The sequence below is a fragment of the Neodiprion virginianus genome, chromosome 5, assembly GCF_021901495.1.
Source record: "Neodiprion virginianus isolate iyNeoVirg1 chromosome 5, iyNeoVirg1.1, whole genome shotgun sequence".
Classification (NCBI taxonomy): Eukaryota; Metazoa; Arthropoda; class Insecta; order Hymenoptera; family Diprionidae; genus Neodiprion; species Neodiprion virginianus.
Genome location: NC_060881.1, coordinates 17,623,686 through 17,760,745, shown reverse-complemented (window position 1 = coordinate 17,760,745; position 137,060 = coordinate 17,623,686). Strand labels below are relative to the sequence as shown.

The 137,060-nt window shown below is 36.7% G+C and overlaps 4 protein-coding genes and 1 long non-coding RNA gene across 14 annotated transcripts; 2 read left to right on the top strand and 3 right to left on the bottom strand.

The window, feature by feature from the left end:
- The first annotated feature begins 400 nt into the window (after positions 1-400).
- On the top strand, positions 401-5,658 carry LOC124304995 (CD2 antigen cytoplasmic tail-binding protein 2 homolog). Its single transcript, XM_046763889.1, has 6 exons — positions 401-1,111; positions 1,663-1,826; positions 2,459-2,639; positions 3,274-3,458; positions 4,428-4,545; positions 5,323-5,658. The coding sequence occupies exons 1-6, from the start codon at positions 955-957 to the stop codon at positions 5,577-5,579; spliced, it is 1,062 nt and encodes a 353-aa protein (XP_046619845.1). The 5' UTR covers positions 401-954; the 3' UTR covers positions 5,580-5,658.
- Positions 5,659-8,423: 2,765 nt separating this feature from the next.
- LOC124304432 (uncharacterized) lies at positions 8,424-18,056 on the bottom strand. 2 transcript variants are annotated; one of them, XM_046762677.1, is made up of 6 exons: positions 17,702-18,056; positions 17,581-17,619; positions 16,227-16,403; positions 13,000-13,144; positions 10,255-10,386; positions 8,424-9,620 (listed from the first exon to the last, which is right to left on the bottom strand). In XM_046762677.1, exons 1-6 carry the CDS (start codon positions 17,901-17,903, stop codon positions 9,470-9,472), a joined length of 846 nt encoding a protein of 281 aa, XP_046618633.1. In that variant the 5' UTR covers positions 17,904-18,056; the 3' UTR covers positions 8,424-9,469. The 2 variants fall into 2 exon arrangements, with proteins under 2 accessions (XP_046618633.1, XP_046618634.1); XM_046762678.1 differs by lacking the exon at positions 17,581-17,619.
- Positions 18,057-34,617: 16,561 nt separating this feature from the next.
- On the bottom strand, positions 34,618-39,839 carry LOC124304324 (uncharacterized). Its single transcript, XR_006908148.1, has 2 exons — positions 37,421-39,839; positions 34,618-36,718 (listed from the first exon to the last, which is right to left on the bottom strand). It is a non-coding gene; the product is annotated as an uncharacterized LOC124304324 (long non-coding RNA).
- A 1,167-nt stretch (positions 39,840-41,006) lies between these two features.
- Positions 41,007-114,998, bottom strand: LOC124304323 (chondroadherin-like). 4 transcript variants are annotated; one of them, XM_046762364.1, is made up of 2 exons: positions 114,639-114,998; positions 41,007-43,953 (listed from the first exon to the last, which is right to left on the bottom strand). In XM_046762364.1, the coding sequence occupies exon 2, from the start codon at positions 43,929-43,931 to the stop codon at positions 42,060-42,062; it is 1,872 nt and encodes a 623-aa protein (XP_046618320.1). In that variant the 5' UTR covers positions 43,932-43,953; positions 114,639-114,998; the 3' UTR covers positions 41,007-42,059. The 4 variants fall into 4 exon arrangements, with proteins under 4 accessions (XP_046618320.1, XP_046618321.1, XP_046618319.1 ...); XM_046762365.1 differs by lacking the exon at positions 114,639-114,998 and adding an exon at positions 90,628-91,177; XM_046762363.1 differs by lacking the exon at positions 114,639-114,998 and adding an exon at positions 59,092-59,221.
- Positions 103,752-133,770, top strand: LOC124304321 (carboxypeptidase N subunit 2-like). Of its 6 annotated transcripts, XM_046762358.1 has the most exons (5): positions 105,772-105,952; positions 125,731-125,836; positions 129,242-129,366; positions 129,457-129,855; positions 131,427-133,770. In XM_046762358.1, the coding sequence occupies exons 4-5, from the start codon at positions 129,476-129,478 to the stop codon at positions 133,072-133,074; spliced, it is 2,028 nt and encodes a 675-aa protein (XP_046618314.1). In that variant the 5' UTR covers positions 105,772-105,952; positions 125,731-125,836; positions 129,242-129,366; positions 129,457-129,475; the 3' UTR covers positions 133,075-133,770. The 6 variants fall into 6 exon arrangements, with proteins under 6 accessions (XP_046618313.1, XP_046618314.1, XP_046618312.1 ...); XM_046762357.1 differs by lacking the exons at positions 105,772-105,952; positions 129,242-129,366 and adding an exon at positions 103,752-103,946; XM_046762356.1 differs by lacking the exon at positions 129,242-129,366 and having other exon boundaries at positions 105,773-105,952.
- Positions 133,771-137,060: the final 3,290 nt, after the last annotated feature.

The following is a 137,060-nucleotide window of genomic DNA, read 5'->3' as shown; positions in this document are numbered from 1 at the left end:
ATGTCGTAATGCTACATGCGCTCTCTTTCTACAGCAAGAGCGTACCTATCGTAATTGAGTGCCCCGAGCGTTGCGTTGAAATAATCCAGATTATATAAATACATATTATACATTGGTGCCTGGTAGCTCAGGTTATTGAAACAAACAGTCAATAATATCAATGTTTAGCATATTTTTAAATGTAACGATACAATTTATAAATGTGGAATGGGCATTTTCGCCGAAGTCTGATAGAAACGCGACGAATCAACGGCTTGATTTAGTAACAGGTACGTTTGGGGATAATGAGACCGTGTAGACGGCTAATTTTTTAAACTAGACAGTTATGTTGGCAACACAGAGAACCCTTGCAGCGCCATTACTACTTCTCTCTCTATACCATTTCACACTTGCACGAAAGGGTATACTCGACTTCCTCCATAAAATGTGAATTCACCCTAAGGAGATAGCCAATTCGGACGGTCTTGCGTTCAAGGGTGCGTTCCGAAATTAGCTGTCAGCGCTAAAAACTCGGCAGCGCAAAAGAGATAAAAGATTGTTGACGCACTGGGAGTAAATTATCGAAACGCATCCAAGCTGTATGCTGCACGTGAAAAACCAGCGTATATCTGGCAGTCGTTGTCGGACTACGTGATTCTTAGTTAATGAAAGAATGTTGTGGGTGTTTGGAATTTTTTTCGTTTACTCACTTCACATGATTCAGAAGTTGTAATATTGTGCGAGAGATGGTCAACAATAAGTATAGATGAACAATTCAACAATATCCGTTCTTCTGCGTGACTGAACGTCCGGATGAAAACATTGTTACCATCATAACACGCTTGAACATTATTCTTATATCATCCACCACTATCTCATAGTTGAAACTAACCGCATCAAAACAATTGACAACTTTGCAAAGTCTTATGATTTATTGAATAACATCAATCGTTAGGAAAACTTTGAAAGAATAACATGTCTAAGCGTAAGCTCGAGGATGTACTGAGTGAAGACTGGAAGGATAGTAGGGCGAAAACAGAACCGACCGTCAAGAATTCTTTAGACTCTGATGAGGAGGACGAAGAAGCCAATGAGGATAATTACAATGTCATGAATGAGGATGACTTTGAAGGTGCGCAACATTGCCATTAGTTTACGAATCGCATCCAATAATTCTATTTAGTTTAATAGTTCAATAGACTTTAATGTTAAGGAATATCCTAGAATAGGGTTCAAAAATATGACACAAATGATGATAAATTGTGTCTGAATTCCTCTCTATAATATGCGAGATTAAAGTTAGTAACTTTAATGCAATGAAAAGTTAGAAAAAAAAAACAAATATAGCAACTTTGAAACAACTTTGAATGAGTCAAGTTTACAAAACACGAGCTTCACACTGGCGTCGTTAAGGTTTATATAATTTGGAGCAATGCTAATGTTGTAATTCAACAAAGTTTCTTACAAAATGCATCGTCACAATAATGTGATGAACTTCAAATTTGTAATATTTGTTTAGAATCTTTTGATGAATGTTCTGATCAAAGTCTTTCAGCAAGGCCACTTTTCCAGTTTTTCTCTCATATTGTCTATTTCATTCAAATTAAGTAGTAATAATAATTAAGTACGATTCTTTTCTAAATCTTTGGAATTCGTGTTCACTTGAAATCTTTTATTATAAAGGAACGGAAGACGATCCCGTAGCAGCAGAGACAGATGTAGGCTTCACAGCATTCAATATGAAGGAGGAATTGGAAGAGGGACACTTTGATAAGGATGGTCATTACCTCTGGAACAAGGAAAAGCAGATCAGAGACAATTGGCTTGACAACATTGACTGGGTTCAGGTTGTTAACACTGCTCAAAAATCAAATTCCGCTACTAATGTATTTATTTTGTTAAAAATACTCTATTCTACTCGACTATTATAGAATGAGATTTTTACGAAAATATCTTAAGTTGGAAAATTAATACAAGTTTCGAATTCATTAATTTTTTAGAAAATTCGTAATCTTACAACTGAACTTTTGAAACTGTGAACTGTAATAAAGCTAGTTGTACTCGTATTTTGCAATGATTCTAAATTTTTAAATTATGGTCTCATATAAATTATGATTTCATAAAAAAATGGTTCATTTTTTAATATTATTACCTTCAATCATATGCAAAATTTAAGTTTTATGTTTGGCTTTGTTACGGTTCATCAAATTTCATACAATTTTAATGGTGCGAAATACCGATATCGAAAATAGTGACAAACTATAGCATCATGAAAACTCTTCTTTTTATTTGTGACTGCAAAATCAAAAACTTTATAAGGGAAATAGAAAGCCGAAAATGAAACGGATCTTTCAATTATACTTTCATAGTTCTGTGTGAAACGCATAATCATGGCAATAATAAAAACAACTAGTTTGTTAATAATTTAAGCTCTGATAATAATAAAAATGAAAACAATAATGCCTAAATTGGGTTACAGATTAAATCTGGGGGACGCGAAGGTACAAGCAATAAAACAAGTGACAAAATCAAAGGATTGGCGGACAGCGATAGCGAGGATGATGAACAAGAAGTAATGTTTGACAGCGTGCCATTGTACAAAAAAATTCTCGAGTATTTGCGTCCTGGGGAAACTGTATCAAAAGCACTTCGCAGACTAGGTAAAAACTAATTGATCAGCGTTTGATAATATAATTTTTTGCATTCAAGGGTTTATTGAATATTGTTTTGACAAATTTTTTTTTTAGTGTTTCTAGTAAAATCATTATGGGATAAAACAAACCCCCCCCCCCCCCCCCCCAAATCTCTCCGCCCACCTAATAAAATGAATTAAAATGATAAACTAACTCGATGGACAAAAGAGCTTAGCTTTTTTGCAGTAGGTATGACCAGGTAATAGTATTTCCAGCCCTCTACAACTTAGTTTAGTTCGTTAGATGTTTAAAGAGAGAAGACAGTGTAGCGATGGCCACTAAGCTAAATATAATCGATGTATCGATTAATCGAGTCCAAAAAAATAATTGAATAAGGCTCGATGGAATCGGTAAAAATTAATCGATTACGGTATATATGAAACCAAAATTCCGTAAATTTCAGTATATAGTCTTATAGCTATAATAGGGGAAAAGTTTTTTCAGAACTTATAGTTTATAGTCAAAGTTTTGATTCAACACATTTCATGATAACAAATACAGTAGGCATTTATCGTTATGATTGTACCTAAAAGTTGCTGTTTTGATGCAACTGACAGTTCTTCGTGCAGTATATTTACCTATGATTTTCCATGATATTTAGGCAAAGGAAACAAAAGAATGACCACTGCAGAACGATGGAAAAAGAAAAAAGAAGCACAAGCCGGTATAGAAACTAATGAAAATGCTGAAAAAATAACACAGTTAACAGAGTTTGCAAACGAACTTTTGACACGGACCGGTAACATGGATATATACGAGGAAAGTTATGAACAAATTAAAAAAAAGGTATGCACTATTTTTATAAATATCCTCAGTAAGTTTGATTACTTAACATGTAACTGTATTTATTGCATTGAGAAAACACTGCATGTAAGCCATTCTATACCATCTTGACTTTTTAACGTATTACATTCTTTAGCACAAAATAATTATACCATGTGGATCTCTAACTAAAACATTTGTCGTCGCAAAAACCGATGTATTCATCATTTTGACGAATTGCAACAGGGAAACAATATAGAAACCCCTCAAAGTTGACAAAAATTAATTAAAAAGTTAGTATCCTAAATTTCCCAAAAACCATGTTTCTTTTCTACTGAAAATTCCAGAGAACACTCGATTTGGTCTAAGAAAATACGTGTAATTATCGTCATGAGTTCAGATTTAGTTTGAAAGTTATGAATTTTTTTTTTTCCTTCATAATTATAAAAAGTTGTATCACGTTATGTTGTCATCAAGTCATACGAAACAGCTCTGAAATATAGGTATTAAATTATTATATTGAACATTTTTATTATATACTATATACGTAATATTTATATTACAATAATCATAATTTATACAGATAATAGTAGTAATAAAAGTAAGTCCAAACTAATTTCAACTCCATGCTGAACTTTGCACTTGTTTATTTACACCACATAGGGAGTATCCTTCGAAATTTAAATGGGTGTCAGGTTTCGAGAAATGTAAGAAACTTATGTTCATTTTACCAAGTTTTGTAAACTTGCAGGGTTTTTCATATTTTTTTTGCATGTTATAATTTTCAAATTCATTCAAAACAGCTTGTTATTTTCTTCAGAATTCTGTCGATCGCTGGTCGAATTGGTATGAAATGCTTGATTTGTACAAGACACATGTGTGAAGTTAGGCTCGAAATTGTTCTTATCCCCATTGAGTTTTTGGAATAAAATTCAATACTCATCCTCGCGACGTACGTTTTCATAATTTATATAATTTTTTGGGACACTGCAGATTGAGACGAGTGGGAAACAGGCTCATCCATCGAAACAGGAAGCAGAATTGGATATGTACTCCGACGATTTTGATGTTAAAGAAAAAGCCAAGCTTGACGAAAATGCAGCTCCTGGTGGTAAGTTGTCATTGAGTTATGTGTAACAGTGCCAATTATTACATTTATTCAATATAAGTAAATATCGAAAATCGATCATAAACGAGAATATCAAAATGCTAGACATAGATTCAATATTTATAAATTATTTAAAGTAATTCTCAGTTATTTTAATTCGATTGTTTTACAATTACCGTTGAGTTAATTGCATTTGCAAGCTCATTTCAATTTGAAGATAGAATAGTGTAATATACACTAATTGTGAGCAAGTATTTGAGGTCATGCATCTTTCTGTGGCAAGATTTGTAAACTTTTGGGCGGTAATTAGGCGTAAATTATAAGTATAATATTCCAACAGGTATTTTTTACCTCACGATACGAAATTTTGTTTCCATTTCAAACAGATCTGATGAAAGTATAATTGTATTATGATATTCCACGTTTCTTTAAGGAAAAAAAATTACCCCTGAGAATTGTTCTATTCGAGACAACATCAGAATTAAGATTTCAAAAAGTATTCCTGAAAATTAATATGTAAATTATAGACGAGGTTGAAGTTAATAACGTTAATGTAACGAATCATTGAAACAAAAATCAGTTTTTGATAATTATAGAATAGTTTTGGGGGATTTGGATTTTCAAAAAAAGACTATGTATTACTTTATCGTGGTTTGATGAAATTCGTATAATCCTTAAATTCGGAATACCTAGCATTTTTTTTCCAATTTGCATTGCTACATTAACTTTACGAACTTCCACCCCATAATTACAGATTCTAATGAATGATTATTTTTGAAGATTCGTCGGCGATGGAAGTTGAGAAATCAAAAGGGAGTTCGACAGAAGTTAAGCAGGATCTTGAAGAAGACATGGTAACATGGGAGCTGAAGTGGTCGCAGAATGAAACAGCTGAGGTTCACGGACCTCACTCAACGGAGCAAATGCAAGCTTGGTCCAAGGAGGGATATTTTAAATCTGGTGCTTGGGTACGACGAACTGGTCAACAAGGGCAATTTTACAGTGCAGCGAGGGTCGACTTTGAATTATATTTATAGTATGGAACGCTTGTGACTTGATAAGTGAAGTATAATTTTCAGGGAAGTAGAAAGAGAAAATAAAAAACGATTTACCTAATGCTGCTTTTGATATTATTCAGAATCCGATAAATATGAAGTGATATGAAATGTACGCATATCGTACGATATCCATTTACGGCATTGTTAACTAAACAACATTTTTTACTGTTTCAAATCGCCAGCAGTGTTTGTTGAATTTTTTATCCCATAATTATTCGCAATTTAAAAATAAGCTAAATAGGTGGTTTACGCAAGTGATACTGTGCTTCGGTTATTAATAGAATAAAAATTTAAACTTAAAAAATTGACAGACAGTACATATGAAAACGCAAGATATCTGCCAATATCTCTGCAATTGAACAGATTATTATTTCTGCTTATACATTTTCTTTCATTGTCACAGAAAAGCTTAGCATTATCATGTAAATTTTTCGAATCAGAAGAAAAAAACTTCAAAAACAGTAAAAACTATCCAATCTTGATTTCCAGTTGAAAAAAATCTGTGTATCTAACTTAAAAAATTCTGAGTGAACTCGTCCGAAATTGTTGGTTGTAAGTTCGAACACCGTTTGTGCTGCCACAAAAGTTCGTGAAAGCTAAATTGAATTTTATACCTAAAATATTTTAAGCAGATTATATATAGGCAGATTATGTAACATTAGCAAACTTAAAAAAATGTAGTAAAGTAAGGTATTACCATTTCGAAAGTTGCTAACTAGTTGCTTAAAGCTAACTTTTACAGTGTTGCAATAACCATTTTAGTCTTTAGAAAAATGTTGTCGGCTCTATGGTAAACATTCCAATGAATATCTGTTGACAAACTGATATATAAACGTTAATATAAAACATGTGTTTAAGTAGAAAATTTTCATTATTTACGTTTTGGCTGAGAATTTTTACGAGAATAATGCTGCTCGCTTATGTCACTGAACTATGATACGTAACTGAAACGCGCGTAGGACAATTTGTGTGGGACAAATTGAAGACTACTGTTTTAACTCGGACTTTAATACGATTATTCATTGTTTCTCTATTCCATTGCAAATACTCTATTCTATAATAAATCACATGCACCTGAAATTTCTATTGATCAAGCTTGATTGAAATTAATTCGAATAACAAGTCCTTAATAGGGATGAGTAGACTCAGCTCTGGTGTGGGAATTTTTGTCTAAAGAAAAAATAAAAAAAACTGGATTCAGGTATTAGAATTCTCTACAAGTTTGATAAGAGACATTTTTTCGATATGTATGACGAGAAAGGAGAAAACGGCAAAAAACAAGTTTCAAACTCGTAATTTTTTACTTCCTCGTTCGATATCTCAACAACAAGCAACGGTAGGTGAAAAATTCATATAACCTAAATTGTCGAGCGTCATAAAAGCCAAAAAAAATGTATGTAATCGAAATTTTCGTATCATGATGAAGAGCCGAGTTATCGCAAAAAAACAAAATTTAACCCTTATTTCAAGATGGCGGAGAAAGCTCATACGAAATCTTGGTCGGCAATTTCAAGTTAAGCTTTTCAAAGCCCCCCCTCCCCCCCAACACAATACATATATGAAAATCACCTTTCTCAATTTATTTGCATTTATTTGCTGTTTTCGGATATAATGACCGTACTATTGAGGAATCAATACTTTTATGATTATCTATCGATGCTTACTATTCGATACCGTGTCCCTAACTAGATGTAAAAGTGTAAATTCTACATGTCAATAGTTTGTACTTACTCGTCGTCGATATCAATTTCAATCACTCGATACTTGATACTATGCTGTCCTCGTTCGTAACAGGCCTGATGTCCACTTTTCATATGTTGCGTTATTCATGTCTGACTATCTAGCCGACTACCCTGTTTTATAAGTATTTGCGAAGCTGCTTTCGTAGCGAGAAAGACCACCGCCTAGTGGCCGTTTATAGTACTAGTCTACTCGTGCTCACAATGAATATATTTTCCACTTGTCTGAAAGCACGTCATGTTTCTTTTATATTACTTCGTGACCAAATTGGTGCAACTGGATTCAATCAGTTACACCAAACAAGGTTCGGTTAGATCAACAAAGAATGGCATACAATCGACGTAAATATTTTGTAACCTAGAATCCTGTACTTATTTTATGTGAAGTACCCGATTGTTTTTGTCAACGAACATGCGACTTGGAGAAACAATTCATAAACTTGGATTAAAATGACATTTAGTTGATGCAGTTTCGGAAATCCGTCAAAAGGTTCACTCGAATCAATACTTTACTCGATCGCGAGAAGAAAGCCTTTTGTTAAATTAGGGAATTTGCTTGACTAAATCATTTTGACAAACTAACTAGATCAAAATTGTTGAATTTAAATCGTCGTATTTGGAACAAATAAGGAATACTAGATTGAAGTGAAGAATTCTTTTTCCTCCGTGCACGCGCGGGAATCGCAGGGTTATTTGAATATGAATTATATTGTTGGTTTATTTCGATTTTTAAGTTTAATTATTTGCGAGTCATACATTATTGCATGACATTGAGAGGTCAGATTTGCATGGCATACCTCCGCTCCACCCGCCTGACAGAAGCTTCTACACATTCGGTTTTTCAGTTTAACTCTTCACTTATCTGCAGAGCTGTGAAAAAGCAAGCCGTGATATTGAATTTGATGTTTTTACATATTCTATTACCTTCAACGAATGAGCGTGTTTTTCCATACTGTTCCTATTATTATACTATTTTAATGTACTATTAGTTGTTGGAAAATATACTATTCTGTACTTGATCACGCCAATTTCTGTAAATGTAAAAACATAAGCTTTTAAATTTTCAGATTCTTGCAACTTTTATTTATTTTTTTCTATTTCACACCGATGTAAATAATTGCAAGGAAACTCCGTAAAATGTAGCGTAAAATTGGCTCAATTTCTCGAACAGTTCGTGTTACTAAAACTTTAGAGAAACGTCCTAATAGTTCTGTTAGAGCTATTGCTAAGTTATCGTTCATGGAAAGTTGCAAGTCCGAAATATGGTACGAAAAGAAGGATACAAATACATGAAAACTTCTCGGACGTTTTGGCAAACAGATTATGAGCCCTTCTCATAATAGCTGTAGCATTACTGCCGAATCTAAAACTCTCAACTAAACGGTCATCTATAAAATCAAAAATTTGCGCTAAACGAGATTTTCTTTTCAATCCCGTATATAATATAGTCAAAAAAGGAAAAATGCCTTCAAAATTGTCGAAGTTTTTTTAGTAAAATGGATATCGTTACAAATACCATTTAAATATTGGTGGAATTACGAGGTAATGTGGTACAGTTAATCATCGAATAAACTGATCGATTCAATTGATTGAAACTTAAATTTAACTTACAACATTATGTATGTACATTCGTACGTATACATGGAAATACAAGAATAAATAATAAATAAATATAATTAACGATTACTTAAAATTAAAGTCAGCAAATGACAAAGTGGAACAATGATTACAGAATGATAATCTTGTGTCGAATTTGAAATAATTTTCTCTGATTATTTACTTTATGAATTTAATAATTGAGCACCAAATATATGCATAAGCGTATAAATATAAATTCAGAAAATGAATTGACAGAGTCAAAAATCTCTATTAATGTAGATTATTTTTTCTTATAATTATGTTGAGCATTTCGGGCAAAACCGCTGGGCTAGTTGCTCTTGGTTTTTGACCTTCAACTAATCTGGTGATAGACAGTTTTTGTAAACTTTTTTCAAACTTCAGAAAATGTTTGATATTAAAACCTAGTGAATTCTTCGATCTTTGACAATTTCAATGGTTCCGTTATCCCTGCAAATAAAATCCGCAGGATTTGCAATATGATCGCTGAAGGTTTCTTCTTCCAGGAGTCATTTACACGGACGATTGATTTCTGTGTTCGGTTTTATCCACGAATCTCTTCCTTCTTCTCCTGGATTTTTTGTCGTCATCGCAACTGGCGTAAATCTTAGCGCAGTCGCTGAATTTCACTTTACTCGATGTTTTAAACTTTTCAAATCCATGGCTGCATGAAAGAAAAGAAAAAAAAAAGAAAAAACAACATTATAATGAATTCGACTTTCTTTTTCATGTTGTAAGTCGCGAATTGGCGTATCATTTGAATTACATTAAATACATACTGAGAAAAATTTCATTTCTTACAGTAACTAGAAAAATTCAATAAAACAGGTATCGTTAAAATAACTGTTTGAATATTGTTGGAATTACGAAAAACGAGCTACGCGTAACCATTTTGCGCTATTGTCGATTCTTTTTTGGTAATTGCAATGCAAAATCAGTTTGTTCGGTTTACCGTACTTTTTAAGTTAAACAAGGCTTTAACGTTAATTTATTGTTGCACAAGCATTAAATTTCCGCAACAGTTACAAGAAAATATGTCAATGATGATAATAATGAGAAAGAATAGTAACGGATACTAGAATTTCTGGAAATAACTACAAAACTAATTTTCATTTTGTACCTAGAACTGTAGTTTTCGATTGTGGTATAAAATGAAAATAGTTAAGGACTGAGCGGTAACCGGAACTAAAAATTTCCCTCAGTGCAGAGTACAAGCGCATAGCAAGTGCACGGATCTGCTTTTCAAGTGGCTTTACTATTTATTTACGATGAAATGTTGCCGTGTGGTTGATACTTACGAAAAGAAATCCATCGCGTAACTCAGCAGTGGAAATTCTCGGGTTTTGGCGTCAATTTCGCAGACCAAACGTCGGCGACACACATCGTCGTTCATTTCCAGGGTTGAAAAAACCATCTCAGCCATGTCCATACTTCAATATAAAAGAATTTTTCTTTATCAGATTATGTAATTAGTGGGTTCGTTGATCGGCCTAGTTTATCTTAGTTTATTACTGGTCAATATAAATAAATCTAGACAAAATCAAATCACGCTAAATAAGATATTGAAAATTTGAGAGCAGGTTTTACAATCAGAACGATAGAGGCGATTCAACTTTAGTGTTTGGAACAAAATCAAATGACCGGATCAAAATGGGGTAATTTAAAAGCTTGGTAGAAAAATCATCAAAGTATATAACACATTTGACATACAACCATAAATTTCAGTTTGTAATTAGTGGAAAGTATTTATTCTAATTGCAATTGGAACATATTATACCCTCTACTAATAATCTGTCCGCACTTCGAAAAAAGTGATGAAAAATTGTGCAAATTCTCAAGTGGTAATTTTTCGCTGCAGTGATTAAAGAGTGTCCTACTAGAGTACTGCTAATATTTTTTATTCAAATACCGTTTAAACTGCTAATGTTATAATGTATTTGTATATACAATGGAAATGCGTACTCTTTAATTTAAAGTTGACTGTGGTAATTTATTTGGCCGAGTATCCTGCGGCGCAGTTTATATGCATGTCCGTTTCCAGACGTTTGAAATTTTTTTTTTTATAAGGAATTCGCAAGACGTTCATCGTTTGAGAAAGAATTACACGTAGGATATCGACGTTTTTAAAGAATAATTATTGAATGGCTTGCTTTTCGCGATCGTTTTTCGTAATTTTGTATACAACGTAGAATTTCTAGTTTAAAGAAACGACTAAGGTTTGATTTTTTTTTCATAAGATCCACCTATTGAGACAAGGATAGCAAAATATGTGACAAATTCTCAAAATCAGCCAAAATTACAGTAATAAGATGAGAAGAGTTTATAAATGCAGAGCTATTAACTGTTAAGTATCTTCTGTTCGGCAAATTTTCCTTGTGAGGGTTGAAAGGGCTGGTATAAATATTCATTCCTATAAATTGATATTCTTCTGTGAAATTCTTTAAAAATAATTTCTTTTTTTTAGAGTTTTAGGGTATCTCAACATATCCAAAAACTCACAGTTTTCGATAATTATCTACCTGAAACTAAGTGAATGAATTCGCACGGCTCTACAAGAGTTCGCGGTAGTTTATTTTAATTTTTACGGATAGTGTAAAATTCCTGAAAAATCTTGAAGAATTTCGCAGAACAACCATAGGCATTTTTTCCACCAGGATTGTAACAACTGATTTACCGCGAACAAAACCATACTGGTGTTGTAATACATTTCTGGCTAATTTTAAGCAAAGCTCTGCTCGTTTACTCTATCATTGACTGACCCCTTCATCTCTGCCTAGAGAGCTTTCAATTCCCAGGCGTTGGCATTAAAAGGGTGCTTTTGACTATTATTGCAGGCATGTAACGCTGAACAAAATTATTCAAAAACTTTGTGGTATCGTGCGAAAACAATTAGAGGAAATGCATTTCTGCGGTAAGTGGTAATTCAATAATATGAATGCATTTCTTTTTCTTGGAATTATTGCTGCCTAATACTAAATCGTATTTGGATATTCTTAGGTATTTTCACATCAGTGATCCGTGCGCATTGATAATAGTCAAAATACGTGACGCTTAACTTGGGCGGTAAAGACTGAGGCGACGTTTGCAGTGATTTGATAATTAGTCAATTCTTGTTTACGGAAAAAGCACCTTCTCTTCGTATATTTTTTTTGTTTCTTTGAAGTATATGATAGCTCAACTTCTCTATCGAGTCAGATTTTTGTACAGTGTCTATCGCACACAGTCTTTAGAACTGCTTCCGGGTTGTTCTGCTATCTGGAGTTCATAAATTGTCGGAATTTGAACGCAGTCTCGTTATTCAACACTCGTAAAAACCTATAACCGCTCATTAACTCGGCAGAAATTAACCCACTTGAACTATTTTGATTTCCCTTAGGAATCTAGCTGGTTTCCTTAGGACTAACAAGTCACCTGGAATAGACAAAGCGGAAATTTCAGACAGGGAGTAAACTTAGGATTTCTGGTTGATTTCTTGGCGTGCGTGATAACTTTCCTTGTTGAGATTAAATCAGCGGAGACAGTGAGCTTGAACAACCTGGTTGTTTGATATTTACCTTTCAGAGTGTGACAATTTGACTTCCCTGATGAAAATTTAAAGTGGTTCAATAGTCTCTCTGATTTTCTCGCGATCACTCTCAGTTGTTTCGGTATTTTATGATTTACTGTGTTTAAGGCTTGACATAATTACATTTTCACGTTCCTCTTGCATTTCTACCAGTGGGCCATGCTATAAATTCTCCTACTTTACACCCTGGCGCCGAATGTACGTGTTGAATGAAGCTCTTTAATTGAAATTCCGTGACTAAAGTTTTAGGATCTTCATACCCAGGAATTGATCAATAAATTGCATTCAGTAGACGTAATTAATTTAGGTGCATCACATTCTCAAACTTTTTCCGTAAAGTTTATAAAACGTACATGCTAACCGTGTATTAGTTTTTTGTAAATTAATTACTATTACATTTCGTTAAAAAAAAGATTGAGAAAAAAGCTTACTAACTCAAGCGAATGAATGATTGAAAACTTTTGTCTTTTTAACTCACTTTTTTAACGCATGAGAGATCATATCCGTATCAATATAGCTTTGAACCAAGCTGCGTGCCCAACTTCCAGATGATGACCAGTCATTGGTATTGCCCCAGGATCCGTATTCCGGCACGTGATCAGGTGGAGGTGTGACTGAGTATCCTGTAAGATACAGGAATCGGATTTATAGTTGTTTAACGTTAGATTTACTGATATATGTGAGAAATGTGGACAAAAAAACTGTCTGACTTTTCCTTGTCAATTAGGCTTCTCTTCAAAATCCGATAAAACTGGTACGCTCATTTTATTCCATGGAATCAGAAGTTGAATTGATCTGTTCCCTCTTAACAATTATTTATAACTCATATGAAAGATGACTTCATTTATTCTTCAAGTTGAGTGCAAAAAAGTTGATCGTGTAATTTTTTTCGCCCTTAGGTAATCGATAGAAAGGGCACAACGCTGTTTGTCTTCGTGTAACAGTCTAACTGCCGCGTTTAAATTCCTGATATCAGTATACTGCTGCGGGGGTTAGTGAACTGCCATTAATTTCGTGCCCCATGTTACTAAGCAATTAGCTACAACCAATTTATTTCAAGCTACATCCACATCCCTCCCCCTCCCCATTCGGTCTACGTGTTGTTTGTTTTTAAACTAAATGAGATTGTCTCATACGGTAATTATTCTCTTACCCCCTGTTATGCATAGGTATACATACGCGCATTGCACAAACTGAGAGAAATTTCTAGTTCCGGTTACCGCTCAGTCCTTAACTATTTTCATTTTTTACCACAGTCGAAGAATATGGTTCTAAGTAGAAAATGAAAATTAGTTTTCTAGCCGTTACTATTCTTTCTCATTACGATCACTGTTGCTATATTTTCTTGTGACCATTTCGAAAATTTAATGCTTGTGCAACAATAAATTGATGTTAAAGCCTTATTTAACTGAAAAAGTAGAGTGAACCGAAGAAACTGATTTTGCGTTGCAATTACCAAAAAAGGATCGACAATAGCGCAAAATGGTTACGCGTACCTCGTTTTTCGTAATTCCAACAATATTCAAACAGTTATTTTAACGATACCTGTTTTATTGAATTTTTCTAGTTACCGTAAGAAATGAAATTTTTCTCAGTATGTATTTAATGTAATTCAAATGATACGCCAATTCACGACTTACAACATGAAAAAGAAAGTTAAATTCATTATAATGTTGTTTTCTATTTTTTTTTTTTCTTTTTCTTTTCTTTCATGCAGGCATGGATTTGAAAAGTTTAAAACATCGAGTAAAGTGAAATTCAGCGACTGCGCTAAGCTTTACGCCAGTTGCGATGACGACAAAAAATCCAGGAGAAGAAGGAAGAGATTCGTGGATAAAACCGAACACAGAAATCAATCGTCCGTGTAAATGACTCCTGGAAGAAGAAACCTTCAGCGATCATATTGCAAATCCTGCGGATTTTATTTGCAAGGATAACGGAACCATTGAAATTGTCAAAGATCGAAGAATTCACTAGGTTTTAATATCAAACATTTTCTGAAGTTTGAAAAAAGTTTACAAAAACTGTCTATCACCAGATTAGTTGAAGGTCAAAAACCAAGAGCAACTAGCCCAGCGGTTTTGCCCGAAATGCTCAACATAATTATAAGAAAAAATAATCTACATTAATAGAGATTTTTGACTCTGTCAATTCATTTTCCGAATTTATATTTATACGCTTATGCATACATTTGGTGCTCAATTATTAAATTCATAAAGTAAATAATCAGAGAAAATTATTTCAAATTCGACACAAGATTATCATTCTGTAATCATTGTTCCACTTTGTCATTTGCTAACTTTAATTTTAAGTAATCGTTAATTATATTTATTTATTATTTATTCTTGTATTTCCATGTATACGTACGAATGTACATACATAATGTTGTAAGTTAAATTTAAGTTTCAAACAATTGAATCGATCAGTTTATTCGATGATTAACTGTACCACATTACCTCGTAATTCCACCAATATTTAAATGGTATTTGTAACGATATCCATTTACCAAAGCAAGCAATTACCAAAAAAGGATCGACAATAGCGCAAAATGGTTACGCGTACCTCGTTTTTCGTAATTCCAACAATATTCAAACAGTTATTTTAACGATACCTGTTTTACTGAATTTTTCCAGTTACTGTAACGAATGAAATTTTTCTCAGTGTACGATACCTATTTTACTAGAATTTCACGCGACGCCAACGAATAGACTTTTTTCTCACGATCAGTGCAGGACTGATCTAGCATATTCCATTTTTATCTCCATCGCAATATCGTATTGAGAAAAAAATATCTGACCCTACGAAGCAATTACTTCCGTCTAAGATTATCTAAACTTTATGCCCGAGTTCATCAAGGCGTCAGTTTTTACATCCGTGTATGTAATGCATAATGCATCAAACGCACAAATAGAAATATAATTAGCATCTCGTGAGCTGTTTGTTCTACTTGAATTTGCTTATATTCAATTCTGTCATATAGTAGATGTGTTGTTTCATTGGTATTACATCTTAATGTCAGTTTCCTCTCATTAACGTTTACTATAAAATTAGATATAAATTTTCAACATGTCTATGCTCGATGATCACCTACTAAGTTCTCTGTAGTTATATAAGTTATTTTTTTTTTTTGTTTTCTTTTCCAATAAATAGTCTGATGATGGCCGACTAGGCCCAGCCGAGACGTCGCTAAAAGAACCCTAACGGTTTTTTTCCTGTCAAAATTGACCTTCCCTGACGAATTCCTTACTAATATATCTTCTCGGGTCACTAAAATCGTACTCATTGCTATCCTATAGATATAATTTATTTCCGAATTGAGGTCAGGCCTCACTTAGGGATGAGTCTGTTCGATCTGCGATTACTGATTTTCTGAGCCTCGTTATTTGAGATTATAACAGATGTATTTTGGGTAAATAAAAATTTTATTCTGTTAAATGGAATGAAATGTGGCATGCATCAATACATACACTGATTTTGACAAGCTAAAGCGGTTTATTAGGTGCCACGAACTGCTTCCAACCTAAGGTTTACAAAGATGAATCGGGGTGCCCATAGCTCGTGAACGGTATGACGGACGTCACGCAAGAGGTGAAAAATGATTTCGCCAAATAGTACGCTCGTCTAATACTCATGCATATTGTGTCGACGCGTGCACACTCCACCTTTCCCATTCACCATTAATTCACGGTATATGAATATACGTACCTAATCCGTGAGCCGGCTCGTGAACAACAGGACAACCCCCGCCAAGGTATCCTATATACTTCAGGGCTCCAAATACTTTGAGGGTAAATCCAATGATCCCAATTACCGTGATAACGACCAAAATGATTTTTATTTTTATCGCGATGAATGCCGCTAAGCTCTTCAGACCTCCGGCAACTGTGAAATCATCATGTCATTATTAAATACCACTTGTACCGGTGTAAGCTGCAAGTCGATTTTGTTCATGGCATTTGGAATTTACTCTGGTGGATTTGGAAGGGTTTCGAGAAAAAAAATTTCGCACTGAGCAGTTAAAGTGAAGAAATCATAAAGAAGAATTTATTAGGAAAGAATTCATTGATCACGTCGACATTGAATAAGGTCCAAATTAGATTATATTTCTTCTTTTTCATGCGTAAGACGAGGGGAAACAGCGAAACTTAACAGATTGTCAGACCGCGCATGCGCGAGCTTTGTAGAGTTTTCATCCAGAGGGTCTGTTACGTAATTTCACTTTTCACATTTCCCACCATCCAAGCATTCTGATTGGTTGACTGGACTTTGCAAACCAATCAAAATGGTGGGAAATATGAAAAGTGAAATTACATAAACGACCCGCAGGCTGACGACCTCAAGCCGAGCTGACAAATGTAACTTATGGAGGTTATGTTGGTAATAAGAATTTCTTACGCTTGGCAGATCTCAAATAGTTGATGTGGTAATTCGGAAAGATTTGGCAAAGTTTTATCGTGCACTGAATGATAACTAATGACTACTAAGAGTCGTCACATCTCATCCCTGGTAAAAACTCCGTTAGACGCAGATAGAAACTGTGCTAAAAACCGTATAGAAACAGACACGGAATCAGTTTTCTGTCTGTTTCTTTACAGTTTTTGGCACATTTTCTGTATTCGATGCATAAATACATAATTACCAAAATATACCGAATTTTATCTCAATTTTTTAGGGTGGTTGGTTTTCTATCTTGTTGTAAGTAAGATGATTACAATTTTTGTAACATATCATCTCTTTCTACGAAAAATTTACAAAAAAACGATTTTCAATGATTTTATATTTATTCATGTTTTCGTAGAATAATGCAGAATTTATTCTCACCAAGGCAACTCTACCAGAAATACAAAAATTTTAGCAGTGTGTAAGTATTCAGCATCATTTGTCATGATTTCTGAAGCACTTGTAGAACAGTTTAATGATCTATACCGAGAGCATAAGTTCTGGCTATGAAATCGTAATTCAGGCATGGTTAAGCGTCTGATACAAGAAGATAGGTATATGTATGTATGCACACCTACGCATATATTCATGACTAGAGAAAAGTGAAATAAATAATTACATGGAGACACATTCACGGTACTACAGCCGGCGTTCTTCGCTGAAATTCGAATGTGGCTGCGATTACTCCACAGTAAAATCCGTGCTCGAATCGCGTGCATATATATGACTGTAAAACTTACAGAGGTAGAGTTTGTGTTTGCGTTTTATCTTGTGTCCTTTTTTATCCTCCAACGCATAATCGTAATCATCGTAGTCGCTGTCGTCCTCATCCTCGGCATTGTCTCCCTCACCGAAAGCTGCCTGCTTCGATGACTTTTCATCCGAAGCAGCCACGTAAGTCACGAGTATGATCAACGTGACGAGAAAACACACACGCCGCATTGTGTAATTATTAATACTTTTACTGTTAATGTTATTGTTCTATGATATATTTATGTACTCGCAGTTATCTACGGCGGAATGTTTAATCTTGAATTAAGTAGCCAGGTTCACAAACGCTTCAATTCATTTCTGTAACGAACTCTAGGGGTCGCCTTGACGCGAATGTACTTCCGTCCTGAGAGGATCTCCGCGCTTTTATAAGCTGAGGAACGAAGCGTCATCTACTAGCAGCTAATTATTTGGCCAAGCAAACCTGCGCTACTTCCATTTTTTCTCTTCATTGTAATGAGCTCCGTAAACAGCATTGACTGATTCGATATTTGCGGCCCTCGTTTGAGGATCGAACGTTCAATGGTGATCCAAATTTTTATTTACACCTATGCTACATCGGGGTTATGTTACGGTACATTATATATGTTACTAATGCCGAAAATGAAACTGACCTTTTTAGTGAACCTATGTATAATTGACCGAGAATTCTTCAAGTGATTTTTTCCATTGTGGTCTCGTACTAATTCATCGAAATGTGGAAAAATAGTTTTAGAGCCAATCGACGTTATAGGCGGTCTTTACCAGCCGAGTAAAATGTTACTTATTTTCGCTATTGTACTAGTCTAGACATCGCTAACGCGAGAATGTCGCAACTACCGCCAATTTGCGAGCAATGCTTAGTACGAATGTAACAAAAAAATTGTTCTACGCAATAATAATTCCAGCAAATTTCTGGTGGTATTCTCGCATGTTAAAAATAATTTTTGGACATTTTTGCTCGGTGTTGCATGTAAAATCTCTCTATTTTTAGTAGTGTTATGGCCAGTGACGCGTACTGGCACTGACAATGGTAAAAATAATTTAACTCGGTCGGTAAACATTGACTATATATGTATAGTATTACCCTGAGTGAAATCAGGGTGAAGAACCGTTACGATTACAATTCTTCTCTGAAAAATTTTGTGATTTCCAATACAAATATCGACGATTTGGCTGACACTTCGAGCGCTCATGAATGCAAATAATCACAAGAAAATTCTTTTGCCTGTACACATTATATTATGTGTTTAGGTGTGCAGTTTTTCAGATACGTTACACGTTAAATATTATGGTAATAATAACTACTGAAATAAAAATTGATACCAATTTGTTTCCGAATACGATAATGTAAAACATGCATTATAGCGGCAAAATATTTCGAGATAGCTAAAAGACCGTCTCTGGTGATAATACTTGAAAAAATATCGAAATATTTGAATAATAACATCGTGAATTGAGTGCATCATTTTTATGAAACAATGGTCGTTACTTCACCGGTATTGACCCATAGAATATTGGATATGTTTTGAATATTCAAGACTCGTTCACAATATGCAAAATACATGCCATATGTATGTGCATTACAAGTTTGCATAATAATCAAGCGAATATTTAGTTTTATACATCTTGACATGTTGAATGAACGCACTCAAGATAATCAATAATGTTGCAAGTGTATTCACCGAAAATATTTCATGTATATTTACTTTTGTGTAATTTAACACGTTCGGTGAATGTATCAGTCACATCAGATAATGTTCCAGGTATATTCAGAAATATTCAAGGAATTTTAAAACATAAGTATACACTAGTACTATTAAAGGCGACTATAGACAGTGAACTTTCCGCTACAAAAGTAGCTCCAAAGATACTTATAATACTTAATAGTCGGCTCGGATGACAGATACGGTCAACGTATTATAAATTTGCAGATAGACTTATTGTAAAGGTAGCAAGACAAATACTAAAGTACTAGCTCCAAAACCCTCGCTCGCGAAAGCTCACTCGGGGTCGGATGCCTATTCTAGCTGGTTTTTGTGCTCGTACAACATGGAGCGCAGGAACTACGGAGCGCTTGTCGTGGAAGTCGAGTTTCACCAGGTAGCGTACCTGGAGCGCAGAAACTACGGAGCGCTTGTCGTGGAAGTCGAGTTTCACCAGGTAGTGGACCTGGAGCGCAGAAACTACGGAGCGCTTGTCGTGGAAGTCGAGTTTCACCAGGTAGCGTACCTGGAGCGCAGAAACTACGGAGCGCTTGTCGTGGAAGTCGAGTTTCACCAGGTAGTGGACCTGGAGCGCAGAAACTACGGAGCGCTTGTCTTGGAAATCGAGTTTCACCAGGTAGCGTACCTGGAGCGCTGAAACTACGGAGCGCTTGTCATGTAAGTCGAGTTTCACCAGGTAGTGGACCTGGAGCGCAGAAACTACGGAGCGCTTGTCTTGGAAGTCGAGTTTCACCAGGTAGCGTACCTGGAGCGCTGAAACTACGGAGTACTTGTCGTGTAAGTCGAGTTTCACCAGGTAGCGGACCTGGAGCGCAGGAACTACGGATCGCTTGTTCGGGAAGTTGAATTTCACCAGGTAGTGGACCTGGAGCGCAGGAACTACGGAGCGCTTGTCGTGGAAGTCGAGTTTCACCAGGTAGCGGACCTGGAGCGCAGGAACTACGGAGCGCTTGTCGTGGAAGTCGAGTTTCACCAGGTAGCGGACCTGGAGTGCAGGACCTACGGATCGGTTGTTCTGGAAGTTGAATTTCACCAGGTAGTGGACCTGGAGCGCAGGAACGACGGAGCGCTTGTCGTGGAAGTCGAGTTTCACCAGGTAGCGGACCTGGAGCGCAGGAACTACGGATCGCTTGTTCTGTCGGTAAGTATAATAACTGCAAAAGATTCAATATTTAAACTTATTGGAGGCTACTTTTAGCCATGCAGATACGCCGAAGAGTCGCATCAGCAAATAAACAGGACACTTGCACTGACAGTGCCTTAATTCTGGTGTTCCACTAGTCCAGATAACCCTAACGGCTTGTCTGTGGAACGGACGTTAAAAGAGACATGAAGTGTGTGAAGTGGCCTGTATGTAGAAAGTTTTACAGTGATTTCAAATTGGTAAAGGAATCTATACTGTGGACATACGATTCGGCACACGAGCCAAAAGTCAAGTGGTTAATTTGCAAGTAATTGGATGCCTGTCATTGGCTTGTTAGCTGAAAAAAATGATCATGGTAGAATCGGAGTGTAAAAAACAAACATATTTATAGTTATAAACCAGTATTGTAAGTTATCTAGACAACATAAAAAAAAACATCCATAATAACCGTGATATTTACGGTAAAAGTAAATTTATTGAAATATTTTGACTTGCTTAAAAAATTTTGTTCATCGAAACGAGAAGCAATCTGTTTGGATCCATTATCACAATCGTAGTATTTCCGTCGAAAAACGTCTTTACAGTTGAAATCATGGTAATTATGGGACGATAGAATCGGAGGTTGAACAAAATCATCATCATCTCGGTTAATTAGAGATTGGGCTTTTTTCTTTTCAGCCTGCAATTTTTAAACATAGAAGAGTTGAAATAGATTTATTAAATCACGCATAGATCCAAGTTCTTCGTCTTATTCCCACCTAATGATTTTTGTATTTTAATTTTGATAACCCTTACTGCAGAAAATACTAATCGAAACGTTAATCACATAAAATAATATTGTTTTTTCATGCGACATCCTAAAAATGGTTGTCCAGTGAGGCCAAGAATACCGGCATACATGTGTGTGCTGAAGTCAGTCATGTTCTGTCATCCGATGAAACGTATTTGAGGCGAGAAACCGTCATCTTGAAAGCAACTGAAGTCCTTAGTACCGTAAAGTATTTCACGAAATCCCGGTACGTTCTAGGAATAGCATTTTTACTGTCTTCCCAAAATCAGATTGGATTGGAATTTAGCGGTTCAATTCACAAGTTGCATTTTCGGTAAACGAAGGGCTTTCCCGAGTACTTTTAGCTGTTCGGTGTAGCGAATACTCCACAGATCATTTGAATCAGTAATAAGAGCTTCGTCATTTGAGGAGCTGGACATTTCTTGATCTAAACTGTGGTGTTCACGACGAACCTACTTAGAAACTGCATTGATTGCATTGGTAGCACTGACAGACGATTGATAATGGAGTTTTTAAAATGAGGGTGTAAAATTGTTCTAAATGAAAGCAGATATTTTCTTCCTAATTTATTGTGTGTTGCTTTATCTCGTTTTAAAAACAGTACGTTAGCACAGTACAGTTGACAGCCCGGTACTTAACTTCAATCAGTCGTGTCATCTATAAACGTTTATTTTTATAAATAGAATGAACTTTGTTCATAAAATAATAATTATACACAACCCAATTACCGTTTGCTTGCTTTTGAATTCGTATAATGGCACAATAGTTTTTACAAAGTGCCTCAATCCAACTTTTTTCATGCAACTGATCGGTAGATTTTCTTTACAAATTATGAATAGCAGCATCTGCGTAATTGCTGTCTCTTTAGCTCGGCCATCTGTTGATTATGAAACACGTGTGAACACAGTAAATATAAACACATCAATTATTGACTAATCATCTTTGCAGAAAAGATTCTATGCATACCTGAAAAATTGCGTTGCTTTTCGAAAATGTCATTAGATAAATTATCATGTTCACCGCTGTCCTGTTCGGGAGCCGAATGAATTTTTCGAATATTATTTATGAGCAATTGCAATTTTTAGAGAACACTTAGGCAAAACTAATTTTAACAAAATACAGTTACACAAGCCGAACGACCGTACATTGAAAGAATCCGAAATTATGTTCACCATCCGATTTTACACTTCAAATTTAATGATAGATGAGAAATGATCAATGTTGAAGGCTCTCCTAGCACCAACATTTCTCAAGTAAACAATTTTACTCAGAACCCGAAAAACATGAGCAAAAGATTAGTCAATTTCCGTATATCTCCATTTGTAACTTGTTATGTGATTTAATTTCATAAGGCATTAAAAATTATACTTATATCATACTAAGTTATAGCAGTTTAAGTTTTTCATACGAAAAAAAAATTCCGATTATTTTGAAAAATTTAGAAAAGATAGAGAGAATTGTTTTCCCACAACCGGACCAGACTCAAAATTTGTGAAATAGGAAGTAGCTTTTTTGAAAAATTTTCAAAAAATCGAAGGATACAATGTTCAAAATCAGATTTTAATTTATGAATTGAAAAACAACTAGTGTTACGTTTCAGAAGAACATCTGCGAGAGATCTTCCATTCGCTGCTTGATTCAGATTAAATTTAGTTTCACAACCGTTCGATGTTGATGCATGCAAACTCTGGTGTTTGGTTTGTTCAGGTTTCTGGTACAGCTCTCCACTATCTGTGAATTCGGTTATTTTGGTTCGTGTCAACTATCACTATACGTGATTGAAATAATTATCTTTACACAAAAACCTTAATTTAATACACATTTACTAATAATCAACAAGTTCTTTTCGAACAAAGCCTAACGTTAGGTTTTAACAATGTCTTATAGACTCGTAAAGTTGTTTAATTACTATTACAATAGCAATACTTGAGTTCGGTGTTTCTAATTCTAAGAGTTTGTTAGATTTACTTTATTTGCTCAGCACTTGAATTTGGAAATGATTCCAAGTTTAATTTGGTACTTGATTTTTCGACGTTAACTTATGTTCTTTACTCTTCGATGCTAAATTGTATTCTGCTTTGTGTCTTTCGAGATCTCTGGGAAGATGGATGTAGGAGGAGTTTAAGAAGGAGCTCTTCATTAGTGTGCTAGGATCTTTGATAAGTCAGCGCAGGAGGATTGGCCTGTGAGAGCCAATCGGTGGGTGCTGAAAGGACGTTTTGTCGATTCGCATTCTAAGGAATAGAGGATGATGAAATGCTCACGAATTTCCTGTCTCACGCTCTTCGCGTTTCTGTATGCAGGATTGTGTTGAAAAAGATATCCGGTTCAAATGTGAAACGCGTTTACTACTTAGCATTTCGTAGCTACGAGTTGGATTGCTTGATGACAGGTGCTATGATGCATGAGAATTGTGAATGCACTGATGTTGTATACTATGATGGTAACTGTGTGGATCGATATAGATCTAAGAGCTTATCATAAGAGAGTGTATGACGCTGTTATGGTAATTGCGCGTCGGTAATTAGTGGCGTGGAGAGGGCGCAGCCACGATTACCGGCTGGGACGTAACAGCAGTAAATAATTTTTTCATATTTTTTTGTATCAAATTTTCGAAAAACTCATTGAAATACACGTAATTTGAAGGAAAAAATTCAATTTGATGTATTTTTAAAAAAGTTTGATGCATTCGAAGAAAAAAATTTTAATTTTGAAAAATTCATATTTCGTAAACGGCTGGATAAAAGAATTCGAAAAAAATCATGGAGCTCTTTTTCACAGAGTAGAAAAAGGTAAAGAAAATCAAAACCAAATAAAAAATGTCAATTTCGATGGTAGGTTGAGTTGACATGGAACGCCCCTTATATAATATATGTATCGTATGCAGCTTGCAATGACACGCGATACGAACAATCTCTCAATCTAGCAAAAGAAGAAAATGTAAATACCCTTTCTAAGCATTAAAATTGTGATACAAATTATGGGATAAATTGTGAAATGGTCAAATTATGGTACATCTATGGGGTATGGTACAGTACATGGTAAGCGAGAGTAATTGGATACGATTCCATAATTATAGTACGTGTTGGTAACACTGGTTAACTGTTGGCTTGGAGACGCTATATTTGCAAAAATAATAGTGACTTGCAGCAAAAAACTATTGATTTTACTTGCTAGTATAATAATGCTTTCTACCGTCCAATTGGCGAGATTTTGTTGCCAAGGGACCGAAAGGAACTCTACTTATCCCCTCATTAATACCCAAATGAGTTGATTTTTTTAAATCGTTCGGTGGACTTTTGTTAGTGTTTGATAGTGAGGTCCCAAAGTTTGATACTCAATAGGTTAGTCGTTGACAATAAAATAAATTCGCACAGGGAATTCAAGTGACGTCAGCCCTTCATGATTGTATTTTGGGATCGAATTGAGCAGAATCGAATGCTTGTGCAAAAGCAGAATGTTGGTGTTTATTAGCGCTTGTCCAGTCTTTGATAATCCCTCGATTATCTGTAAAAATTGGAAAAAAAACCTCCGGACAAAAAACCGAATAGACTGTGGTCAGGCACTAGTTCCAGTAGTCTGTCCAAACTCAGTGCCTCTAACTTATGGCAGTTCCGTATTTAACTGTAAGTTTTTACGAAATTCGTTTACATCTACGACCAACAAACGGTTGCCTCTAGGGGAAATTGAATTTTATTGCAATTCATTTTAACGAGAACTGCCATAAGTTAGGGCTGGGTAAGCTCCTGGGTCTAATGCACAACTGCAACTGTTTAATTTTTCAAAAATAATCGCTCGGCAATCAAACATCAACATATCATTTTATGATTCATTAATAACGCCAAAACTATTGACTATCAAACGTTGGGAACTCATTATCAGACAAAGGTACGCGTTTTTCAGTTTTCAATGTTCCACAACATACACGAGTTGTAACGAAATCGGAGGGGGACACCAAACTGATGTTCCTTGTCAGTAGACACCTGTGTTCACAAACGTATCTGCTAGAGATAATCTGCTCACGGCTTTACCAAACCTCACAATCAGTTTCAAACCCTCTGCTCAGCATTCTTTCGGCATGTGGCATTCTGACTTGAACAGACGTTGCTTCTGCGATAACGCAGTATAAGTTAGTAGCGCAGATTGATATCTTACTTACGGACTGATGTCCGTACCAGGCCACATATTTCTGTTATACCATCATGTTACGACAAGTGACAGGTGCGATGGGCATACCACCGACTCCAGGGCTTTTCGTATCTACCTCGGTGTACCGACCGCTTCTTCAACCTCTTATACGGATGCTAGCCCGGCGATACAGCTTCGGTGAGGATTTTTGGTCGTTCCATATAGATTGGTCAAATGAAATGACGGCTCACTTGGGTGTCACGGGGTACAATGAACGTCTGATCAGCATCAGCTGGCCGATTTTTCGATAGCCTGACCGACATCAGCTGGAGACCGTCATACTCCATGGGCTGATTCACGGCTATCTGCAGGTACCTTCTTTTTGATGACCATATCCATGACCGGTGATACAGAGAACATGTCTCCAGAATAAACGACACTGGTCACTACGGTCACACCATCTACGGGCTCCGCGAAGCTTCCAATACAGTGATACCAAAGAAAGGGTGGAAATGTCTTTCGCGAGGGACGAAGTTACGTTTAACACACCTGGTATATCCGATATGGTTTTCTCTAGGCAACGCTCACCGCTCTTGCCAAGGTACCGACTGGGTACTTCCAACAACGGCGCAGTTGCTTCACTTAGACGATGGTCCCACGATCCTACAGTTATTCTTTCTCTCCTACTCCCATGGTCTTTGAAAGGGATACATTCCCCATGTACTTACTTCCATGTCTGAGTTTTACTCAAGTGAAGGTCGACAACGCTTTGGCGACTAACGGAAGGAGCTTTCTATTGATCCTTACCAAAGAGTGCGTCAAGAGCTTCTCCACTGTTCACGGTTTCCTCTACGCCTGAATCACGCTGAGGAAGACAATTTTGCGGATTGTGATTGTATATGAATATGATGGCAATGCTGGCAGGATATATTTTTGAAAACGTTTTTCGATGGAAGCCGTTCGTTTGCGGCCCATGGTTACAAAGAGATTTTTGATTTTCTTGGTGAGCAGAATTTTTCATGCTATTGAAAAGTTTTCAAACACTTGTACCTTTAATATTATTATAATTTAATATCCATTTAACCTCTCTTAATGGATAACTTCCAACAACGGATTCCTCTTTACAACGGACAGTCTAAAACTCTACAGAAGCACAATTTACACGTTAATATTATTCTGAATAGCGGATACTCCTAAATAACGCACAATACTTTTAGTCCTAAAGATGTCCGCTGTTGAAAATTTACACTGTAATAATTTGTCCAGCATCAACACAGAACTCCAAAGTAGAAAAATTCAATCCGAGTTACGTTGGATTCAAATTTTTCTACATCAGTTATAGAATGCCATCATGGTTTCTCGTTCACTTTTCGAACACTTTACACATTATTTATAACCCGTTTAACACATCATTAATCTGAGTCAACTTTTACATCAAGTTAATATTCTTTAGTTTTTGGGGCCGCTGATTATAAATCTGAAATCAGGTTTTAAAAATTCAAGATGACGGATCCAATACGGCGGATTCGATACAGTGAAGGAATAATCCGTCATCAATTTTGAAAACATGATTTCAGATTTGTCATTAACGACCTCAAAAACAATTAATTTATGTAAAACATACATATGTGTAAAGGGGCACCTTTCTAATTTACATTGTATTGCAAACAGTTACTCGCAAGTAATAAAAACCTATTAGTATACTATCAAAGATAGCAACAAACGCAAAGAAATATGTTGAGAAGTTCTCTAAATATATGAAAAAAATGGATGTAAAATAAGTGGTAAGAATACTTACCACTACGACTCAAAGGGTTAATCATGATTTCTCTAGCGTCATTCTTAAATATTTCCTCCAACGATTTCTTGAAAAAGTGTTTTTAAACTTTTTGGAAGTCGGTATACGAATGAAACTTCTCTGCTTTAGAACACAATTATATTTCCATATTTCAGATGGCATCGCAGCCATAAGATATGGTCAGAAATTTCGCAGCAATAGCTGAAGGCAATGGTTCAAAACCAGTAAATTTTCAATGATCTATAAGATATAATTCTATAAGTTATAACAAATATACATTTGCATAAAGCGAATCTTTTGAGTGTAAGAGAACATATTTTCATCTCACTGGAAACGGATAGTTTTTAAAGATGGGAAAACGTTGCACAGGCACGAAAACAATAAGAATTATGACGAGGAGTGGGATCGAAGATACGGTTACTATGCAGACAGATACACATAAATAATAGGTATGGAAAACACACAGTAAGTACAACAAACGATGATTAATGTCCACATGTATGTACAATGTATATCGCAAGTATATGGGCAACAAGAGCAAAGAATCAATAAACAATAAACGAACCAAACGATTTGGGTGTAATTACTAAGGCATCGGTATTAATCAATGTACAATATACCTTTATTGTTCGATTTAGTGTAATATTATGTGAATAATTTAAATGCAATATAAGAAATTTTTATATGTATTCACTAAAAAATATCTTATGTTTAAGTATGTTTAACCGTTTACACGTTTTTATTTTTCCGTTCAATATATTATCCGAGTTCAGCTATCATTCATCGTTGTTTTTTTTTTTTCAAATTGTTTTGTGCATGAAGTACAATCAGTCATTTTTCAATTTTTACGAAACATACCTACTTTCACTCGTACCGCAAAACAATATTAAACTAATGTCTTAAGTGTGTCGTTACTTTTGCTGCACGTCCGCGATTTTCTCAACCACGATTGAAAACAAACCAAAAACTTGCGAACCGAATCTGAGGATTTTCGAAAAGAATCCGACATGATATTATTTTAAGGCAAAATATTTGAAGAAATTGAACGTATTATACAATAATTAAAGGCACATGCTCCTTGTAAATTTGATTCTCTTGTTTCAAATTCAATGTCCATAATACATGTGTCAATTTCATTTCCAGGTAAGTAGTTGACCTGTCTATGACAGAATAAAATTTCGACATTGTGTTTTGTAAGTTTGCAGTCGTTAGCCCATCAAACATTTGTCTTAATTTACAAGTATGGCTTATCGGGAACTATAAACGGTAATGTTGACTGGATTCGAATTGGTTGCGAAGTACTATAAAGCATTTCTTTGGCTTATGTTACATACTATAGATTCACTTTAAAAAACGTATCTTCTGTTCTATTAATGATGCATCCTGCACTGATATAAAAGCATTGCCTTGTAACTATCTTAAGGATACGTAGTAGTCCTGCCTTTACCGACCGAGCAAATTTATTCTTTCTCTTCGTATATTTAATAAGCAAATGATCGGAAACCGTTCAAATTTCGACGGTACACCGCTCTCTTGTAGCAGACTTAAAGAAAGTTACTAATATCCCAAAAATCATCAAAAAATGTGTAGTTTTTTTGAAATTTGTAACTTTATATATCTCCGTATTTTTGCATATCCCGCGTTTCTGGGGCCATGAAATCCATGGACGAGATACTGTCCGCCATTCCGGAAGGAATGAGGAGTGAAATGTGGGACTATTTTCGAAGTTATATATAATAACTTCGTGAAAAAAAGACGCTCAGCTTGGCGTTTTTTGGTTGAGGTGGTCACCACAGCATGAAATGGTGCTTCGGTAAAGCTGCGTCATTTGCATTTTCGTGTTGATCATATTAATTACCAGACAGCTTTGAAATATTAAAAATTAGTGGAATATATGAAAAACACAGTGTTGTAAATATTTTTGTAACTGAATCCTTGAATCATAATTTAAGATCGAAATTAAGCTGAAAATTCCTTAATATTAATTTTCCTCAGTTTCAAAGCGACTTTTTCAAAAACCGATTTTCAAGAGGGTGTATCTCAGTAGTGAACAAAGATTTTGCAGATTTTGTACGTGACATGCAAGATTCAATCTATTAGTTTCAAGCAAAATCAAGTTTTTGGAAATCGATCAACGCGTTCGAATTTTAATCACGTTTCAAATCTGTCCCGTTTTTTTGGCCCACCCTGTATATATTTCAGTGGTCCCTGCGCAGAGTCACGTCATAGAGTCATGGAAATATAGTACGCGGTCTTGCAGCGTCGCTGAAGCCCAGATCGAAGGACAGAGCTAGCCTCACAGTGGTCCTCTCTCTGTCGCACTGTCACCAAAGTGGCGAGCAGCCGTAACATATGTCATAAAACCACATATTTTTTTGATGATTTCCAGGATATTAGTAACTTTTCTGAAGTCCGCTACGAGAGAGCGGTGCAGGAAGATAAAGCGTCAATTTGCTCGGTCAGCAAGGGTAGGAGGTTAGGGTATGTATCCTCATTATAAAAAAAAAAAAAAAAATAGTGATACTCAGCAGATTGACTGCATATGCGCGAGATTTGTCGAATTTTCATTTAGGTTAACCACCTCAAGCATCATCTGTCAATCGCGAGTTATGGAGGTTATGTTCGCGATTTAAATTTTGTTAGATTAAGTAGATTTCGAACAATTGATGCAGTGATTCGGAAAGGCTTGGCAACTATTATTATTTACTGAATGACGACCGATGATTGCTTCGAGTCATCACAACAACATAATCTTAATTCGCCACCCGACGCGGAAGAGTTTGACATCTCATGCCCAGTTTGATGTCAGTTGGCTCCCCTGTCTTGCAAACAAAAATGTTGCCGTGCTACGTTCTCGCGGACCACCAGATTTCAATTGTCTTGCGCATGCGCAGTCGGTCGAAAACTTGATAAGTTTCACCGTTTCCTCTGTGTATATTTACTAATCATAAGTCTACAAAACGGAATGAAAAGTTATTAAAACCGGCAATGATGGTTAAGCTAATTGAATACCCTACAATCTAGAGTATTGAAATAAGAATAAAATCTAATAACACGTTGACCGTTAATCGGAAACATAAATTAACCATTGAACCGTAAGTGAGAGTGTGTATTTTATAGTTCCCGAAAAAGACTGATGTCGAAAAGAATTCCCAGGTCAAAATGAAATGTGACAAATTTAGTGTCCTGTGGTAGCGTCGTCAAAATAAGAGAAGCTGGTTAGTAAAAGTCTTCGTGGCCTCTCCTTTTTTCTCTGTCCTTATTTGCCGTACGTTTTACGTACGTCTCTCCCTCTCTTTCTATATCTCATTCTTCACGACTGCCTGCGTCGAGTGTAATTCTGTTTCTTACAGTCCCACCGTTTCACGGCATGCAGCAAAATTACGTGTGAATGTGTGCAGGTATGTGACCTGCGTGGGTTTAAAAGGGACGCGGAGGTCGAGGGAAAACACAGACGAGGACGGACGCACAGCATAGACACGGACACATGGATAGACGTATAGACACAAGAACGTGACATAGAGACACGCGTGAAAACACGTATGTATGTACAAAAATAACTGCCTGCTCCGCGACACGCCCAAATCGCGTTAAGGATGTGTCGGACCTACAGTCTAAACACGAAAATGGTAAGTCCGAGGTTCGGAAGCTTACAAGACTAAAGTCAATCGAGTTAAATTTGGTTCAAATACGATATCCCCTCAATGTTGGCACAATTTTTGGATCAACGAATTTGGTCTGAAAAAACTGGAATTACATTAATTTTAAAGCAATTAAACAATTGGTCGAATTTTCTGATGCTTGATACATGTAATTTACTATATTGTGATGAATTATGAGTAGTTTCGTTCGAAAACGAATTCTCTATTATTACTCATCAATGGAGAGGAATTTTTCTGTACAGGTTCATTGCAGAAATGATGCATCTGTAAAATCATTGTAGCTTATTATTAAGGCGGCTCGTTAGCTAAAAATTTATACTTTTCAATAATTTAATTTTCAGGTAGTTGTACTTTGCAAGTATTTGGTTAGCTATTATTATACTCGTAAGATACGGAAATCACTCCAGAAGTGTAAGAATAGTGAAATTCAAAACGGAAGTCGAAATATTGACCCGTAATGTCAAAACTCTTAAAAATGAAGTTGAAAATCTAGTATGCATTCGTTAGATTTCACTCTACTATGGTTCATTTTATTCAGAAAACTATTTTCTACAAATCTACTGCAACTGTTTTTTTCATCACATTGATTGAAAACAAAAATTAACCTCAGTGAATTTGCAGAAATTATTATATTTTATTTTCTATTCTTGTATTTTTAGCGAGATTTCCTCAGTTTACGGATACAATAATTTGACATGTACTCAACGTACGACTATCTCGTAATGAAATTAACAAAAAGCATCGATTTTTAGCGAACCAACTGTCTTACGAATAGCGAAAAAAGGGGAGTGGTTGCTGCACGCTTCAAAATCCAAAAAACATGCGTATTTTTGATTTGCAGAAGGATTCATATCCAACGCCCCAAACCTAAGATTTTGCGGAATGCATTTCTGATTCAAAATGATGATATCAAAATATCAATTATAAATTCAGAATATGCAGTCGGAAAAAATTCTTCTAACCTTGATAGAAACAAAAATAATTTATCTGAATACGAATCTGTTCTACAATTAACTTGGTGTGAGCGAGAAAACTCAATAAGTTTTTATTTAGAATAAACAATTTTTCCAATAGTTTTGTATCGAAATAGATCTTTTTTCTGCGTGGAAATAATTGTATTAAAACATATTAGCACGGTCCAAAATTAGTTTCTAGCAATTTGCAGATTATCGATTCACAAACGAAATCATTCTTGATCCATTGAAAATAAACAGAACACAATTTCGGCACTAAATGAACGGACTAAATGTGACCAATTTGCGTATTATGATTCTTAATTGAAGTTCATCTTTATTTGAATATGAGGGTTCTCGCTGTTTCTTTTTTATCTGATCGAAAAGAGTTTGACAGAACTCAACTCAATTAACTTGAGTTTGTTTTTTCTGCACCCTGATTACATTACCTGCATATGGGATATTTTTTTTTTCTGTTACCATATGAAATATGCCACGTATTTTGTATAGCTACAAGCATGAACTTCCGCATACATTATACCTATAATCTACCTACTTATATGTTACACGTAATCTTTATAACGAGTATTGCTGGAGCACAGTTTAAATATTAATCTAGGTTAATCTTACTGTGTTCATTTTTCAGTCGCGATGTCGTAATGAAACTTATCTGTATATTTTGAAATTACCTAAAAAAAAAACGCCTAGTATATTACAAACTTATTATACCTTCCCTACATCTTGATTAAATGATGTATAAACAGTGCTATCATATTGCGTTGCGAACAATATATATATATATATTTATTATAAATGCGAAATAATCGCTTCGCGTATCAGAACCCCTATTTAATTACGATCAAGGATGCTATACTTATTTGTCGTCACAGCTAATGACAATATTTGTTTTCTGCTTTACAAGGACGATCATCGCTAATTTTCGACTAAGTCCGAAAACATAGATTATGTAGTTTAATTTGAAAAAAAAAAAAAAAAAAAACAGTCATAACATTGATCGTCGATTATGGCTACTTTGAACGTGATAATTACACCACATAAGAACAATTTTCAACTGGTACTTGAAGTAATGGAGAAAAGCAGTTTGAAGATTTTTATGGTTCATTTTTTTCCGGGTTCTGATTTTTAATCATAAGCGTAAAATTTTCGTATTTTAATCGTTGCGTTCAAACGAAAGTGAACATTTTCCATGTATTACAAATCTCATTCGGTTTAAGGATTGTTGAGTTGACTCCTAAAACGAGTTCACAACAACATTAAGTGCCTACCTATGTACAGTATTTGTATATGTATAGATGCATTAGGTAGAGTATTTTTTTTTGCGTATCACACGTATGATGTACAATCTTGTTTAAGAATAAATTTCGTACACACGATGTCATATTGCGATTTTTTACCGCTTTTGAAACAGGCAGCTTTTGTTCCACTTACGATAAAATGAACTCATAACTGTATGAAAAAGTAATTCGATAGGACAATTATATTTCATGGTGGGCCATTTCAAATTACGAAATTTCTTCAAAGAGATTTGTCACGTCTCGTTTCACAATCATGTTTAAGAATCCCACAGATTTTAAAGAGGAACGTGAGTGTCAATACATTTTTTTCAATCACAATGGCCATTTTTAAGATTGGACTATAGGTTTGTAAGAATGCGCGCGAATCAACCAAAGATCAGCGACCAAATCATTTTCTCGGAGCAAATAACTATTTTGCTGACCATAAAGTAGATGAATAATTTCCGTGAATTTAGCCAAACTTTGGTTGATCGGACTCAGCGGTTTTCTACGTCTGTTGGTAAGTAGAACAAGTACAAATCGCACTTCCTAAATCCCCCTTCATTTAGGCAAATGTATTAACATTTTTCAACCAACACCTGGTTAAAAAATATATAGTCAATGTCTCGAAGTCTCTGAATCAATGCGAAGTGTGACTTTCCCTGAATTTGCAGGACACATAAGCGAAATGATCTAGTGCATACGTATCAGAATGAAAATGTATCGTTGCTTTGATTAAATTTGTCCGTGATGTTCTTACAATTTAATTGCAAAAGGAAAGATATTGCGCTCGAAGATTTGTTTAAAAATACGAAGGCAGAAAATACTGGATACGTTGACGAAAAGATATTGATGCTTCATTGCAAATCCCTTTAAAATTGTGAAAAATTTACCATTTTCTAAATGACTATTTTTTTTTTACAATATTGGATTCGTTAAATATTTAATTTTACAATATGGAACCGATATAGGTTATGATCAACAAATAGCGATATTGAGTTTTAGTGACTTTGTGGAAAACAGTTTTCTAATTAAACTCAACCACTGTGGATGAAATCGAATGAATCCAATGCAATCTGACCATTTTGCAGCGATTTGAATCGAAATATCGATATCCAAGCTTCTGTTTATAATTCCAGTGTTTTCTGGTTCTGTATTATCAACAAGATTTTCGCAGCTTACGAATATAATAAATTTATAAATATCGAATGTACGAACATATCGTGATAAAATTAGAAAAACGTATCGATTTTCACGCAATCAATCTTTTTAAGCTGTGATTTACGATCAGAAGAGAAGAAAGTGAATAAGAAAGACAGAAAGACGTGCAGGGTGCAATGTGCAGTCTGGGGGAAAAAATGGTGGAACACCGATTACGTTTATAATACTTAATTTCACGAACTCGGCGGTTCATATTATTCAAACATAAGTTTATTCATACTGTGTCAGTATATTTTATATCCAAAACGTAACATTGTCATTCATACAAATTAATAAATATATAAATATATAATATATTTGGTATTTATATATGTATATATATATGTATACAATATAATCTTAACTGTTATTGCTTCAATTTTTACATATTTCAAACAGGGCCAGTAAATGAAGTACCGCACAACTATAAGGTTTATATGCATCGTATAATATTTATAGTGTATTACGTGTGTTTGTATCTATATAGAATAAACTTGGCGTTGTGTTTTTGTATTTCAATTGGCTAGCACGAAATCTTATTAAGTACGATTTTTAAACGTTATATTTAGAAAATTATTGCATTCAGCTTGTATACAAGGAATATTCATCGGTCCCCTCTCTTCAAGAAATATTCCCCGTACATGTACTTTATGGGATTGAACGAAAAGAGTTACATCGGATATTCGTCTACAACGTGTGTTGTGCAAAATTTGTGTTTTATCGTCTTAAAACCGGCGTGTAGAAATATATTCACAATAGAATATGTTTGACGTATTCCATCGCATTTGTATTAATTGTAATTCAAACATTTCAATTGCTGAATTAATCTATTCCGTAGAATTTTCACCGCACTTAAATCCTCGACATTGAATGTCCAGAGGCGTTCCTCTTATTTCAGCGTTTTTGATGCTCTAGTTATCGGAACCTTAGGTTTCGCTGCATAATTGGCGCAATGTAAGAATTTAAGAATTTTTACTGCCAAAAATTACCATCGCAAATTTAGTATTTGCAGTATTCCGTCCATCTTGTATCATAATCTATGTGGTATCGTAAATCTTGTATATATATATTACATATAAAATCAACTAACGATTAAAAATTTTTGCTCAGGGCAATGATGCTTTCTGGAACCTAGTATTATTATTGCTACCGTTGAATGATATTAGCGTTTTTTTAAACACGATTCAATCTGATGAAATATATTTCATTGCAAAACAATCCATTAGATACCTATAAATATACTTGTGCAAATATTTGAGAGCAACTATGATAATGGATTGAATCATCGGGCTCTGTAGCATCAACATATTATCTTTGTACATTTCTATGTAATTAAACAATGTTTGCGAATCATCGTTGTTCGGGTTAATTGGTTGATTGGTGGTATCGATTGATTATTATTGGCTGAATGTTTACCCCCAATCCAATTAGTTTGCACGAGTATTTCCTAATCTGGCTGAACCAAGTGCGATTTAAACTTGAGGGCGTTTGATTACACGATAGAAATCACTTGCTTCATGACAATACGTATGTAATCAAAGATAATGAAAATTGTAGCTTGTTGTCTCCCAAAATGGCAGATGAATACTTGCATACATGTATTATACTACATAAACGAATTGTGCATGGCATGAAATTTAGAGTTGAAACAGCAGATTTGAAGAAAATGATTGATATTGTGTTACTCGTGTATTATAAGCGTCAAATTCAAGAAAAGATTATTACCATTTCGTTATAGACGAGCAACTTTGGAGTGAGATTTTTTTGAAGAATATCAGAAACCATTAAAGAAAAAGTAAATCATCACCCTTTTCAGCATTGGATTTGGTTCTTTGAGTGCTGCAAGAATTGCTATGTGTAGGACGTTGTGCAATCTTTAAAATAGTTTTTATAGATAACATTTTTCCACATTTTACATTAGTAAAAGGTACGTCATATTCGTCTATTCTAATCTTCTGATTTCTACTGAATTTTATCGCTTCTTGTATAGAAACATTCTATCAACATGATTTGATCCGATAAATGTTAAGAACCAATTGAGAATCGATAATTCTCATTTATTTCAATTAGCAGCCCTCGTGTTATGTCTGTGTGAGTGTATGACATTGAATTTCGTACCATACTTGTAAGTGTACTGGTGTTATTTTGATTAAAATTGCTAATTCTTATGCAGGAATTTACCTAGACGTTTTCCTGAAAGGACCTGCCATCGTCTAGCTTATATGTGTTGCCAGTTTCGTAAAAATTTTACTAGCATGGTGGACAGAGTGACTGATGTGTAAGGAATCATGGCTGCGCCGTGAGCCTACCCTTTTTATCCCTTTGAAGGGCACATTTTTCTACTTAACAAATTTAGAAAATCATAGATCATCTCTATGTTTTCGAGGTTACTGATTACGATTCAGAAGTTAGAATTACGAAATTCAAAATGGCGGATGTTTCCTGAGATTTACAACATTTTTTTTTTAAATAGCATATGGATAATTCTGAAAAAATTTATTTCATTAAACTGTGTATGGAAAATATGTAAAAGAAATTTCAGAGCCTCAGCTATCTACGTTACAAAGAGAACCCTTTCTTTCAACGAGTTTTTCGTGTTAATTGTTTATAACAAATATATAAATAAGTATTAATACAAGGGAGGTTTTGCGTAGCAAAACATACTTTGATGAGGGGTTGAAACATGGTAATTTGCAGGATTTTTTTAACGACGATCAATAATCAGACTATGAAAACGATGGTAACGATGCTGACGTCGAGCGCATTTTATCTGACGAGGGTGGGGGTAACCTTCAAGGGTTTGCGTCTGGGGAGAGCTTTGCCGGTAAGGTAGGTGTTTCTACGCAGAACCCCCGTGTATTAAATGAACGTATTATTGCAATTTTGCATCAAATTTTAATGATTTAGACACCCAAGAGTCCAATAAGTATTTACATGCATACAAAATATGCAAAAATATATTAGAAATACGAAAAAAACGGAGACTGAATAAGTGAGGCATATACGTTTCACTGTCCATCAAGGGGTTAATAGGTGAGAGGTTATGGTTAACTGTTACTTGTCAATCGGTTGATTCTAGGGAATTTCTTCTTATCAGTGAAAGTTTGTTTCAGGCTACGTGCATGGATATCAGCGAATCAAAATTGAGCAAGTTGAATTGCGCGCGCTACGGGTAGATCCTTGCAAGAAAACCTTGCAGTATAAAAAAACAGGTGCACCGTAGATTTATAAAATATAGCTCAGCAATGTATACAGTCTACACCGGAAGACGATTAATTGTTTTTCGCACACCTGTTCTCAGTGTATATAAGGTTATAAATATGTAGGTATTCCAAGTTATTTCATTATAATTGGCATTTACACTTCGTAACTTGAGCTGAAACAGAAATTAAAAAATACCTCATTCAGTGTGTGAGAGCATTTTTGTTGAGCTTTCGTAAATTTAAAAAAATGTCATAAATGAATAAATTTACATAATACCTACTTTCACTAATAGCGAAAATTGCAATTGACGAATTAAAGAGATAGACAGGCAGGCTGATTCACGTATTTTTTGCTAATTTTTTATCTGTACACCGTATGCTGATGAAACAGTTGCAGATGATCGAATGCTCTCCAATTGCTACTTCGGTAGTTTGGTAACTCGAATACAGGGCTACCAATTCTAATTGGCAATGAAGCTACATCCTTTGGATAATAGGCGGACATATTGTGATGAACGGGTATGATTGTATAACATGTCGATCAACTATCAAGCGGTTCAAACCTTGATGCACCAAGCTTCGTGAATTGCTATTTCAAGTTCTTGTATCTGCAGAGATGAAACGGTGAAACTTAGCAGGCTGAGTGACTGCGCCTGCGAAAACTAATAGAAGTCCATTGCTCTGACAGATCGTACCACGGCAATATTTTCGTTCGCAAGGCAGGGGTGCCAACTTACTAGAAATGGAAGATGAGATTTTAATCTCTCCCGTATGAAGTGCGGAATTAAAATTATATTGCTGTGATGACTCGTATCAATCATCGGCCACTAGTCAGTTGACGAAAAATGTTTGCTAAGCTTTTTCTTAAGGCTGATATCCACTATTTGAGACCAGCTTAGCCTCAAAAATTAGCATCACTTACATAACCTTGGAAAACTACGTTTGACAGCTGTGGCTTAAGGTGGCCAGTCTGTATTAAATTCCGAATACCCCGCGCATGCGCAATCTGACGCTCAACCTGCTAAGTTGCACCGGTCCTTATTGCTAATGTCTGTGTTTTGGCACGTAGATGACTTGCAAAATATCTCAACGAAGTCCTAGTTCAGAAGCTGGATGATGCAGCTCCCTGTTATTCAAGCGAGCTTTTAGGAATGCTTCGTCATTTGTAATGGAATTATATTAAAAATCAAATTCGGATCGTTCGGAAAAATACGGCTGTGAGCATATTGGAAAACGGGATAATCGTATTATATGAATTACTCTGTGGTATTCCAGAAGGTTGAAAGAATGCATAATAATCTTCACGTATCTTTAGACTTTTTTTATATAATAATGTTATATGTATATTATAATCAAAATTGGCACCATCGTAACCCTAATTATTAACACTTAGTAGGTTTTACAAGTACTTTCCATGACTATTGACAATCCTGCCTAAGCACGAACGAATCGCAAACGAGTATTATCAATTTCCGATACGTCTGAAATTGATGTATACTTATAAGGAAGTTTCGGGAATTTGATCAATCTAGTAGCGCATATCAGTTTTCGTTGTTACGCGTGTCAAACTTGTAGTCATGATAGCGCAGCATGATTTTAAATTTCAGTAAAAAGTTTTCATAATTATTTCAGCTGCTTTCTAAGGACTCATAATCCTAATACAACAATAACTGTTCTCTTGATTATTTTAGTTCGTACATCACTAAAGTTTCACTTGATAGTGTGCATGTTGGATTATTGAAACTATATCGAAGTTCAATATGATACTGTTAATATATTGACCGAATCCATCTCAGTTAGAGCAGGCCGGAAAACGTAATGTTGCAGGATTCTTCGAAACTGAAATATGATGTTTTCTGAGGTAAAAAAAAGGAACTCATATTTTCTTGTTTGGCTAAATAACATTTTTCCCACTAAATTATGACTGTTCGAATATTTACGTGCTCGCTAAAAATCTTACAGTAAATCGAACGAATTTTTTCTTGAACACGCTATATCTATGGAATGGATTAACGCAATTCCAAGTTTCTGGTCTCATTTTGTGAAGTTTTTGGCGTTCTTTCAAAGCCCACGATGAAACTAAAAGATTTTTCAAAATTATCAACATGATGACTTTTTATAATAATGGAGAATCGAACTACGTACGATGTCGGAATTCTAGACCATATTTCTATTCAGTCAAAGCACCAAAGGGTCTAGCGTAAAACATCGACGAACTTCCTAATCGAGAATTTATTTCGGTAGACAAGACATTAATTACATGTCAAATAGGCGAACATTCCGAGAACCGGTGTTACGGATTCAGAACATTTAAGCATCCAGGCGTAGAAGTGTAAGAGACTTTTCAACTATCGTTTCATTAGAAATTGCTACATAATTAATGCCTTGTGTAATGAAATAAACTCTTAATTACAAAGTTCTTCGATGTTTCGCGCTAGACCATTTGGTAGTTTAGCTGAATAGAAATATAGTCTATATAGAATTCGGACATCGAAGGTTGTTCGATTATCTATTACTTCAGCAGTCCAGTTATACCTGGAACAAGTTTCTAGTACAATTTTTCTTCTATCAAAAACTCACCGTGGTCTGTAAAAATATAAAAACATTGAGAATAGTACAGAAATTGGAAAATTTCATTAGAACGCAGGAATTTGGTTTTCACATACGAAGGCATATCATAGCATCAAACTCACAGGATAAATGAAGCATATCACCCCGTATATTGTGTGAAATGCGGGACAGAGAAAAATCGGATTTGAGAGAATCAATTTTTTCAAATTTTGGACAAAGAGGCGCTATATTCAACTTCCAGCTTCTTCATGGGCTGTGAAAGAACGCTAAAAACTTCACAAAATGAAACCAGAAACTTGCAATTATCTTAATTCGTTCCGAAGATGTAGCGTGTTGAAGAAAAAATGCATTTGTTTCATTAGAACATCTGTAGCGGGCGCGTAAATATTCGAACGGCCATAATTTTGTAGGAATTTTATTTTCCTGTCAAACAAGAAAATACGAGTCTCTTTTTTACCTTAGAAAAAAACATATTCCAATTTCGTTAGGTTACAAATTTTCGTTCAATCATTTTCGCTCTGCCTGACCAATTTGAAATGGATTCGGTCTATTATCATTTTACGATTCATCATTTGCTGTGAATAATTTTGTCACTGTGTATATCAATCAAGAAATGTACAAATCAACTTAAACAATTCCCAATTTCAACGACAATATAACTTCAAGACTTTCACATCTAGATTTGTGAGCGTATGTTTATTTCTGGCTATACTTTCGAACTTTGAAAGCGTAGACATTAATCGAGAACTATAAAATATGTTTTTAGTTATGTCATCAGAATTATGGTTTCATAGGAAATAATAAATTTAGAACTTGGTTGAAAATTTGAGAACAGAGAGATTATGAACAGAATTGTTTTCGGAAAAGACTGATTTCGACTGAGGGCATAAAAGCCATTTGAAGCCCCGGTGGAATCTCTCACACAACTTGACTGTGATGTTTCGCAAAACTAATCTAAGTGAGCTGAGCAGTGCAAAATGATATTCACCCTAGTTCATCGTTCATCTAATGAACACCTATACACATCCTGTGAAATGACTGCTTCGATTGTACATTTGATCATACAATTTGTACATTTGTGTTGGTCTTCACGTAACACCAGTACCCGATACCACGATGATGCGTCTGAAATTAGTGCGACTCTGAGAACTTACAAATTTTCAAGCAAGTGTCTTCTGGACGAGTGCAGAAGGCTGAGGAATATTTTCATTAAAGCCCCCAACTTGTCGTACACGATCATCTCTTGAGCTACATATTACTAATATCTATAATTAAGCTTGATTTTATTAATCTTATTTTCGTTATTACCTACATTCACAAAATATTTGAATTCTGACAGCTGAGCAAATTTATAATAAATTATGCGGATTTTACGTGAGCGAATGAGCAGAGCTGATACGCCACAGTTATCTCACATTTGACTTACATTCATTCTGAGCTTCATAATTGCAAGTGAAGTCCAACTTCATGGTACAGCGTAACCCCGCTAACGTCAACTTCACCTACCCAACTGAACAACCCTCCTATAGTATCTACTGCAAGTAGTCACTCTCGAGTCGAGCATCAATATCCGCATACACACACGCGAGCGTGAATCGAGATTTGAAAAAGTGGCGGAATTCGCTGGGGCCTAGTAGGGGTCCTGCGTAACGTTAGCGAGGTTCAACTGTGTACTATCCTAATGGCTCGCTCCTATGAAGACCAATGTGTCAGGGAGTCTTTTTCATCAACGAGCAGCTGCTGCTATCAGACTCACGGAGACCTTGTTATATTCCGAAAGTAAATTCGCTTCTTTGTCTGACGAATCCTTCCATTTCCACAGCTGCGCTCATTCCGCGATCCCTTTTCCTTTGAACTGATCACTCGTTGTCCAACGATCAGACGAAAACAATGTGCGGCTTTTGCTTCTGGTAGTGGAAGGGTGCATCATAGTCGACGACAGGGGGGAAGTTTGACCTGTTGGTAGAGCTCTGCATATGGTAGAGAGAGAGTACTTCCGGAGCTTCTTCTTGCAGCGAGGTAACGTCCGCCACGGCGTAGGCTTCGTCCTGCCTTGCGTAGGGGTCCAAGATGTCGGTGGACCTCTGAGGCCGGACCAACACCCCTGTGGACGTCTCGTGGACACTGGGTCTTGCGTACTGCGGGGTCTCGTAGAGGTTGAAGTCTTTCGCGTCCCGCGAGGGTCGCGCCAGTTGCGCATCCCACTGCATCTTTCCAGGCGAGTTGTAGCCCACCTCCTCAAGCTGGGCTATCAGTCGTCTGCTGTACGACTCGGTGTTCTTGTCCAGCTCACTACCCTGGCCGACGTAGACGAGGAGTTCGGGCCTAGGCGCGGTGTACGCCGGCTGCTTCTTCCTTTTCGCCTTGGTCACGTAGACTATCAGGGCTAGTATCGCCGCCGTCGTGATTAGGCACCCACTGGCGAAGAGCGACAGATAAAGGGGACTCAAGTGACACCGTAGCGAGCTTTCAGGTAGCGAAATGAGCCTCTTGCCCTTAAACTCCTCGTCAGCACACACGATGTCCAAGGAGTCTACCTTCAGTCGGGACTCGTTTCGGTGCTCCTCGGACCGGATCACGTTCCACAGCCACTGGATGGAACAGTTGCACAAAAGCGGGTTACCCCCGGCCTGAAAAGAGGCGAGAGTGTCGACGGGAAACTGGGTCGGCTGCAGTGTCGCCAAACTGCACCTCCGTAACGAGACGGACTTCAGGTACCTCGCTCCATATAGAATACGTTCTGGAAGTTCTTCCAACTCGGTGTTTCCATCCAACGATATCTGCTCGAGATTAATGTTGTCCGCGAATGACCTGGCGTGAATCCGCGCTATTAAGCACTCCTCGAGTTCAAGGTCACGAAGCTCAAACAGGTTTTGGAAGGCGATCGTCTGGAGGGATCCTAGAGGATTTCGGCTGAGTATCAGCTTCGACAGCATGGTCAGTTTGGAAAGAGGAGCAGTTGGTACCGAGGTCAAGTTGTTCCCGGATAAATCGAGACGCAAAAGTCCCGGAAGACGGTCGAATGCGTCCTCACTAATGCCTCTTATCACGTTGTTTGCAAGGTCCAGAGTGATCAGGGACGGAAGGGAGGACAGAGAGTCTCTGTGGAGTTCTTGTATGAGGTTGTAGGCGAGGTTAAGGTTTTCTAAGCTTGGCGCGAGAGCCAGGTTGTTGGCGGGAGCCTCAAGAAGAGGATTTTTGTTCAGCACCAGGGTGCGGATTTTGTGGAGGTTCTTGAGCAGGCCATCTGGAAGACTTGTGAGGGAGTTTCTGCTAAGATTCAACGATTCCAATTCGCTGGTGAACCTGAGTGCTTGCTTGTCGATTTCCGTTATGTTGTTCCCACTAAGATCAAGTTCCCTGAGGGCGTTGAGGCCGTGAAATGCGTTCTTGGAAATCGTCTGGACGGAGTTGAAGCTAACGTTTAGGGAGAGCAGGTTCTGCTGGAGATTAAAATTGTCAGAGCCTAGAGTGTGGATGAGGTTCGAGCTGAGGTCGAGGGTCTCGAGATTGCCGTAGAACCCAAAGGTCAGATGAAGACTGGTCACTCTATTGCCGGCCAGGTTGATGTGCCGGATTTCCGGGTTCAGTTGAATAGGAACGACGTCGAGGCCAGTCGAGATGCAAGATACGCGCAAAAACTCGTCGTCGCACTTACACCGTGCCGGACAAAGACCACTAACGCCCGTCATGACGGCCACCATTACCGCCACGAACTGCACCCGTAACACCCACCAGCCGGCTGCCATTCCATATGAACTTCTTTTGCTCCTGCAACAAAAAGCATACCGTTTTTTCTATCGCATTCTATATGGTACATTCAATGATGGCCTGACTACTCGAGGCCAACGAGGCAAGTGGGTTTAAATGAGTAGACAGCTCAAAAGGTTGGCGAATTTTGGGAATTTATATCTCGACGACTGATCGTTCAATTTGATTAAGGTTTATTTTAATGAAAAGTATATCGGTCGAGCTTAGTTTGAATATTTTTTTTACTGGAATTAAATAATAGAAAACATTGGTATTGACAATAGCGACAATCATTTTGCTCGGTAACATGTTCTACAATTCCAGAGATATCCGAAAAATGGCTCAAACCAATTCACATTAAATTTGGAGACATTATTCTTAGAAAGTGGATCGCATTTGCCACAGTCCAAGTTTGTTTCGTCCAAAATGGCGACAGTTTTTGCTAAAATTTTTTTTCACAAAATGGAAATTCATTTTATATCATACTAGAAATACCAACTAATGTATTTACTACTTCGAAGGCTGAGACGGAGATACTGGAAAAACTGATCCAAGTTTTCTGATGGACTCCATTGGTTGGGGGTTTGTCAGCTGGTGATTCACATAGGATCCTTTGAATTCCCCAAAGGCAAGCTGACAAATCATCCGTATTTTTTGAAGAAAAACCCTTTAAAGTTTTGTGGACACCTTACATCCCACGCGTCGTCGTAGTCTCATTGCCGAACGGCCGAGTGGCTATTGTCCCGGGGTCAGTAATCCAATGTCCGGGTTCGATTCTGCCCGGGAGAACGATGTTATATTTCTTTTCAACCACTCGAGGGATCTAAGTAACTTTGAAGGGTTCTTTCTCGAAAAACGAAGACGAGTTCAAAGCTGGTCTCCTGGGGTTCAGAAAGATTATACTTCAACTATCAATCTGTAGAACAAATCAAAAACTTAATTCTGGTCCATCAACGCGGTATATCTATTTCCACACTCGGTACAAGACGTGTTATTTTTAAAATCAGATCAGATTTTGAGTTCAAATTTGTTACGCGCGTGATTTTTTTCGCTTCATTTTACCTATCATAAACAGTGTTCATCACTGTTTTGAATTTTTTTTACCCACATGTTCTCGCTTTATGAATTATTGCAAAGCACCTGTCTGAAGACTTCAAACGAATATAACTTGAACGGAACGAGTTGAAAAAAATCAAGATATGTTTTTTTTTGTTTTGAGTCATAGCTTTAAAGGAAAGCATGAAAGAATTATATTTTTACAGAATAGTGTATAGAATAATTTCATGCAGGATTGTTTCTGATGTGAATCTCGCATTCTTTTGTGTAGAAATATATTCTGTAGAAAAATATTTCTGCAGAGACAATTTTGTGGAACATATTCCGTAAAACATATAGGCTCTATATAACTGATTTCTGTAGAATCGAACCTCATTCAAATAATGGTAAACCATTTGAAACTGCGACCTTCTCCCTCGCTAGATTAGAATTCATTTGCAATTCGGTCTATATACTTGCTCACATTTTTTGAATTTTATATAAAAATATCGAACACTTTCGAATACCATGTTTCTGAAATGAGCAGAACGATTTTCACTCATTGTCAGAGCAGTAATGTGTAATAAGACAATCGATGTTAATTCATTGCATACAAAATAATAGGATTACCATGAAGAGAGTATAACAAATAGATTTAAGGCACTTTCAGGGAGTTTCCAATCTCACGAAACAACGCAGAGTGGCGACTCGTGCATAATATCGGACGAATTCCTAGTATTTGAAACACACAGACGCAGAACAATTTCCATTCTATTCCATTTATTTATCTAGAGAAAATATTTATTTAGAGAACAAATCACATATCTAGTTATTAAATACAAAACAAGAGTTACCCCCCCTCCCCCGCCGTACAGTATAACTCTGTGTGAAAAAGGGGTTAAACGATGTCAACGGTCATCGATAGGAATAAAGTATCTTTGACGATTCGGTCCTTTGGTGGGGGGCCACCCTCAGACTAAAATTAATTTATCACGAGAAAAAAAAATAATTTAACATAACGAAATACATCTTACAAGATGCAAAGAGTATGTAAGTAACAATGTTAAGTTATAATAACAGGAAACAGAAGAGCTAACATCAACTTATCGAAAAAGGAAAAGAGGAAAGAAAAAAAAAAATAAATAGAATGGTGGACTTACATCAGTTACATCAAAAGTTGCCTAAGCTCATGTCAAATCCTATGTCGGAAATCAGGAGTAAGAGGAAATAGCCGTTCCGTCAACTAAGCAAAAAGAAATCATGAGCATATACCAAAAGAGATGTAGTGGAAAAGAGAAAATACATACGGTGAAAAAGAGAGATGGGGGAAAGCCTTGTTTATCAGATTCTTTTGGGTTCATATCAATCCAAAGAGGGAAATTGACGATTAAAGGGGGAACAAAAGACCACACATCGGACTTGAACAATGGTCATGATGGAAAAGAGCATGAAATCTAAGAACTAATCGTAAGAGAGATGACCCAGCTAATTAAAATTAGTAACTAACCTAGGGGACGAACTTCTTTTTTTAGGTAAACAGGTATAATCGATTTTTCAGTACTCAGTTTAAACATATATACAAGTGGTTCACACAAGGAAGGTGTAAAATTTTTAAATATTTTAAGGTTTATTTATTTATATATTATTCGTGAATTTCGTTTGAGAAAAAAGAAGATCTCGGAGTGTGTCTTTCCTAGCGTACGGCGTTTATAAACACAGCTAAATAATGAAATTGAATATCGTAACGATAGTGTAATAATGGTTTTTTTTCAAGAAAAAATCATTCTGTTGTAACGATTTAAGGATTGTTGGAAATTCAGTGAATTGTATTTAAATCAAACTATCCTAATATTTTGGAAACCTAACGTCTTGAGGGTCATTCTGGAATTGGAAAACGGTGTACCTGTGCTTAGCATTTTGTTACATTAACGTTAGTTTAACCTCGTGCTAAGAATAAACTTTCCCAAAATTGAACGATCTGCAGGCAATTATAACACACTTTTTATGTTCAATCTGAAGAACGCGACATATTCCATGCCATTATTTTACTATTGTCAATAGAGCTTTGAACGAATAGCCTTGCCACGTTGCGCCATATATTTTAATCAATTATCGTTCAAATCGTGTTTGACATCACTGAGACACCGGGTGTTGTGTAATACCGATGATAGATTTTTGGCAAAAAAATCGATTGAACCGAAAGAAAACAGTGTCCAACGACCAATAAGAGACAACCTCACAAATATAATTGAACACGAATGCCATGTAATATATTACACGTATATTTAATAATGCACGTTTGCAGAAACTTATTACTTTTTTTATGTGATACAACTACAAATTAACTGATTTCGTACTTCTTCCTTTACTTGTGCTGTGAAACTTTGCTTCTCTCGAAATTTCGTGATTCTAGGTCAACGAGAAGTACCCTACAGGTTTTGATGATTGAGTTTGCGAGTATCAAAATATGTGACATAAATAGCCGTATATTTTGACTACGTTGACTTATTGTTAGAAGCTTGAAATTTTTACACTTCCAAGGGACGGTAGACTTTGGTATTTGATATTAACTTGTACTTGATTGCAGAAAAAGTTTCTTGACAGACGGACAGACAGATGGACGGACGGACAACAAAGTGATACTGTTATATAAGGCTTCCGTTTTTTCCTTTTGAGTTACGGAACCCTGAAAAGAGATAACTTTAAACGAACTACCACGAACCGTGGTGATGCAGGGTTTGCGGAGAACCGTTATCGCAGCGAATGCCTGTAATATAAATCCTCACTCGTATCAGCTGATCGATTTGGGGAGACAAGTATCGGTGATATTTTATTTGCACCAAGGGGCCCACCGTGACAAATAGAACGTACAAAGAACCAGAGCGTATAAAAACAGTTCTGCGCGGTTAGGGGAGACGTTATCATCTACACTACGTATCTAATTAGATTATAATCCCAAAGAAATATTACAACCGTTAACAGAAATATACTTTCACCATTTTTTATGTATGGATAAAGGACGCGTATGTCGATTACAACTACAGGGACTCTCTAAATTTGAATCGGTGAAAATTCACTGATAAATCCCAGTTACAAATATACCGCTAGAAAAAATGAGGGCATATGCGTTGGAAGTCAGTGACACATTGGTGAAAAGTCACTGAATCATCGGTCTATTTGCACTGGTTTGTTTCCAGTGGTATACTGATAACTGGGAATCAGTGAATTTTCGCCAATTTAAATTTAGAGAATAAAAACGAAGTCCCGATCGTTATCAAACTCCGTAAAAGTTACTTTACATAAAGAATTACTCGCATTTGTGTTGATTGGGGAGACTGTCGTGATTTGATCGATCAAATGATTTATTGCTACGATAAGACGGTACTGAAAGGTAGGAATTTTATGGAATTACAGTAATTCACATGTCGCGAGTCGGTACAAAAGTTTTCATTTGCCTGCCATTCTCGTATCTTATTTAATGTGAAAGATGCAGATCAAACGATTCGTGTACCATTTTTTTACGGAGAAAATGATGAACTATCGTTCACTGATATCGGACAAATAACACCAATTTGGTAGGAATGAATGGTGTTGGATAACGTGATCGTCTTAGATTATGGATTCCTGAATTGTTTCGTTCCGAATCCAAACGGTTGTCAATTTTTTTCATACGAAGTGGGCAGTACCTTTGAAAACACATCAGAGCTTAATTGACAGTTCAAGCCTCTGCTTGTCAATTTATGAGTTTGAACACTGTTTTGACTATCCGCATGTCGATGTATCCTCAAAGTATCCAGTCAACGTTCGACGAACGAAGATACATTGATTTCCGCGGTGACTTTTTTATTTTTGCAAAAAGTTGTGTAATGCAGATGCTGTGACACAGCAGAAATTCATCGTCGCGGAAACACCAGGGTTGCCACGTGATGGTAATTTGGCTCGATATACATCAAATTTTGATTAAAGCATAAAAAGTGCTTCTCATGATTTCCTTTTTTTTTTCTCGCCCAGAAGTGAGGCGTTCTAACCGCGTCACGTTAACGAGAATAACCAACCCTATACCACGGATCGATAAACGAATCGCCTTTGAGGAGTTTTAAATTTCTTTCACGGTAAACGCTATTTTCTTTGTAGCTGTTACGTATATACATTAGGGTGGTCCTTATTTGGGGTGTTGACGAATTTCGACAAGTGCGCCCCCTAGACACGTTCGAAATAAATGAACAAAAAATGTGTGCGAAAACGGAGCGCTGTAGCCCAATTAGAAGACGTGCCTCTAAGCTCGTTTTGTTTTTCATTTGAATAACATGGGATTTTTAGACTACTTCAATCATTATGTTTTAAAAAATTCTTTTTTCACATAAATCTGTTGTTCATGGGTACAACTACGCGTATATTTTTCCACAAGTCGTTATCACAACCTTTACGCCCCCCATCCCCCTGATATTATACACGACGGCAAATTGATCAACGTGAGAATACCTCTTTTTAGCCGCTTGGTGCTTGACAGTATTTCACCAATTAAAAGGCAGTCTTATTTACGTCATAAGTTTGTAAAAAAAATAATTGTACATGTGGGAAAAAATATGTATTTCAATTAGTGTATTTAAAAACACATCGTTTATACTTTATACTTTTTTAAAAAGTAATAATTAAAATTAAAATGTTTTGATCGCCGTCTGTTTTTCTGGATCGGGAAAGATTTTACGATATTCCGAGATCCATGAACAACAGATTTATGTGAAAAAAGAATTTTTTGCGTTCATGGGGACAACTCAAAAACATAATGACTGAAGTAGTCTGAAAATCCCATGTTATTCAAATGAAAAACAAAACGAGCTTATAGGCACGTCTTCTAATTGGACTACAGCGCTCCGTTTTCGCACACATTTTTTTAAATTTATTTCAAACGTGTCTAGGGGGCGCACTTATCGGAATTCGTCAACACCCCAAATAAGGACCACCCTAATATACATACGTTTAAATCGGGCTGGTCTTTAAATTTCTTCAATAAAAAGAAATTCGATTCAGGGGAGACCATGGATCAGGGACAAAAGGCAAGGATAATCAGCACAAGTTTACAAGGAAGGGAGAAGTGGGCACTGAGATCGAAGAAGGTGTGGATTATTTGCCGTATTCGTACTTTTCATGGTAGGAACGATTCTTAATAAAATTCCCTGAGTGTTACTAGTAAGTATCTTGAAAATATTTAATAGTATCATGGAAATATTCCAATCATATTTTAAATCCGTTACTTGTCTATCTGTTGAAATTCTACCTTCCTATTTTTTTCCAATGCTCTCCTTATCATGGATATATTTTCTCGTTGGACCATAAATCCAAATTATTTTCTGATATATTTCAGGTTTTCACGTGGATAGTTAATTCATTTTTGAAATTGTTTAAATTATTTATCTGCTAAATTCACGAATCAATATTGATTATATTATTAAGTATAATAAGATAACTATTGTCACAGCGAAAAAAGAAAATCATTGCTGGTACAAAAATCAAGAATGTTGAAATCTCATAGAATTAATTAGAATAATTGGAGAGGAATGGTTGCTCTTCGGCACTTTCGAGTCTTGTCTTCGTTGTGAGTCGAGCTTTTGGGTGTTGGCTTCGTGTCAAGAATTAGAGAGCGAGTTCTGGACAATATTTTGTGCCGGGTCAGCGATCGAACTGGCAGAAGCAGTGGCTCGGTAATTTCAGAAATTGTTCAGCTCGGTCGATAAGCGAAGAAGTGGGTGTGATCACATAATCGGTCGATAAGCGTGACTGCCATCTCTTTCTAAAGAATAGGATATCGAAAGATAGAACATAACGTCGGTACATCAGTTAGACATATCGGTAATGCAGAACGCATACTAAGAGAGTATTTTTTCAATATACTCTCGCATTGAGATTTTTTTATTTTGTTGCAAAAAATAATACTCACATACATGTGTTGTTATTTGTTTGTCGATGCTCGTACTAGCTAAAAACGTTTTGTACTCATCACAAAGACCTTGCTGGAAAATCTACCCTAAAACGTAGGATTATACCTCGACTCTTTTTTGATCACAGGAAAGAAATAGCCATAACGCGAAGTTACTGATACAAGATTAGAATCTTTCACAGCAGATTCACGCATTCGAATGTGAAATTGGAAAGAAATTTGTCACGCATTCGAATATCTGCAAAATATTTCGCAGCGACAAATCTCTACTCGGCTTACTAGAATTGGGAACAATCACACAAACACGAAACATCGGAAAACGGATAGTGTAATGTAAACGTTCATCACTTCCTTATATATGCAAATGATCGAGATCGCTTCTTAGGATAGAATTTTTCCTCCTAAAAATAATTATAAATTACTATCACCTACATGTCAGTGATATTTCTAGATATCGTTTGAACATTTAACCTTTTGAATCGCGTTTTACCAAATAAATGGAACTAAACGATTAGCAGGGCAAATACCAGCAATACACCCAGAATTACTAAGGGACTAAGGCAGATAACAGTAATTACTATTCACCGCACACATCGCATACTCAAGGGTCGCATGACCCGGGTGGAGTCGATACGACAGGGCCTCTATTATAGTGTTACGATTAACCGGATGCTACGTTGCGTAGAATTGTCCGGGACTTTCACCCTATCCGAGTTCCTAATGTTCTGCTCTCCCAGTACCGAAGTTACATACATAATGCAAGAGAAAGGTTTCCTGGTGATCCACAGACACTTTGATTGCAAAGGGGTGCTCAGCAAATGGTGCATGTCACAACCTATCGAAGATGGACCCTTTATGATTTTATCAACTGCATCTATGCAGGAAGTTTTTTCCATTAGATATTTATCGGCCAAAATTCAATTTCTGTTATTTTTATATATATATATATATATATACGGTAACATTGTGTGACTTTTCTAGACATAATTGAATAGTTAAAGTACATTTGAAATCGAAAGAAATTCGAGGCTTCCTGTAACTGAGATATTACGATTTAGATCGCACAATTATGGTACCGTACATAACAAATAATGAATCTAAGCATACACTTTCTGTTATTAAATGGTTAGTGAGAAGAATGATTCTATTAGTGTGACTATACATAAGTATAATTTCAGAAGTTTTCACTCAACAAATGGTACTTTTATAATAATTTGCTTCATATTGAACATCACGAGGCGTGACATTAAACTGGGACACGTTTCGAGAATGGCTAAACAATATTGGTATGAAAGATAATTGTTTTTTTTTCTTCTTAATATATAATACACGATATGACAAAAAGTAGAAGTGCTGCAATAGCTCATTGACGATATTTTAGTATAATTTTGGGAAAAACCTATAAGTGATTTTTTGTTGCCATCTCATGCTATCTAAAAACATCGCGGTCTGACAAAATTCAGGCGATTGTGTGTAAAAACACTATACGATTCACTAGAAAATGCATTAAATGATTACTACGGTTGATGGCTCACACGTCGCTGATTGATGATGACATTTACACGAGCTCTGGAGTTCAGAATAAGCTGCCCTACTGGCGGGTACGTTCTATAATTAGAATTGTAAAATGGATTTGCACCCCAAACGAGTACTTACTTTAGAATTATAATTTTATATTATGAAATATTATACATTCACTGATACGTAGTTTTAGGCAGGTGCGTAACGCTATTCAGAAAGTAAACCATACATGAGTAGCAATTATATTATACGCGTCATTCCACCTGATAAAAATCAACATGAATCATTGTTAATGTAAATCTCATCGTCAGGTAATATACTTTTCAGAATGGTAATATTATTAATGATGCAACGGTTAAAACTTTTGTGCTGATAATTAACGCGAACAATGTAAATTTTTTTGAAAAACACAATTAATTTGCGACCATTAGTTTCTTAACTCATTACTTCTAAATAAATATTGATATAATTTTTAAAACGACTCGGAAGACAATAAAAAAAACTCGAGAACTTTAGTGGGTTGAGAAGATTTCAAGAATATCATACTTTAACAAATGGTTGAAAAATATCTGATTGATAATATTTTTAGTTTCAAGTATTGATCATTTACCGAAATAGCAATTGAATTGAATGAAACTCAATCGTGACTTACAAGTTAAATAACCGAATTGAATGCTGAATGGCGCCAGATACATCGACTTACGTACATTTTCATTTAATTTCACGACTTCTACTTCACGATGGTATCTTTTTATTTTACAATCTAAAACAGATGCAGTTTGTTTGCATGGTCCAAAACGTATTTGAAAATATTATCCAATGCCATAACATTACTTCCTATCGCTCGTATCGCCGTTTCACCGTGACAAGTGACAACATTTCAGAATAAGGCACTTGGGCCGAATTGGCGGTATAGATGCCGATGGATTTCGCCTCGCTGCCGAGGGCGTTTGGGCTTCCTGTCGAATCACCCGAGGGAAGCTTTTCGCACTTCTTCAATGTACTGGAGAATGAAAAGTATACGTCGGTGTCTTATCATAGATCGAATTTTATTCCCCGAAGAACATGAGTATAGATGAGAAGTTGGTCTTTCAAGAACCATACGAGGAAGCTTTATGAACTCCTTGACTGTCAGTGATACCGCATATAAATATGCGGAAAAAATCAGTGCCTTTTTTCTGGCTTTATGAAAACACATTCACACTTCAACGATTTGATCGTGTTAGGGTAGCTTGAGATTTTTGACATTGCTGAATCGAAATCTGGAATCACATTCCTAGAATTCAGAATTGCGGATTCAAAATGGTCGATTGAAAATTTGAAAAACAGTTGGATTTTGACAGAAAAGCGATATTTCATATCTATATCGATGAAATTTTTTGTTGTAATAAGTCGAACGGTTCGGTTAAAGAGCGTACCCTATTGTGATGAGTGTTGAAACAGACTAATTTTCACAAATTATTTTCGGAAAAGGTATGGCTGCAATATTAACAATTTTTATGATGTCAATTCAAGTACACGTTGCGAAGTGTGTCCAAAAAATTTTGTCGTAAAGAAAAACAATTTGATACAGATATATGTCTCTTCGCACCTTTCGATGATTTTCGTGTGCAGACGATTGGTGTACATGATATCACAAGTATGGATGGTCTGACATAAAAAAAAAATATGTGCATTAAGTACATTGCATTAGTTTTCGACTGGCGAAGCTCTTTTTTTCCTCATTGATAACGATGAAAAATTGCTGAAGTTTTTTCAACGTTTTCAGCTCAAGAATACGTTGTATTATTATTAATGACTGTTAAACAAAACATGAAAACGATAAAATCGTTCGTCGGCTGAAAAGCACTATTCTTTCGAATATGTGTATCAAACCTTGAGTCGATTCATCGATTACAGTTCGAGATATCGTGTACACCGTTTCGAAAAACGTAGTTTGAAGACCCTTCTCAACGTGTGCACGAGTCGTTGTCAAAAAAAGTAACAGTATTGCATCAGTAGTTTTTCCGAAATTAATTTATGAAAATCAGCCTGTTTCGATGCTCGTAATAGAAGTGCAACCCCTTAAGGTTCCTGAATTCCTGACCGACCACTTGATGAAGTAGAAACGATGCATAGTTTCTGGGGAAATGTTTCGGTAAAACTTACCGAATGAACGTTATGTTCAAGATGTTAACACGTTAGAGGTTTAACGTGGTATCTTAAAATGTGACTGAATAAGACACTGCTTCAAATTTAGACCAACGAAAAGAGACGCTATCTCGAAGTGTGACTGGGAAAGATGCTATCTTAAGTATGCCTTTACCATCTTCGAAAGTAGATTGGGAAAACTATACTGCAGTGCATGCATAATAATTACTGAAAAGCGATACGGTAAAATAGATTTATGCAGCATTATATACTGCAGTATACAGTTAAAAAAATTATCTCGTTTATCATGACTTACAATTATATAAGTATTGAATATCCGCAACATTAGAGTTTCGTAAATATATTTCTGCTTGGGCCGATAAAAAATATTTTCGAAAGTGTTTTCTCTAATCGGATTTTGACATATCATTTTATACCTCAGATTTATGTTGATGCAATTCCATTGTCACTGCCAACAACTGCGTGATACAAGAGATTCAACAACAATCTGACCTAGTTGTCCGGTATTGACTCAGAATTTATTGACTTTTAAAAAAAATTGTCGGTGTTCTAATAATGTTCGCAATTTTAAACTCTCAAAACCATGCTAAAAATATTGGGCGTGACTCATAATGAAACGCTCAAACGAACAGCAGCCCCGATGTTTTCGGGAGCGTACTTATTTTCGGTACGACGTCATTTTGTGCGTAAACCCGGCTGTGACTAAACCAAATAGACAAACTGTACAGATTGGCTAACAATCAATTAGAGGGAGCGTGAACTTGATATCCAGGTGACTCATGCTGTGCGCGGTTGAGGGTATCGGAATTCCCGAGACGGGCAGCTTGTGGATATTGATGCTACGCCACCAAAGACGAAGAGCAGCGTGCTTACACTTTCAGGGATGCTACCGGGCCGGATGCCTAGACGCTGTCATACAATCAACCTCAATCAAGCGTTATCGACTGGAATTGATAGGATGGATAAGCGATTTGGGGGGACTGCAGGGCAAAGACCGTACGACCATCTCAGTTAGGTTAGGGGTTCGGCCAGAGAGTGATAGAGATGTAAGGAGAGTTCACGTTCGACGCGAATCTTGATGTTGCTCCATTCACGCTGGAGCGTATTTCTTGGATGCTTAATGAAAATCAAACAAAATACGGTCCTGTTTGTTAGTCGATAATGATCAGATCATGAAAGAGAGCCTGAGGAATTGACTTATTCGCATGAGTAACGACCGGTACCATAATTTTTTGATTATTAGATGCACTTTGGGACAATGGATCTGAGACGGCTAATTTTTAACACTAGACAGTTATGTTGGCAACACAGAGAAACCTACAGCGCCACAGTCAGCCGAGCGCGAAACAAACTCAATCTCAATAAGCATAACATAACACATGACCGTCGAATTTGATCTTAGAATACGTAGCATACGTGTCAATCCAACAAGTCTTTATCCCCGCGATATTCCAAGGCTAGATTCGACGATCATGGGTTATGTTACGTTTATCGAGATTGAGTTAGTTTCGCGCTCGGCCGACTGTGGCGCTGTAGGTTTCTCTGTGTTGCCAACATAACTGTCTAGCGTAAAAAATTAGCCGTCTCAGATTCATTGTCCCCAAGTGTACATTACTTACTGCAGCCATCTTAATTCCCAACCTCTTTATTGCAGGAAAATCGCCGTTTTTGTCATACAGAAATATTTTTATTTTTCAATCAAAGGCGATCAATAGCACTCTCTCTAACAATAACCCCGTGATCTAAGTCCGAGTTTGCACATTTTACTTCTTTCTCGCAGATAGCACAGTATATTATACGTATATTTTGATATTATGGTTAACAATCCTTTGCGCAGAATATTCCCCCCGAAGTTCCTATATACTTTTTCAGAATACCAAACTCATATTGTGTCGATGGCCCGGTCTGGAATTAGCATACGGGAGAACAGACGCTTCAACTTTGATGTATCAAGATATGAATTTCTTATCTAGTGATAAATTTTGTAGTTCAATTGGACTAGACATTTTCCAGGTGGGCCATTTGTCGTTAGAAGCGTGAAAACTGCAGCAACGAGGATTTCAGTTTCATTGTTCTTGCATCTTACTTACGTTTGGTTGTAGGACGTCCAAATAAAATAGCTCCAAAACCATTTGCCTGCGAATACAGTTGTTCAATTTTCATCATTTTAGCCAGAAAATATATTTTCAATGGTCGGCTTCAGCCTTACATTAATAAATCAGATCGTTAAAGTTGTCAATTTGAACCATTGATATTCAAATGTGAATAAGGAAAGAAAAAAATTATCATGACGATAATCGAGAAATGTGGAACATAATTATAACGACGAAATTATCTCTCTATCTAATAAAAAAGTTTCAAACAAATGAACGTAGAAAAAGATTATAATAACAATAGTACAAAAAAGATTATAATAACAATAGTAAGAAAAAGATTATAATAACAATAGTATATGCATGAAGTTGGCGGTGGGGTGAGATCCCGAAAACAAAACAAAATGCATCTAGCAAACCCTTTGACAGCTGTCATCGGCTGTTTATGACAATCTTTGACAAATATCTTTATAGGTATCTGTTTCTGACACGCAAAAAATGAACATGCAAACGAAAATTATCAAGATGATTCCCGACGGGAATTGTCTTTTTCGCGCGGCGGCGTATTGTGTATACGGCACTCAAGATCGACACGCAGAGGTGAGACTGAGTATCGTTTCAAATATAGTGGATAATTGGTCTACATTTGCGGGTTTTATTACAGGTAATGAGTCAAACGGTGCTGTGATTAGGTCACCTGGTCATTACAAATCACATATGAATAAAAATGGAATATACGGGGGAGAAGCAGAATTAGTTGCAGCTGCGGACATTTTTAAGATATGTTTAATCGTGTATCGCGAAGAACAAATTCATCCACACCGGATCGGATCACAAAATGGAACACAATTCTCGCTACTCTTCACCGGCGACGGAGACAGTGGACACTTTGATGTCTTGCAGAACCAAAATAAAATTCAGATAGTGAGTAATAAGTATGAAAAGTAACAATCAAATAATAGTAAATCTAAATATATCACCAAACAGTCAAAAGGACAGCCAGGATTTACGATGACAATGGAGAAAGGAGGAGTTTCAAGCAGCAGACAAGGCGATGAAGATGGTGGATGGTCGGAAGTATCACAAAAGAAAGAGGAAAATAAAATTGTAAGTGCGAAGAACCAAATAAGCCATAGAATAATATCCATCAAATATTCGTATAACCAGGAAAGAGGACGACCAGGATCGATGTTGACCACAAGAGAAAGAGGTGTTTTGCGGAATGAACATCAACGCAAATATAGAGAAAAAAAATAATATAAAGAAGGTGATTTTGGAGAATAACCGGCAGAGCGGCAGTAAAAATAATTCAACGAAGGGTGTCGAAGAATTAGAAGAATCGATTGCGATGATTGATTCGGAAAATAAATCGAGAGGACGACCAACCAATGTGATGTACATAGAAGAGCGAAAAATTAGACGACGGGAACAGCAGCGAAAATATAGGGAAGCGAACAAAAAATATCATACTGGCTTTTCAACCAACGAACAGAAAGGAGGAGTTTCAACCAGCAGACAAGGCGATGAAGATGGTGGATGGTCGGAAGTATCACAAAGGAAAAAGGAAAATAAAATTTTAAGTGCGAAGAACCAAGTAAGCCAGAGAATAATAATAAACAAATATTCCTATAACTAGGCAAGAGGACGACCATGATCGATGTTGACCACAAGAGAAAGAGGTGTTTTACGGAGTGAACAGCAACATAAATATAGAGAAAAAAATAGTTTAAAGAAGGTGATTTTAGAGAATAACGGGGAGAGCGGTAGCAAAAATAATTCAGCAAGTCAAGGAGATGGATAGATATCAATAGAGAAGGAACACCAATTTTCAACCAACGAATGGAAGCTTAGATTGATGAAAAAAAGAAAAGTAAGCACAGAAGGAATTAAAGTGGACAGCAAGTGCAGGACCTGTCATTAAATCAACATGAAGGAATTCGCCTGTCTACTAGACAATGCGTAAGGAAATAGTGAGGCGCGAAGCGCCGAACAACGAGGCGCGCAGCGCCGAGTGCCCGAGGCGCGTAGCGCCGAGATGGGGTTGGCGCGCGAAGCGCGCAGGGGCGAAGCCCCTAGTTATTAAAAATAGAAGATCATGCATTCAAACTTATTGTTAATATATATTATTAATAAATTATATAATAAAATAATAATAAATTATTATTTCAATGTCAACTTTCACTAGAAAAAAACATGTATATGTACGATCTTCTACCGCGAATGTTGCTGCTTTGGATGTTACGCTGATGTTATATCATCTTGTGTAAGTGATACTCGATATGTTGCTACGACACCACAAGGAGGTTATTATACTTGCATCCTGATCCGAATACCGTTAGTTCCAGACTGTTATTAAACATAAGTATACTGTCCTGAGATGAGCCTCACGATGTCACGTCAACGTCCGACGAAAATTTATACTTCATACGGTCCGTTGAGTCGTGGGGTGAATCAGTTCATCACCCGTGACGTCAAGAACGCAGAACTCAGGTAAAAGAGGTGCGAAAAGCAGAGACTCCGACAATTTAGTTTTTCCGACGCTGTCACCCTTGACGCACTTGACGAATTGGACGTACCACGGAGATTAGCGTTAATTGCGCGCCACGAACGATGTCCCCATAAAGAATAAACGTTATTACGCGTCAAATCACACTGTCCAAGGTGATGTGAGACGTGAGGCTGACCCAGCTTCAGAAAAATCGTCTCGACAGATATGAAGGTTATAGCTTATCTCAGCCGAGATACTGATTGTGACAGAAAAAAATTCATGTTTGTGGGTATATCATGCATACCTGTAGTTCAAATAATATTTTTCTCGACCGAAAGTGCACCGAAAAATATATTGCGGATGCAACACATCACACTGGGTTATCGGCTTAATAAGGAAAAAACGCTAAAAAGCGTGCAGTTTCGAATTTTCGACACAGCGGCTTATGGGAGAAGTACTTACTCTTGAGTCTTGAAAGGTTTTTTTTCGAAATACAGATGACATCTGGATAATTGAATTTTTTATAAAACTGGTAGTGTATTTTATAGTTTGTAATTCGTAACGTCAACGTAACGATGAGCTTTCTGGAAACAGCGTTATTTACCAACCGTACATTTATCTGAAATTCAGTAAATCATTAAACATACCAAAACTTACTCATATTCTGAAAACTGAGCACCTCTATAGTCACTGGAAAGTTGTGAAACATCCATTTTATGGCAATTATTTGTTCCGTTAACAGTCATACTAATTTTAACGTCGTGATGAAACTGTCGAAACGTACTTACAGTACAATTCAATCATAGGTACGTCAATCACGCTAACGTCAAGTTCCTCTTTACCCAAATGACAAACTTGCTGAATGAATAAAGAATAGGTACCGCTGATCTCGTTAAAGCTGGTTGATTACCACGATGAATGGTATTGGTATGGTATAAGATGGACCTACACCAAGTTAATAGATGTTTTTGAACGCTCCTTCACTCAGCAAAATATGCATCGATGTATCAATGTTTCCAAAATGCCACAATGACTTATATCACACTCACAATCAGCCGACCGGAAAATTGTACTCTGTATCCAATGCGATTAAAACATCTGATAGTGGCACATCTTGAATGACTAATCACAAAATTCGTATAGAGAAAAAAGTATCCTAATCGTGGATCTGAAAACTATCTGTTATAGCTGTTCAATGGGTTCCGAAACGCATGTAATGCTCAGAAAAACTCTGTTGCATGTATTGTTTTTTCTCCAACGAGGCAAAAGCGGGATCATTTTCCTTTAGGAAGTATGGTCTAAAAATCTTACACTATTTTTATCACAAACGAAGAAAATAACTCACTATTCAACCGGATAATGAAATCACAAGTCGCCAGATCCGGACACAATCCAATGCGAAAAGATATCACAGACTCTCGGATGAATGGTAAAGGGGTCCGGTTATAAATTCAATCGAGTGTGATAATCGCAGTCCGCAGTTGTTGATCTTTGTTGTCGGATCAAGGCGGACCAAATCAAAGCGCGTCAGGCTACACGGAAGAAGAGAAGATATCAAATCCGGAGGGCAGACCATCGCGAAGAGACGTTGCTGCAAGAAATGGGTCTTGTTAGATTTCTTTCATCCCATCAAACACTCGCACATATGAGTGCTTGAAACCCGAGTTGCATTCGTTCTCTCCATCATGAACACGGTCACAATGAAGAATGGTCAGTGGGTGCACTGCGAGCCTGTATAAGTTATAACCATCGCTCATGGATGACTAACCGGTTGAGTTCATACATAGTCCTGGACCTCTTGATGAATACCTCGATTTGTCACATAAGATGCTCAGCCTACGCATACCTAAACGTGGTTTCCTTATCCGGTGTTCAGGTAAAACGCTCCAAAGCTGCGCATGAGTCCATCGCTTGGGTGAAGAATCTTTAACGTTGACCTCTTTTTTTAGCACTAGGTGCAAGGAAAAGGATATTACTGGAGTTACGATATCAGCGTTGTAAACTTCTGGCTATATAGAGCAACTACAGAATCTATTACAGTCACGCTATCGTGATGACAACGACATCGACGTATATTTGCTGCGAATACTCTAAAATTGAAATACCGAAATTATATATATGATCTTCCATACAATGCCGTGAAAATGACAACAGTTTATCTGATGTCGGTATTCCATCACTCCATTGTAAAGTTAGTAGAAAAATTGTGCAAGCTCTACCATTTCATTTGCCCGGCACATTAGCAATTCCTTTTTTTAGAATTTGAGCACGACTCTTTGTGGTTTACGAGTAAATGTAGTAGGAACAACATGATCGCTGGCTGGAATTACATTAGCCTTCACTATGTAGCATTGACCTTCACGGATGGAGTGGTCTGATAAATTGATGATGTGAGGTCAAGATCTTGGCGTAGATGAATATCTGTAGTTAAAGGGTCCAGGGAAAACCGCTTATTTCCATTTTTCATTGAAAACAAGTTAGCGATACCATTGTTGTGGCATTACAGAGTACTTTCCGAAAATAAAACTGTTAAATGAGAAAATTAGCATCAGTTCAGGAAAAACCTGCCAGAAGAATTGCTTTCGAATGTACTCTTATAAGAAAGCAAACATTCATTTGTATTTTTCTTGAAATCAGTCCGAGTTGACTAAAGCGGTTTTCTCCTGGACCCTTGAGACAATCTCAGGTTTAGAGCAAAAATTTATGTATTTATGTATGTATATTCAGCATTAGCACATGATATGAGAAGTGTCTCAGTGAAATTGTAGAGAACAGCCATCAGATAAAGGCAAAGATTTGATACTCGTAACATAATTTTAATCTGTTTTCACGAATTAACTGTCATTAATTGTCAACCACTACTTACAGCTGCGAAAATTAGTTTCAAGCATGAAACCGTATAAATCCATGAACAATTGGACACTTAGGCTGGGTAAAATTAAAAGCTAAGTATAAGCAGAGGTTTGGGGTCTCCTTTTCAGTCTCTCATTGATTTCCTTACGAACAAGATGGCGTCAAAAAACTCGTACCTAAGAAGTGTCTTTCGGTGAGTTTTTTTTCGTTGCAAGCCGGGCTCAGATCAGGGTGTGAATAGTTCTCGCCAGACGCAATAAAGGTGAGTAATAAAAGGTGAGTAATAAAATGGAATATTTGTGGTAACGCCTTCGAAACGCCGAACAAATTGTACGTAAATTTACGGAGATTGGGCCGTAAAAATCGTGGGCATAGTTAACTTGGGCCTATTCTCATCGCAGTCAGGTATATTTCACACGGAGGGCTGAGATATTAGCCTCTATAGGTATGTAAATGAATGTAATGAGCAACCTCAGCCGCAGCGGGGATGACCATAAAAGTTATCTCGAGTTAGGCTGTTCTCTAGTGAGGGGATGGAACCATCCACCAATATCCGAACACCGTGTTTCAAGTCATGAAATATTCACCGATGTAATAGAGCCACATAAAACGGATTGTAAACTTGTCACGGGCCGACACGCATTTTCATCATTCAATGGTCCCACATCGTACTCGTGCGATGAAGTAAATTTTTACAGTACTTTGCTAATTGTTATGCATTTCTCAATGTGAAAACGTTGGATACAGGTTGGTTCAGGTATAATAATGAATTTTACATTCCGAGTTCAAATTATCGTTATGGCGGTTATTTTGTATAGAAATCTTTACTGAAAATATGTATTACTAGATTGGTTTAGACGAAGTATTACTGTCATTCGTAAGCTCTCATTGGAAAGTTAGTTAAAAGAAAAATTGAAAAGTTCATAATACGCTACAGTCATTCTTCACATTTTCAATTCTCTGTCAGATGATCTAATAGTGGGATTTACATAGGTTTATACAAAGTTTATAATCCTTGAAATTTTTAACATAAAGAATGGAATACAGATTGTTCACCCCAAAAACTACTTTTTCATATCGGGAAACAGCCATCTGTTTAATAATCATCATCGCTAACTGAAATGCTGATCGATTTATACGACTGAAAAATACTTTAGATGTATTGGTTTACAAAAAATAAGTATTCGCAACGCGCACCTCAGAGAAAGTTGAAACCCAGATGAAATCATTTCAACTGGTGCGATAAATGAGTTTTTCTTATAGGTGTGGGTGGTGTACGATTGTTCTCTGCACTACTCTGAAATATCCAAAAAAATTCGAGTCGAGTCTTCTATACCATAAACTATTCCAGGATTAAGCAACCTAGATGATAGTAGTAAAATGAGTACCAGTTGTGGCTGTATTCATTACATGTAATCGAAGCTTACGACCACAAATTGAACAAGAGTGTTCGGTTTTATGCGGAATTGCGACTTTTGAACAGCACAAAGTGTATCAAGTATGAATACTCGGAATACTCCTCTTCAATACTTGCACAAAGTTGGATTTTAGTGACGAATAGAATAATTAAAGAGATTAAAAATTGCATCAACGAATGATTCTAGAATCTTATAACAGTGGTCACAAATGGTACAGTGACGACGAACGGTGCATCTTTTATAACAATCGCCGAGTAGTGCAAAGTTAGGAATGGTTACTTGAACACGTTCGAGAGAGTCTCGAGTCCTTCGGTAGGACGAGTAGGATTCGGTCGTTCAGCGGTTAGCCGAGTAGGGGATGAGTTTGGCTCATCTTCAGTTTAGTTTCTGGTCTGGAACGGGGTTTTCAGCCGGGAGCAAGAGGATGACAGAGCGCGGCTGCACGACGAGGGTTCGGGAACTGGCGGAAGGCAAAGGGGCGATAGAAAGAGGGTTAGGTAATTGAATGCCCCGCCTTGTTAAATGTTACCTACGACTTCCACGGTCTGTATCTTCGGAATTGAGTGAATGGCTGTATCCTAGATCTCGTTCTGTACACAGAAAACTAGATGAGGACGCGGATAGAACCCTTTGTAAATCCATTACACAATGCAGTGATGCTTACAATGAAATGGAGGATGCGGCTGATGAATAAAAAATCATGTACGGCATTCTGACGCCATGAACAGATATGAAACCCCGATTATGTGAAAGCATCCAAAATTCATTTTCGACATGTTTAGATGGCTTTATGAAACGTTCTCAACATCACTCACTGTAAGAAAAGTGCGGTGTTAACTTCTAATAGACTGTAAGGATATTCCTGGTTAACAGGGGCCAATCGCCCCTATCTCGAGATTTTCAAACTATCCGTTCAGAAATATTTCTTAAGTCGTAAGAACATGTGTCCAGCGATTCGTAACTCCATAACGCCCTCCCTTCTTTCCAGGGGGTGAAAAAACGATAATTCGTGCATTCGTTTTTTCATCTTAAGACTCAATGCACGGATACTGACAAAAAAAAAAATCGTGGGTATTCGTTACCAAAAGACCTCTCATACAAGTTAATTTGGGCATGAGGGGCCACTCCCTAGTATCCAAAAAAATTCATAACAGTTAAAAATCGTTATATTTTGAAATCTAATCGATGTAAAAAAAAAATTTCTTTTTGTCATTTCATTACTTCAGGCGTATTTCACCCCCAAGAATTAGTTTTTTTTTTGCTGCAGCGCCACGTCGAATATGATGATTTTTGCACTTTTTTGACATTCTTTTATGATTTCTAACCATGTTTTGAGAAACAGTTGTCTGAGTAGAAATGGAATGTCGAAATTTCCCTTTCAAGTAATAACGTCCCTAATATCCAGCCTCGCTACCCCGTACATGAGACCTTTGAGTTGGTGAAATATTTTCCTTGAAGGCTAAAAATAATAAATCGTAGCAATTTTTTACTGTCTTTTTTTACTGCATCAACGGCTCCGACCATCATTGGTTTATTTTAATGCCACCGTTTCTCACAGTGTGTGGATTTTTATCTTGACTGCGGACTCAATCTGACATTTCACCACTCGTGTTACGGTAGATCGGTGATAGTTGCATGAGTTATGGATATAAACGGTTGAATTTCTGTTATTTGGAACTACCGTTCGTGATGTAAGAAAGATTCTGACAACGCGTTGGAGACATGCTTCATGACCCGTATAAACTTGTTTGCGAGTATTTTAAGTTTTCCAAATTCCATGCACGTGTATGCTGGTGTACAAATTTTGCCACGATACCAAACAAACCGCTTCATTGTAATGGGTGAAATTCGGATGATGTTCCAGTAACTTTGTCAGACCTTTTACACATTCATTTCGAAAATTGCGAACGTTCGAACTTAGATCAAATTCTTAACTTCTACATTCTTCAGGATAATTTATTCAAATTTGAAACACAACTTCCCGCTACTGAAATACAGTTTAAGGAATTTTGTTTCATAATTGTCAATCACACGGGTCAGTGTATAATTTCTTTGTAGGTAGGATTCCGGACAAACCGCAGTACTAATTTTGCTAAAATTAGGTTAGCCTTTTGACTAATCCGCTTGACGGTTTATATAAGAGATATATTTTATCAACTTACGACGTCACACCGTGACTTTTTGCAAATTGTGAAACTTGCTTCAATTCTGTTTTAAATGAGGAATTGTGTTATGGAACGCAGGATAAAATGTACGTTATAAGATTATTTGAAAATTAAAAATTATGCGAAATCAATATTAAGAATCTTTTATAAACTATAAATAGTAGAGTGAAAATTTTAATTTATTTATAAATATATCCACACATGAGCCGTCATTAGGTTTAAAATTCATTCATTCATCCATTCCACAATTTATTCATTCCAGGTGTATATTGTTTAAAACAGTGTATATGGTTAAAACTGGTGGATATTATTGAGATTATAAATAATTGTCAATAACCGTCTTTCCTCAAGGCACTATATTTTTTTATTGCACTTTTATTATTTCTTCGTTCTATATCGTCTCTTTTTAAATTTGGGCTTGGCTTTTGGAGTGTTTAATTTTTAATTTGAAAGGTATGTCCTCGTAGTTTAGATTTACTTTATTATTTTTAATTGGTCGATTTTGGATCGATTACGATTTCTTTTCAGAGAGCAAAACCTCCGCACCTCCTTCCTCCTGGAGAGACGTAGACCAAGCCACCTAATTTTCTCCTTAAATTTGCGACCAGGTGCCCCACTCCCTGAGTCTAACCTAATCCGATCGTGCCGTGTACAATGAGCGGTTATATTTGAATCATTGCAACGTGTTTCTTCTACCTCCTTTTGAAACTTGATCGGATTGTCGCTTCCGACTTGTTAGCTTCGAGAACAAATGTATTTTTGGCCCAGAAAAGGTGCACGGTAATTACTCGTTGTTCCGCATGAGGGGATGAACGAACTATCCTTCCAGCTGTATAGAGCTAGTCTTCCAAACCTGATCGAGAAATGGAATGGGGCGGGCATCCAAGTATAAGGTAGTCTCATCTTAACTTATGACAGGAAGCTTTCATGAAATGGATCCGTTACTGCTGTAAAATGTTAATCGAGATAACAACTAAAACTTGGCCTTGCGATATCAAGTCACGATATTCGTTGTTGTTGTTTGACTATAGTAATCTTCAATTAAGAAAATATCGACGCACTGTTTCACTAATCCGTTTCTGTATCCCGCGAAACTGTTTCAATTATATAGTCATGCACATTCAAATGGTACTGTCACCGATAATTGTAAATGTAGTAAAGAATTGTACGTCTTTAATCCGTCAGCTAAAGAAAACACATTGCTCAAAAGCCCATTCGGTTGATAGAATTTTACTTTTGCACACTATTTTTTAATGTGATATGCTTGACATAAAAATAATGGACTAGCAAACACGTCCTTTACAGGGAACTGCTGTGGGTAAGGCAGAGATCTGCAGGTGAGCGCGGTTTCAGTCTTGCTGTAACGATTTAAACATCATCTTAAGTAAAAACAAAATTTTGAGCAAATTTAAATAATACAAGCAAATAACGAGATTTATCAATAATTTGTGAATATGTTTTACAATTAGAAACTTCGAATTCCTTAAATTCTGACGTTTTTAATCCGATTGCAATGTGTTAGACCGCATTTTTCTTACTGACTAGTAGCTCACTTCGATCCACTCTGTTCGTAAAAAAAATGTCATGTGTTTTCCAAAAATCTCAACGACGAATAAAATAAACCTAAAAACATTGGAATCGGATAAAAGACACCAGAGTTCAATTATTATGGCCCTACATTTTAATCACAAAACTTCCTCTGAATTTTGCTGTAGCTCGTGTTATCCAAATTTGCTCAGATTAATTTCTATTACATATACTGAGTGAGTAGCTAATGGTCGAGCGATCTAACGCGCATGCGCAAAAGCAGTTGTTTTCCCAGGATGACCAACATTTTTGAGGTTGCATGCATCGCAGCGGCCTGTCATCTGAACTTATGACGGTTGGTCAACCTGATAAAACAACAGCTTTTGCCCGAGAATTTTAGTGCCTGCGCGTTATACCATTCGACCATTAACTACTCACTCTGTATATAGGGTGATTGTTGATCAGGAGTGGTAGCAGCTGGTCGCTGCTACCATGCGCATTGATTGGCCACCTTCTTTTGTAGGCGAATGTTTATTCGCTCTGAGACCAACTGCTGGTAACCCGGTTGGATGATTAAAAATCAGCTATAGTAAGGGCATTGATTCGTTCGTGTTTGTATCATTGGCGAAATTAATATTTCCGGAGATTTTTTAATCGGTATTTTGACTTTTCCAAACTTTTTATTCAGACGGTGCAACCATTTAATTTTTGATACGTCTAACAAAATGTTTAATTAATTAAGTAGTAAACTTGTGTGCAAGCGAGGTTTTATAACTATGATGAATAAATCAGTGTAACTTCGGTTTGCTGAGCAACCGAACGATTGCGATAAAGAAGGGGAGAATTAGATGAAGATAGCGTGGCAAATAGATAATCCCGGGACAAGCGAGGAAGAAAGTTACAGGAGTTATAGGAAAGTTAAAGCGAGGAGAGACGAGAATCGCGCTACCGGGAGAACAGAGACGGTGATTCAGTCGATAAATTGCGCCTGCGCGACAGGCAATGCGATGCTGTGCGTGTATCTAACCAAATACCGGTGTACGTGCTTGCGGCTCCATACATATAGGTAATATAGGTAGGTATAAGTATGTACATAGGATGCAGGTACAAGAGTTCATACATACTCTCACGTGCATTGGGGTGTGTTGAAAGTTTTGATCATCGGATCACGTGACCGATTTTAAGGGATGTCAGACCTCCGTCAAATACGGCAAATCGTATTTTACACTTCTTTCTTTTCCTAAATAATGAAATCTCTTCAAAGTTTCAGAAATGATAGGACTTTAGATTGTGCTTGTGGGTCAGCTAAAGAAGGGTCGAAAAATTGACGGAAACACTGAACTATTTGCAGCTAGTTTTCACTCGGTTTGAGGTTATGGTACGCTACTGCAGCTGTATCAGTTATTCTTTTGTATTTTATCGTCAATTCTACGAACTTTTCTTAGCTAACCCACAAGCACCATAAGCCTTATCATATGCCAAAGTTGGAAGAGATCAATTACTCAAAAAAATTTGAAATTTTGAAATAAGATTTGCCTCATTTGGCGGAGGTAAGATATCCTCTTGACAGTATTTAAGAGAATCGATTTCATTTTTTCGTAAAACATCGGTTGGATTTGAAACTTTTTGTGATATTACGATTTCAAATGTGACGTCATACTTAAGAAACCAAATATTTTGAGAAAGTTTAACTTTTTGGATGTAATTGACAGATCATTTTTTTTTTTAAAGACTGATTTTCCTTAACTATTGGATGGAAATTCAAGATTTACCGACAAACTTGGTGAAACATTTTACAAATTTTTCGTTGCCTAAGCACGATCTCCTCAAACTTCGGAAAATGATAGAGATAATACAAGATGGAGATTACGCTGAAACTTGTGAAGCAAACTATATAATTTCCCAAACTATGCTTACTCAACCGGTAAGACTTGGTTTTATTTGTAAATAATGATAAAATTGTTTCATGTCGGACGAATAATTTGATACTCTGGTAAACTGGCTCACAGAAATGCTTTTAACTTCTCGTTATCTTCAAACAGAAGGCGTAATCCGTTACAAAACTGTTCAATAGAATAGTGCAAAAACACCTTTTATAACGATCCTCGAACAAGAAAGTTTATTCGAAATTGGCTCAATTTGAAGGAAAGTCAGACGTAGTCGGGGAATCCATGCGGTCTGACGCAGCGTTGGAGGTCACGATCTCCAATTTTGTGGTAATTTCCCCATAGGTATATAGGATAGTACTCTCAAATACAACTACCCGTATTTTTTTTTCTTTTTTTTTCCGTTTCGAAGTAAGAAGCAATTAGATTTGGAAGTTTCACGCCACTTTTAGAAATCCGGAAGATATACAGAGGCTTTTGAGCATTGCTATGAAACAATTGAAAGACATTTTATCGGATTTTTTTGTCAAGACTTGTGTTAAAAATTTTTACGATATTGAATAAATGTATTATCCTTTTCAATTCGTACATTATACATATAATCAATTATTCTTCTTTTTCCGAAATATTCTATAATTCTTTTAAAATTCTTCAGAGTGCCCCGAAAAATCTAGAACTGAAAAATAAATTGACTCATAACGCTAGTAAATAATTTATAACTTCTAAGTCGATCGATAAGATCCGACTTTTTGTAAGGTCGCACATTTTTTTTTTCCTTCACAAGAAATTTTCTGTAATTTTTTGAGATTTTGCAAAGTGTTACAGGTAGGGGTCAAAATCCCTCCTTCGAACAGCCGCAAAATAGGAAAAATTAGTTGTCAAACAGTCAAAGTTCAGAAGGAGCAAAATTACGTTCAGCAAAATGCAGAAGCGACAGAAAGCCGAAAGGCCGCAATACAGTTGTCATAGTTATCTAGACTTATGCTAGATGGCATTAGATACAAGCCATCGGATTCGTGTAGCGTTGCAGAGAATATATGTGCTTCTGACGTCATCCAACCTTTCGAATTTTGGCCATTCTGTCTATAGTGGGTTGGGGATTTCTACCATTCGAGTCTTTGGTTAGTTGTTATTGATAACTTCGGATTCGTAGATTTTCGAGAAAGACATGACGAGTCTGACATTTGAGCGGTCAACTTTTTGATTGTTCGGCATTTTTGCAATTTTAATATTTTGCACTTCGCAATCTTGCTCATTCTCAAGAAAAATGTCGGTATCAATTTACTTATACATTTTTGCGCTGTCAGTTTTAATTTTTCTACAAGTCTCCTTTTTGTATTTATGGTCTTTCTACGTTTTTAACTGTCGATATTATGACTTCTGGGATTTCGTCCCGTCGACTTTTTGGTCTTTCACATTTTTGTACCCCACCCAGTCTTACGAAAGTTCAATGTTTAACGGCTTCCAACTTCAATTTCGGTCGCACTGAAACTTGGTCACTTGAATGAAATTATAACCGTATGTACTGGTACTCGCTGCAATTCGACAGATGTTTCGGACTACCGGAGTTTGGGTTTTTTTTTTGTCTTCCATTTGAGCTTTCTTATCTATTATTAAAAGCAGTAAACTTGTATATTTCACGTAACCTCATGTTACAGAAGGTTCCAAACTAATTTTGCAGTGCCTCAAACTTATTGAGCAGAGATGTCAAAATAAATCGCCTACGTAAGTATGAAATAATCGTTCTATTTACATAAAAATATACATGAGTGTTTTATGTTCGTAAAAAAAAAAAATGATCTTTGCAACTTCCCGACCGAATCAGTTTCGCGTAATAATCTTCTCTATTGATGCTTTGCGGGTGGTATTGTAGGTTACATTAACATATGCTGAATACGTGTAAATTGTTAAAATAACACATGTTTCAGGCTGATTCTGCTGCCCTTAGAATATCGAAAAACATACCTACCAGTGTTATGTTTGAGACAACGTTAATTGCAAACACTGCGAAATCACTTTTAGTGAATTGGACACTTTAATCATTGAAAAACCCGTTCGTTTTTGCCACGTATCGATTAGTTTCAAGAACCAATCAAACTGAGCGCCGACTGTGGTGCCCATTCCGTAAGTCAATGGTATTGACTCCTTTTTCCAGAGATTTCCTCTTTTGAACCAGGCTTTACTGCCTCTCATGGAGCGAACGCTCTGTCTCGCCAAACTGGTCATCCACTTTCAGGCGAGAGGCGATGATCCTGTTATGGGTGCAGGTTGACGCGGATATGCGCACGTAAACCACAGACAACCAACATTCAAGACCTGTCTTGCATACGTGTAACACGCGTACAGAAGTAGTCGACCAACTCGTTATATTCTCCATTGTACCGTTCGCCGAGCCACTGCACTCGGGTCGACCCTACAAGGGTGGTGCTTAATCCCGATTTATTTGCACCGCGGGTAAGGCGTGAAGCCCCGGACGTCTGGCGTCGGGGTAACAAGAAAATATCGGCGACGCAGGGGGAGGAGGGCAGTTGAGCGAGGCCAAAATTTTCCCCAAAACCGCACCGCGCCTGGCCAGCCTACCCTTCCCATTTCCCTCTCTTTCATCCTACTCGACCCTCCATTGAAGTAGAACCCAGGCCACGGAGTATTAAAGAGGAGCGAAATGTTTAACGGAACCGCAGGTGTGAGGCGTACGTTTCTTAAAAAATTCGACGATGGCGATGCTGTTCTAGGCGAAGAGAGTAGGTCCGTATTAACACGGATGAGCTGGTGGAATATATAATCGGTAGATTGAGCTTCCCACTGCGCATGCGCGAGGTGTCGGTTGGATTTTAATGTAGGCTGGACACCTCAAGCTTCGTTTCTAAAAATTGCTTTACGGAGGTTATGTAGGCGACGAAATGTTTTTAGGTTAAGAGGAGGGAAGGTACAGTGAATCCTTACCGACCACGTGAAAATTCTCGTATTTTGACTATTACACACGTTTACGCATCACTGAAGCAAGAAAGCCGGAGACGGTGCCATTCTGCATGCAATGTCGAACAAAAATTTCGAAAATCTTTTTTGTTTCGCCCGAGATCAAGGACAGGAAATAGATTCCTGTAATATGTGAAAATTCAATTACAGAAATAGATTTCTTGACTATATCGTTCTGTAAAACAAAACTTTTTTCGAGCATTTGTATTCCGCATTGAATTTAAAATAGCGCGATCTGCAACTTTTTTGCTTCAGCGACGCGTAAGAGTGATTAATGGACAGAATAAGGGAATTTTTACTCGGTCGGTAAAGACTAACTACAGCATCCTCTTAAGCAGATCTCGAATAGTTGATGTAGTGCCGCGGGAAGGCTTGCCAAAAATTTTGAACAAGACAGGTGACACAATAAAACGTTTACAATAACAATGGTATATTAGCATAACAACAACAACTACAATAACGATACTAGTAATAATAATAATACATCGTCGTCAAGTTACCGTTCACATTTTATCTGAACGAAGTGGCATAGAAATTGCAAAGTTACTAAGTGAATCGATGTCGAGGCCCTCTGCTTCATGTATTTGGTAAAGTTAGAAAACGCGATAATCAATTTTAGAAACTACATCGTAGATTATAACAAGATTTGGCAACTGCGGTCAGACTCGTAATATGACACATTCTATACATATATTGCTCGAAATATGAAATAATCTGTAAAACCTGAGATGTTGAAAAAATCGCATTCAAACACCAGGGCTGAGAATTCACGAACAATAACAAACAGAGTGAGACACACAGCATCGCATTCTAACCGAGCGAAGCGCCAAGGGCGGGGTTTGCGGACGAAGCGCGCAGGGGCAAAGCCCTTAAGTCTACAATATTTTCGCAACTGTTGATCAGTTTTTCTGAAGCATTTGCCGTCATCCCCCTTCGAAACTCTTTGTTTACATAATTTTAACATCTCCGTTAAAGAGTGGATGAGATTTAAGAATGCTCGTTAAATTATTTTTAATGTTTAAACATAAATGAAATTTAAGATTTCATCATCATTGTGGAACTGATTGCGAGCTCAATATGATCGTACATCGAAAAATGCATTATTTGAGAATTTTTTGACAATTTAGAAGAAGCTGACGCATGAAAAACTTTGAATAGTCATACCTCAAAAACGGTTGGATTATAAAAAAAAAAAAAAAAAAAAAAAAAAAAAACGATACAATAAAAATGATCGTGGGTTTATGCAGAAATGCTTATATTATCGGCGAAACTAATTTAAACCAAATTAATATTGGTCTGAGCTCAAAGCCTTGTCGAGTTGGTACGGAATTCCCTGTTAAATTGAATCGTACTGAATTGTGCTGATACGGCGGCCATGGTGTTCAAAAGTACAAAAGTAGGTACACTTTTTAATTATATTGCATAAAATTAATACAGCGAAACTGTGATCAAAAAGGCTACTGAAAATAATAAGGAAGGTTGGTGAAACGGAATTTAATATCTTTTCGTTAATCTGATTACGAAAAAATCAAACAGAGAATTTATTAAATTCGTATATTCGTAAGGTCCCTTAGTAACTTTTTTTTAATTCAATAAACATTGATACTAAATTGGAGACACAAGCTAAAAGAATCTTTCATTCCGAAAAATGCGACAGGTTCCATTGATTTCATTCTATGAGAGCTCGTTTTATTCGAAAGACTTTTTTCTACAAATTCAATGCACAACACTCCTTTTTTATCGTGTTGGCATCGTTAAATATTTGACTGAGTGTTAAAAATGTTAAAAAGAAATCACCATTTCAGCGACGTTGTAGAAGATAGTTTCCCGAATAAAATTAGATATAGTAAAGTGAAATCGAACACATTTACTATATTTTTCATCACTTCGAAGCATTTTGAAATGAGGCACCGATATCAGAGATTTTGGTTAAAGAGATCTTCGTAGCTTACGAATATAACAAGTTGATGAATACTGAACATATAATTATCTTGTAATAACTTTGATAAAGAAATATTTTCGGGGGCCAACCATGTTAAGGATGTATTAAATGTATAATCCAGTCAAAGGATTGTAAGGATAGAAATATGATAGAACGACGTTCTGACAGTGCAACTGAAGTTAATCAAGTTGAATTTTGTAGTTCAAACAATATTCCCCACCAGAGAAAAAAAATTTAAAAACTCAAATTTCAGGTGTAATAGCTAAATCATTAATGACTTTGCAGAGATCCCTCTATTTATGTAATAATTTCTATCATTTTGTTCGTAAGTGGATTCTTTAGAAATTCATAAAATCAGATTTTGAATAACGAGGGTATATTTTGTTACTCAAAAAATAGGTTTCCCATCCATCATTTGTACAACTTCAGTATGCGACTTTAAAAATATCATTTTGTTCATTTATACAGAACTCATTTACGATCAAAATAATCTCTAGCTCATTAAAATCAGTCAAACGATGCGAATTTCTCACTGTAGAAATGGTTCGATACTGGAATCTCCTCAAAACAATCAATAATTATACTATCATAGCTAAAATTAAAGAAAAAAAAAATTCCATGCTCAAGGAATATCGTTTCAACTAAATTCGACTGGACAAACTTCAGTTGAACTTTGGAACCTTCGTTACATCTGCGTATAATTCATTTCGTCACAGCTCTTTGTCTGATATGTATAACGTTTGGTACACTTGGAGTCAACGAATCTGAGATGGCTAATTTTTTACACTAGACAGTTACGTTGGCAACACAGAGAAACCTACAGCGCCACAGTCGGCCGAGCGCGAAACAAACTCAATCTCGATAAACATAACATAATCCATGACCGTCGAATCTGATCTTACAGCGTTTTCCACTGGTTGCTCTGAGTGTGAAATGAGAGCGCACCAGCGGTGGACTCATATTTCCAGCGTGTTCCACTGGCAGCTCGGGTGCGTGAATTTAGCACTGAGTGCGTTAAATATTGCCCTGAAATCGGGAGTTGATGTCAAAGCAGTGCAATCATGGCTGCCGATCGTGAAAGAGTCGAAATAGATGCTGTGACAGCAACTCTTTTATTAGATCTAATTTCATCTTCGGCTAGCAGTGATGATGACTTGCTGGAGCCGAAAGATAGAGGAGAGATTCCCAAAATTTAAAATTTCATACGAGTAATCCACAGCATGTCCGATATCGAAGTATGGATACACATTTTTTTCAGCTCTTAGAGGTTAACTGCTGGGTATATTTCAGGAGATTGGGACAACGTGACTTTCTGCTTATTAATTTTTATCTTTTCGGTGGAATTGTCATTTTTGTTTGCCCTTGTATGCTCGTGCCTAACATTTGTGACATTTATTTACAAACAAAAAATTACCGTTGCGTTTGTTCAATTGGCTTCTTTATCACTTGCTTGAAAAACCGACAGTCGCGCAGTCGGTCAAGTAACGTCGCATTATTTCTGATTTAGGAGAAATTATGATCCTTGTCTGCCTTTATACGTTTTACGTCGTATTCCACTCAGAAGGTTTGCCCCGATGCCGGGCGACGCATGCACGGAACGAGTTTCCTCTGTTCGAGCCAGGGCGCACTCAGTGCAACCAGTGGAAAACACTATTAGAATACATGTCATCCAACAAGTCATTATCCCCGCGATATTCCAAGGTTAGATTCGACGGTCATGGGTTGTGTTACGTTTATTAAGATTGAGTTTGTTTCGCGCTCGGCCGACTGTGGCGCTGTAGGTTTCTCTGCGCTGCCAACATAACTGTCTAGTGTAAAAAATTCACCATCTCAGATTCATTGTCCCCACGTGTACATTCTAAATCCACGATTATTGGAATCTCTCTTCACCCACTATGTCCCCGTCTGCCAAATAAGCTGCATAGTAATTTCAAGATATGAGAACAATTTTCCGGGTCGAGGAGTTCCGCAGCAGCGTGCTGCCGGAGCACCGGTGCAGGGATCCTATTGATCAACGCGCGACGTCGGTCATCCGGAAGGGATCGGTTTTTTTTTTTTTTTTTTGATAGAACCTGGCTCACGAAGGGACCGATTTCGTCCTTTTCCCCCCTCCCTCTGATCCTGCGCCGACACCACGGCCGTTATAATACACCCGCGACGTCGGTTAAGCCCCGCGAAGCCTTGTTTTCTCATCGCAACGACGTCTCAGACTCCAGCAGCTGACACCCTGCAGTCATCCCGCGTTGAATACAGCCTAGGTTCGTTTTATTTAAGGAATCAACGGGACGATAATCGCACCTTAAGCCAGACCCTTTGCCTCGAGAATGTTTCTCATCCCGCCCTTCCGTTCTGCCTGCAGTACATCCCGGGAGGACTGAAGAGAAAAGGGATCGATCCCTATCTTGAAACTCGCTCCAGAAAACGTCACTTGCCATGGTTTATGTTTTTTTATGTTCTCACGCCAAGCGTCGCCTCGATATTCCCGTAAAAGGCGAGACTAAATAAGCAGCGGTATTCTAAGGTTCTTCAAGCTTTAAGGGGGAATCGCCCGGAATGGATAGATCGAAAATTGGATAGAGAAAAATTTCCGGTAAAAATATTTTTATATTTTAATTACAACGATGGTGAACGCGAATGAAGCAACGTTTCGAACATCGCACGGAAATGAGTCTGAGCAAATTCAAATAACTCAAGATGAGATATATCAATAATTTTAGACAGGGTTTCGTAATTAGGATATTCAAAATTATCATAAGCTCTCGTGTTTTTCTCGCTATCCAGATCCTCGCAAATTGTATTAAAAAAATTAACGATATACTTTCATTGTGTTTAAAGAGATGGAAATAAAGTTGAAATAAATTGAATTATATCGAGTTGAGTGACTACAAGTTTTTCCATATGAAAACACCGCAGCAATAATTTTTCTTTTATTTCATGATATCTGGATACTAACCTGTAACAAAGTTTCGTTGAAATCGCAGCATGACACAAGTTTGGTAGAGTTTACTCTTATAGAGCCGCGCGAAAAAAGTGCCTGCGTCAAGCAAACTAAACTTTTCAGCAGAGTAAAAGACGACTCGTATTTCCACAAATGTATATTGAATCCTTTGAATAAAAACAGACGTTATTGTACTTGGTGAAAGAAACTTAACCACGGAAAGTGAAGTCGAAAAAGTTAATTCAGTCCCAAGAGAAAAATTTTCATCAAGTTGATCTATGTCAACGCAACCCGAGACGAGTTTCGTTATCAAAACGTCCGTTTAAAAAAAAAAAAAAAAAAAAGACCACATGATTAGTGTAAAAAATTAATAATGGTGTATTCAATTTTGATAGTTAAAGGAAAGGTAATTTAATGGAAGTTGTTCAAAACACATTATATTTACTCGTTACAGCATTATTAGGTGTTGCAGTATTTCGAAAGCTTTTCACGAATATTTCATAGTTTATCATCATAAGTATTTTTTTCACGTAAGTCTTGATTATTACCGACTTTACAATTTTTAACCAAGCATGCGCTTAATCTATTAAAGCTATGAATATAATATGTTCTCATACAAATACTGTACACAGTCTTTTTTATCAGATTTCCCGCGAGAAGTTTGGCCAAGCATCCCATGGGGTGATGAATGGACAGAATTTTTTTGCATCCATTTGAATCTAGTTTTTGTCAGTTGAGCCCTTCTAACGACTAATTCCATTGTCTTTGTCCTGCACGTCATTTATATTCGTAACCCTTCAACCCTAATTTATTTAGCTTACTCTGATGTATAGACGAACTTTTTACTGGTTCAAGAAAAAACACAGGCAGAAGAAAAATAGAAACCCCGCACATACCGCAACTTCCAACTGCTGTGTGCCTATATGATTCCTTATATACAGCTTAATACAAATACATAAGAAAAGGAAAGTCTTCAGGTAAAGAATTAAGACAGTTTTGAGTTTTCGTGGCAAGGAAGACCACCTTCCTCGTTCTTGTTCGAACCATTATTCGAGTTCGAGAAATATCTTTAATCTATTTATTATTACAAATTTATCACTGAAACTTTCTACCAAAAATACAAATTCTATCAAAAAGAAACACTCAGATCGCAGAAGTTCATGTTTGTTGAAATTTAAATTATCCACCTTATGTCAAATTCGCGCCAAATACAGTAGAGATTCCATAGTTTTCATCGGACAAAATATGAACAAGAGAAAACTAAGAGTTGATACGAGAAAGTGATTATGGACAAAAATCCAAATGCATCAAAATTGCAAAAAAAAAATGGAATTTCTGACAAACATTATTTTAAAACGTCCAAGTGTTTCGGGTATCTTGTTGCTACGTTACCGCTTTTCTAAAAAAAAAAAAAACCAGTCAATAGTTGAAAAAGTCCAAAACAAAAGTACATCAAAAAAAAAAAATTGCCTTCTGAAATAGAAAAAAAAAAAATAAAAGAGATTTGATTTCTTATATTTATTTCCATATAGAACGGTTAGGGATGAAATTAAGAATCGGGGTTGATGGTCATTCGCGATTAGGTGAAACCATCAGATGAATTTAAATGCAGAAAAGGGCGAGACAATTTAGAGCCGGATGTTTCAGGCAGGGAAAATGTGCCATGCAATGTGATTGCCATTAGATGCCCTAAATACGTGTATTTGTGAGCGACTCTTGTCTCCTGCTAGGAATCCTACCGCAGAGAATATGCGGAGGTTGTACGTACATATGTGCATATATTTCTGGTATGTATACATAACCAGAATCCACTTCAATTAGTAATTGACGAGTAATGCGCAACTACTTGGCTGCCATCTACCGGCTAATCCGTTAGCCCCGACAACTTTGGCTCGATTTGCTCCGACGGCTGCAGAGACTGCAGGATTCCGATGCAGGCGGTTGGTTTTAGTAGGGCATTGGATTAATAGTCCGGGGAAAATACGTACGGATTTAAAATATTCGGGACATGGCTGCGTTTTTGCGTTTGGGGACGTTTTCGACCCCCAGGAACTCAAATCTAAAGTCATTTTTTAAGAGAGACGGCACCTGGGGAGTTTTGGTGAAATAATTTCTTTCAAGTTTTTTTAGAATTTAATTAACGTGGGAAAGACGTCGGTTTTGTTATTTCAATTGTTACCAGTCGTCCGCATTAAACCCCGTATGGATTTTGATCCTGAAGGCATTTTGCAGAAAATTAAATTCACCGTAAGAGCTTCGTTTGAATTTTTATTGCAAAGTCAGTGGTTAAGCATATCAAAAATAATGTTTACAGATGAATTTTCACGTAAGGTTGACTTTCGAGACTGATAACTTTTGAACTGTTTGAGCTGTAGACCTTTTTTTAGATAAATGAATTCCTAGAAATTTACTGGTCTATTTTTTGTGGTAACTTCCACCGATAAGCTAATAAAAACATACTCAAAATCAATTTTCAAAGCTTGTTACTTTTAAACCGTTCGAGCTACGGACTTTCCGCAATGGATAATCTTTTGGGAAATTCAATTGTCTGCAATATAATTCTAGGATCAAGTCTGTGTGAGCAAATACGTACAGGTAGTAATTATTTTAAAAAATTACACCACCCTCGAATTATTTGAATGGGAAAACATAGGATTCCGAAACTAGACGTTTACAAAACAATTTCGGAGATATCTGTGGCTGACAACCAGAAATTTTTTTTCATTAATAAAAGGTTTGTTTATATTAAATTGAAGCGAAAAACGCGAAGCTCCCGAACGAAACACCCTCGTGAATGGATAAAAGAATAGTAATTATGCCAATTTACTACACTGAGAAAAATTTCATTTCTTATAGTAACTAAAAAAATTGATTGAAACAAGTACCGTTAAAAAAACTGTTTGAATATTGATAGATTTACGAAAAACGAGGTACACGTAACCCCTTTGCGCTATTGTCGATCCGTTTTTGGTAATTGCAACGCAAAATAGGTTTGTTTGGTTTACTGTACTTTTTTAGTTAAATAAGGCCTTAACATCTATTTATTATTGCACAAGCATTAAGTTTTCGCAACAGTTACAAGAAGATATAATAACAGTGATAATAATGAGAAAGAATAGTAACGGATACTAGACTTTTTGGTAACAGTTACAAAACTGACGTTCATTTTGTACCTAGAACTATATTTTTCGATTGTGGTAAAAAATAAAAATAGTCAAGGACTGAGCGGTAACCGGAACTAAAAACTTCTCTCAGTGTATCAATTTACCACGCGCAAAGTGACTTCCAGACTTGTAAAACACATTGACAAAAATTAAAATTTCACCGTCTTCCGTAGCAATAATTACCGTCAACAGCTTTCGTTTGTTTCTGCGAGAGACGAATCCAAGATCGGTAGTTTTGTCTCTGTACAAATAAGAAACTTCAAGAAGGTATACTATCACCATTGTTGGGTAAACATTTTTTTCACAGTTCTCTTCTTCTGTTTACTCACACCCTCGCACATTGTGCCAACTAGTTTCTAATTTACGTTCTGCTTCACCAATCTTTCTCCGCAGGCTGCATAAATACCTACAAAATGCCATTACTGTACGTATTATTAGTTGTTACGTTGAAAAATTTCAAGAACCAATTGCCAACCGATAATAAAAAAATGCAGTCTGTAAAATAAAGCAAAACTGCGAATTTCACGATAACGAATTAATCCGTTAAATTGTCTGCTAGTCGCTTTGTGCTTACTTCTTTGCTTTTACAAGTAATTTAATGATCCTGGTATTGTCTCCGTAAGTTATGAGAACGAAAGCAACCAGCTGTTAATGAACAGAGTAGTACATATAGTGTAAGAATAGGCGTTAATTACAAACGTCATTTGTACGTCAGGATTTTTACGACGCCCATTAGCACCATAAATGGGGTGAACTTCCATAGACTAGACGGGTTGTTGAAATGGTGGTGATTTTGAGAGCGGGTTTGTTTTTTACCGGCGAATGATCCAATTCTTTCCTAATTGTAAAAGCTCTCTTTGTTTGGCCAGCCGCCATTCATCGGCACAGTGATTAAAATTTTTGTAAAACGAACCAGCATCGACCAATAATCGCATTTGTAGTCGTTGGTATTTAAACCGAAGTTACGGGAAAAACACACCTTTCGGAGAAAATATTTGTACACCCAGAAGAATGAAGTGATTGAAGCAAAAAAATTTTAGTTGTATACGAACCTAGTAGGAAGTTTATGAAATTTTTTGCCTCATAAATATACGTTTAATTGACAAAATTTAGTTCCTCTTATCTGAAATAAGAAGTTTCTTCAAATTAAAGGAAAACTACTTATTGTTACTGAATATTTAGTCGGTTCATGTACAATAAAAAATGTACAATAAGTTGCCTCTTCATTTTTCTAACCATCGTTATCGGTTGTTTTTACGCATTTGACCGAATAATTTTTGATATTTAATGATTGTCGAAATTTTATCTGATCTTTACTCTGATTTTTATGCCTTATAATTTTTTTCTTTCAGGTTCACACACGAGACATGAATCATGAAAATTATTGTATAAACCCCACTACAGGATAACAAAAAATACAAAAACCATTTTTCTGAACATAAAAGTTGGTGGATGAAAATAGATACTTTTCACTGAGTTCATAGCTATTTATCGAATGAAAATGAAATTACTAAAATAAAAATACCGAAATTATAAACATTCACCGCTCAATGATTAATTTTTCATTTCAAAACACTTTAAAATCATGAAAAATCTAGTTAAAATTGTTCGATTTTACTCTCCGATGGTTCATTTTATTGCGAAGATTGTTTTCTACAATTCCATTGAATCATTTTTTTTTTTGTCATGTGTGTATTTAATATTACAAAATTGCACCGATATCGCTTATAATTAACAGTTTTAGTTTTGAATTTTTGAGGTACTCATTTCGCTTTCGAGTAAAATAATTCGAAAAATCGTGAACTCGCAACCATCTCCCAGTGTAACGAATGAAAATGATCGATTTCGTTCGCCAGTCTCCTTGAAACACCCGTATATCACCGAATCTCACCGAGGTACCCATCAAATGAACTGTTTCATGTGAAACACTGTTATCTCTTGCTGTGCCGACGGTGAAAGACTCCCAGCTTATTCCAAGCGGTTAAAAAAGTACTCAAAAAGATATGTTGATTATAATTGGACGGCGTGAAATTGCACGATAAACGGATTTATGGCCAGTAATTTTACCCTCTTTCATCGTTGCTACTATCCGAAAGCCATTGACCTGTAATAATCAGGAGTGATGAGTCGCATCTCGTATATACATGTATGATGAAATTTATACACCGCCCTTCTAATTCCTCAAAGTTTTCATTTTCCTATGCCGTTATTACGTGCAGTAGAAAATTCAACTATTATTTTCTGTGGCAATGGAAAGTATTGTCTAGTTTTTTCTGGACCAAAATCACGAGCCTGAACGTGTATTGGAAAATTTTATCCCCGAGTCTTACCCCAAAAATAGCAGAGTATACATATATTAATCTCATTAAATTCACGTGGTACGAATGAATTTTCATTAATTCTTCATTCTATTCTTATTCATTGAATAAAATTGATCAAGTTTTTCCTTCGGTAAATTTCGCAGGAAGCTAGAAAACAATTCATCAATTTTATCAGATTATTTACTCACATTAACATCTTCGAAATCCTCCTCAATTGTGTATAGTTTGTTACTTTGTCGTTACAGCGACAGATCTTTTCATGTCAGACAAAATTTTGTTTCAATTCCACCGAATCAAAGCGATTGCATTTTTTTCTCGTCTTTCTACTCTACTTTTTTACCCAATTTTCATAGCACGCAAGCTTCAAAGCTTTTCCCACCGTTATTCCTGGTCAATTTTAACCGATTCTAGTTATTCTTTCCCAAAACCATACTTAGATTCCGGAAAAACGTAGACAAATTTCCACCAGGGATACAAATTCTTGTCTCCCTCTCTCTCTCTCTCTCTCTCTCTTTCTCTGTGCCAGTATTAAGAGGGAAAAATTCACGGAGAGGAAGATTGAATTAATCGAATAGGATATCCTCTCTTCTGGTGGTGACGGGGGGGGAGAAGCGACAAGAAAAAAAAATAAAATAAATAAATAAAAAAAAAATAAAAAATCAACCAAAGATCCGGCATGTATAGCGGGACTGACGCTGCGGCTGGATCTCGAGATTTTGTCAACGCCGCGGGATGCAATAAGAGGAAACAGCTGCAACCACGACGCAAGGCGAACAATTCAGCGTACAGATGAAGCAGTTAGCCACGGAATGGAAATGACGAAGACCGCGAGCCGAGATCCCTATCTCTGAAAATAGGAACGACGACGCCCCGAACGAAATGTCTACGGAGGTACGAACTTTCCTTCTTCTGCGTCTCTCCAACCATCCGAATGTCTCTGACAGACTCGAATATGCATGTGTGTTTATATATATATATGTATGTATATTTCAAGCGTGCCGTCATCCAGATTTTATTTATAAATAGCCCCAACGGCCCGAGCTATTTGCTTTCGGGCGTGATAACGCGACATGAAATATATATGTCGTCTTATTTCCGATCTTCGTGAAAGATAAAAAGAAAGTAAGAAATGACGGATGTATTTAACGAGGGCCGCGGTTCAAACGAACCGATTACAAAAACGTACGAGCGAAATGGATTTTCCGTGACTTCTGCGGACCGTGGAGTTCCAATGCCGATTCATTTCACTGCCGATGATCGTAAGAGGTGGTAACTATTCGGTAGCTATCACGGTTGGTACGAAATTTTTTCAATTACTGTAGAATTTAATCGGGTCATAGTTTACAACGTTAAAAACTGCAGTGTCAGAGTATGAATGGGAAAAAAAGTGGCTGGATTTCGGAAAACTATGTCTCCAGAACCAATTTTTAAATTCGTTTGTTGTGTTTTTTGCTCGAAAGTATGTAGATCGAATCTCATTTGCATATTTTTTCGTTAACAATAATCGATAGAAAGCATTCTTATTGACAATAACGTCAAGCGTTTCACTCCGTGACATGCTTTACGGTGCTGATGGTATTTCAAAAACGGCTTTACCGTTTTACTTCAAATTTACAAAGCAAATTTTTTTACTAAATATCGAATTTCAACTTCAACCAGTCGCCATTCTTTTTATAAAATAAGGAACACTAATCTCGGAACATTTTTCAACATGGAAAATTCATATTTTACACGTTCAGGTATCAACGAAATTCATTAAACCATTATTCAAGAGAAAACGTATTCAAATTTTGCAAACTACTAAACACTTTCTAAAGTTTATTCGAAAGTTCAGAAATAGTAGAATAATAGAATAGTAGAATAGTTAGAATTTAGAGGTAACGTCATTACAGTAGAAACAGCAATATTTGGAGTAATATCGCAAAAGATTTGCGGCGGTAAAATTGTCAAACGAATTGGAAATATTGAATAAAATAGCTATATCATTAGAGAAAGTAGAAGGATTAGCAATGATAATAATTGGAATAAACCGAATACTAAAAACCAGATCAATCAAAGTGCCGACGAAGAGATTGTTACATGTACTTAACTACATGATGATTTCAACTTACAAATCTTGTAGAACCGTAAAACTGCGCAGACCTGTTTATTCTTAAGCTGAAGTTTTTTTTGCACGCATTGTCAGCTTATAAATATAAGTTATAACGCTATTACGCAAAGTGTAGTGACTCGAAAAAACTGTAACATACGAATAGAAAATAAACAGTGAAGAGAATATTCTACAGACACGTTCACTCCGAAGCTAAAACTTGAATTTTATACCTTATAAATTATGTTCTACGCTGGCTTACTCCATTTCGAGACAATAAAAACTCGTAGCAGTTGCTGTCTCGTAGTTTATCGTCGTATTTCAGCACCATGTGCGAGCGAGCAGTGTACATTTTGAAAGAGTCGGTAAACGGTGTTTACCCTCAACTATTTCGGGTCAGGGCAGTACGATTTTTTTTTGGTTTTTGCTGAAACAATGTCTAAATATTGGTTTTTGCCAAATTGAAAATGCGTTCAAAGTTTAGGACTTTCTGCTCAAGTCGAATAGGCTTCGCATGCCACGTGAATCTTTCAATTTAAGGGGGTATTCTAGTGTAGAAATTTGAAAAAAACGATTTTTTTTTTTTTTATATTTTCAAAGCTTAACCTTTCAAGAATGTGTCCTTAAAAGGACAAGTCAAAATTTCAATTATTTTCAGAGATATAGCTATTTTAGTGACACGTCTTCAATACTGGCTCGGCTGGAACGAATTTTACTCGAAACTTTAAACGCGTTTTTCTCAAAACTACATTTTTCAAAACGGTTGACATGATTTCTCAAGTTCTATTGAACCGATTTACTTGAAATTTGGTGAGAATCTTCTCAATACATGTCTCTATCGCACGAATTATTATTATAACGAAATAATAATTTTTACTATTTTTAAAAAATTCAGAAACGTCCAAAAAAGTCAAAAAAAACGTATTATTTTTTCGGACAGCTGTAATTTGGCAAAAAAAAATTTTTTTTCGACTTTTTTTTAGTTAGTACGATAGCTGCATTTATGTAGATTAATAATCTTTTTTTTTTTTCTGATTTTGAAAATGCTTGCAATCGTGACAAAATTGGCGCGCCATTTTTTTTGTACCCCCCACTTCAACAACTCATAGCACTTTCAATTTTGTATTTTTTGACTTGTTTTTTTTTTTTGTAATCGTGAAATAATAATAAACGCCTGATAAAAAAATGGATGGTAAAAACATTTTTTGTTTTTTGTTTATAGCACTTCAAAAAACACCTCAAATTCATGCCTCTACACTAGAATACCCCCTTAACCGACGTGACATGTTCGTGTCATAACGAACGATCGTAAGGATGATTTGAAAGAGAAATTTTACCAAAAAAACGTGCAGACACATCTGTTCTCTAGTTTTAACGTCGATGCCTTTTTAGCTGCGTACGATAAAGTTCGTGAGACGGTTAAAAGGTGCGTGAAAACTCACGTTAATGAAGTTGCAGGAGTCGTTTCGAATTCAGAGTTTCAACATGTTTTTGTCAAACTACTTTGAGGATTTGTGAGTTAATTGTACCAAGAGCCCTTGAATTCACAAGCTAACGAGGTGCATTCCAGCACGCCTAAGAGCAAGTCTTGTACCAAAACGCTTTTTATTCTATCCCCGTAAAATGGTAGACCAGATTTGAGTGAGTTTGAAAATCCTGCTGTCTGTGAAACTGTCTTATTCCTTGTGTTTATGTGATAAGTTTGAAGCCCAATAGCGATTGAAAGCTGAACTCTGCACACGAGGAAAAGTCGTCAATACACGTCTATTCGTAATAAAATTACGCTCTCAGTTGCCATTTTTCAGGATAAATCTTGAATTCGAAACCTTGATTCTTATCTTGTCTTCGTCTACTCGTAGAAAAAGAGCCCCCTTATTTACAAGAACTGAGCAAATATTGGAGTTTAGTCAAATTCGTGGATATTTCACAATAATCCTATCAAAACTGCTACAATCAAAAGTTGGATGCAGGTACCTTAATTAATATCAAATAACTAATCAAAAAAATCAGGAACATCGTTGTGATCATCAATTTTTTGTACAATATTCGGAACGATTCTATCGAGGATCGTTATTCCGGGTAAAAAATGGACGATAACTTTGTTCGATACGGTAAAACGCGAGGCGGGCGATTCTTGATGGGAATAAATTTGATTCGTTCTACGTAGAAGCACGTGCGGATAGTTCCAAGTAAAAAAAGCAATATCGTAAAGGTGGCCAGTTACCGTTTCTGCGAGAGAAGAATTGTCTGGAAGGAATAAGAAGAAGTCTCGACGAGGGTGGCGGGAGAATTTCCCCCTTGACGTTAATCAAAATGATGGAGAAGGGCACCGAGTGACAAGACGAAGGGTGCATCTGCTTAACTGGCTATTTTTCGAACTCTGCAGTCAAACCACCCGTTGAATATTACCTCTAAAACGGAGCCGGTTAATCAGAGATCTGAAAATTTTAACCCTTCGCAAGATTAACCAAATTTCAAGTGCAATTCCAACCATAAATTTACACGCCAATGGCCTTCACTCGTAGACCAAAGAACTACATGGGAGTATTTAAAGCGGCGCTCTTTGCCGCATCCCATGGTGGTCTTCACAGATGGCGAGAAACTCGTTTATCCGAACTCCTCTCGTCTTCAAAGAATGTTACATATGATCCTATAATCATGTCAATACCGCCTGTCGGTTGACGCTAGATTTGTAGCTTTTCTTAATGTTCGTTTGTTGAGTGAATGTGCCGATCCAACGACTGTCGACCAGCTTTTTGGAGTAAAAATTTTTAACCGACTGCAATTTGGATGTGTTACAGTGTAAAATAAGATATAAAATTCTTTCATTTTTTATGCCTTCAGGCTTCAGCGTTAACGAGAACATTCATCAGTTTTATCACGTTTTCGAATTGAACCTTCATCTTTGAATTTTTAGCACTTCCTGTGACCGAAAAAATATGACCCGATGCGTTCTCGTGTAAAAAATCTTTTTCTTCCGAACACGAAATCCACCGTAATGTAGATTCTCGAGGACTTTCAAGGAATAAGTTGTGGTTTGATATTTCAGTCTCATAATATACACATATAATTGACGATAAATCGGTATAAAATTCCACAGATCTCGATTTTTTTGAATATATTCAATATCCCCGGATTATTTATACCGATTCAATTACGGTCTCACTTTCGTCCCACTTTAAAAACTTCCGGAAATAATCCAAAACACCTACTATTTACCCAAAAAAGTGAAAAACCTTTTTTTACATACTCGGTATTGAAATTATCAACAAAACCCTGTCTTCTCGTTAGTCAATACTCTTCATCCGACAATAGGAAGTGCTAAAGTTTTGACTATACACTACAACGTATTCAAATTGTAGCTGTGTCGATATTTGCACCCTACAAAGCTTGACCGAAAGTTTTTGAATCTGTCCAAAATATATGATCGAAGGTGTGGTTTTTTACGTATAAATACCAAGGGGATTGATTTTCTTTCATTTTTATGGTTGGGTATACGGGACCCCAAGATGTACGACTTATACGTGATATTTAAACAGGGGTTGGGGTGCGCATTGATCAGCAAGGATTTTCCCGTTGCACCGGCCATAAATTTACCGCCCCCTTTTCTTTTCGGTTGAAAAAAAGAGAAGGAACCCGGGGGACGAAAGGCTGGTCGAAGCCCCGTGTGAATACCGAATGCTTATTAGTTATCACGATCTCGTTCGAGCCTGGCGACGTAATTCCACGAATATCGGCCGATGAACAACTCTTTGGTATTAATATTGACTGCGAGACGATAGATTATTAAATTCCACGCGTCTGTACAACACAACTGAATTTCTAATCGACTCCGGCGCTTCGGGTGTCGGAGGTATGCGCTTTCTCATTTCAATAAGCTCGACGCTCACGAGATGCTAATTATATTTCTATTTGTGCGTTTGATGCATTATGCATTACATACACGGATGTAAAAACCGACGCCTTGATTGAACTCGGGCATGAAGTTTGGATAATCTTAGACGGAAGTAATTGCTTCGTAGGGTCGGATATTTTTTTCTCAATACGATATTGCGATGGAGATAAAAATGGAATATGCTAGTTCAGTCGTGCACTGATCGTGAGAAAAAAGTCTATTCGTTGGCGTCGCGTGAAATTCTAGTAAAATAGGTATCGTACACTGAGAAAAATTTCATTCGTTACAGTAACTGGAAAAATTCAGTGAAACCGGTATGGTTAAAATAACTGTTTGAATATTGTTGGAATTACGGAAAACGAGCTACGCGTAACCATTTTGCGCTATTGTCGATCCTCTTTTGGTAATTGCGACGCAAAATCAGTTTCTGAGGTTTACTCTACCTTTTTGGTTAAATAAGGCTTTAACATTAATTTATTGCTGCACAAGCATTAAATTTTCGAAACGGTCACAAGAAAATATAGCAACAGCGATCGTAATGAGAAAGAATAGTAATGTATACTAGACTTTCCGGTAACAGCTACAAAACTAATTTTCATTTTCTACCTGAAACTATATTTTTCGACTGTGGTAAAAAATGAAAATAGTTAAGGACTGAGCGGTAACCGAAACTAAAAATTTCTGTCAGTGTAGGTTATACGCATGGATGATTGCAAATGTGGATGTGTTTCAGGAAATAGTACCTCGACAACCAATTATTTTAATTAATTAAGGTTTGTTTTTTTCAAAAGTATGTTTCATCAAGCTTGTTCTACGTATTTTTTCATTACAATGAATTATTAGACAGCATTGATATTAACAATAACGTCAACAATTTCACTCCGTGACATGTTTTGCGCTGCTATCTCGGAAATGGCTAAACCGATTCGCTTCACAGTCAGAAAATTGTAAATTTTAGACGAAAAATATAGAACTTCATTTTCAAACAGTCGCTGTTTTGTTGGAGAAAAAAAAAGACTACGGATTATCGTAAAGAGAATAAACAGTACAAAGTACTGTCTTTAAATTTGTAAATAAGTAAATCGGTGAGGTCATTTTTGAGATATCATGGGCAACGCAAACTGTCTTACCGAGCGAAATCGTCGAAGTTATTATTAATAACAATGCTATCCATGAATCGATTCTATTAGAAAAAATATCTAAGTTTCTATTTACACACTTTTGAATAGAACATACACCGATTGAGTTGAATTATCGGTTACGCAGTGGTAAATTCCAAAGATTCACTCAATTTGTCAGCCGTCGATTCAAATATACCTATACACCTTTAAATATTGTTGAAATTTAAAGAAAATGTGCTACAAGCAACTATATACAACATTTTTTTGGTTTTTAAAACATTGCATCACTTGTTTGTACAGTTTGAAATATTTTGTTACTTTCACAAGGCCTTGAAATCAATTTATCGTCGCACCAATATCAAGTTATCTCAATAGTTACGTGAAAATGTACTGAAAATTCTCGTAATGAACAAAATAGTAAAACGTACTGCAGATATTCTGGTCAGATTAACAAAACTCGGTTTCATTTTGTGTCTAAAAAATGAAAACAATCAAGTTCTGTGTACAGTAATCACAACCAGAAACTTCTTTCGGTGTGATCTAATTTTCGTATTCAACAAATGCTGGGCTATCAGATTGGGTCGGAAATATACTAAACAAAATCAGCCTATGGCGCGCTTGCCGATCATCGGTAAAAACATACCCAGCTGCAAAATATTGCCCTGGTTCGCTAATCTCAAGTGCATTCAGAAGTGTGGACGTGGTACAAGTTCTAATTAGTTCAATGTCGTTAAGTGCGGGGTGTGAGATTATATTCACTGAAATCGACCTTGCAGGCAATTGCAATTATCTTCGATACCAATTGTTCCCTAGAATCTTTTGATTAAAGAATCTCTCTCGCGTATCCACTTTCCGCGGTATTCAAGGCTTCACAATATGCACGTTCATCATCCGAGAGCTGCGATACAGAGACGGAAATGGAAATCGGAAACACGACGAAACGTCAGTGGTTTTTCCTCTCTTTCTCACTCTCTTCTCTCCTGCTTTCAGAAGACAAAGAAACGGACTCTATGATTAATTCGTTAGATCCTTCCAGCTCGACAATGCTTCTCAATAAAGATTTGGACCAATTCCAGACGAACTGGCGCATGCTGCTCTTAGGGAAATCACTCCGCTATGAGCATCGGCAGGGTTAATAACTTTAAAACGTAACTGGGATGATCAGGGTACTCACTTTGATTGATACGGCGATCAGATATTGCTGGGAAAATTGAAGGGCAGGCACTTTTTCGTCATGTCCTAGCAAGGAACGACGCTTCTTCTCACTGCCAGAAGCACCTTGAGGAGTGGTCGATTGTACAGTTTCTGGGGTATTCGATCTAGGAAGGATATCATCCGGAGCAGGTGCTCGACGACATTGTTGCCGGGAATCGGGGATGCGGAATATCGAAGCTCCAAGTCGTGGGGAAGCACATCTGTAAACCACTTCACTCCATTGTCCATGAGAGATTCCCCGCTTTTGACATCGCTACCTAGGCCGAGCTGCCAGCACAGAGACTAAATTCGGCAGGATTTCGGCTCGCGTATCGTACGAGAGAAGCACTTGGAACAGGTTCAGTTACCACTGGTGACTGGTGTCGAATTGTTCCGTTCGATTTAAAGCGCAGTATTTTCTTTTCCGGAACCCTGCGGAAGGGCGTCGCGACCGTTTCGTCCGGCGTTGATACTCACGCAGGACTTGAGAATGAACTGAGGCCGATCTTGGCTGGCTCGAAACTTGACGGTGGGCATGGAAGGTTTTCCGAGGTCTGCGCAGGCGAGCTCGGCTAAGCGGGAAGAGCGGGAGAGCGGCGAATTCCACCCCGACGCACCAACCCCATTCACCGCGGCCCAACCCCAACTAGCAGCAGGTATAAACGACTCGCGTCTGCCGAACAACCGGCCAAGTCGCTTCTGCTCTTTGTCGAGTAACGAATTTCATTTGCGGAGGTTTCTCACCCCTGAAATACGTTTGCTCTGATAGTACCGGTCGTTTATCTGTCTCGATTTCCCTGAACCGTAGAAGGAGCTGCTCTTATCATTAATAGTTTGGAAGCTTCAAGCTAACTGTACACCGTGGCACAATGTAAAGACTTCGGGAGAACCATGCAGCTTTATTGTGAAATGTATGCAATGTAAATTGTAAGGATATATAGTACACTTGGGAACAAGGAATCTGAGACGGCTAATTTTTTACACTAGACAGTTACGTTGGGAATACAGAGAGACTTGCAGCGCCACAGTCGGCCGAGCGCGAAACTGACTCAATCTCAATAAACATAACATAACCCATGACCGTCGAATCTAACCTTAGAATACCGCGGGAACAATGACTTCTTGGATTGATACGTATTCTAAGGTTAGATTCGACGATCATGGGTTTGTTTCGCACTCGGCCGACTGTGGCGCTGTAGGTTTCTCTGTGTTGCCAACGTAACTGTCTAGTGTAAAAAATTAGCCGTCTCAGATTCATTGTCCCCAAGTGTACGTACGGACAACTTAGTTCAAAATAGATACATCATGTTTACATTTGCTGTTATATAGGTGTAATACGGTCAGTTAAGGTGTCTTCTGCACGGGGTCACGTGATCGATTTCACAATATTCGAGTAATTCTCTCAGAGTAGTCGGTTTTAGAATGGAAAATTTAATAAACAAAGGTTATTCATTTTCACTTGTGAAGTCTTGAATGACTATTACACAAGATGTTTTCCCATTTTCATGGATTTATCAGTCTTCTGGAACTCAAAATGTCCAAAGCAACGAGGGCTAGAGGAATGACGATTTTTCGCGCTGAATGCAATATGTACGTTTGAAGTTTCTAACCTCAAAACGTGGCGTTGAGTTGGTGCTCCACATCAATATGGGAGTGTTTTAGTTACACTGTCGAAGTAATTATTTTTTAGAGCGGAAAATATTATTAAGAAAATAATATTTATTTTTACTTACGAACCATTCAATGACCTTTAGTTCGAGTTGTCAAAATATCATTTCCGTGCACAAGCTGTTTATTAATTTCAATGGATTCAACATTCTTCCGGGCCTCAAAGCGTCCAGAGACAATTACTATTTGATGATTTTTTCGTGCTCAACCCAACACATGCAACATTTTTCTAACCTCAAAATGTGGCGTTGAGTTGTCGTTGTACAATAGTTTCTCTTGAAAACATTACCAGTGATTTGTTTCAATTGAAAATGCAAAGTTAGCACTGGCGAGAGGACATGCCGCCCTCACTTGTGATATTAAAAGTTAACAATAAACTTTGCTGAAAAAAGATGGTGGCAATAAAAGTTTTGCAACGTCAATTAATCAGTTTGATGAAATAGATCTCTAGATGGTGTTGCCCGGCGAATTCATCATCAAATAGCGCCATCTATTACGCAAATCTTAACGGTTGCTTATCGGTCCAGACGAATGACGAACAAAGGCGATTAAAAATTTTTATTGTGGGACATCTATGGCATATTGTTTCCTTAATTATTCAGAGGAGAGTAAGAAATATCAGTTGGTTTCAGAAAATATTTGTGACAATACAGTGAATACGGAATACAGTGTGATGCGATTATTTCATTTTTTCGTAAAACTTCTATTAAATTTGAAATTTTTTGTAATGTGATTGTTTAGATGATACGGAATACATTCAGCCAGGGCCGCTAAATTATTATGTCAATCAATAATCGCATAATTTGCGAAATATAACCTCAAAGCTTGTTTTACAGCGAAATAAATTGATTCAAAAGCTGTAAGTTATTTATTCAAGTGTAAGTGACTGAAGCGTACTTTCTGACTAATTGCTATCGTGAAATCACTGGAAAAATCTACATAAAATGAGAGATTTTTGTTAAAGCAATGAAGCTTGAAAAATATTGCATATTGTATTCTTGTGAGGAAGAAGCTTCTTTGGCTGCATCAAATTGAATTTTGAATTAGATTCATGAATCTTTGGCATAAAGTTGGTCATATTAAAATTTATAAACGACACTTCTCGGGAATACTGGCATGAATTAGAATTAGACCAAAAATAGCAGAGTTTAATACCTTTGAAGGCTTTGATTATAAAACCCTTTATCATTTTTCATACCTTAGCTTGTGCTATTCGAATTGTATCAGTGTGCGATAATGATGCATATCAGGGATGCTGTGTCATCCGATTTTACCATCTTTGGCATTAATAAAATGACTGGAGATTGTGATAGCGATTGTGATCGATGGCGCAATAACAGCGAGTAACTTAATGCGCAAGTAAAAATGGTGTCTCGGCTTTTGGATTTGAGTCAAGTTGAAATTGCACTCGGTGCTATTATCTTAAAAAAGAAAAATTGACATCTTCTGAAATTTGTTGTGTGTTTTAGAATCGTGTGATTTTGGTACAAACAAATATCATCCGAGTTCTGTATGCTTGTGATTGATATATATACATTTTTTCAGTTTCTTCTTTCAAATTACACCAAAATAAAAGTGATAATTGTTTGTTTAAAAATAGAATTTTACAAAACATATTTAGATTTTAGGATCCCCATTAAATTTCAGGTTTCGGTACACGATACAGGCTGTGCACTAAGACAGCCACTTTTTCTTTTTATTGTTTTAGCTCGGTTCAAACTGCTTCAAATCACTTGTAACCACTTGAAAATGATTCAAGACTCCATGAAATTAGGTTGAAACTGTTTTTAATCATTTCAAACCGGTTGAAATCACTTGAATCCACTTAGTAATCGTTTTAAGGTCCTCGAAATTAGGTGAATTCAAACTGTTTAAAATCACTCGAATCACGTTGGAAATCGTTCGTTATTTGATCTGTGAGTGAATAGGTTCCGGGTTATTCCTGAGGATGGTTCGACCCCGTCGCTATGGCGATGAGACGAGAGACCTGAACGACGCCTTGTGCTTTGGCTACCTTCCCGGCGCGCATCGGTTGGAAAACAGTCGGCTTACTTGCAGCGCGTTGTTGAAACGCAAAAAAGTTGGAATTGAAATGCCGGAAATTAAAACAGGAACAGAACGCAGCTCGGGAACCCGGGCCAAACCCATAAAGTGTAGCTTTTGGCTTTGTCATCGGTTCCGCCCGCAGTCGGAGAATTACTTCGACCGCTATCTCAAAATTTTACATTTTCTAAGACCGTTGACCTCTCTGACCCGAGGATCAACCCAAAAACGAAGGAAGAAATATTCTACATGATAAGATACGTGAGGACATAAAGACAAAGTATAAAAACACGGAAATTGATTTGTGTTTTTTTTTTTTTTCGGTACTTGGTTGACTTTGTGGGCTGAAAATTATTTCTTCGAAACTTTTTATGTACAACTGATGTCGAATTAGGAGAAAATAACCTTTATATAACACAAACATGTTTTACGCGTTTTTTCATGCGTGTTTTCCGTAAAAAAAGTTCGTTTATGTGACGGTAGAGTGAATCTGCGAATGCGCATGCGCAGAATACCGAAAAGGCCAGCGCGCATGCGCTGTCGCGAACAAATCTGACCGATGTGCGGCCCTAACCTCAATTTCGTGCTTCGTGAAAAAAACAAGTAACATACTCTTGTTATATAAAGAATCGTGTGCAATAAGAATGCAACGGTCTTCTCATCTAGCTTATTTGCAATATTCGTCTTCGGATCACCTCCGATTCACATTCCAAGATCTAGTTTGCCTTATACAGTATACTATTTGATGACATCCATAATTTTTTGGCATCTTATAAACGACACTTAAAGTACTATAAAGCAATCCACTTTCGTGTGTGGGGCTTCTATTTTTTTTTTTTTTTTTCCTGAACTTTGTCTTAATATTGGACAACAAAGGTTCTGACGTCTGATTCCACATGAAGAATGATTTACATTATAACACGTCTGTTGACTTTCCAGTAAAGCATGAAAAAATTTCAAATCAGTTAAAGCTCATAAAAAAGCATGCTTAGGTATTGTTATTTCTGTATTTATTATATTTCACTTGAGTATAAGTAAGAAAATTTATGTGAGATGTCAAAATACAGACATTAACTATGAGAAGAAAATAGTGCACAGTCATTCTTCTCAGGACATACTCGTATACTCGTTTCATCCAAAACTGTGTGATCAATGAATTGATTTTTTTTTTCCAATTGACCCGTTAGTTGGGAAAATGATTAATCGATTAACCGGAAAAATAGTTGATCGATTAATTGCATAACCATAATATGGCCAAATAAAAACCGTTTCTCGTATTTCAGCTGCAATTTGTGTTTTTGGCCCTTTGAAATTTATCCGTACTTTTGTAAAAAAATGTTGTGTTATCAAAAGTTACATGTCAGGGGGTCTATGAGATTCAATGATGCTTTGTGTAAAAGAAAGTGAAAATAGGCGAAGCATCGTGTCCATCATTTTCAGTTCTATTTCGCGCACTTTCGTTTCCAGAAATTAACAAATACCGAGTTCAAATTAATAGTAACCAGGAAGAAAGAGGGGAGGAGACATATCTCCACGTTACAAAAGTGGGCCATATTCTGGTCGGGAGTTTGTCGTTCCAATAACACCGCTCGCAGCGCTGGCTTCGTCTGTTGCACTGGAAATTTGAACGCGCTACAGGCGTACCACAATAAAGAAAAAAAAAAAAACGTGCCTGATGGCTGGCAAGACAAAATAAACTGTGAAATCCTTACAGACGCCATTTTAACGCTTTTTTATCGGAAATTGCGAATTTGTTGTGTAATATTAAATGTAACTATCTGTTAGTAATTAACCCCTGCCACGTAAGTCCTTTGTAAAAAAATTCATATTAATTTTGCAGTTTGGCCGTATATTTACGCTTAAAATGCAAAGTTAACGAGTGAAATAATTTTGTATATTTTGATGTTAGGAAAAAATAAATCTTTCATTTACGAAAAATTAAACACCAACAACAAGTACCTGCTTGGAAGAGTATTAAAGGATCACGCATTAATTTTCTTCAGATGTCTAAAATAGACATTTTGCCAAAAATCTACTACCGTATACGAATCTAGATATTGTACTTGTAGTGCTGTAAAAACTATAAAAACCATGTGCATTAGAAGTGAAAAATGTCATTATTAAATTGAATCATACTTTATAATACAAATTTCTATCGATATTTTTCTTAGGTCCGAAATTGAGACAATAATTTCATACTCATCTTAATTGTGACCATAACTTATTAGATTTTGCGGACCTTTTCCGTGACAAAAATATATGTATAGAATATAGAGGAGCAATTGCAGTTATACGGGAAAATGAAAGAGGCCTGTACGCCACTTCACGTCACTCTCATATCGGCCGATAGATAGCCTGTTCAGACGAAATGTTATCCGTCAATTTAAAGCGGGAACTCGCTCGACACTCACAATCAGCCAGTCATTTCGAATTCACAAGAGGCATCGACGGTGGCGTACTCAGAGTGAAGGAGAAGTATTTGCCAAAATTTTCGGCTAACATCTCGACAAATACGATCCGTAGCTGAGACGAGGTACCGATTTTTCATTACAAATCGCTTTAAAATTATAAGATATATTGTAAAATCGCTTTATTTTCCTCGATGATCATTTATTTTGTACAGAAACTTATTATTTCGCACATTTACTGAGATGATTTTTTCTGCAATACTCGATTCAATGTTGTGCATTTGTTTATCAAAATCAATATCAGCTTAATCTTGAAAAAGTAATAATTCAGCCTTACCACAACGTGATAACGAACCTTGTGAACGTAGAATTTTTGAGAATAGCCTGCTGAATAAAACGAATCATCGCAGCGTAAGATTAAACGAATTTACTGGATTTTTCACCATTTTAAAACGATTTGAAATGAAAAATCAATATCGAAGCTCTTGTTTATGATTTCGATATGTCTTTTCGTGCATTTGTAGAAAAATCTCCGTGGCTCAGATCAGTGGACGAGTATCTCACGATAAAACTATCGATCAAATATTTATTCCCAATTCATAAAATTCCAGAGAAAAATAGTCAAAATTTTGTATGCTCAATAAATCGGTGGATTGGTTCCGAATATGTACGAGAAGGAAAATACCGATTTATAAAAACGTTGTCCAACAATCGATACTTTTCAATACTTTTATCATGCGGTAGTAGTACGTTCCGTATTTATCAAATTAGCGACAAAGATCCGTTTAGAATTCCAAAAATAGACGATACTGAAATTACGAACGAAATCTTACAGATACCGATGCTTCGTTTCAAATCGCTTCAATGTTGCTAAAAATCCGGGAGTTTCGTTTGATTTCACTTTTGCATGGCTCATTTTAACAAGACGCTTATTTCTAAATATTTATTGACGGTGACACATTTATTTCATCCGATATTGCCGATGATCAAGAAACGGTGAAAATTGAATTTACCACTGACAAAGGAAAAAAAAATCTGTTTCCGTGACTATAAAAAATCGTTTTCGCTTAAGGGGGTATTCTAGTGTAGAAATTTGAAAAAATCGATTTTTTTTTTTTTTATATTTTCAAAGCTTAACCTTTCAAGAATGTGTCCTTAAAAGGACAAGTCAAATTTCAATCATTTTCAGAGATATAGCTATTTTAGTGACACGTCTTCAATACTGGCTCGGCTGGAACGAATTTTACTCGAAACTTTAAACGCGTTTTTCTCAAAACTACATTTTTCAAAACGGTTGACATGATTTCTCAAGTTCTATTGAACCGATTTACTTGAAATTTGGTGAGAATCTTCTCAATACATGTCTCTATCGCACGAACTATTATTATAACTAAATAATAATTTTTACTATTTTTAAAAAATTCAGAAACGTCCAAAAAAGTCAAAAAAAACGTATTATTTTTTCGGACAGCCGTAATTTGGCAAAAAAAAATTTTTTTTCGACTTTTTTTTAGTTAGTACGATAGCTGCATTTATGTAGATTAATAATCTTTTTTTTTTTTTTTTTTCTGATTTTGAAAATGCTTGCAATCGTGACAACATTGGCGCGCCATTTTTTTTGTACCCCCCACTTCAACAACTCATAGCACTTTCAATTTTGTATTTTTTGACTTGTTTTTTTTTTTTGTAATCGTGAAATAATAATAAACGCCTGATAAAAAAATGGATGGTAAAAATATTTTTTGTTTTTTGTTTATAGCACTTCAAAAAACACCTCAAATTCATGCCTCTACACTAGAATACCCCCTTAATTTTTTTCTACTTTCGAAGAGATGTTCATACCTTAAAACTGAAATAATTCGATAAATGTTCAATGTGCGATTATTACTTGACAAAATCACTACAGGGTCTAGATTTTTTGTCAACCAGCCTCCTCGAATGTTTGTAAGGGATGAAAAATAGAGTAGCATTATTTTAACAACTCCGTGTATCCAACGCCGAGAAGTTTTTTCTCTCCCTCTTCCTCACTCTCTCTCTCTCTCTCTCTCTCTCTCTCTCTCCTGTTTCGCCTACGGCACGTTCACCCGAGCAATAACTCCATTGGATTGGATAACGTGACTGTCATTTTTCGCGTGAGTTAAATTTGTGGCAAAAGTTCACTCGCCCGGCATGAAATCGTAGATGTACCCCCGGGTTCACAATAGACGGTCAATTGCGTCCACTCATCGTCAGTCGACTATGGCCTTAACGTGGCCCTCACGACCACCACCACCGCCATCATCACCACCACCAGACCCGTTATACGTACAAAGAATACGTAATCAAGACCCGTGGAATATCTTCAACCGTCATCCGGAATGTTAATTAAATCGTCGTACTAAAATACAGCCCCACGAAACTTCCATCATGGGCGAGAAATAATTTATAATGCAAATGCAACGCGTGCTTCACAGCCTTTCCCTTTTTCTTCCTCCGCTATTTATACTATATACCGTTTATACGCGTTCTCTTCCCCTCGTTTCTGTTTTTTTCTTTTCATTTATCGTCTTTTTCTTACTTTCCCGCGGCTCTCTCCTCTTCACTTTTCCTCGAGTAGGTCATGTAAGAAATTAACCCTCGATTGCGCCGCGTGATTCTCGACTTGAGATTCCGTCTTGAGCTGATCCGTAAGCTTCAACGAATGATGACTTGGTTAGAATTGCTAACGATCCGGTGGATACGGATTAGCAGTTGAAATATTCCCCGTCATTAGTCCTGGATTTTTTTCACTTCTATGAACACGCACGCATGCGCAAGAACCAAAAAAAAAAACAAAAAAACAACTCATACATACGTGTATAAGGAGCATTCCATCGTGCCATCTCCATCTCATTTTTCATTTAGCTGAAACTTTTCCAAATGATGTGGAAAAGCTTCTTCCATGTAACCATTCAAGGGTTATGAATACTTGCACTGCGACATTTTCAGTTCCGGTTACCGCTCAGTCCTTAATTATTTTCAATTTTTACCACAATCGAAAAATATAGTTCTGGGTAGAAAATGAAAATTAGTATTATAGCTGTTACCAAAAAGTCTAGTATCCGTTACTATTCTTTCTCATTACGATCACTGTTGCTATATTTTCTTGTAACCGTTGCGAAAATTTAACGCTTGTGCAACAATAAATTGATGTTAAAGCCTTGTTTAACTAAAAAAGTAGAGTAAACCGAACGAACCGATTTTGCGTTACAATTACGAAAAAAGGATCGACAATAGTGCAAAATGGTTACGCGTACGTCGTTTTTTCTAATTCCAACAATATTCAAAAAGTTTTTTTTAACGATACCTGTTTTAATGAATTTTTCTAGTTACTATAACAAATGAAATTTTTCTCAGTGCGAATCCTTTTGTGGTTGAATTTTTTTAAGGCCCTAAAAACCGTCTATATTAAATTTTTTTGATCCAATCGATTTCCGGTCCTGATTCTCATTGTGAACTCAGTGTTGTCCATATTTTTTCGCTATTGCAAAAATATTACATTCGTGGGAATGAACGCTTATTTTTTTTCTGAATTCTAGAATTGAGTCAGGAAGACTTGAAGGTTCTAAAAGCCTAACAAAAGTTGGCACGCGAATGTTTTAGAAGTGTAAGAAAACACTTTCCTAACAATTTTTGACTCCTTGATAATTGTGTTGAAATTATGCAAAATGCCAGATGAATTTTGCTTTCTACTTTTTATAGTATGTCTGTAAAATTTCCCCTGTATTCTATTTCACCTTATAATTAATTTGATCATGTCTGTTGAGAATTTGAAATTTTTTCAAGAATTTTAAAAACTGTCAAACATTAATTCTTGTGAATTCAAAACTTTTCAAGTGCTGAGTGGTGCAGACAATATAAGATCTAAAATAAAATAAAAACTTTCTGAAAAAATTATTTCAATTTGAAGTGAAACTCCAAGAAAAAAGATATTTCGTACCTGACGAATGTAGGCTGCTACGAATTTAAAAAAAACAAAAAAAAATAGAAAAAATCTAAACTCATCTTAAACTGATTTGCAAGCATCTCCCAGTGTTTCAACTGCGTACTGTACTTTGTACATCAATCATACTGCAATGCCAGACGTTGGTGGTCTACAAAAATGAAAGATAACATTTCAACCCATAAATTATACAATTTCATAATTGAAAAATATTGGCAAGTTCAAAACAATTAGTTCAATAAAATAGCCAACGGGGTGACTATAAACAGATGATAAGATAACGGCTATTTTGTCATCTTTTGTGAATGAACTTTGCTATAGAATTATTATTGTTATAGGTTACTAAACAGAGCTGCGCCTAGTTTAACAACAACTGGACAGCTTATAAAAGATGTCTTATATATTGAGAATCTGTTGTATGAATTTATACAGAAGTTTACAAAATGCGTCTGATATGACAAAAGTCTGATTCGAATAAATCAATTTCCTAGACAGGCATTTTAAAAATCTGGGGTTTTGACGGGAAAAATACCATGCTTCGAATGGAATCATCAGAACAATTTTTTGCTCCCGGAACGTTGAGTAGAGTCCATTTTCCAAAAATATTTTTTCAAATCCGTGGCCGAAAATAAATCCATAAACGAATGAACTTTTAATTTTTACAGGCCACACTTTTTTACACAAAGAACACGTCAAGTTATAAATCACTTCCGGCCACTGGAAGTGCTAAGAATCTTCAGGGAAAATCAACGTCATTTACTCTATTTCGTTTTAATCGTAAAGTCAAGAAAATAACAGTTCTTCGATATTCCAAAAGACCGTACATAATTTAAAAGAAAATTCTAGTTATAAGGTTCTTGTCTGGTCTCGGTGTGGTTACACAGCCATGTTTTCATACAAAAAGTAGACACAATTCCGTGTGAGATAGCTTCAGGTCTTAACAGATTGTCTATGTCTAGAACCGTAAATTGCATTACAGACAATTGCTGTAGCACGGGCAATTCTTCTGGCCATTTTATTCGGTCCCTCGGTTTTGCTCATTCCCTGTTTGGAGAGATTGCGTGGATAGAAGGAGTTCTATAATATTCGTTGGGAAAGGGTAGCGCGATCTTTGCCATGTAACGTAGCTTTTTTTATGACGTATTCTCGCAGTCCTATTATCTGAATTCGCAATTCAGGTAAACGAGTATGTGAAAAGGAAGAAAGAAAGAACAAGGTGTTGGGAGTAGGAGGAGGAGGAGGAGAGGATGGCGAAACCCATTGTCATGTTTCGGACTGACTTCCGAGGCAGAGCAGAAAAATCGTCGGGCGAAAAAATGTGTTCGATATTATAAACGTGACGGAATTTATTTAATACCAGTTCGTCGTTTGCCATTCTAAAGACAGGCGTCGAACTCTTGTAAGGATGAATGAGCCAGCTTGAATCGAGAGTTAGAAAAAAGGACAAACCCCGTTTAAAAATAAAATTCTGAGGAAATTCTGCACCATTTTAAACTCAGACTTTACATCGTCCCATAAAATCTTTGGGAATCATTAACTAAACAAAAATTTTGATTACGCACTTTGTTTTTTTCGAATTCACATATTTTTTGTTTCTGATGTGCTTTAAAATTATGATTATTTTTTATTGGTTTTTTTTACAGGGAGTAATTGGTCAAAAAATCCATAGCTTCTAACTTAAATTCAGCCCCAGAACGAAATTTATAGGCATCAATTTTTATCTCTAACAGAGGAGTATTCCCTGAAATTTTGAATGAAAAACAAGAATAGTTCATCAGAAATCTGAAAAAATTACACCAAAATTTACTTAAAACCGAACCTTTTTTATTTTAAACTATTTTTTCAATAATTTATAGTTTTTTAGTGTTACTGGATTGAAATTAGATTTTTGCCGATTTTAGAATACATTTTGTTGGCTGCCAACGTCCAAATCTCTGGAATTAAGGATCTACAAAAAGTCATCCTATATACTGATCCAATCATCTGAAAAATATATTTTACAAAGTTTGAATTGGTCCAGAGAGGGTGAGCGTTTTTTAAAATTCATTATACGTAAATTGCCTGATTTTTTTGTACAACAAATTTTCATGTTGTCAGTTTGAAATCAATTTCGAAGGATAGATATTTTAATTCCTTCCATTTCCACGTATAACTTTATGGGTTGATTAAAGATATAAGATTGTAATTTACCATATTTAAATGAACTGCAGAATAAAAATTATTGTAAATTTTGCATACGATTGTTTCTAAATATTTCATCGGTTGAAAATGATTTTTGGTCTATCCCAATACAGTTTTTTCACATTGACATGAAAAGTACGATATTTTACACATGAATATTAAATATAAGATAGCTACATGGTTTGAGGTAATTTTTAGACTCGAGCTAAGAAGGATGGTTTTTTTTTGCGGAAACAAACGTTTGACCCTTGTGCAGGGAAAGAAAAAGAAAGGAAAAAACGAACACAAGAATTGTTTTCCTCAACAGTCCAATCCAAACTTATACACCGCATTATACGCGTATGTATAGTTTCTGGCAAGAAACCAACTACTGTGAAAAAGACGAAAACAATCGGAGGAAAAGCAGACCGGAGGACGAATAAAAGCCGATTTCCTACAAGGACAAAAACAGGGATAAACTTTTTATGACCCAAGCCGATGTATAAGAAGCCTCCTCCTCACTTGCCGAGATAAACGACTTCTGCAACGTATATTTCTGATGCACATAGGTATAAATTACGTAGATATATATATATATATATATATATATGTATATACACGTATACACATAGTCATTTGCATCGTTCGTATTATTCCGTTTTACGGTTCAAAGATCTGTTTACGCGTTGGTTTTGCGTGCCTATACGCTTCATCAGGAATTGGTTGAAAGTGTTATTCTTACGTAAAGTTGACGTCGTTTACTCGACGGGATGTTTTGTCTGACCTATGTCGTGGCTTTTTGAAGAATTAACGACGAGCCTTAGCTCGTTGCGCCTGAGTTAGGTGATCACGCAGGCGCGCTTTTTTTGATCGCCTTGACACGTTCGCCAGTCAGAATTCAATTCATCTCTGTAGGATAACTGTTTGTATTTAGTTGTTCGGTTCGTTTCGGGTGTCTCAGGAGCGTCGTTATTTCTCAGACGTCAATGAACTGTTTTCGATACTAAATCAAGTTAGATAAAATATTTTTTTCCGATTGTGTACCACGGATGCGGCTGGGTATGTATAACTACATAATTCAAGATCTGAAAAGTTGACGTGCAAGTATGGTGGCAGATTCTTATGCACGTTTTTATTGGATGTTCAAGAACAACAATATAGGCGATATAGCGGTTCCATTTGAGAAAACGAGGTGTATTTACGATCGGGACCTCGCGATTTTACCTAAAAAAAACAAAATGCAGCGTAGCAATAAGAAAATAGTATTCTTGAATCGTCTTATACTGCAAAATATTTCAAAGTACCAACGTGGACGGTTATTCGTGAACAGTTATAACTACTTATAACACTGAGAAGAATTTCATTTGTTATAGTAACTAGAAAAATGCAGTAAAACAGGTATCGTCAAAAAAACTGTTCGAATATTGTTGGAATTACGAAAGACGAAGTACACGTAACCATTTTGCGCTATTGCTGATCCATTTTTGGTAATTGTAACGCAAAATCAGCTTGTTCGGTTTGATCTACTTTTTTAGTTAAACAAGGCTTTAACGTCAATTTATTGTTGCACAAGCATTCAATTTTTGCAACAGTTACAAGAAAATATGGTAACGGTGATCGTAATGAGAAAGAATAATAGCGGATACTAGAGTTGCTGGTAACAGCTACAAAACAGACAGTTAGGTTGGCAACATAGAGAAACCTACAGTGCCACAGTGGGCCGAGTGCGAAGCAAACTCAATCTCAATAAACATAACATAACCCATGACCGTTGAATCTAACCTTAGAATACGTGTCAATCTAACAAGCCTAACAAATCATCATCCCCACGGTATTCTAAGGTTAGATTCGATGGTCATGGGTTATGTTATGTTTATTGAGATTGAGTTTGTTTATCGCTCGGCCGACTGTGACGCTGTAGGTTTCTCTGCGCTGCCAACGTAACTGTCTAGTGTAAAAAATTAGCCGTCTCAGATTCATTGTCCCCAAGTGTACCTGGAACTATATTATTCGATTGTGGTAAATAATGAAAATAGTTAAGGACTGGGCGTTAACCGGATCTAAAAATTTCTCTCAATGAACGAAATATGCTTCAACGTCATACATTAATCGGAAAGAAAATAAGTAGAGATGAAAATTTCAGTGAATCAAATGTTAGAAAAGGATGTGTAAATGGTTGAAAAATCTCCAGCAGTATAAAAATGCGTAGATAATAAAAATAAAAAAATACGTTTGTTACAGTAAATAGAAAATTATAGTAAAACGGGAATTATTACGATTACTGTTTAAATATCGTTGGAGTTACAAGGAAGCACGGTACAAGCAGCCTATTAGTCTCGGTACTGTATGTTTCGATTCTTTGAAAATGACATCTGTATATTTGGTTAACTACCTTTCGTTACTGTAATAAGGCTTTAACATCATTTTATTAGTGTACAAGCATCGAATTATCATAATAGTAACAAGAAAATATAGTACAAGTATCACAAGTGACCACAACGAAAAATAATGATAACACCTAGATTTTCCGGTCGTAGCTAAAAAACTAATTTCCATCTTCCCGCCCAAAAATATACTTTTCGGTTCTAGTAAACTACAAAACAAGTGTGATCTGGACGATAACCATGAACTAGAAATTTTTCGCGACGTGCCGCGGGAAACTTTTTCAAACGGTTCCTTTGCGTATTCCAAACTATCTTTTTCGACGCGTAGAATTGATGTAAGAAAATTGACAATATTCCAAATGAAAAAGCTGAAATCTAACGGGAAGAAAAATACCGGTAAATATTACGAAATCGATAAGTTGGGGTGAGGCGAAGTTCAGACACCGGCTACCGACACCGCTGGCCGTGGAGAGAGCGAAGTTCCCTTCTTTACCGACGGCTCCCGACTTGCGCAGCAAACAAACCTCCTGTCGCAAAACAGTCAGCTGTCTTTCTTCGGTGCAACTTGCGCGTGCGATTCTCTACTGTCACAAACCGCCGCCCGTGTTTACACCGTGACAAGATTAAACCGTTTAACGTTGTTCTGCGTACGATCGGTGCTGATTATCCGCCTCGAAATAGGTGAGTAAATATTTCGCGTGTTCGACAGGCGATTGGCAGGCCATTCGCACGCTAAATACATCCATTCGACGGATTCGTTGACCGACATTTTAACCGAGAAACGACGCCGGCTAACGTCGCACTTGCACTGTTGATCGTATTTTTGTTGAACGCCTGAATTCGTGGATTCCATTGTCACGCGGTGTTGATGTTCGTAATTCAAAATTGACAACAAAGCGACTATGACGAGATTCGCGATGTAATTGTCCCGAGGATCTTCGGCTACGTCTTTTTGACGTTAAGGATGCACGGAGCGTACAGTCGGGTCGAAAAGTGTTTAAACAAACAAATTCGGTTGAAGTTTTGTAACTTTATTTGACGATTGTTTGAATCCCGTTAAATCGTGTAAAATAATCAAAAAACCATATTCGAACATATTTTACTCATACTGTAAAATTACGATGTGCATGGCGATTTTTGTTTCTCATTGTTTCGTTCCGTCGACGTTATACTAGCTTCAATCGAATACGGAAAGAAGGGTTTGAAAAGTATGACGAAAGGTTATATAGGTTGCACAACTGAACTAAACAATCCGTCGTTCTTTGTGAAAAAATTTCAAACCAAACAATAAATTTTAAGTGTCAACGTTATAATTAAATAAATTAACAACGTCAGAGAGATCGAATTGTTCCATATTCTTTTCTCCAACAAAATCTCTATGCATATTGTTCACATCAGATGAATTACAGCTAGTTTTATTGCATGATAACTGAAATCTCCACAAATCACTTCGGTTCAATTTTTAACGAGAAAGAATAATAGCGGATACTAGAGTTGCTGGTAACAGCTACAAAAGCTTAATTCTTCGTACATCTGCAAAAAAGAAAAAAAAATCAATTCTTCTTGCCAAGTATGTACTATCGGACTTCCTCGGACAACTATTTAATCACACTTAACGGTTACTTATACTGCATTGAGAGAAATTTTTAGTTCCGGTTACCGCTCAGTCCTTAACTATTTTCATTTTTTACCACAATCGAAAAATATAGTTCCAGGTACAAAATGAAAATTAGTTTTCTAGCTGTTACCAAAAAGTCTAGTATCAGTGACTATTCTTTCTCATTACGATCACTGTTACTATATTTCCTTGTAACTGTTGCGAAAATTTAACGCTTATGCAACAATAAATTGACGTCAAAGCCTTATTTAACTAAAAAAGTAGAGTAAACCTCACAAACTGATCTTGCGTTGCAATTATCAAAAAAGGATCGACAATAGCGCAAAATGGTTACGTTTTTCGTAATCTCAACGATATTGAAACAGTTTTTTCTAACGATATCTGTTTTACTGAACTTTTCTAGTTACTATAACAAATGAAAGTCTTCTCATGTGTATCTTCTTGTCCTCCCAAAAGAATTCCAATCTTTATAGTAACGATTCCAGTGTCACTGGAATTTTTTACAGTAACTGAAATCTTCCTCAGTGACACCTACGGTATATTATTGGTTACATGTTCCACTTCTTTGCCAAGAAAGTCATTATAAGTTATAGGTACTTATAGCATATCCGTCATGTATGTATGTACATACATTCTTACTGCAAATCTCCCGTCACTATAACAAGATTAGCCGTCAGTACTTTAATGAAGTTGGCACGAGCTTCTACCGAGTTGCTAAGTGCGACAATACATGATGTATGTTGTGCAAACCACCAGACGTTCTATATTTTACACGTTTCTTCAGTGAGTTAGTCACGGCTTGATGAATAATCATACCAATAATCGTAGCGGGTATAATATCGTTACGAAAATTTGACAAATTATACCTGTTGCATCACTTGAAAATTACTGGTCCGTAATTTGGCCCGACATTCAATGACTATGATCTATCATAGACAGGCGACTGCGGATACAGTCATTACAGTGCTATTTTAGTTTCTAAACAACGTTGAAGAGTTTCTCGACCTTATCTTGAAATATGTATGAATTTTCTCGCTGTCCAAGATCACAAATGACGGGGCCAAGTAAAAATTTTACGTTTCGGGCTTGAGGGGCGCTCTCCTCAGGAAACTAAAAATTATTTATTCATCGTAAATGGATCTTTCGATGTCGTTATTTAATTGGAGACTCGAAAATCATTAAACAATAGTAACATCGCAACAATTTAACGCGAGGAAGCGAAAGAGGAAGATGGATCACTGATCGATTGTGATGTTAGGGAAAACTTGGCCGCTAGTTACATTTCTGGAGTAAAACATTGCGTCAAGATCATGGCGCCAACAAATCTAACTAGATTTTAAAACCGTTAGATTCTTTGCCGCGAAAAGGGTTACAATCAATGTTTGTTGGAAATTAGATTGTAATGTAAGTTGCTCGAATTTTAGTGTCTGATCTGAGATTGGGAGTATTTTTGTCACCAACAATGTTGAACATTTTTAAGCCGAGTATTTTCTTATAATCCTTTCCCCAGCAAAGGATGCTAAGATTAGCAGAATTAAAATTATCATCAACGTCTAATCGATGCTGAACGTAATATTTATTGCAATCATGCAAGGTATTTTATAAACAAGGTTTGAGCACTTTTCAACAAACAGCCGTGAAAATTGTTACTATTTTTAAAAACACTTTTCTTATAGAAAAATATTGTGCTATAACCGACTTCCCGTGTTTATCGCAATTAATTAATAATTTGCAGTTTTTTGATAAGTGCCCCGTTCATGGTCGAATCGTAAAACTTTGACTTCCCCCTTTATTTTTGACCTTTGACATCGAAAAGGTTCATACATATTTGTAAATAATGGCTTTAATAGTTGCATGCGTAGAAAGATTCTGTTACATGAACCTGAGCTGTGAAGTAGGTACAATAATGATACGTATTACGTACGAGCTTCAGTTTGATTGCGTTGAAGAGACGTAACATTTTCTAAAAATAGTCATTTGGAAACTTGAGGATTATCGAAAATGCAATTTATCGTTCGATGAAAACTAACAAACATCAACTCCGTTTCTATGTTGAGAAATAATTCAACGTGATAGTTTTTGGTACACTCAGAAAAATTTCGTTTGTATATTAACTAGAAAAATTCAGTAAAACAGGTATCGTTAAAAAAAAACAGTTTAAATATTGTTGGCATTACGAGAAACGAGGTACACGTAACAATTTTGCGCTATTGTCGATCCTTTTTTGGTAATTGCAACGCAAAATCAGTTTCTGAGGTTTAATCCACTTTTTTAGATAAATAAGGCTTTGACATCAATTTATTGTTGCGCAAGCATTAGATATATAGTAACAGTGATCGTAATGAGAAAGAATAGTAACCGATACTAGACTTTCTGGTAACAGCGACAAAACTAATTTTGATTTTATACCTAGAACTATATTTTTCGATCGTGGTAAAAAATGAAAATAGTTATGGACTGAGCGGTAACCGGAACTAAAAATTTCTCTCAGTGTATGAATTTTAAATTCCATTTTCGGTAAAATTAGTCATATTAACTATAGAATGCGATTAAAGTGAGTAACGTCAATGTAACGAAAATTTTCTTTATTTCTTCCGATCAATCTTTGGCAACTTTAGAATTACTTTGGATTAGTTGAATTTGGAAAATACGAGTAACATAACGTTCGGTTTTATTACGATTTACCGAATTTCAATGTCTTTAGCTAAGGTGACAAAGCGTTGAGTTTGCTAGAAACAAATGTATCGTTACAATAACGTTATGAATTCTACATTCGTGAATACATCATTCGATTTTGCTGATAAATTACAAAACGTGCATCCCAAAGGACGACGTGTGGTAAGAAACTTGTTCTATATCACGCGTAATAATTAAATATGCATTAAATTTCTTGCGCATTGCAAAGTATTTAAATATAAGTCGACCTTGAAAATACAGATAGCGTGACGAAATTAAGAAGCTTACGTATTAATTTCTTTCCATTAGGCTTGTCAAAGATTTAACAAGTGTTTCGAACTTGCCCAGAGCACAAACGTTACGTGAGCCCCTACTAAAAACCGTATATAATTTGTTTACGCGCCCATTTTTTTTTTTAATGCTGCGTTATGTAATGAAATCGTGACGTCATGGATCGGAAAAAAAAACACCGACGAAAAATATCGTTTCACCTTGACGTGAAACTCGCTCTCTCAAATTCGCATCTGCAAAATGATCCTTATGTCGGATTTAACAACATAATATGACGTAATGTGTGAATCGCTGTGAAAACATGTACCTATAAATAAAGAAACGATGTTGCACGCATGTACGTGGCTGCAATCGCAGCTTGTGCCTGAAACTCGACTTATCAAAGCATGTGTGATATTTTCAGTACAAGTGTTCTCATCTCGTTTCACCCAAACGACGAAGGTCACCGATGCAGATTTTTTCGTAAATATTTATTTGTTTGCATCGATCGAATGACCGCACAAGTAAAAGTGATGACGTGTTGGGCCATTTTCCAATTTCTGCATTGGTTTTATGAATTAATATATTTTTATACATTCTCAAAGATAGACATGATCTTGAAATTGGTTCTAACGTAGAAAGCGTTCCTTCATATTTTTCAAAAAATGGTCTGGACGAAAATTCTGTCATTAGATCCAAGCTGGTAAAAATTTTTTTTCCAATTCTCCCAACTGTAGAATTTATAGAATTTGACTGTTTTTTTTTTTTTTCAACGAAAATCACATTCTTACGAATTGAGACAACTCGGAATTATTTGGAATTTTATCCCTGAATTCATCTGGTAAACAATTACGAAGATTTTTGACGAAGGAAATTATGGGATTCGGATTCGTTTGGAAGTCACACAGTTATCAAATCCTGAAAAATTCGGATAAAATTTACCCAAATCAATGAAATGTTCGATCAAAAGAACGTATCTGAAAAACAATAAATTGTCTTGAATCAAAGTGGCCAACTCAAAATGTTGTGTTCCATTTTTTTATTTTGTGCAACAACTCTCCGTATTATACGATACTTGGAAAATTTCACGCATATATCAGTCGTATTAGTTGATTACGTTTTTTTTGCAAATAGTCGTCGGTTCGAGATTTCCCATAAACTTATATGTCGTATAAAAAGATTTACGCTACGAAATATTTGTGAGATTATGTATTGAGTTGCTAAGTGTGATCCTGGAACAACAATTACAAAACTTCAACACGAAAATCTGAGTTTTGACAACTCTTTCAATATTACTATAATTCCTGATAGGTTTCGGGAACTAGTTCCACTGATCAAGCTAAAAAACAACCATCTTGAAAAAGTAGCGTTTTGATTTACCGTGCCACGCCGTTTTCAAAAAAAATTTCCGTGTGTAGAATTTTACAGTTCTCGAAGAGTTCTTATAGCTCCTCATTGATCCCAAAATTAGTTCTGGTACTGCATGTTTTTAAACAATTTTTAAACGTATTGATAGCATGCCATTCTGAAAAATTCATAGAAAGGACTGGCGTGCTACGGCACAACACAGTGTTGGACAAAATTCGACGAGTTCCGGGATAGTTCCAGCGATTAACAATTTTCCAAACATTGTTCAATAATTTCTCACAATTAATACAATGCGAAGCGCTATTAATACCGAACTAATAGTTGCAGGTAATAATACTTGCTGCTTATTACCCATATAGTATCGAATTTGTTACATCTTTTAACGCCGAATAACTTGTACAAAAAAAAAAAACGAAGTTCAATACTAGAGCAGCAATTTCACCGGAAATACCGGAACTTCTATGCTTGTATCGGTACGTAAATCGAGCTTTACACTAACGTACTTTTTTCATAAAAATCAATCAACGGGAAGCGTAGAAACTGAACATGACAGTTAATAGGCAAGAAGTATTTATTTGCAGGCACGAAATTTTATATATGTATAAGTTTCCATAACTAATTCAGAAACGTGAATTCGTAGACCGTGGACAATCATTTGACAAGCAAATAATTGCGACTCATTATGTAATGTCTATTTCAAAGATTCTTCCACACTGGTCTTGGCGAAACTTATTCATCTTTCGAAACCCAGTTCCTTATTCAAAATCATGCTACAATCATAAAACAGTGATATTTGTCTCGACGCTTCGTTAAGTTAAAGTTACTAGCTTGAACTTTGTTGCAAGAGACGTTGTTCTAAGCCAATTTCTATGCCATGCAGACACGCGTTAAACGAGAATGAAGAGCTTTGGAAGTTCGAGCGGATGCTCTTTGGTGGCGTTTCCACCGAGCCAAAGAATTTTACGGATGCTCCATGTTATCTTTATACTCATATGCATAACTTCCGAGCAAAGACTTAGCTTTCACGACGCGACGGAGACTGAGGAGAAAATTCTTTATCTAATTGTGTTTTATTCTTTAACATCTTGCTTATGTTTATAACATTTCCGCATTCCGTTCATTATAAAATTCAGTGAAAGCATTTCAAACCTACGTTATGCGAAATAAATCACTCGGAAATATTGTAAAGATAAGGAAGTTTCACGGATCTTCATTTTATTTTATAGTTTACTAGCAGCCCATCCCGGCTTCGCACGGGCATATAATAATATTAAGTAATAATATAAATGTTATTTTTCTAGAAACTCACTGTAAACATTGTGTATTTTCTTTTATTATATTATTATATGCCCGTGCGAAGCCGGGATGGGTTGCTAGTTATGCTGTTAAAATGTAGCTTATATGACACGTTCGTAGATTTACCACAGCAGCGCCATCTATTGATTACTTACTCAACCCAGTCGAAAGGTATCGACATCTGTTAGAATCATTCGGAGTTAACAGATAATTGTGACTGTCAAATAATAACAGACAAATAATTAGCAATATATTATAATTGCGACTATAATTTGAGATTTAAACTATCCTATCTCTCAAGTTGGATCGAACTGCACATGGTGTGCGTATTTTATTATAATCGGTTAAGTGGTTTAGGAGTCCATTGAGGACAAACATCGTGACACGAGATTTATATATATTAAGATAAGATAAGATTAGTTTCATTTGAAACAAAGTTAATGCAAATCATTAGCAGGCTGAAGAGGTTACTGCGTGATGTCATTACTGAAATATATTATATTTCAGTGGATGTCACTCGTGCGAAAATTGATTTATATACTGTGTACTATTCAAAAACAGTTGAATTCGATTGAAAACAACTTTAGAATCGTCTTTCGTGACTGAAAAGAATAAACACGACCTAATTATCTAATTGGAACACTCTGCCTTATGCCATGTATAATGACAGACATTTTTCCCCGTGCAACCAATTATGAGAATATCTGTTGCCTGGGTGTATTTTAGGTTCTTTTATAGATTATAACGTTACTCAATTCTTGTTTGATTTTCTCCGTTCGTGAACTGCGCGTTTCTTTGTCGAAAACTTTCTCGGAAAAAAGTTTATATCTTGCAACATTAGGATGACTGCTGTGACTGATTGTAAGTTGAGTTTCCAAAACACGAAACTGGTGGTCCACGTTCTTTCATCAAGATTGTACGTATGTGTGAAATTATTTATGGTGTCTATAAGGTCCAAAATTTCTACATCCCCCCCACTAGAATATGTGCAAAACGTCAATTCTATGATAGCAAAGACCGATTTGGTCGTAATGAGATAGAGTTCATGGTGCTTTCATGACTGTTGTGCAATTTGGAACCTAAACCCACTTCACATCGTTACCTTACGATTACTATAAAAGAAGAAGTAAATAGCAAACTCGTTAATCATTCATGGTAATAGTTGCTTACACGCAGAAATGTTATTATTCGACATAATATTGTGGTATTAAAATGGCCTGCAAAAATAATAGGATCAGCTAATAGATCCATTTATATTTTGAAACACAGTAGAAGTATGCATTTATGTTTATAACAAAGTATACGGAGTAATTATTTGTCAGTTTGTTTGTTTCACGAAATTTCTTAGAAAGAAATTTAATCACAGTCCTTTTCATTGCTTATGTAGTGTCAAGCTGATGGCTCTTTCAAAATAAAGTGCGTTCCCAAGTGCCAAGGTCAATCGACCTTCAATGTCTGAGGACTCATTAAATTAGAACACATATTTTCGATAAAATTGTTTTCCCATATCTCGTACGGGGCGTGATTCGAGGTAATGGGATTCAGATAATCGTGTGCAACCTACGTGATATATTGTGAGCTACCATACGTCCACCCATCACCCAGAATGTATTGCCCATTGAAATTAATTTCTGGTACTATTTTTATTTTTCTGCCCTGAAAATTATGAATATTTTTCTTTCTTATTTTTATTCTCTCGTTTATACCAACACCTAACAGCATGACAAATATGCATTCATCCCTGCGTTCGGTCATTCACTCATTCTGTACATAAATTATTGACAACAGGGGTGTGTGTATATATATATATATATATATATATATATATATATATAGTTAAAATTGTAAACTTAAATCGTCTTTTCCCATCAGCGTCATTATATGGATAAATAATCTTTGTTAATATCGTCTACCGTTAAAAAGTGTCTCTTTTGATTATGGGTTACTTCTCTGTTGATCTTCAATCGTTGTTCCGCTGAAGGTAGTTTGTAACACGAATTTCGAAAACGTGACAGCTAAACACGAGTTCGTAATCCGGACAAATGGGTGCTTATCTACCTCACTGATTTTTACGAATTATTATTACGTATAATCGTTTTTTGGGCGCCAGGAAAATTACTTTCTATTTTGCCACCTTACCTTGGTATATATCAACACAGGGTGGTGATGATCGTTTGAGGCTTCCGGCAATCGAAGTCGAGGAAATTTCTTTGAAAGAGGATCGGGGTGGACTTGGACGAAGTTACACAGAATGTAAATTGTCACCGTACCTTGTTCATTATCTTATTCTTGGGTCTTCCGAACTTCCCGCACTCACACACACTCGCTAGCTTCTCTTCAACTTTCTTTTTCACCGAGCACGTGTTGTTCACTACTATACACCACTATACACCGTAGAACAAAGACTGCTCTGCTTCCACGCCGTGGACACAGACCGGCGTGTCAACAGCTCGATTACACGTATGGAGACTAGAGTAAAGGAGTCCAATCTTCGTACATTTGATCCGGCATCAATAATCCGTACAATAAAGCTTGCGCTGGCTGACGATGAACGGCGCTGATATCGCAATGATCCGACGAGTGGTGGGGAGACTAGACCGAAACGGATATAATACGGATTTTTATTATTATGCATCTATTTCATAGACAAAAGGCTTCAACATCACCATAATAATTACAGTCTTCATAATAATGCAATTTCCGGCATATTGGAGTATATAAGAGTGCGGCCATTCGGTCACTATCGATGGTTATTGTATACAGTATATATAGTCAATTCTTATCAACTTCGCTTTGGAAATATACAATGACAGCGACGTTTTGGATAAAATCTGAAACTGTTAAACGACAAATTTTTGAGGACGATTTAGTAGTATGCTCCCCAATAGAGATCGGACTCCGTTAGTCTAGTCTCCATGACTATACGAGTCCTTGCATGTCATGGCTGTTCGGCGCGCGTATTTTAAGCCAGACCAAGCTCGGCTGGGTCCTTAAGGGGGGAGCCTGCTTTAGAGGCTTCAAAAAATCGATTTTTTTTTTGCATAAATGTCTTCCCAAACTATCCAAGAATGCGTCCCTAAAATTTCAGACGCGAATTCAAAATGTTTTCGGAGTTACAGAAGAAATAGTGAGCAAGCGTCGAGCAGGTATACGAGCGGTTTTTTCAAGTTTTTTGAAGAGTTTGAACCAGTTTTTTGAAGTTTTGAACTAGTTTTTTGAAGAGTCTGAAGGGCAACTCTATGGACCAGGAATCGCTGATTAGCATATTAATGCGGTAAGTACAAGAAAATTACGATTTTTTATGTACGAAAACTTTGACGCACGATTTCTCCGTTTTTCATTTGTACGCTTTTTCCTAATTGGCGGGAAAGATAGGGAAAAAACTAAACGTCCTATCGAAACGAGACAAATTGCATTGTACTCGGGATGAAATTCTCTTCTAGTTGAACCTAAAAAACCTTAAGAAAGTTAAGATTAACCCACTTTTTAAACCATCTAAAGTGAATTCTTTTCCCAAGAAAAATGAATTTTTTTTTTTAATTTGCGAAAAATTGTTGAATTTTTCACTTTTTGTCGAATTTTCTTGGTTTAACTAGAAGCTATACTATTGAGAAGTGAAAATTTTTTTGGTTTCTTTGTTTCAGATGGAAATTGCGACCTGCACCTTTCCCGCCGCACGACCAATGCATACTCGAGACGCCTCGGTGAAATGCTTGTACCAGGCATAATATGACATGTATCCTAATGAAAAAATTCGAGAAGACTGTTGAAATACATAACAATAAACCCTGAAAGTTTCGTTTTAGTCGGATATTTCTTTCCTTCCCGAAAAAATCCTCGAATTTTTTGAAGCCTCTAAAGCAGGCTCCCCCCTTAAAACTCTATAAAGAGGCGAGTTAAGAATACCTCGCCACAAGTCAATGGCGATATGTCCGTGGATGTTACATTGTTTTATTTCATTTTTAAAGATTTGTCTCCCGATGTAATTTCAAACTTCAACTTGCTCACGGGATAATGCACCACTATAGTCGTTGATTGGTTTTATTCAAAACATCTTATACTTATTATTACAGCTGGAATGATTCAAAAGATAAGTATTACTTCTGTACACGTACATTCAACACCTGATATTTCAACGATGGACCGTTCGAGATCGAGTTTTGAGTTCCGTCTTCCAGAAGAAAGGTGGGATTAGTCGCGGTGTATAATATGAACCATAATTCCATGAACTAAATCTTCCTTGGTTTTTAATTTGACTTTACCCGCGGTATATTTAAATCGTACACATTCACTCCGCATCATCTTCGGGCCATTTCCATGCGTGTAGAGTATCGCTTTTGGGTTGTGATCTTCCTACATTACATCATCTTCCAACTGTTACTGTACTCGCTCTAGACTGCCACAAAGTTGTCGCTGTATTCGCTTCGTACTATTTTCAAGATATCGCATTTTTAACTACATACTTTCTTCGAGTCATTGCCGGGTTCACTTTATACCTTTCGAACTCTCAAGCTGTGTTCAAGCCATCAAGCGGATCAGTTGCAGATCTCAATCTTGTAGTCTCTATAGCTGCCATAGTAGTGTCTTTTGATGATCAAGGTTCACATGTGAACAATGAATCTGATACGGCTAATTTTTTACACTACACAGTTGTGTTAGCAACACAGAGAAACCTACAGCGCCACAGTGGGCCGTACGCGAAACTAACTCAATCTCGATAAACGTAACATAACCCATGACCGTCGAATCTAACCTTGGAATATCGCGGGGATAATGACTTGTTGGATTGCCACGTTTTTTTTCGACTGCAGCTCTCAACTTGCCGATGTAACTTGTATAACTCCTGTGTGATGAATTACTGAACAGTGCCAGCACACAGAGCGCTGTAAGTATTTCTCATTCTAAACAAAATACACCTGCCGCCAATGAACTTGTTGACTATAACATTGTAGTTTTCGATGGTTGTGTCATGGCTGCAAAGACTTTGTCGTATGATCCTAGCTCGGTCCAAACGGGCACATTTTCTTCGCCTTCTCTCGGAATACCATCACGGAAGTATCCCAATTCAGAGCATCTCTTCTGTTCACCGAAGATATGACTTGGAACATTGACTATATCTTTTCTCAAACGTTACACTTTGTCGGACAACGAGACACCTTGAGCCATACGGTACTGGCTCGCCTCTACCACGTCTATACGAATCCTTAGTGTTTTGCTTTCGATTTCCATTCTCCACTCTCCGATGAACTTCTCGGGGTCTGACATTTTCGTGATTTTTGTCTTCGAATCGGCTTTCAATTTAGTTTTTGCAACTTCTTCGATCTCGGTGATAAGATTTCGTGATGGTTGGTTTGTGCACTCAACTTTTTCGGAGATCTTGATACAGGGCTACGCTATTTCTGGCCAAATATTACCACGTAAGGTATCGTTTCCGTACGAAATGTTCGCGAAAAACTTTTCCGCATGACTATGGTTGATTCTTAAACGTTCGTTGAAGTTCGTTACCGAAACAACTGGAAATCATTGCAAGTTACTTGAAATCACATGTGCGATTGCGCTGAAGAAATCGTGCGGCAATTGCGTTCAAAATCATAGAAATCTTTCTAAGTCTTGCGGTATATGACAATTGGTGTCAATACATTGACATCTATGTCAAGTGATTTCTAATAATTTCTGTCTCATCATGCGTCTTCGCCAATTTACAGTTTACGATGTAATTTCGTTTGGTTTCTAGTGATTTCTGAGAGTTCCAAGTGATTTTCAATGATTGGTCGTGATATCCTTGTCGAATCCAGCAAACCCTGGAAACCGCTCAGAGGGTTAGGAAATCATTGGAAATCTATAATAATCGCACGATAAGGTAGAAATCACTGGAAATTGATGTCCATAAATTGAAATAATTAATCCGATTTCCAACTGTTGGCATTCCAAATGGGCCTTGTATTCTTACAAAGCGTAAATATACTACTTGTGAGCCTTTTTATAAAATTCAAAATTCATCAATTTGACTTTGAATTTCTTCGATCACTCGATTCGTGATAAAAATTTATCTTTCAGCAAGTTTTGGTACGCATCTTGGTATTGTTTTGAAATTGGTGTTCACGTAGATAAAAGTACGTCATCGCCGTTTGTGACCTATAAGCTTAGATTTCGCATAAAGAATATGGCCATAACTGGATTAAACGATGGCTTCAACTCGAAAAAGTTCAAAACTGTCATCCGAATTGTCTAAATTTAGACCGAACATTACATAGAATGTCGAAACAATTCGAACGTCAAAATTCTGTATGGTCAAAACCTCAAATAATCAAATACCGTGAAGCGTTTACGGCATATATGATGGTCGATGATGTTCAGAGTTTTCATTATTTGAAACTCTAACCTATTCAGAGTTCTCACCGTTCGGAGTTATTACCATTCGGGATTTCGACCATTGGAAATTTTATTTTGACCATTCGAAATTTCACCTGCTCGGAGTTTCGACTATTCCAAATTTTAGCCGTTAGGTGTCTCGCCTGTTCGGAACTTCGACCAACTCGGAGTTCAGCCCATCCAGGGTTTTGACCATGCTGAATTTCCAACTATTCAGAGTTTCGGTGATTTTGCCCAATTGGGTTTCAACCACTTGGAATTTTTAGTAATTCCAAGTTTCGTCCATTCGGAATCTCGAAATTCGACGTAACGTACCGTCCGGACTATGACAGTTCGGAACTTGGACCCGCTCGTCAGAATCACGAGCGTCAACCGCATCTCGATTCTCTTATTCATATTCACAAATTTGGTTATATTATATCGTCGTTGTGCAACGATGAGATGCGACGGTCGACGCGCATCGACATCCTCCACCCTTCGTACCAAAGAGAACGATAAATAATGTTTTCGCCAGGGGATGTCGGCATAAGAGTCTCGCGAGTCTCGACTCTCGACGCCCCGGCGCCGTTCGGCCCATTGCATACGCACTGATGCAAAGATATTGCGCGCAGAAATCGTTATCGCCTTACCTCTCCGATGGTGCATTGTTCTGGGAACACACGGATAGGTAGGTGTGCGGAAACGTACGTGTGTATCACTCGGCACGAGCTGTATATCAAGATTCGCGGCCAAGTTTTCCCGTCGACCGAACGCTTTGCAACTTATAGCTGTGAATATTCGCCCGAGCGAACTCGTTAGTGACGTCACAAGGCTCTACATTACCACTTGGAAAGTAAGAAATTTTACGTCAAAATTCAAACGGCTGAAAGTACTCGTATCAAAACCGTGACTCGCCAAACTTGGAAGAATTCGGATCAGCAAAATGATCACGTCAAGGCTCGTTGAGAAAAATTTCATTTGTCATAATAATTAGAAAAATTCAGTACAAAGTTGGAAGAAAATATGGTAACAGTGATCGTAATGAGAAAGTATAGTAACGGATACTAGACTTTGCGGTAACAGCTACAGAACTAATTTTCATTTTTTACCTAGAACTATATTTTTCGATTGTGATAAAAAATGAAAATAGTTAAGAACTGAGCGGTAACCGGAACTAAAAATTTCTCTCAGTGCTCAAGCCAATACGAGATCAGTGCATGCGTCGTGATTGACGTAAACAATTCATCAGTACGACACAAAGCAACCGTGGTGTGTGACACATACGAGACAAGAAGAGCTTACTTGAATCCTTGCATACTGATTTGATGCGAGCAGTTCGTTATTGGTGTTGTACGAATTCTTTCCTTGTTGGAACACCATATCATGCAGACCAGTATACGTATACAAGGTGTTTTCGAGTAAACGCCGCAGTATCTTTGGTTGTCCACCACTAAAAGGAACAAATATCAAATTCCTCACGAGTGAGTTGGAAGTGCCCGTGTTGTCAAGTTTTGTGTTTCGTTGTTATGCTGAAACGTTCAGTGATCGCGTTCCGAGGTCGCGTTAAAGTGATTATGTGACTTGACCGAAGTGATTACGACTCGGTAGGTCTGTTTTACCGATATTTGTTTCCCTAGTAGTAAGGCAACCCAAGATACTGCAGCGTTTCCCCGGACACACTGTATGAGTCTCATTTTGTGTATAAACTTCTTACGTATTCATGATGGGACAGTGCAACATAGATATCTTTGGGACAAATTGATCTATATTTGTGGACTAGATCTATGAATGATTATAGACAAATTAATTCAAACGTGCCTAGTGTTGGCTGGATCGAAACCAGTAGGTGTTCGAAATGAGCTCACAATGCTTGTACCAGCATCAATGCCGATTGTAAATATTGTTTTGAATTGTTATTTTATTCAATCAAAGACGATCCCTTTTTGAAAACGGTTACAAAGAAGCTTTGTTAACGTACGAAAAACTGAACGTGACATATACAGATCAGAGTGTGCGATGTTGTAATACCATTAACCTTATTGTTCAACTAGTAACAGTAGAAGTCTGTAGGTTAAGTTAATTTGTTTTCGAATATCTGAAGTACATCTCCAATTTATAGTTAGAATGTAGTTATTTCGAAGATATATTTATCTAAGTTTGAGGTTGGAATTTGTAATACCAATATAACGATGGACCAAAGTCTTGCGTTTGGGCCCGGAAAAAGCACAAACTTGAGGTTTGACCCAGAAAATGTAAACTTTCTATGAGCTTCTATTGGGGTTTGAGCCGGAAAATAAAAAATTGGAGCTTCCGATTAAGACTGATCGAATTAAATTTGAAATACATGTAATCGCTAAGAGCTCTACCATTTGCCGATTGAATGATCACTTGCACTTTGACTCTCAACGGTTTATACTCTTTGTGACCGTATGCCAGCTGTGTAGAACAAAGGAATTTTCCCGTCAAGTGTATTTTACCGGTCGCAATACCAGTAGCTATTTTCTTGGGGGTTTGATCTCCGTAAAACACATTAATTCCAAGTCATTATTCCATTTTGTATTCCAACTGTTGATCGAAAATACGAAAGCCTAATTTAAACCCATAACTGACAATCAGTCAGAATACGTTTTCTTTAAAGTCGTCTGAAATATAAAAGGAGTGAAGTATTTGGCATTGATATACTGATTGAATACCCCGTATATTCTACTTCCAAGACTTGAAATCTTATTCTTCTTGTCCAGCAGAAATATTTATTTCCAATGTACGTACGGTCTGTAAGTCTAAACAACATGCCGGAAAGATTCGTCCGCGTAGTTATTTTGACTCGACCAAAATGAATGTATATATACATATATTAGGCCTAATATCTATATATATATATTACATACCAGACTTTTGATGTGAGCACATTTAAAAATTCACCACATTTCATTCGGAGCTCCGAATGAGTCCACTTCCACGGAAATTTCACTCCATTTTCTGATCCGTACATTGTATGACCACAGTAAAGTATCGAAAACTAGTTAACTATGACTAGATCGCTGATATTTACACATTTCGAGGTTATTCTAAAAATTACCTTAAAAAATGTAACTATACCCGGTTTAGATATGGTTAATCTTGTGGCTCAAGTCATAAGCTGATTATAACGACCCGTTGTAGAAAATAGTTCTCGTTTATATGTTGAAAGAATAAAATTCAACCCCATGTCTAATAATTATTTAACGCTGCAAATAAAATACCAATAACGAGTAAGATCGTGGCGATAAAAATGCAGCAACATCAGAGAATCAAAAGCTCACAATATCGCATTTTGACAGACTTGAAAATGTAATTCATAGAATTCATATTCTACATGTTGACAGTTGAAATATATAAAGGTAAAAATGTAAAAAGCTTAGAATGAGTAACAATATAGTAAACAAAAACATAGAATCGTCAGAATTTTGATGTAATCGTGGCATCGAAAATACACGTATACTGTGTTCCTTGTGAATGTCTACGCTGTCCAACTGAGAGAAATTTGCCAAATTCAACTCAACAGTTTTCGTGGTATTGGCAAATATATACGTACAAATAATCAATTCTATACAATGGCGCGTAGACTATTTCTCCACATTTCAGTCTGCTGAGCGTGAGGTCGTTCCGTGTCACGCGAATGAAATCAAGATTGCATACCTTCAGGCGTAATTTCAGTTTTGCTGTTGTTTGTTATTGTTCAGCTCCGACCGAACGTATCAAGATGAAACGAGAATCCAGGTCACTCTCAGGATCTTTCACCGCAAATCCGTACGAGGTTAAGTATAATCGAATCGAATGAGAATCAGTTTTCTAGCTGTTACCGGAAAGTCTAGTATCCGTTACTATTCTTTCTCATTACGATCACTGTTACCAGATTTTCTTGTAACTGTTGTGAAAATTTAATGCCTGTGGAACAATAAACTGACGTCAAAGCCTTATTTTAACTAAAAAGTAGAGTAAACCTCACAATCTGATTTTGCCTTTCAATTTCCAAAAAAGGATCGACAATAGCGCAAAACGGTTACGCGTACCTCGTTTTTCGTAATTCCAACAATATTCAAACAGTTTTTTTCAACGACACCTGTTTTACTGAATTTTTCTAGTTACTGTAACAAATGAAATTTTTCTCAGTGCGGAACAAAACCGAATGCCACGAATTTTTTGTTTTTTTTTTTAAAGTAGTTTGCCTTCCACGTCGAGCAAGGATTTCGAAATTCGCCTTACACGTGCTGCCTAATCAATAAATTACTCATATATTTTACCCCTCAGCGTCAGCTTGTGTCAAGCAGCTTAGCTCGCAGCGATGCGAGACGTTGGAGACTCCCCCTGGATATCTATCTACGCCCTTCGCGTGACTTATATCAGTGCCTTATTCGCTTCGTGAGTGCTTCGAAGGTCTGCTGCGCAGGCATGCTCGAGGAAATATCTGAAAAGTGAAATAAGATTTCGTTCCTGCTGCACGGGATTGACGGACTATTTGCTATTCCGTCATTTTTCTTCCGCAGTCTTCCGGCCCCCCTTTTCTTCTTCTCGTAACGACTGGTCACCCTTAGATCGAAGATTCCACAACTTGATGCCCACGCTTCACCCACTCCGTTTTCAATGTAAAATAAAATGCAACTAAGAGCTGGTTGTAAATCATTTCTTCTTTTGGTCAGCTTGACCATTGTGCTGTCGGCCGCTGCTTCCATTAGACGTTATAAATACGATACGAGATCTCAACGCGGAGGTCGAGGAGAGCAGGAAGATTCATAAATAAGAATTCACTTAATATATACGTCGACGATATTTTTCGACTCCTTCACTGACCGAAAGGAACGCGAAGTAAGGGTATATAAAAAGCACATACGCAGAAAAAAATTCGCAAGATTTCGTGATTCGCGTTGCCAACCATGACTGTGTTTTGTATTTTTGTATTTTATTTGTATGATGCGTGCGTCATTTTTTATGCTTTGAAAATGCATCTTCACCTTATTCTAGGCTGTGTACATTGTGTACAATATATTATTTTCATTCCAATTTATTCTGTATTAAACTATATTCCATAGATTAGTTGCGTATTAAATTGTGATTGAATTATTTTATCAGAGTTGCTTATAAAATTTGTTCACTCGTTGCGTGATTTAACGGAAGTAAAATTTAGCTCGGGAGGAAAAATCATTATTTTGCAAATTTATGATGCTTTTATATTTACGAAACGATGATAAAATGGAAGATATTCACATTTTGCAAACTCGAGTCCTTCAAATGATTCCTCGAGTCAACATTACTAATTTCTGAGTGCAAAATAAATATCAGTTTTATAGTTGTAACCAAAAAAATGTAATATGCGTTACGATTATTTTTTTCACGGCCACTTGCATGGATAATTTGATGCTGGTAAATCAATAAATTGACATCAAAGACTCATTTAACTCAAAAAATCTACTAAACTAACCAAACAGAATGTATGTCGGTACAACCACAAAATATCCTGTTCACATCTTTAATCTCACCAAATAGTTACTTGTATCAGATTTTCATTAAATTCCAACAGTATCAAAGTCGTTATTAAAACGATACCCCAAATTTTACATAAAATATCTTAGCAACTATAACAAATGAAATTTTTCTCACCGTACTCAGCATATGGCACTTCCAATTCGTAACGCAGGTTCACATTAGAATATATATATCAGTTGATGACGGGCATAACAGACATATCGTATAAAGGACGACGATCGCAAATTGCCATAGTCGATTTCATCAAATTAAGAGTCAATTAGTTGTGTTATGGGGGATAGTGAATGCCTATTATATTGACACAAAAACCAATTCAAATGGGGAGATTGTGTAACAATAGGATGTAGTAACGAGACAGAACGAGAAAGAGAGAGAGAGAGAGTGAGGGAGAGAGGGAGAGAAAGATAGTGAGCGGAAGAGAAAGAAACGCATAAAGGGATTACAGACAGCAGATGCAGGACAAAATCACCCGCTTACATCCCATCAGAGCAGTCGTTTGGTATCTACTGTACTGTCGGCTTGACCAAATTGTTATTAGCCAAATTTTCCGTTAAATCTTTAAAGCCGATAACTTCTGAGTGTAATATTGTTCACAAAAGTGCCGGATATACGTCCATGTTGTCCGGTAACTCCCGTAATGTAAGTGCATAACGCTTGTTGTGAATGAAAAATGAGGATATAGTAAAATATGTGAAAGAAATGCAACAAAGTTGGCTATTTGCCCAATTTCGGGACTTATATTTTCTTTATCGCTGAGTAACTTGGTATTTGAAAATCGACGGTCTTCGAGTTCGAATTCACCGATCCAACATGGCGGTTTAAAATTTCAGAAATTCTTTGCTTTTGATTAAACTCTGTGGATGAGGATTCTTGAGAACGTTGATTACGCGTTTGAACTTTGAATTCTAAAATTCAAAATGTGGGCACAAAAAATCAGCCCTCCTGTATTTCGGAATTTGATTTTCAAATTCATGATCAGTAATCTCTAAAATCACTGGCTACCAAATTTTGAGGTTTGCCAGGTTTGTAATTTACGACTCCACAAAACTTTGATTTTCAAATTATCAGTCAATCGGAAGCAAGAGAATCGATTTGCCGATTAATTAATTCATCACACAGCCCTAGCGGTTATATAAAGTGAATATAAAGTTTCTGTGCTTACTAAATTATTATGTTGAAACGACTCTTCTGTTTGAATTACCATAAACAGTCGGTGACAATAATTACTTTTTCTTGCTTATCAGAAATCATAATTAATAGTACATATTGCATTCAGTTTCAGTTTTGCGCTAACTGTAAAGAACCCGAGACTTTTTTCATCACATTTTGTTAACTTTTCCGTCTGTTATCCTTATAGGAGGCTTATGCATCAGGACATCAATAGACGCTGATCGACCTGCCTGACTCTCGCTCATATAGTAAAGCCCACCAGGGCTTGGCTAACAAAAACACTAAAATTCCAAGTAAGTTGTTTGACTTTACTGTTGATTGTATACACTGTACAGAATCACGTTGATCAATTGTTCAAATACCAAATTCTACCGGAGATTATTCAAATTCGATTAGCGTTAGCCGTGAATTGATTTTATCATCAGCAAAAACCTGTGAATAAAATTCAAAGCGGAACTTATGGCCGCACAAATTACGTGGATTGCTATATAATTCCCAATTATCAATATAGTTAGTTCTTATATGGTCTGAGATACCTTTGCTCTATCCCAAAATGCGATCGTTTCTTGACACCAGTAGGTTTTAAATTTTGCAAACCTAAGATACGCGCAATTTCAATCGCATCGTGTAATTAGTTTTGGAAGAAATTTATTTGATTTTTGGAGTTTCTGTTGATTTTTTACGCTAGCTACAGTTCCAGTCGGTTTAAAACTTATTTTGGGGTCACTGAAATAAACTAATTACCATTTTTCAATAAAACTTGACAAACATAACTTGGAATTGAAAGAATTCAAATTCATAATTGAACTAATTCCAAATTCTGGAATCTGAAATTCGTCGGAAGGTAATCCTAAAACATTTACAACGGAGGAAATTCCAGTGTGAATTCTAGTGGCTAAGATTGGTAAAACAATTTTATTATGAAATGAAAATCAGGAATAACCTAAGTTTACAAAAGATTTTCATCCAAACTTCTATTCTGCAAAGATCAGGAGTGTTCTTGTGAAGACTTTCATACTTGAAAGAACTTGAATTCTTAAATTACATTAAAATGTTTCAAATTCGGTAAAAAAAAATGTTTTTTTTCATTTGTTTCGTCATAAAAAAAATCTCCTTGAATCCCTATCTAAAACTGCAGGTCAATATCATCCTACAATCATTTGTCCCATTCAAACATACCTGTATATATCGTTGCAAAATTTCTCAACATCTTCAGCAACTAGTTGTTACACTTTGCGTAGTCGGCAGGGGTAATACTTGAAGAAAAAACGCGTGTGTATAGATATGTAGTACCCTCAGTTTGCCGGAAGACGTGCGGCGTCGGCGTCGCCAAGTCGGCCCTCAAGCTTATGGGAATCCCCATAAGATAAAGAAGACAATTTCGTCGTAAAAAAAGAATGTATGAATATTTCTGGCAACACGAAATCAGAATGTAAAAGATGCGGCGATGGGGAAGGCTTGAAATTTATGCATACCGTGGGGAGGATCTCTGTTAGCGGGGTGAGAACCGCGTTATGCTGCTGCTGCTGCTTCTTCTTCCGCCAAACTGCTCCGAGTGTCGATATAATTCAAACCGAGTTTTTACCGAGCGTGAATTGTCGCCTTGGATAATAAAACCGAAATTTATACGTCTCAGCTTGAAAAATAGTCGATTACTTGCGTATAATCACTGGGTGTGATATTTTAATTCTCACATGAGTGCGCAGAGTTCACTTGCGTCCACAATTTTTCTTAATTTTCACAGCCGGGATTGTCTTAATTAAACGGAACGGAGTGTCAAAGAAACCAAAAAATTTACTCGCGTTATTTTGTAAGCGAGAAAAACATTTTTCTAGTCTTACCTAACGAAAGGCTTGGTTGATACCACGAGCTGAAAGATAATCGTATCAGCAGACCAAAATTTTTATCTTGTTGAAATTGATTGGCCAAATGAACTTCAGAAAAGAAATACGCCACTACATGAAGACACTGAAGTTAGCAACGTTGATATCACAAACATAGAGGGGAAAAATCACTATTTTGAAATTTTATAGTGACTTTGAAGTAGTCAAGTTTTCCAAATATGTATATAATTTACCGCATCTCATGCGTTCTTGAAACTGCTAAATAACTATTTCATCCGAAACGTGAATTACAATAACGTTACCAACTTCAGCTTCATACTATGTTAATGGAAGACTCATTCAATGGTACTGGACGACTAATGTTTCAGTTGCGATGACTTTACTGGATAGGCGCCCGGAGCTCATGTTAATAACTGTTTACGTTACTTCTCCTGCGAGAAAGTATATTCGAGGTGTCGTAGAAATTATTTTACCACTTTAGGAATACATTTCGTAGATTCAAGATGGAACATATTATTTGATTGTGCCAATCAATTCTTGACTTTTATGATTTGGTAAATTTGACTACACTTTGCGAATCAATTTACTTGAATTTAACAGAGGCACGAAGAAAATGATGTGCACAATGCCTAGCTGTGAAATCATTCTATTGAAAAATCATATAATTTTCCCCTAGTGTTGGTTGCTGCTTTGCGCGTCTGCAGAACGAGAAACCAAAGTTGCCTATAACCCGGTTCTCTTCTCTTCACACGGGAGGATGAGAAGATAGCTAACAATTTTGCCGGGACCTTCCTCTTCCGTTTCGCCCTCCGCTCGTAGATTTCTTTTCCGTCTCTGAGACCCTCGGGGGTCGTTCGCCCCATTCCCTTCGTGTTTCGCTCTCGAGCCTTGACTGCCCATAGGAGAGACAAGGTTATTAGCTTCTGGATTTTCTCAGGCCTTCAGAAAACTCGTGGAACAGAGGCCGTCAGTGATAAGAATCATCGCTGTTATTTTTCTTCTTCTATTCTCCAAATTACAGAGCCATTTCAGCGTTTTCCTTCTGAAATATACAAGATATTACAGTATAAAAACTACGCGGTGTATGCTTGGCAAAGAGCAAAAAAATAGTCAGACTTGTACGAAGTTCCGAAATTTGAAAAATATCAACGTTACAATTACACTACTGATGTTTATGTTATTTAAATCTGCATTCAGCAATGTTGGATCCGCTATTTCGAAATTCCAAAATTCCGAACAACGACCTTATATTCGTAATCGTCGTCCTCGAAAATCTTTCGGGTACGAAGTTTCACATCTGGTAGCGAACCCAAGCCATTCGGTTTTCCACGCACGTGAACTTGGGATAATACTATAAGATTCGACTCGGTTACTCTTACAAGTAGAATTTTATTCAAAATCAACTCACGTTATACTGCAATTTTACAGCTTTACAATATTTTCTACCAATTTGTTAATATATTTCAATTGTTGGACAGTTCCAATTATATTTTGAAATCGATACTTTTGTAATGTGTAATTGATTCCGTTTAAATTGAAAATTAATTCAGTGATCGATTTCATTTTACGTACAGATCACTCGAGTATTTACGTTTCAATTATAGATTGCTTATGCAAACGATACTTACAAAGAAAGTTACTAAGGTAATTTGTAATTGAATCAAGCAAAACTACTTTTGTAATTTGTACGGAATCAATGTCGTTTGCAGAATTACACTATTATTGATTTCGTTTTTCAATTATAAATTAAAATTGTAATTTACAATTTGTAATTAATAAATATAAATTTGCCGAGTACAACACAAACAATTGTTTATGGCCGATATCTGATTAAAACCTAATTCTTCTAAACAGCTTCTCTCTGCGTGTATTTGATGAGAGGAAAACAACTTTGCAGTACCTTTTGATGTTCTGATAAACCAAATCTCTAAGCACCACATTTTCCTTCCTCAATCGGACTTTTGAAGAACATCCTAAACGTTACCCAACCTCTTCACACGAAATATTCCAATACGATGTATCGCTGCAGGTTGAAAGACCGATAGTAATTTACGTAAATTTCACTTCAGGTCTTATGCTGTGACGAAGATGACGCTAAAAATCCTGCTGCTCCTGGCGGCTTTGGTTGGGTCAGCCGTTTCTTTCAACGGTGAATTGGAGGAGCAAGAATGTCCCGTTGACTGTCATTGCCATTATTTTCGGATCAACTGGGTGACGGATTGCTCCGAGAGCAACCTGACCACGATTCCTTACAACGAGCTCAGCCCGAATGTTTACATTTTGGATATGAACGGAAATAACATTGCTGAGATTTCCCCATTTCCCCAAGGGATTAAAATGCGGCGTTTGCAAATGGCGCACAACCGTCTGACTCGTCTAACTCGCGAGTCTTTTGCCGGACTCGCTTATCTCCTCGATGCTGACTTCTCGTATAACATGATCACCACCATTGATCCAGATACGTTCGGGTTAGCAATTTTACTTTATCTTGTGATGTTACATGTTGTTATGTGCAGTGCGTTATCCCTTCGTTTCTTGGCGTGCCATATTCAGTCGGTTGAGGACATGGCTTTTCTTTTAAATACGTTCAACAGTTTGAAATCGAATAATTCCTTTCAAGTTTGACGAGTTTTTCGGCATTGCGAGGCAAGTTCTAAGACCAAAAATTTATCCAAAGTTCTGATTATTCAGTAAAAAAAAATCGAATAGCCGCTATTTTCAAAACTCCTCTATTGCACATATTTTATCCAAGAGAAATGTTTCATAGCTAAAATTAGTTTTTGTTCACTACAGTTAGCCGTATGGGGTTGACGTTTTTTGAGCATACAGACACGTGACCAATATAAGATTATTTAGGATATTCGATTCCATTTTTTCGTAAAATCCTCGGTTCGAGTAAAATCTTTGATATAAATCTTTTACATGTATGTCCATTGGAATGGTTAACCTTTCTGAAAGGGTGAAAGCTCCTTTCGCCGCAAAATAAGTGGGTTAAAAATCTGTAGGATATTTACCTTCTGACAATAGTGCGGTCAAATCGTTGTGAAGTTATACGAAATAAGTTGGACGGATTCTCGTAAATATTTTTGAGTCTGTCACTTGACTCTGCTCAAAACACTTTAGGACTAGTTTTTAGTGTCTAGTTCATTAGGTAAGAATGGCTTTAGGTTCAGTAGTAGTGAATTGAAACTTGGAGGGATACAAAAGTCTTATTCGCGTTTTACTAATGATACTCAAGATAACGGTTAGAATTAGTTTTCAGGCTTCGACGACGAAGCTTGTGGTTTCAAACACGTAATTATAAATAGTAGGGAAAGAAAATTGAGTCTTTAATTATCAGCGAAAAACTTGCTTTAAATTAAATTAACGTATCAAATTAACATGTGAATATTATACCGACGATGAGAGGAACTAGTAAAAGTTAGCAGGCTGATCGACTAGCTGAACATGCGCATGATAATTGAACTGTATCGGCCGGCGAGATTATACCGCGGCAATATTTTTATCTGCAAGTTCACCAAGATTCATCATGAAAACAAATTAAATAATGGATGTTTTCGTCAATTTGATACTTGCTAGAGCTAATGCAGAGGCGTCTAGTAGTTTTTGGCGGAATTCACGAAACTCTATGTTGGAATTGAGTTTGCAACACTTCTTGTTTTCAGTAATGATCCACAAATAATGTTCTACTGGAACATCGCATGAATTTCGAGATCGCCCAATTTTCTGCTAATGACACGAAATTTTCTGAAAAATCACAAACTTTCACATTTAAATCACCAAATTTCCTATTGAAAGTTTCAATTGACCTTAAGGACACTAGATTTTCTGCTAATCGCTAAACAGACGTATCTACTTACCACAATGTCCCCAAAACCATCAAATCTAGTAGAGAAGGCAACAAGTTGGCAACACTGACGGCCGGCGCATGCGCAGTTGGTCGCTCAGCCTGCTAACTTTTACCATTTACTCTTGGTATGTTTTCAGGTTAACAACCATTAGCGACCAATTCATCAAATCAGATGCATTATCATTTCAGGGACAGTCCGGGTCTAATAACGTTGGAGCTGCAGAACAATCCTCTGTCCCATATCGACGGTCACTTTTTGAAGTCACGTTCTCTCCTGTACCTGGACATAAACTCCTGCGGTATTCATCGTCTCAGCACCGAATTCTTCTACAACACAACAGCACTGAACAAACTCGACCTCTCTAACAATCCCCTGGAGAGAATCGATCCGGAGCCGTTCAACCATTTGACGAACCTGGAGTACCTGCAGCTAAACAATTGCAACCTCTCTTTCGTCTCGCCGGAGGCGTTTGTGCACCTCGAGAATCTCCGTGAACTTGAGATGAGGAACAATAAGCTCGGAACGCTTTCCTGGAAGAGCGTCCTGCATCCCATGACGCGCCTGGAACACCTCGACATCCGGAATTCGAGTATCGTTACGTTGCCGGGCGACGCTTTCTCGGAGAATCTGTACCTCCGTCAGCTGAACCTGGCTGAAAATGAGCTGCGTCATCTCGACGTGGGCAGCACGCTGGGTCACAATCTGCAGAATCTGCAGTCCCTTGACCTCTCCAACTGCAACCTGAAGGACCGCCTGACCGAGGAGGCCTTCAGGAATGCGAGCAAACTGCGCGTTCTCCACTTGGACGGAAATCCGCTCTTTGCCTCCGACCTGACGGCCGTTTTGGGTCATCTTCCGAAGCTGCAGAAACTATCATTGAGCAACTGCGGGCTAAATAAATTACCCGAGGCCTTCCACGTCCTTCAGGATCTTCAGGAGCTGAAGATATCTCACAACCCGCTTAACAACGCTTTCGTCAGTCTTCTGAATCCGCTCGAGTCGCTCGAGTATCTCGACATGTCCTACAGCAACTTGGGCTACGTCGGTAACGAGACTTTCTCCAAAATGACTATGCTCAAGCGACTCATTCTCTCCGGGAATAAACTCCACACCCTCGAGCAAGGCCTCTTTACAAACCTCACGCGGCTCGAGAGCCTTGAACTCAACTACTGCGACCTGAAGACGCCGATAAACCCGAACGTCTTCGGAGATCATCCGTACACCAGTATCGTGGAGCTCAAGCTAAGTGGAAATCCTCTCGTAGTCCCGGAGAGCGAGCCACTGTTGCCCAGGCAGTTGTCACGGCTGGAAACACTCGATCTGAGCAACTGTAACATAACGAATTTCTCCATCGACTCGTTCATCAACTCACGGAATTTGACGCGTCTCAATTTGTCTGGGAATAGGTTGTCCTCCAAGGAGAGTCTTGAGTTTTTGAAGAAGCTTCATCTTCTCGAGTGGCTCGATCTCAGCAGCAACAACTTCACTTCGATTCGCCCGCACGTTTTCAGGCTTAATCCCCGACTCAGGCACTTAAACCTGATCGGTAATCCCTTCAAATGCGACTGCGACGTTGTTGAAATGTGGACATGGGCTGATCGCGTCAAAAATGACCTTCACATACTCGCTGGCAGTCAGCCGGCCGAGTTTTCTGCCGGTTCTGCGAAGTTCAAGAAGACCCTGACGTGCGCCTACGACGAAGATATCTTCAGGAGTATGGTGGACCAGAACCGTGAGGCGACTGCCGATAGACGGAATTTCATGAGGAAAAGCGATTTCACGCCGCACAGAACTTGGGCGAAATACGTCAAGGAGTCAAGCTGCGCAAAATCATGACTTTTGGAGTCCGGTTTTCGACATCCGGTCATACAGGCTCATCGGAGAAATCCCATAGATCGGGAACTATGAGCTGAAAACATTACTCTGGTTGTTAGACGGCTCGATTTAAGGGGGTAGATGCGAGTGAGCGGCGAAAAAGTGGATAATTTTCGAAAATGTATATTTTGACAACCGATTATGCAATTGAATTGGGGTTTATTTTATTCAAAAGTATCTAGATCGAGCTTTATTGGATATCTTTTTTATTAAAATTAATTCACAGGAAGTATTGTTATCGAGAATAACGACAAACATTTCGCTCGGAGGCATATTTCGCCGTGATCTCGATATTTCAAAAACGGTTCCACCGACTTACATTAAATTTTGAGACAATATTCTTGACAAATTCAACCTCTTCACCACGATCCAACAATTTTTGATAACATTACGAACAAAATAGCAACTTTACAAAGTTAAAATTCGATTTTTGTCCAAAATTACACAGCTTTTTTTAATTAATTGAACAAAGTAAGATTGAACAAACCAGCATCGTGAAAAACTATGTACAAGTACTGTCTAAAAATTTTAAGTAGTCGTTACAGTCATTTATGTAATATCATGAGCAGTGCAAAACATGTCACATAGCGAACTAATTGACTTCGTTATCAATAACAGTGCTTCCTATTAATTGATACAAAATTTAAAAAATTGAAATGAAGCTCGATATTCATACTTTTGAAAAAAAAATCCTATTGAATCGAATAATTGTTATGTATAATAAGTGTTAATAACTGTTTCTTGACATATAAATTCCTAATATTCAACCACTTTTTCAGCCATCTATACGTATATATCCGTATAAGTTTATTAAGATGAAAATTCGTGGGTACTCATCTCAATGTAAAAATATATCATATTCGTATATTCTGGTGAAAACTCTCAATAATGTCTGTAGGGGATGAGCTGACGCAAAAATGTTTGATTCAATTATTCTACAAACCTTAAACCGTTGTCTTGTGCTTTTCAGTGAAGCAATGAAAATCTTTCGAACGGACGTTGAATGATTTGTAAATATTTTGGATCATTGTGAAAATTTTAAGACTCTTACTGTCAATATCGATTCGATTATTCAGTGGCTGATCGTAGATAATTGTAACGTATAGGTCGATTTTGATGGTCAAGCAGAGAACAAAAAGTCTAGGTAGCGTTCGTGAACTTCAATCTTATTTTATTATCAATCTTATAGGCCGATTGGCCTATTTGATGAATTGTAGTGTGTAAGTTATAATTGGAATTAGAACAGATTGGTGAAATTACGAACCTTGAATAACAACTTGTGAAATTTGTGGGGATTTTTCTACCAACTCCGAGGTGGAATTTGAGGTATTTCACATAAAACCTGTTCTTTACGATTTTATGTTCTGTGTTCCGAAATCTTTTTAAAAGTTATGAAGTTACCACTGATAAGCAAGGAGGTCAGAAATCCTTTAAAAATGACAGAACTTCCTTTTGAAGGTATAGTAACATATCCAAAAGTTGGGAAAAGATTGGCCATCGAAATTGGCGAACCCGTGCAATAACATATCGCCGAGTTAAGTTGCTTGTTGGTCCCGTTCGACATCGAAGCAATTATAACCGAGACTCTGGAATTTCAAATTTGGACAACACTGTGTCCATAGCTATACTGAGCCTGCTTGGTTATTATGCACAATGTCTTTTTACTCTATAAATTACTAATTTCTAATTTATTGAGAGAAAATTCAATTCCATTATTTTATTCGACAAGAAACGTTGTATCCAGGGAATACTTAAGTACGTGTGATTTGGTATGAGGAAGTAATCGAAATGACTATTGAAATTGTATGAATGGTAGTACTCACGAATTACATAAACATATATTATAAGACAACAGTAAGTTATTCTAATTTTGTCGTGGCGATGATTAATATATAACGCTTCAGTAAATTATAATTTTGAATTCTAGAGTGAATTCAAATACTTATTGTATGAAAATTATGTGTAGTAAACGGTTCAAACTCCTGGTTAAAGCGTTTAAGAAACTCAATCACAACGTTGAGCGAGCTCTGAAATGATTTGTCTGTGAATTGGTTGAATACCATGCTTAACGTCGGGACAAAAACTTTCAAGTGTTTGTCCTTTTCTTTTACATTTTACCTACTACTAGTTTCATTATTCGTCCTACTTTATCCATCAATATTATTTTCAACTTGTATTTGTTAATTCCATTTACACGTTAGATATTAGGCCTGATAATTACTAACCGATATGAATTGAAGCTGGATTCCAGGAGCCACATGTTGTAAGAAAAAAAGAATAAAATTATGGTTTTCTAGTTATGCTTAAAACTAATTATAAGTTTGACAGTCTTACATAATTCTTAAGGTATGATTGGTGATTCCGTAAAATGATAATGGAATAGGAAAGTTGCATAGTTAATTGATATTTTACAAAAAAGTTGTGATAGAAATTGATGAGCATAAGATTAAGCGAAGCGATACATATAATTTTATATTTTTATTTTGTAATTAGCCATTTAGTGTGGTTTATCTTGTCAAGTGTAATTTTTTTTTCACGAATCTTGACCAACGGATCAATAAATAAAAAAAGAACAAATCCTGCAACTTTCCTATTAATAATTTCGCAATATATAGTGGTCATCATCGGTGAATTATATGCACATGTTACAGTGATAACATGGAAGTAAGAGTTTCAGATAACCTGATAGTTTCATTATCTAATGTTTTAAGTATAATATACCGAGAGGTTTTCTTTAAAGGATGTGCTCGTAGCGTGCGCGATTCAACTTGCTTAATTTTGATTGACGTCCATGCTCGCAGTCTGAATCAAACTCACTGAAAACAACAAATTCCCTAGAATCGACCGGTTGACAATTGACAGCATAAACTTATACAGATAGACTGTGCGGTCTTACGGGGCTGCTGAGGTCAAGACCGAAGGACAGAGATAGTCCTGGCGCCCTTGTCTCTCTCTCTCTCGGTCGCACGATCAAGGCAGTGGGTGCAGCCGCTAGGCGGGTAAAATGAGAAGGCAAACTGTGAGCATAGACTTATACCGGGATAATCTCTTGAAACTTGAAAATCAACCGCGCATGCGCCAAATTATTTAATCTCATTGGTCGGCGAAATCTTCCCGCAGCGATATTCTTGTCTGCGATGCAGGCGGGCCAACGTACACAAAATGTGTACGTTTGAATTTTCAAAGAGCATAAGCATTATATTCCGACAGTTCTTTGAAGAATCAACTTTAAGACCCAACAACAAATGCTTCCTACCTACTATAAAAGGAATAAAATATAATAAGCACTACTAACACAGAAAATGAAGAAGAAAGCAAAGCAAATATATCTCGAGATATACATAGTAGAATTTTACAGAAGCCGACCAATAGAAATTTGCAGATAATCAGAGAAATTCACTAGTACGAAATATTTATTTATTCGGTAGTTACGAGGTCGCTCAAAGACACGGAATTAATTCATTATTGAAACCATGCAATCAGACGGCGGCTTAATACAACTCTAAGCCGTGGACCATGATTCACACAAAAACTGGCATCACACGATGTAACCAAGAAAGACAAATACGATAAGAAAGAAAATCGAAATTATAAATAAGCAACTTCGTAACGATACAATACAAAGGCAGAAGCCTTACCTTAGCCGGTGACTCAGGCACACAAGCACTGATTCTACTTTAAATTAAACTTATCGGTAGCAAAGAAAAGGGTAAGAAGGAAGGTGATCAAAAGAAGAAAAAGAAGCTAAACGATAATGCAAACGGTAGTGGAGTTGTGAGAAAACGGTAGCGATGGAATAAACGATAGCGATAGCGGTAAAGGAGCAAGGGAAGTAACTGAAGCAAATCAAAACGAGAGCAAGGTAGTAGCGAAGCTGTCTCCTTGCGGGTTGAGCGTAGAATAGGCAGAGTTTGGAGTCTGGATCACCGATCTCGCCGTTGTTCGTC

What these genes read in the sequence shown, in the direction of transcription:
- LOC124304432 (XM_046762677.1), bottom strand. Translation starts at nt 17,903, where the DNA reads ATGCGGCGTGTGTGTTTTCTCGTCACGTTGATCATACTCGTGACTTAC. An exon ending in TACCGTGAATGTGTCTCCAT is followed by an intron (nt 16,404 to 17,580) that starts GTAATTATTTAT and finishes ATGATTTCACAG; the next exon opens with TTGCCGGAGGTCTGAAGAGC. An exon ending in TACGCGATGGATTTCTTTTC is followed by an intron (nt 9,621 to 10,254) that starts GTAAGTATCAAC and finishes TCTTTCATGCAG; the next exon opens with CCATGGATTTGAAAAGTTTA.
- LOC124304995 (XM_046763889.1), top strand. Translation starts at nt 955, where the DNA reads ATGTCTAAGCGTAAGCTCGAGGATGTACTGAGTGAAGACTGGAAGGAT. An exon ending in ACAACATTGACTGGGTTCAG is followed by an intron (nt 1,827 to 2,458) that starts GTTGTTAACACT and finishes ATTGGGTTACAG; the next exon opens with ATTAAATCTGGGGGACGCGA. An exon ending in ATGAACAAATTAAAAAAAAG is followed by an intron (nt 3,459 to 4,427) that starts GTATGCACTATT and finishes GGGACACTGCAG; the next exon opens with ATTGAGACGAGTGGGAAACA.
- LOC124304321 (XM_046762357.1), top strand. Translation starts at nt 129,476, where the DNA reads ATGACGCTAAAAATCCTGCTGCTCCTGGCGGCTTTGGTTGGGTCAGCC. An exon ending in ATTGATCCAGATACGTTCGG is followed by an intron (nt 129,856 to 131,426) that starts GTTAGCAATTTT and finishes TTATCATTTCAG; the next exon opens with GGACAGTCCGGGTCTAATAA.